This window comes from Protopterus annectens, chromosome 8.part0 (genome assembly GCF_019279795.1).
Source record: "Protopterus annectens isolate FY-2018-M chromosome 8.part0, PAN1.0, whole genome shotgun sequence".
NCBI lineage: Eukaryota > Metazoa > Chordata > Ceratodontiformes > Protopteridae > Protopterus > Protopterus annectens.
This window is the reverse complement of record NC_056741.1, coordinates 496,365,257-496,509,435: the sequence shown is the minus strand read 5'-3', so window position 1 is coordinate 496,509,435 and position 144,179 is coordinate 496,365,257. Positions and strand designations below refer to the sequence as shown.

At 39.4% G+C, this 144,179-nt stretch overlaps 1 protein-coding gene across 1 annotated transcript; it reads right to left on the bottom strand.

Moving 5' to 3' along the window:
* Positions 1-37,478: 37,478 nt before the first annotated feature.
* LOC122808032 (melatonin receptor type 1C-like) lies at positions 37,479-107,029 on the bottom strand. The gene is made up of 2 exons (XM_044079018.1): positions 106,933-107,029; positions 37,479-38,269 (listed from the first exon to the last, which is right to left on the bottom strand). Exons 1-2 carry the CDS (start codon positions 107,027-107,029, stop codon positions 37,479-37,481), a joined length of 888 nt encoding a protein of 295 aa, XP_043934953.1.
* Between the last annotated feature and the right edge of the window lie 37,150 nt (positions 107,030-144,179).

Here is a 144,179-nt window from a genome sequence, read left to right as displayed (position 1 = left end):
ATTACTCACTGTGATTGCAGCCCACTGCTATAAAATGCTAGGTTAGGTAGGCATAGCCCTTTCAGCTTTCCAAGGTGGGGCCCATGCTTGATTGCTCTGGACACCGTTGTGTAAGTCTGAAGGTTGGCATATGTCTCTTATCTGATGCTAGGGATGTAGCCAGTTATATGCATGTTGTACTCAAACCTGAATGTTGCTGCTTCCCGTACACACATCTCAGTGTAGACATGTAAGCACCCCTCCAAATGCTAACACAGGATGCATGGGAGTATGTACTTTTTTCTCACTTACACAATTAACTGCCATACAAATGTGGTTATTGCGCTGTATTCCTGTGGCCAGTATTTATCCTGGTCTGATACTGTGTGGTGTTTGTAAGGTGCTACTGTAACATTATTCCCTGATAGGATGGCTAGTTCTCCTTTCACAGTCATGTCATGCAATTCCACAACCACTGCTGGTAAAGACCCACAGAAAAGGAATTGTGTTATACCATTCCTAATTTCCATTTACATTCCCTCATTGTAATGCATGATATATTTATTTCAGAACCAAGGTGTTTGTATATCTGGTGTGGCTTAGTAGTAATTCATGCAGTCTATTGTGTCACTTGTCTGAGGTTTGAGACTGGCAGAGGTTGTTTCTTTTGCTGCTCAGCAAAACAAGGGCTCTGCCATAGAGTGACTAAGGCACTTTTAAGCAGTTGTAAGCTGGTTTGCATGGGTTTGTGCAATGCTTAGTGATGCTTAGCTAAGCATGCACATGCGCACACTCTCTTAAACCTGCTTACTACTGCTTAAAAGTGCTTACTCCCGCTAACCCCCATGCTAATTTCTTTTAAAGAAAAGAAAATGGGGAGATAGGAAAGTGGTGAAAAAGGGGACAAAAAGAGAGACAGACAGTAGTTAAACAAGCTCGGGATGTGCAGGACGGGTGTAGGGAAGGTCCATAGCTGCCCATTTCTTTAACAGCAACAGCTGTGCATATGCAATGAATTTGGAGTGAAATTTGAAACCTTCCACCCCTGGGAGAGGGGTGAGGACAACAAAGTATGTTGTACTGGCAATTCTAATTATCAGCTTACATGTCCAATGGACATGTGTTCAAAATGGGCAGCTATGTATGGGGCGTAATTTTTTTTGTGGGTACAGATTGCCCTTTTTTTTTTTTTGTTCAGGTGAGAGTGGGAAGTGAGGTAGAGGAAGTAGGTATGTCCGGGGAGGTAGGTTGGGAAGGTAAACAGACAAGACAGACAAGACGCACACAGGGGCGGTGTATGACACATGGAGTGAGTGAACACAATTGACGGGGTCGGATGTTTTAAAATCGCAAGCCCATGAGCCCACAGATGGTAACAGTGAAACTGAGATCCCCACCCATGGGCAGTCACCACTGAACCTTCAAAGTTCCGAGGGTGGCTGTGCTGGGGGCTGCGTAGGATGGGCAGGCTCACCTGTGAGATGCGCCACTGTTGCCTCGAGCTGTCGTAGGGGATCAGCGACTGAACGCTGGATCTCCCTATGCACCACAACCCAGACCCTTCGAATGGTGACAGGTGGCCCTTCTCCGCCCACGCCTGCATGGGGGGATGAGCCCCATCCCCTGCAGCGCTTCCACCCGAAGGTGGCACAGGACCAATGGAGGAGAGGAGCCCGGGTTGGGCACCGGACCTGCTGGTGCCAGGTGCACTCATCAGCTGAGGAGGGACAGGTGGGTTCGCTGGGACCAGCCTTCCCATACATTCTGTGATTAGGTGTGTTTAATTACAACATAAGGAAAACAGCATTCCAGATTAGTTGTAACAGCATGCAGTAATATTCCCATTAACACAACACACCAAGGTTACAACATTTGAACAGCAAGCATAACACATGCATATATTGAACCACAGTGGATATTCCAACAGCATGCAGGGATGTTTGGTAGCAACAGGCCACCATGATTGTGGTGTTTAAACAGGGCACATGCATCAACATGAATGCAAATATTTATAGAACAATAGGACATATGTCCCGACAAATATTTAAGATTACACATACCCATTGAGGTGTGGAATTGCATGGTTTATGCACATAGAGTAGGGTGTAGAAAAAACCTTGGTTAACATCTTATAATTACCTTTTTGTCTACACTACATTCCTAGTGACTGCAAGTGTATATCCCCTACATGTATTAGTAGACTTGCCACCATACATTAGGTTGTGTAATGGGTTTGGCTAGTTCAATATATGCCTGACCTATATCTGACATACTAACTGTCCAGGATGCAGATGTTACTGCTACATATTTCTTGATTGCATTTATATTTCTTTATCTACATATCCGGGATGTTTTCACATGACATTTTCACTTCGATTTGTACAGAACCCTGCATTTCTTGACACACACTCACATGTCTGGGGAAAAATAACATACTATACGTGTGCCAGATTTACTTCTTCATGCCAGCCAGTAACTGACTGTTGTGGACTGTCTATATGTTTCACAGCTACTAGCACTTCCATCAACCACTTTATATGGGACTGCACAACTCTGGGTTACCAGCACCTTTTCAAACAGTACTGTTTGTATAATGCAAGGGTACAACAACATTTCAAACTCTGTGACACAGACACACTCCAGGTTTTAGACCTATATTAATGACATTACACACTTTTCCACAGGCTCACTCCTTTATTTGTTTTAATGGTGTATATGGCAGACATGTTCAAGACATATTATACCTTTATTAATAGGTTAGAACACTCTTTTTTCAGGCTCACTCACTTATTTTATATGACAGTGCCTGCAGAGATATTATTCCAGACATATGTTACCTTTCTTAATGGGTTACTACACTCTTTTTCTGCTTCTCTGGCATTTTTATCTGACAGTACATGCAGAGGACTTATTCAGGCAATTTTATGGATGTATTATTGGACTACAACACTTACTTTCATGCTCTCTCCCATATTTTATATAACAATACATGCAGAATAATCACTAACCTGCCTGGTGGTGCAGCCTTAGCAGCCTATCAGCATAGGCTTGCTGATTCAGAGCACGGTCACCTGCAGCTGTAAAGTAAATGAAGGGATATTGAGACATACCTATCTGTTATACATACTCCATTATCAATTCTTACATACTGCATTCCATGGATACATACTCAGTTGTGGGGCATCCCACATCCCACGGGCCTCCTGTATCCATTGGTTCAGGCGGTCCTGCTTTCGTCTCTTCAGGTCTGCATGGTGGTGATGGACCTGCTCACCAGTCTGAGGAATGCCTGTGGCACTGGTGAGCCTCTGCCTTGTACTCCATCCCTAGGAACTGGCCCTGCAGGAGTCTTTACTCATGACGGTGGACAAGGAGCCAAACCATGTATTTTGACTCCTCGATGCCCCAACGTTGCGCTTGGAAGCATGTTCCCTCTCCGACACCATACATTCTAACTGCAGATGTGAGCTACAATCAGTTATGGCGTGTATTCCCAGATGTGGGGCTTAAATATGCCACTTTTCCCACACTTTTTTGTGATTGGCCAATTTCTAAAATTCTCAAGCTGACTGCAGACCTGCTTAGTAATGGTTAAACTACCATTAGTAAGTATATGAATGTTAACAGTGGCTGTTTCCTCTATGTTGTCATGGCTTAGTGGTTCTGTGCTTTTCTTCTGATACACAGAGTCCTGGGTTTGAACCTTGTCATTCATTTTATTTTCATACTGTCTAGACAGGCTAGGGAGTGTGGCTGCATTTAAGCAACTTTGCTCTATGTTGCTCCTCGGTGGCCTACGGTGCCCTGGTTGGCACGGCGCGCATGTCCGTGCAAACGCATTGCACTGGGTAAAGCACTATTTAACTATGGGCAACTCTATTGCACTGGGTGAAGCACTATTGAACTATGGGCAACTTTATTGCACTGGGTGAAGCGCTGCTTAACTGCAGGCAATTTTATATTGGGATCCTTTAAAATATTTATTTTGTTCACTGATACATTGGCCATTTCACTGCTTTTTAGTTATATTTAAACATATTTGTTAGGTATTATTCCATATACTGATTTAGAAAATAAATACGAAAGGGAGTGGTGGGACTCGAACCGTGAATGCCTTTTCTTTGTGCAAACGCTGTACCATTACACTATTGCGTGTGATTTGCATAAACATTCTTTCTTATGCTCTTCCATTTCAGAATTGCTAACTGTAGCTAAGCAATGGGCACACCCGCGCACACACGCGCAAATACGGGCAGCTATTTTGGGAATTTAAAAAAAATTAATGTTATGCGTTTTAGAACTGTGATGGGGGTTTACAATATCAGACAGTGAGGTGTTGGGTGCAGGGATATTTGAGCGGACTCGCTCTTGTTTATTTGCTTTTATTTTAAACACTTGCAGGGGCGTGGACATTTAGACTGCTCGGCAGTCAGACACACCCCCTGCTTTCTTACACGGTCCGTGTAAGACTTACAGTTGAGTCAGCATGCCCTCATGCATATTCATGGCACGCTGATGTCGTAACGTTCAACTGCAGCCTCCGAGTAAGACTTATTAAGTCTTACACGGAGGATTCGTGAATCCGGGGGTATGTGTGAGAAGGCAATTCATGAGTTGAGTATGCATGACTCTGTCAAGGATTTTGGATAAGGGTGACAGGCTGGTGATTAGCTGATAACTATATTGCCTGATAACTTGTGGTTAGAATTACTTTGGTAAAGGCCAGAAGGTAACTGATGATTAGTGGGAGTTGACTATATTTCTTTACAAAAAGAGAAAAACAGATCACAAAATAGAATAGAAATGTTTGATTCTGTTGAGTGGGGTTTTCTTTTTTAGATCCTACAACAGCATAATTGTGGTTCCAGATGTTTGAATTGTATAAGAAGGCTATATTCTTCCCCCTCATTTCATGTATTGGTGAATGGGTGGTTTCTACTTGTCATTGAAGATTTTATACCAAATCAGAAAGACCATGGAAACCCCTTCATCTCCAGATGGTTCTATTAGTACTTGAATGTTTGCAGATGATTTGCAGATGATTGTCTATTAATGACCACTAATCTTGTATGGATAACTGATAAAATTCCTGAATGTTTTTTGCCAGTTTGGCTTGGTATCAGGCTTAGAGTATAATCTCTGGAAAATGGTTATTCTCAAGGGAAAGGAGATGGAAATTCCGTTAGATAATTCCCCTTTGACAGCCACTTCAAAAAATACATATCTGGGTTTAGGCTTCAGAATAACACTTCAAGATACAATCGATGTGAATTTTATAGGTTTAGTGTCTTCGATATGGAGATTTGTACTTATGCCTGCCAACTTCCAGATAATTATGGGCAAGATTAAGACAATTTAAATTATGATTTTATCCCATAGATTTTCCTTCTTCAGGAACATCCTTGTCTGTTCTACTCATCCCAGATTGGTATATCTACAAGATCTTCTTAATAATACTGTGTTAGGGAAGAGCGAGCAGAGAGTTCCAGCTTATTTGATGCACATTCCTAATTGTTAGGGGGTTGGGCTGCCCGTATTTACCTTATTATGCCACTGCTTTTCAGATGAGCCAGCATATCAGGTGGATAGGTGGTGGAATTATTAGGTTCTCGATTAATCATGATATTGTTGATAGATACATACAAGGAGTGCCTCAGGGATGGGTGAATCATCATGCCATAGACTGCCTCAGCCTAGCAAGCTGGAAATGAGAGAAAGGGACATAAAATATTATTTTGCACAACCCAGACATCAGCAGGACAGTGCGTTGGACAAACAAAGAACCATTGGTTGGATAGGGGTATAAATGGGTGATCACCACTTCTAGCTCCTCATTCTAATACATATGTGAAGAAATTTAGCAAGTTGGCAGTGGCATTCAAGCTAGAGACACATGACTAGTTCACACAGGTACAGATTAGGCAGGTATGAACTAGCCAAATTTTATTGAGAGGGTCAAGCAATAGCAGTCTACAATGGGGTAAATGCAGAGGCATTAAAAAGGCAGAATGAGTTATTTATACAAGGATTTATGGGAAAACAAAGCCATGGCTGCAGTATATTTAATTGACTGTAGGAGGAAGGTGCAAAAAAACCTATAACAGATTGAAGTACAGTGGGATCAGGTCTAGAAGGCTAGCACAAACTTAAACATTGGCCAAAGTATTGTAAATAGCACTTGAGTTAGTGTCTCACTCCCAGCAAAAAAGTGGAAATTGGAAATGCAACAAGAAAAGCAATGATAACTTCGATATGTTTCAGTGGTGTCCCAAGATTAGGTGATATTGGGATTTTCTTGCTGCAAAACTGCACAGAACATTTGGTTTTACCACCTTCTGGGGTTGGAATTTTGGTTATTTGGTATTCTAATTGACAAATAATCTATCACTCTCCAAGTTTTGGAGGTAGAACAGGTATTTGCCAGTGTAGCTAAATGTATGTGTGCTAAAGATTAGAATGCTACATCAGTCCCAATGGTGGAGTGTTCTTACAATCTTTTGAAGCAGTATCCAAGCAATATTTTGTACTCTTTTTAAGTATTCATATTCTGATTCTTATTTTCCACAGCACTGGGAGTTTTTTCTAAGGAATTATGATTGCTACTATAGTTGCTATTGATGAATTATCTACCTGCTGGAATGACCTTTAACTAGGTTGCTGGGTCATGTACATATTGCATATAGTTTTCACTTTTCCCTGTACACATTTCAGTTACTTATTGTGTAGCTGACTGCTTATTATTAGGTCTTAATTTAATGTTATATTTTCCTTTCTATTTTTCTTTGTATAAGTTGATGTGAATAAATAAAATGAAGTTTAAAGTAAATAAATTGGAGCAGATTCTGTTCACAGTGCTACCTGTGCCTATACAGTTCATATGATAAAACCCATTTGTTTACCAGTTAGGCCTATTGGATACACAGATCCTTTTCAGGGGTGATCTGGGATTAATGCCCATTTATGTGCTTTGCTCAAAGTCACACAGTAAGCAAATGAGGGCTGAGGGAATCAAACTCTGCACAACGGGAGCAACAACTCACAGCCTGAAAATTTGGGTGGGATGATTTGTGACAAAAATGGAAGTGGACATATTCCTGTCTTGAAATGTCAGATGTGAAACTGAATTTGAATATGGCTGACACTGGTAATCTACAATTACAAAATTTATCAATAATTTGTATATAGCAGCAGTGTATAAGGTAGACAAAGATAACATGGAATGACAGGAATGACATAGGTAACACGGCAAAAAGTGATTGTTAATGGATATATTTATACATGTACCCAAATGTGGAGGATGTGTCTCATACCCCTGCTAATTAATTGTACTAACTCTAAAGTAACACTACCTAAGAGTAAAAGAAAGTAATTGATTTTTCCAAAAAAAATGTCACTTTACTCTAAGGTACTTCAGTCTTGTATGTAGTTTACTTAGCAGAGATGTGAGCTGCAGTATACAGATCAGCAGATATACAGAGGCACATATAAGTGAGGTTCATTACCATAGCAACTGCTATATCATAAGTCTTTAGGTAATAATCATTGGATTGAACTCTGCATTACTGTTCTTATGTGTACAACTGTTATGTCTTAATTACAGAAAGTCAACACAATGTTTTAAACATGAGCAACATAACTGACTCTATCTATCTACTAGATAAGGCACTGCACACAGTAGGAAACTATGAGTCAAATACAGTGTAGTAATGAAAAGTTCTGAATTTGTGCTCTCAAGCACAGGTTTGAACAAAGTAATATACTTATGTAAGTTTCATGTGCAATTTATTCATAATGTGACATTAGTAATGCTAGAATATTCATAATTCATAGGTTCATAGGTGTGTACAAGGCTAATGGCCCTGGAGCCTTTACAAGCCTAGCCCATAGGATTACCCTGGCATTGTGCCACCCAACCTTAGTTCCCAGTGTCTTTGTTGAGTAAAGCTACTGGAGTGATCCCTGGGGTGAATTTTCTATTTCTCATCCACTCATCAAGATTTTGCTTGAAGAGGGCCAGTGAGGTGCTCTGCTTGACATGTATTGGAAGTCTATTCCATACCATGGGCAATCTCTGGCTTATGAACCTGTCCTCCAGCATGTTCTGTTGATTGTGGTAATGAGGTTGAGGTCTCTAGAGTGTGAGATGTGGAGGAATTGGGATTTCTTCAGATAAAGCATTTCTAACAGAGCTGGGTTAGACATGGCATTGTGAGTCAAGCAGAGATCGCCTATCAGTAGGCAATATGAGACAGAAAATATTTAGAGTTTTTTTAGTCTGTCCATATAGGACAAATGTGTAAGGCCTAGGATCCTCTTTGTGAGGTACTTTTGCAGCCTCTCCAGTTATTGCAGGTGTTTAGTGAGGTACATGCCAAATGGGGCATTGTACTCAGTGACTGGCCTTATGACGGAAGACTAGAGGGAGACAATGACCTCTTTCTCCTTGGATCCAAAACTCTTAGTAATGAGATGGACTTTCTGACCGCAGTGGCAATATGGTGATCAAAAGAGAGGTTGCTGTCAACCTGTGTTCCCAGATCTCTTATAACGCCTTCTGTGTTCAGTGGACTATCATTGATGTGCTAATTCATGGGAACCGCGTTTTTCCCAAAGCGGATGACAACACATTTTTTGGCATTGAGCTTTAGGCCATGGTTCTGACACCAGTCGTTGGGCTCAGTGAGGTCTTTCTGTAGGCTGTCAACATCACTTGGGGAGTTAATAATAGCTCCCAACTTGCAATCATCTGCAAACTTTGTCAGCCAGTGTCTCTTTATGTTGGCCTGGACTTCAGAGAAGTAGATAGCAAACAGGATAGGACCCAGGACCGAACCCTGTGAGACTCCACTGGTGACTGGCCGGCAGTCTGACTTGGAGTCAGCTACTTTCACACTGTGGGTTCTACCTGTGAGTCCAAAAACAAAAAATGCCAGCACCTCGGAGAGTCAAACAAAAAGGTTTATTTAAACTTCAAAAAGCTGGTGATTAGACCGGTTTCAGCTAAAAGCTTTCCTCAGTAATACATAAGTGAAGTTACAAGAAGCCCTTATATAGCTGAAAATTTTTGAATCCATGACATCATTTCCTGTGATTAATTAAATAGAAAATATATGTTATAATGGTAAATTTTCACAAGTAACACATTATAAAAATGTCATCTATCCATATGCAAGTATGCCAAAGTGAGACAAAACTCCTATAATGAAAAAATCAAATAAAGAAAACAAAAGAATAGAAAATGTAATATTATACAATAAGAATTAAAATTACTTACTGCAAATTCATAGTTTATCATTTAGCCCCGGGGGAAAAAGTCCCCCTAGTTTAATAATCCACCTTCTTTCTTTTGTATTAAGAATGTCGTGCCATCCTGATTTGAAAGAGCGATCCCCCACAATACGATCAATAATGGTGAAAGTAAATCTTGCATTTGAATGTTTGGTTGAATGTTTGTACAGTGCATTAGTAATTCTGTGGTTTCTAATGTCCCCGCGTTCGAAATTCTGATGCGAACTGCCTGGATGTCTGGCCGATGTAAAATGCCTGGCATGTACAAGTGGCTAGATAGATTATCCAATCTGAACTACAATTTCCGAAGAAATTGATGTCATATACCTGACCTGTATTTTTACTAGTAAAACTCGTGGTTTTAAAAATGTAATTGCAAAAACTGCAATGGCCACAGGGGAAGTTCCCAATCAACTTGTCCCCAGTAAGTGTCCTTTGTGTATGTTTGTCCTGCTTGATTTTTGATGTTTTTTTGTAATGAGAAAAATGAGTGCATTTTCTGTAGGAGAAGTAACAACGTTCTCCTAAATGGTTTTCTAAAAGTTGAGTATGTTCCAGTGGTTATTGACGATGTTAACAAGATTTCTACTGTTACGACCATAGGTAGTAACCAATCTGCATACTTCGGAATCATCATTGTTCTTGCCTTTCTTATATTGCAATAAAGACTCTCTAGGAATGGAGTCACAGGTACGCACCGCTGAGTTAATGATTTGTGGTGAGTATCCTCTAGACAAAAATCTGTTGGTTAGGTCTTCTTGATATTTGGTAAGATCTTCCTGTGAGGAACATATTCGTCTTATTCTCATAAATTGAGATTTTGGAATATTTTTAGTAATATGTTTTGGATGGAAACTTTTGGCATGTAGGAGAGTGTTATACTGGGGAAATTTTCTATATATAGATGTTAGTAATGTGTTATCCATCTGTCTTTTCAAATGGACATCCAAGAAATGAATTTCATTAGGATGATGTTCTTCAGTGAATTCAATCCCCCAAATATTGCCATTTAGATATTCCAAAAATTCCCCTAGATATTCCTGTCCTCCTTTCCAAACCATCCAACAGTCGTCCAGGTATCTCCTCCATATGTCGATTTCTGGTAAATATATATTGTGCATTGGATCGTAAATGATAGTTTCCTCTATGTATCCCATAAATAAATCCGCATAAATGGGCGCGAAGGAGGCTCCCATTGCTGTTCCCTGTAATTGCCAATAGCAATCCTGTTGGAAATAGAATACATTTTTGGTCAAGATGTGTTCCGCCATACACAATATTAATGTATTCATTCCTGGTGGGTATAAATTTGCTTTGTGTAACCAAAACTCCAATGCCATTAGGCCAGCCCAATGAGGGATACTGGTATATAAGGAGGATACGTCCAAAGTGCACATGAGCCAATCCGAATCCAACTGTGTGTCAGTGACAATCTTCAAAAATTCAGTGGTGTCCTGTATTCTAGCACGAATGAATTTCAATAGTGGTTTTAACTTTTCAGTAAGAATAGTGAGCCAATGCCCGATACAATTGGTCTACCTGGTGGTTGTTCCAAAGATTTATGAATCTTGGGTAGAAGGTATAGATATTGTTTGGCAGGATCTTTGACGGTAAGATGTTTCCTGGTCTTTTCTGAGATTATACCATTTTCCACTGCCTCTTTCAGAAATAAAGTGATTTCATTTTGAAAGCCAGATGTTGGATCAATATCCATCTTCATATAGTGGTGGTGATTAGATAGTTGTCTGTTTGCTTCATACAGATAGTAATCATTGTCCATAACCACAATTTGTCTGCTGGAATGATAACAATATCTTTGTTGTTTTTCAGTTGTGTGAGCGCCAGCTGTTCCTGTTTGGAAATGTTGTTATGCATAATGTCTGGGGAGCTGTAATGGAAATGTAAATCTTTGAGAACAGCCTGTTGAAACACAGAAACATGTTTATCCATTTAAATGTGGATTTATGAAATTTAAATTCAGTTGATCTTTGAGTGTCAGTATGTTGGTCCTGCTGCTGAAAAAATATTTTTAGATTAATCTTTCTACAAAAATCTAAAATGTCAGATACAAAAGTACTCTCATCAATAAAGAAACCTGGGATAAAACCGAGTCCTTTATTCAATAGTGCTTGCTGTTCCTCAGTTAAAACATGTTTGGAAATATTGTGTACATTCGTATAGTATTGATTTATTTTATCACTGACATGAAAAGTTCTTCCAGACTTGTAACCCCTATGTTTTCTTCCGGCTCTATGTTTCTTGCCCCTAAAGGGTGTTGTGATGTTCTACCCCTTTTGGCATTTGGAGAGTCCCCAACTATGGAGATGTCTGTATCTGTAGTGGAAGATTCCTCCCCAGATGTAATATAATTAGAGCCAGTTTTCTTGAGAATAGACCTAGGTCTCTTCTTCCGATTAAAGGGCACATTTCTAGTGCCTTGGGCAAACCTGACACCCTTCTGTGATTCGAATTGTCTACCCTTAAGGTAGTCCTCTTTGTCCCTAGAAAACTTGTGAAGTTTCCTGCTTTTTAGGCTATTCTCCAAAGTGGAGACCTCCTTGGCCAACTTGTTTAAACAATCCTGAAAAATACTGGTCCCCTCATGATGTTTGAGTGAGTGGCAAGTTTTTTCAACCTGCTCAATATTGTTCTTAATAGTTCTCTCATAATAGGCTGACAGTATGTTAACCCTGGCCATCGCCGCTTCTTGTTGTGCTATCTGCCACTCTTTGATTAGAGTCTCATCTGGATTAGCCACAAGTGGCTGTATTTTACATCTTAAACCCCGTGGGGTTATGTTTTGTATTTGGTATGCTTTAAAAAGCTTGTGATGCCAGATATTAGTTCTCAGTGCCTTAATTTGTTTTCCAAGCTTATGGAAGGAATTCAACTGGATCTGCCCTGTTTACATCATATGTTTCATTTTGGTCAATGCCAATCCCAAAAATTTTTAGATCGTCCTTGTCGGAGCATAGGCCTAATAGTAATTTTTCTAGATCCATGACAATTGGTTGCACTGGTTTGGTTCACACTAGACTGAGGGTGTATAATAAAATGCGAAGCACAGAGATTGTTATGACAAGCCAGCCAAGGAAATTCTTAATTGCTGATAGATCTTAAAGCAATTCGAATCCAGAAGGGCACAGAGTTGTTCATGTAAGGGTAAGTGTGGTTATTACAAAAAAATCTTATATTTAGACAAAATTGTAAAAAAGGGAAGAAATTATTGGCAAATAATAGCCAATTGTACTTAGCTATACTAGTACCTGATAGATCTAAATGTAGAGTACAGGTAAATTCTGTAAATGTTTAGGTCTGAATATGATATTCACCTCAATAGGTAGGAGTCCAAAGGGATCTCTGTGTCTTAGATGACCTTCAATAGACTGAAGTAAAAAGATATATTCTTAAAATCTGTTTGTGTCAGTGGACCAACTATAAATTGACACAAGGATATGTCCTTAACATCTACATCCCTGTTTACAATAATAAGGATAGGTCCAAGTCAGTATTATATTTAACCAGCTACAAAGTAATGCCTAGTATGTAATTGAGGTCAATGATAATATATAATACAAAAATATGTTTGTGATGTGGATTATTGTTTACAATAATATCCTGAACACTGGAAAATCCACGAAATGGGTCCCGTGTAATTGGTGTATAATTATTGTTAGAACAGAAATCTGGTCAGCCCTAATATAATTTCTACATAGTTAAGAAAGTTGGGACCTAGTCAGCCCAAGTACACAGTATTCAGATTTGACACAAAGGTACCCTGTGGGGAAAACTAACTTATACACTTTGTTTAATAAAATCCGCACCTAGCCAACCTAAACCAACAGTGTTTGTGTATATGTAATGGAACCCTATTGATAGAACACAATGTATATTCAAAAGGTAGAAATATATGAGCCGATAGGCCCCAGAAATTATGCTACCCAATGATATTGTGTTTGGGTTGAAACCCAGTCAAATATTATCAGGGAATAATCAAGACCCTATACCCTGAAATAAGTCCACCATAGATGAAAATCTAATAGCTCTGCGTTGTCACTAAACCAACCACAAGAATATATCCAACAAATGCGGCCAATATAATGACCCCAAAGTATATATCCGTTGTTGCATGTAGGTTTCAAATGGTATCAAAAGCACAAAAGAAAAACAAACACAAAAAAGCATACAGAAGTTATGAAAATTACATGTAATCCTACTGTATTATTAATTGTTGTTAGATGGCTAGCTGACCCCTATGAGATATGTTTGAATATAGCACTTCTTTAGAAAAACACACAGTAGTTATATTGACTATAGGGCCACGAGTTTTACTAGTAAAAATACAGGTCAGGTATATGACATCAATTTCTTCGGAAATTGTAGTTCAGATTGGATAATCTATCTAGCCACTTGTACATGCCAGGCATTTTACATCGGCCAGACATCCAGGCAGTTCCGCATCAGAATTTCGGAGCACTTGGGGGACATTAGAAACCACAGAATTACTAATGCACTGTACAAACATTCAACCAAACATTCAAATGCAAGATTTACTTTCACCATTATTGATCAAATCAGGATGGCACGACATTCTTAATACAAAAGAAAGAAGGTGGATTATTAAACTAGGGGACTTTTCTAAATGATAAACTATGAATTTGCAGTAAGTAATTTTAATTCTTATTGTATAATATTACATTTTCTATTCTTTTGTTTTCTTTATTTGATTTTTTCATTATAGGAGTTTTGTCTCACTTTGGCATACTTGCATATGGATAGATGACATTTTTATAATGTGTTACTTGTGAAAATTTACCATTATAACATATATTTTCTATTTAATTAATCACAGGAAATGATGTCATGGATTCAAAAATTTTCAGCTATATAAGGGCTTCTTGTAACTTCACTTATGTATTACTGAGGAAAGCTTTTAGCTGAAACCGGTCTAATCACCAGCTTTTTGAAGTTTAAATAAACCTTTTTGTTTGACTCTCCGAGGTGCTGGCATTTTTTGTTTTTGGACTAACCTACTCGCTTGCCGTGCACCAGCCTAACTTGCTAGCTACATCCTTACAATTCGGTTCTACCTGTGAGCCAGTTTGCAACCCACCTAGTGATATAGGGGTTGATGCCTAGCTTAGTGAGTTTTTCTATGATTCCTGAGTGGGGAATGGTATCAAAGGCCTTGGCCAGATCAAGGTAGGCTGTATGAACCACCTTGCCTTCATCCACAGTTCTGGTGACTGACTCAAAAAAGTTGACCAAGTTGAGCAAGCATGATCTACCCTTCACAAAACCAAACTGTGTTGGATCCAGAGTTTGGAGATTCCCTATATCCTTGTTTATTAGGTCCATTATGATACGTTCCATAGCTTTGCATATCAGACTCGTCAGGCTAATGGGGTGATAGTTCCCAAGGTCTGTAGTCACTCCTCCTTTGTGGAGAGGGATGACTGTAGCAGTGCACCATTCGGGAGGGACAAAGCCTGAGGTGAGGCTGTGATTGAACAGGGCACACAGGTGATGTGCCAGTTCACTCTGTAGTTCATGCAGAACACAGCCAGGGGTATTGTTAGATCCCATAGAAGCTGTATTCTTGGTCTTAGACAGCTGTTTTATCCTGTGCAGCAGTAATAATGGGTGCCTGGCAATCTTCTGGTATTGGGATTGGTCCCTTAGTGGGGGAGAGAGGGGTAAAGTTGGCACTGAATCTGTCGGCCAGTATATTGGCAATATCTGTTGGCTTGGTATAGGAGGTACCATTGTGCAGAAGCTCAGGGCAAATCTGGGTATTGCCGTGGAGATTCTTAACACAACTATTGAAGGCCTTGTGGTTGTCTTTACTATCTGCAGCAGTTCTGTTTTCATAGCTAGCTTTACATGATTTGATGAGGGATCTCAACCTTTTGTTGAGGCTGATAAGGGAGTTTTCCTAGTCTTTGGACTTCACCTTATTCCACATCAGTTTCCTCCTTCTATTGTAGAGTTTGTTTATGGCAGGAGGCCACCAGATTGGCTTTCTTTTTTGGAGGACAGCGTCTTGGTTCTATTGGGTATGGTGAGATCCATGCATTTATGTATGTGTTCGTACAGTGCATTGGTGTATGATTCGGCAGTCATGCAACTGATCTCCATTTGCATGGGTGCAGTGAAGTTAGCCACCTCTGTTTTTGGAGTCCAAAGTTAGCTTTGGAGAAGTTGTTCATGGTGGTTACCTTTGTGATAATTATTTTTTATGAGTCACATAAGAATGTCTTACATGTATATGTTAGGTAGTTGTGGATATGTGTCCTCCATGTTACAAGTGCTGGGTACCTCCAACCGCCAGTGCTTGTAGAATCTCATCCTTGGACTGTATGACACCTTTTATGGGTCTGATAATAATGACAGTGGTCCTTAGCTGCCTCTACCTCCCACAGAAGTGGTGCTATATTCTTTCCTAATCCATTTTGTTTAGGAACAAAACTGAACAGTGGAGTCAGAGAGAGAGAGGGAAATAGGAAAGGGGGTGGGGGGACTGCATCTACATAGTTGTATAATAGTGGGTCCACTTTTTAAATTCAAAAGTCCACAATTTCGACGTTCAATATAACTACAAACTAAAGAAAAAACACTTAAAACAACTAATCCAAAGAAAGACAGCTGGATGCACTCGAACCACTCAAAGTTTAATGTGAAGCGCTTTTCGTCTGGGATAATACCCAGACTTCCTCAGACAAAAAAACATACACCAAAACCACTCAATAAATGCAAGTCAGTTAGTTAATTAATTACTTAATTAATCAATTAATTAAAATGTAAAGATTTTTTTTTTTAAAAAAAAACTTTTTAAAAAACTTAGCTGATAGTGTAAACTACTAGTAAAACATTTTAACCAAGAGCAGCAACATTACTTACATTATAAATGTGTAAAGGTTTTATATTCACTAACATATAAACCTACAACTGTTTATACATACATAATTAAATGTTAAACTATGAAAATCCATACAATACTTCTGATGTTTAAGATTTAAAAAATTAAAAAGTGTTGTCGTTTCACAGTTAGACGTTGCCCGTTCGATTCTCAGTTAGAGCGTCTTCTCTGTAGCGACATGCGTGAATGGGCATTCCTTCATTGAAGGTTGTGCATTAGGCCTGCCAATCATTAGCGGACCGGAGTTCCGCTGTGGCGACCCCTAACCGGGAAAAGCCAAAAGACACAAACAAACACTCTAATAAAAAAAAAAAAAAATGATTACAGTTCTAATCTATCTTCCCAAGTTTTTTAGTTTCAGTATACAAGTAAGGGATATTGTTTCGTTAAAACCTGGGTCCCTACTGAAATCTAATCTAAACTGTCAAAAGAGTTCTTGTTGCTCCAACAAGAGTGATAAAGGGCCTCCCTTTCAGTCTACCACAACCTGATCCAATACCCAGAACATAAAATGTCTTGGATAGTCTCTACAATGTTTGGCTAAAGCATTTTCAGTTCTATTCCTTCTAATACTGTATATATCCTCATATATTCTCTCTCTTAATTTTCTGTCAGTTTTACCTACCTAAAACATGGGACATAACTTACACTGAGCAAAGTAAACAACTGATTTTGAGTTACAGTTGTATCTCCCTACTGTTTTAAAAACTCTGTTGTTCACTGTAACATTAGTTCCTGTTGTTATATATTTACAGTAGTTACAGTTTTCACATTTAAATGTTCCAGGGGATATTACTAAAGTAGTGGCATTGGTTTCCAATAACTTCCTCATGTTTTTTCCTTTTCTATATATAATCAGTGGGACCCTCCAAATTTGTCTTTCCACTCTTTTTCTGTGAGTAGTATATTCCAGTTTCTTCTCTGCATCTATACTGAAGGGTGTAATAAAACTTCTAGGATAATTCCTAGTCCCATAATCTGTTCTAAAATTGTTGTCGGTCATTGTCATTATTTAGTTTGAATCAACACTCTGCTCACTGTAGGTTTCATTGCTCACTACCACCCTTTTTAAAATGGGTGTATACATCCCAATTCTCCTCTTATTCTGGACCTCGTTTACCGCTTCTCTTATTAAGTTCTCCGAGTAACCTCTGTTCATGAACATTTCACTCAATAAGCTACATTCATCCTCAAAAGCCACCTCCTCAATAACCATACAGGCAGCTCTCACTAACTGCCCTTTGATTACTGCACACTTTTGCTGAGGGGGGGGGGGGTAGGCTAGAGTAATGTAACATGGTATTCGAATAAGTACTCTTACAATAAATCTTTGCCACATAACATTTATTCAAGTCGTTCTTCTCGTGGTGTATATCTAAATAGTTAATTCTAGTTTTGTGTACCGTGTGTGTAAGTGTTAAGTAATCCGCGCTGATGTTTAAATAACTAATAAAGTCTTCAATTGTTCTTTCACTACCATGGAACATCACAAACACATCGTCCAGAAACCGTGTATAGTAGATAATACAATTCTTAAACTTGTTGTTGTAAATAAAATCTTAAACTTGTTGTTGTAAATAAAACAGTGTTCCAATGGGCTAACACAAGGTTGGCAAAACTTGCCGACATGGAGAGCCCATTGCAACTCCAATCTTCTGACAGTAAATTCCATTAATGAACATTACAAAGTTGTTAGATAAAATTATGTCCAAAAATATCAGGGACTCTAGGGGTTAAAACCGACGCATAGTTATATGTAGTCAAATCAATCAATCCTTCAATAAATAAGTAGTTAAAAAAGGAATTAACACGTCTATAAGCCCCATTCAGTTCACTCACGTTTGCCTTAACATAAGTGTCAGTGTTAAGTACCTTTAACATTCTTTCTGTGTATATGTCTGTACCCATTATTACTAAACCACCCCCATGTCAAGTTTTAAAAATCTTACAGGAAGTGATTTTAAAGACTTTAAAGCTTTCTCCTCTACCTTGGACATATTAGGAATTACAGTAGTATATTGCTTAGCCAAATTCCTAAATTCAATCTCACACATAAATTCGAACAAGGATAACAAGGGATGCAAAGGTGGATTAAAGGTGCTTGAGACATTTAAAATCGTGTTATTTTCATTAGTGTTCCCAAAGAATAACGCTAAGTTTAGTTTTCGTACATAAAGTTTTAAATCTATTAGTGTTCTAACCAAGTCAAATCTTTTTGAGGGTACGAATGTCAATCCCTTCGCAAAGAAATCACACAAGCAAAAGGGAATTTCAAAGTCTGTGAAATTATACAATTTAAAGTCTCCTTCTGATTTTAAGAGATACTACTACGACTATAAGAGAATTTTTACTACCATTGGGCAGCAAATGATTAAAAATACAGACAATAAAATAAAAAAAAATAAACAGGGACATAACGGATTACAAGAATGGGGTAGCGTACCAGTCCCTGCCCCATTCTCAAGCAAGTAAATCCATTGAAAGTAATGCTACACACCCTTTGGTACTAAATGGTAACAACGCAGGAATAGGAGATCATTCAGCAACACCGGGAACATTGACAACAGAAGAAAACATTGGGTGTAATGGATTTAACGACCATAGTGGAACAAGGGAAAATATGCAGAACCACGATTACTTTGTTCAAACTCAGAGCAACGACCAACAGTTTTTTCCAAACAGGGGTCAGAACCACCAATGGAATTACAGCACCCAAAGCAAAAACAACAACAGGAAGGGGTTCAACAGTATGAAGAGATAACTGGAAAAGCTGTGAGTGTGCTTAGTAACACAGAAGGAGACTTTAAATTGTATAATTTCACATACTTTGAAATTCCTATTTGCTTATGCGATTTCTTTGAGAAGGGATTGACATTCGTACCCTCAAAAAGATTTGACTTGGTTAGAACGCTAATAGATTTAAAACTTTATGTACAAAAACTAAACTTAGCGTTACTCTTTGGGAACACTAATGAAAATAACACGATTTTAAATGTCTCAAGCACCTTTAATCCACCTTTACATCCCTTGTTATCCTTGTTCGAATTTATGTGTGAGATTGAATTTAGGAATTTGGCTAAGCAATGTACTACTGTAATTCCTAATATGTCCAAGGCAGAGGAGGAAGCGTTAAAGTCTTTAAAATCCCTCCCTAGAAGATTTTTAAAACCTGACAAAGGGGGTGGTTTAGTAATAATGGGTACAGACGAATACACAGAAAGAATGTTAAAGGTACTTAACACTGACACTTATGATAAGGCAAGTGTGAGTGAACGGAATGGGGCTTATAGACGTGTTAATTCCTTTTTTAACGACTTATTTATTGAAAGATTGATTGATTTGACTACATTTAACTATGTGCCAGTTTTAGCCCCTAAAGTCCCTGCTATTTTTGGTATACCAAAACTACATAAAAGTATTAGCGACCCACCGATGAGAGCGTTAGTGAATGCTAGAGGGTCAATTACTTATGCATGAGCAAAACATGTGGACACTGTGTTGAAAAAATATGTAAGTAGGGAACACTAGATATGCAGGGACTCTTGGGCCTTTTTAGCAGTACTCAACAAACTTCCCTATGGTGACAATGCTACCTTAATGACTATAGATGTAAAGGATCTATATTTTTCTATCCCACATACAACAGGTATCGAGTGGGTAACAGAAACTATGATTCAACATGGAGCACAAACACAAAAATAAGATTAGCTCAAGAGTTATTGGACATCATTTTATCTAACAACTTTGTAATGTTCACTAATGAAATTTACCGTCAGAAGACTGGAGTTGCAAAGGGATCTCCATGTGGGGCAAGTTTTGCCAACCTGGTGTTAGCCCATTGGGAACACTGTTTTATTTACAACAACAATGAGTTTAAGAACCATATTATCTACTATATACGGTTTCTGGATGATGTGCTTGTGATGTTCCATGGTAGTGAAAGAACAATTGAAGACTTTATTAATTATTTAAACACCAGCACTGATTTCTTAACATTTACACACATGGTACACAAAACTAAAATTGACAATTTCGATATACACCTCAAGAAGAATGACTTAAATAAATGTTATGTGGCCAACATTTATCGAATACCATGTTACATTACTCTAGCTTACATCCCCTCCAGCAAAAGCGTGCAGTAATCAAAGTGCAGTCAGTGAGAGCTGCCCGTATGGTTACTGAGGAGGTGGCTTTTGAGGAGAAATGTAGCTTATTGAGTGACATGTTCATGAACAGAGGTTACCCGGAGAATTTAATAAGAGAAGTGGTAAATGAGGTCAGAGTAAGAGGGAACTGGGATGTATACACCCACTTTGAAAAGGGTGGTAGTGAGCAATGAAACCTACAGTGAGCAGAGTGTTGATTCAAACAAAATAACGACAATGACCGACAATTTTAGAACAGATTATGGGACTAGGAATTATCCTAGAAGTTTTATTACACCCTTCAGTACAGAAGCAGAGGAATAGAAACACATCTTGAGGAGAAACTGGAATATACTACTCACGGAAAAAGAATGGAAAGACAAATTTGGAGGGTCCCCACTGATTATATATATAGGAAAGGAAAAAAAAACATGAAGAAGTTATTGGAAACCAATGCCACTACTTTAGTAACGTCCCCCGGAACATTTAAATGTGAAAACTATAACTACTGTAAATATATAACAACAGGAACTAATGTTATAGTGAACAACAGAGTTTTTAAAACAGTAGTTAGATACAACTGTAACTCGAAATCAGTTGTTTACTTGGCTCAGTGTAAGTTATGTCCCGCGTTTTATGTAGGAAAAACTGTCAGAAAATTAAGAGAGAGAATATATGAGCATATATACAGTATTAGAAGGAATAGAACTGAAAATGCTTTAGCCAAACATTGTAGAGACTATCCAACACATTCTTTTATGTTCTGGGTATTGGATCAGGTTGTGGTAGACTGGAAGGGAGGCCTTTTTTCACTCTTGTTAGAGCAACAAGAACTCTTTTGGCAGTTTAGATTAGATTCCAGTAGGGACCCAGGTCTTAACGAAACAATATCCCTTACTTGTATACTGAAACTAAAAAACTTGGGAAGATAGATTAGCACTATAACCTTTTTTTTTTTTTTATTTTTTATTAGAGTGTGAATTTTTTAATTTTTAAATCTTTAACATCAGAAGTATTGTATAGATTTTCATAGTTTAACATTAGTTATGTGTGTATAAACAGTTTTAGGTTTATATGTTAGTGAATATAAAACTTTTACACATTTATAAGTTAAGTAATGTTGCTGCTCTTGGTTAAAATGTTTTACTAGTAGTTTACACTATCAGATAAGTTTTTTTAAAAGTTTTTAAACATTTTTTTTTTTACAGTTTGATTAATTGATTGATTAATTAATTAATTAAGTAACTAACTGACTTGTATTTATTGAGTGGTTTTGGTGTATGTCTTTTTGTCTGAGGATGTCTGGGTATTATCCCAGATGAAAAGTGCTTCACATTAAACTTTGAGTGGTTTGAGTGCATCCAGCTGTCTTCCCTTGGATTAGTTGTACGACGTTCAATATATCAAACTCAGAAACTCAAGATTGTGGAATCTCGAAATTAAAAAAAAAAAAGACATCAAAAACATGTTTTTGCAGGGGGCAAGCCCCCCTGCACCCCCTACACCCACTGCAACTTAAATATACTAACTCCAAGATCGCACTACAGTGAAGATATATATTGAACGTCGGTATTGTGGACTTTTGAAATGAAATAAAAGTGGATCCATAACAGTACATATAAATATTTTTTTTATAAATAGTTAGTTTTATGTTTGCATAATACCTATTTCACAGTTTGTGACTATCTGGATTTTTTAGAATATCTTACAGTCAGATCTGGGTGTTTCTGTGGCATAACGTTCCTGATTTTTGTGTCTTTGTGTTTGTCTGACTAGTTTCAAGGTGATGTTGGGACTGCATGTTGTAGTGCTCTGTATTTCAAGTGTTTTTGGTGGTGTTGTTGCATTACTTTGCACGTTGATTCATTTGTGCCATTTTGCAATGGCATTTGCACATGTGGATGCCATCTCTGTAGGATTCCCACTACTATCTATACCTGTACTACAGTTTACACAACTGACGTTCATACTGCATATCATTGTTAGTACTTCCTGGTTTATATGTAACACAACTTAGCTCTGGAATTCCTGTGTCATAACTGTGAACATGGCAGACTGCATACATGCACACACATGTCATGTTCTGTCCAGTAGGGCTTGTATCTGTAAATTATTACTATTTCATGTTCTAATCCTGCCAGCATCTCCAGTGGAATGTGGTGCCTGGTGAGGCCCTGGGACATCTTGTGTAGCTGCCCTTTGTACCCCTTTTGTGTTTGTCTCTGTATCTCTGCACAGTATATAAAAATAATTTTAATTTCATTTTTACAGACAACAAAAACAGACAAAGCAATAAAGAATAGCGATATTAGGTTATGGTATTTGTTAGAAGTATACAGTTTGAACTGGAATTCAGAGAAAAATGTAGGCTTTTAGTTTTCTCAAAACCTGGGTGCAGGGACCACAATGGCAGATCTCAGCGGAGTTACTGAGAAGGGAAGTGGGGCTCCTAGGAGGAGAGGGTAGATCACCATCCAGGACTAGCAAGCTGGTCTGCTCCCTACTCTTCAGCTCTCACCTGGGAATGGAGAGATGACAGGAATGAAATGGCAGTAGAGCTCATACCTGTCACAGGAATGCTCAGCCCTTGTACCTTATTAACAAATAGGATAATCAGGTGACAGAAGAGGAACCAACATGCAAAATAAATAAATAAATTAAATAAAATAGAATACATATCAGCTCACATCATCTGATGAGTGAATATTTTACAGAAGATGAGAAATACTACCAGTACCATGTGAATGTTCGTTTGTTAACAGTTGTAGGGGAATTGTATTTGCTTCTCCTTCTTGCAGCTTATCATCAGCTGCTACCAGCTTGTGTCTTTATTCACCAGGTCTACCAGGCTCACCTTAGTTTTCCCCAGCATCAACCTGATCCATGCTGAAGGACAGTGAGGAGGTCAAGCATGCTGGTGCAGCATTATATTGCTGCCTAAAGAGTGTGCCATAACCCCTTCCCATCCCATGGCAACCTTGCATGCTCCACAATTACAGTTTGCTTGGTACATTGCCATCTCACAAAGTGATATAACGCTTGCAGCTTGGAGTCCACCTAGCTCCTTAACACTGCTATTGAGTGAGGCTAGCCTGCCTCTCACTCAGCCCTTGGATGAGTGATCTAACATCAGCTACTCATTCCCTTAGTTTTCCAGCATCTTTGCTTTTAATCAAATGCAGGCTGCATATGGCACTGTAATGGCCTTATCCAAATGCTGAATGGGTTTGATAAGTGCTAGGGCTAATCTTGATATCAAAAATCAACATATATTGGGAACAACCAAAACTAACTGTGGCACTTAGGATAAATGATTCACTTAAAACCAAGAAATATGTCCAAAAAAACATAAAAGTGAATCAAGGAATGAGGCGATATAAAAAACTTTTATTAAAATTACCACATAAGCGCTTTCACTGTTGAGACACTGTTTCATCAGATGTTCAAAGGTTTTAACTCATACATATGCTTTAAATAATACAAAGCATCAGACCAAAATCAATCAGAAAAATTCCCTCCAAATAGATTATTCTCTGAATTGACATTTAAAGTGATAACACAATTTTTTATTTTATTTATTTAACATTTGTTAACTGGGGAAGTCTGACTTGGATCAAAGCCAATTTTCAGCAGAGGCCTGGGGAGAAAGGCTCCAGATGCATGTCTTTGTAATGTGGGAGGAAACTAGAGCACCTGGAGGAAACCCACATGAATGCAGGAAGAAGCTGCAGGCTCCACACAGAAGGCATCCCAGCATCGAACCAGAGAACCTCTTTCTGCACCACTGCACCATCCATCCCATATATATATATATATATATATATATATATATATATATATATATTATTGCCAAGACCATATGATCAACATTTGAAATGTCGACCATACAAGTAGAACACAAAAAAAACAAACTTACCTTAACACTGCTAGCAGGAGGGCTTTGCCCCCCCCCCGCACCCCCCACACCCCCCAGAACTTAAATATACCAACTCCGAGATGGCACTACAGTGCAGAAGTGGAAATCTTTCCATTCCACACTGTAGGGAGATGCCGGTTCTTCATGGTAGACATTTCAAATGTCAAATGTTGATCATAAGGTCTTGGCCATATTTATGTCGACATTCTGAAATGATGACCATTCGAAAGAGACATATATATATATATATATATATATATATATATATATATATATATATAGAGAGAGAGAGAGAGAGGTGTTTAGGTGAAATGGCAGTGGAGTTTTTAACTAGATTGTTTAATGAAATCTTGGAAAGTGAGAGGATGCCTGAGGAATAGAGAAAAAGTGTTTTGGTACTGATTTTTAAGAATAAGGGTGATGTGCAGAGCTGTAGTAACTGCAGAGGGATTAAACTGATCAGTCACAGCATAAAGTTATGGGAAAGAGTAGTGGAAGCTAGGTTAAGAAGGGAGGTGATGATTCGTGATCAGCAGTATGCTTTCATGCCAGAAAAGAGCACTACAGATGCGATGTTTGCTCTGAGAGTGTTGATGGAGAAGTACAGAGAAGGTCAGAAGGAGTTGCAGTGTGTCTTTGTGGCTGAGAGAAAGCATATGACAGGGTGCCTAGAGAGGAGTTGTGGTATTGTAGGAGGAAGTTGGGAGTGTCAAAGAAGTATGTAAGAGGGGTACAGGATATGTACAGGATATGTACGAGGATTGTGTGACAGCGGTGAGGTCTGAAGTGGGAGTGATGGATGTGTTTAAGGTGGAGGTGGGATTACATCAAGGATCAGCTCTGAGCCCTTTCTTATTTGCAATGGTGATGGACAGGTTGACAGACGTGGACTATGATGTTTGCAGATGACATTGTGATCTGTAGTGAGAGTAGTGAGAATAGGGAACAGGTGGAGAAGACCCTGGAGAGGTGGAGATATGCTCTAGAAAGAAGAGGAATGAAGGTCAGCAGGACTAAGACAGAATATATTTGTGCGAATGAGAGGGAGGATAGAGGAATGGTGAGGATGCAGGGAGTTGAGGTGGCAAAGGTGGATGAGTTTAAGTACTTGGGATCAACAGTTCAGAGTAATGGTGAGTGTGGAAGAGAGGTGAAGAAGAGAGTACAGGCAGGATGGAGTGGGTGGAGAAGAGTGTCAGGAGTGATTTGTGACAGACGAGTACCAGTAAGAGTGAAAGGGAGGGTCTACAAGAGGGTAGTGAGACCAGCTATGTTATATGGGTTGGAGACAGTGGCATTGACAAAAAGGCAGAGCTGAAGATGTTAAGATTTGCACTGGGTGTGATGAGGATGGACAGGATTAGGAATAATTATATTAGAGGGTCAGCCCAGGTTGGAAGGTTTGGAGACAAAGCCAGAGCGGCAAGATTACATTGGTTTGGACATGTGTTGAGGTGGGATGCAGAGTATATTGGGAAAAAGATGCTAAGGATGAAGCTGCCAGGTAACAGGAAAAGAGGGAGGCCTAAGATAAGGTTTATGGATGTGGTGAGGGAGGACATGCAGGTGGTTGGTGTGACAGAGCAAGATGCAGAGGACAGGAAGAAATGGAAACAGTTTATCTGCTGTGGCGACCCCTAATGGGAGCAGCTGAAGAAGATATATATATATATATATATATATATATATATATATATATATATATATATATATATATATATATATATATATATATTGTGTCAGGTTATACAGTCTTATTTGTACAAAGGTCTATCTTTCAAGAGGGGTTTAAGCGATAACTTATCATTGAGGCCAACAGACATTTCAGAGACAGAATAAGAGAACATATATATGATATAAAGAAAAGACATCTTAATAATGCATTAGCCAAGTATGCAAACATCTCTGGGCACACACATACATTTAAGTTTTTAGTTATGGAGAAAGTAACAGCTGGTTATAGAGAATAAAACTGAGGTATCTGAAGCAAAATGGATAATCAGACTATGGGCTGATGCTGGTTTTGGCATGATATAAAACCTTTGAACATCTGATGAAGTAGTTTCTCAACTGTGAAAGAGCTTATGTTCATAGGTTCATAGGTAGGTACTAGGCTATTGGCCCTCCGGCCTATATAATTCTAGCCAAAAAGGTACCCTGGCTTTCGCCACCCAAGAAAATTATTTTCTTGTGCCCCTGTTGAGCAGAGCCACAGATGTGATCCCTGCGGTGAATTTCCTATCTTCCATCCAATCATCAAGATTTTTCTTGAAGAGTGCTAATGAGGAGTGTTGTTTGATATACATAGGTAGTTTGTTCCAAAGTATGGGAAGTTTCTGGGACAGGAATCTATCCCGCCAGTATGTTCTGTTTATTGTTGCAACAATGTTTAGGTCCATAGAGCATGTAGCTCAGAGGGATTGGGATTTCTTTAAGTGTAGCATATCCAACAGCTCTGGGTTTGACATAGCTTTGTATGTTAGGCAGAGATCGCCTATGAGTAGGCGATATGAGACAGAGTAAAGCTGGAGTTTTTTTATATGGTCTGCGTAGGGCATCTGTTTGAGGCCTGTAATCCTCTTTGTGAGGTATTTCTGCAGCCTTTCCAGTTTAAATTTTTGGTTATGGAGAGAGTAACAGCTGGTTATTGAGTAGGGTAATTTTAATAAAAGTTTTTTTAGACTGCATCATTGCTTGATTCACTTTTAGGTTTTTTTTTTTTGGATATATTGGGAACAGGTGAAAACACTGCACCACTCCCCACACCTTACATTTTATAAAATCACCATCTGATATTGCAGGAGTAGAAGGAGATTATGTCTATTTAATTTAAGAAACTTTTTGAGAAAGTCATTGAAGCTGTAGATAGTGGCCATGGAGTTCATAAAGAATCTAGACAAAGTCATTGACACTATTCCCATTCTGAAATTCTAAACACATTTATAGATACAAATTTAGACCCTTATGTTATAGGATGGATAACAAACTGATAGATTAAACCCATGTTGCCTCACAGCAAGAGGTTCTCCCATTCGATTCTCGGCTGAAGTGCAGGGAGTGCCTTGTGTGTGGAATCTGCATGTCCTCGCCGATGTTGGGTGGCATTCGAAAGACATGCGTAAATTGGCGTGCCTTCGTTGAAGGTTGGACGTCGAGCTGACACCTCAGCATTTGTGAAAATCTACTGCCAATCATTAGCGGACCGGAGTTCTGCTGTGACGAGCCCTAACTGGGAAAAGTCGAAAGACAAACAACAGTAGCTGCCACATTAGAACGCAAATATATGACTAGCTGTATTCCTGAGGGTTCAGTACTAGGATGTCCTCTGTTCTGCACCTACATCTTGGATTTCCAAATTACTAAACTAGACATATGGCTAAGTAAATTTGCTAGTGATTGCAAACTGGCATTTGTTCATTTAGTATGCACTCTTATGTTACTACAGCAGGGGTTAAATAATTTAAATCAGTGGTGTGTTAGAAACAGATTTACATTAAATACAAGTAAATACAGCACTGTTATAATTAGTAAACAAATCTTGACAACAGCTTACAATATAGACCATATCCCTACTCAAGACTAATATGGTCATTTATTGTTTATTTATTTATTTATTACAGTTTGTTTTCCAGGATAGTCCATTGGGCCGAAGGAGACCATTTTCAATGGAGTCTCATGGAGAAAAGCTCCAAGAAGGTTAAACAAATGAATTAAGCAAAAACATAGCAAACCAACAAAATATATCAAAGTATAAAAAAAAACATTTGTAGTACACATAGTAATAGAAGATAGCCTACAGGGGGCTCTGGAGTGAAGAATATGTCTTTACTAAATATTGAATTATTCAATACAAGAGTGTTAATCAGAGATTCATATTTTACTTACATATTTCAGGAGTCAATGACAGTCCTTTTTTCCCCCCTCAAACATCTTTATTACATTTTCACATATGAAAAAGGCAATCATACATTTGTACAAATGAAAAACATACAAAATGATACCACTTTAGTTGCAGTTTACATCACAAACACCATTGAAAACTCTGTATTTCCAAATATTATACATCACTTATAAACCATCCAGTCATTGCCAGTTAAGCATTATATGTCTCATTCAAATCCTGCCCTTTAAACCTTGTTCCTGCTGTGCATATATTTTTCTCACAATTCCCATTTTTTCCTATGTAGTTTTCTCCTTCCCTTTTCTAAAGATCCCAATTCCAGTTGTTTTATCAGTGTTACTATATTCACTACTTCTAGTAAAGTTGATCTAGACTTTGATTTCCATTTTCTAGTAATTTCTTTTTTTGCCGCCACCATAATTAGATTCAGCAAGGCTTTACTACGTCTAGGCAATTCTGATTCTGTAGCATAACTCAAAAAAAAAAAGCATCTCCCTAGTCAGTCCAGTCTACTCACCCAGCATCTCAGACAGAGCAGTCTGCAGGGAATCCCTAAAGTCAGCCAGTTTGTTACAATCCAAAAAAATATGTTCCCAACTACCTCTTTTTTGCCTACCATACCTCCAACATTTGCTATCTTCCTGAGGAAAAATACTATGGGGTCTACTTGGGGTATAAAAATATACATGTAAACACTTCCTGGCAAAGATTCTAAATCTTCTAGACTTTGTTGCATATTTGGGAGATATACATATACCCCCCCCCCCCCCGAGTCAAGGACAGTCTTAACAGCAAACTATTTAATGCAACCATTGTGTTGACTTTGGAACAGAGTTCCTATACATATTCAACAGTCTCCTTCTTTGCAAATGTTCAGAAAAAAATGATACCTGAATGGTTGGGTCCTAGTGTATATACATTCATTGCAGAGTCTGGTTCCTGAATAGCCTTTAGCCTTTATGCAAGAATTAATGAACAATTGAAGACTCAAATTGAATTCATCACAAACTTAATTTGTTTTCCCTCTTGAGGGTGGATATCAACAAGCTGATTATTGTTCATCGACTAAGTGCCTTATAAACTGTATGAAACTATATAAAAATGAATTTGTAAACAAGGATGTGAGTCATATTCATCTGAAGAGATCTATCTCTGGCTTCAACACTCCATTACTTGGGACTAATTTCAAATTTGCTCATGTATTTTAAGCTATGGAATAAACAACAGATCAGTTAAGGGCATTTCATGACTTCTGATACATTTCTAATAAGTTAAGAATTCACATTCAAAGATTTAATGTAATTCCACAAAGTATTTATACAGTATATTAAAATAACTGCATACTAAAATTGTAACTTACATTTGATTAATTCAGAATGAGATAATATAATTGTCTAATCTGTACTTTAAGGATATTTAACAGTCTACTTAACCAATGCAGCTACATCCCCTTAACCTTTTTTATCTGTCCTATGTTTTTGAATGCTTCTGTCGATTACTTCTTCACTACCTATTCTCATAGTCAGAAGTCCATTCTGTGGATCCACAACCCTCTTTGTAAAATGTTCTTTTCAGAAAACCAGGGAGTAGTTAGTCCCTACAGTATGCTACCTTCTCTTCTTCTTTTCTCTTTGTACTTCCTGTTTGGAATGACCTCTTCATATTTCCTTGACATAACCTTTTGCACAGATATCGTGTCTTCCGCATTTTCTAGTCTCAAGTAAGAAAAAAATATAGCTCCTCTAGCTTCTTGCCATATCCCTCCTTCTGCATGCTGTGGATCTTTCTGATAGCATTCCCTGAATTTCTTCCAACAGCCTGATGTCCTTTTCCTTATAGAGCCTTAAGAACTGCAAGATATGTTCTGACCATTCTCTGAATAGTGGAAGTGTTAACTCTTTGGTTATGACTTCTATATCCCTAAGAATACACCCTAACATTTGCTGCTCACAGTGACATTTCACTCTCCTCCAAGTGCTTAGGTCAAGGTATGAACACCCAACATCCTGTTCCTGCTGATTTGCAGTGCTTCTAGGTCATGCTTACACAAGCACTATTGTGGCCTAAATGCACTTCCTTACATTTGTTTCACGGAACTTCCACTTCCACTTTTCTGCCCACCTGATCAGCTTTTCTGAGTCTTTTTCTAAACTCTTCTTCACATCCAGCATTGCAGTCCTATTTTAGTGTCATCAGCAAAGAGGCTGTTTATCTACTGTATTCCATCAGTCAAGTCTAAAACAAATATGATGGACCCAAAATAGCCCTCATTGTTTAACCATTAACTGCATTCTTATTCCTGAAATTGTCCTTTTCATTACAACCAAGCATAAGCCCACAACAGTTCTTGAAACAGGTGTTAAAATCTAAAACAAATTAAAGTACAAATACCATGGTCAAAGCAATAGTAGACTTGAATAACTTTATCTAGTGCCATATTTAATACTAAAACCAAACATCTAACAAAAAATCAGCTGGGGTTGTTAAAATAGGGAGTAAAAATTGTTACGAGAGCTGTAATTTGTGGATGTTCAATGCTAACACCAATACTTCACAGCTTTCTTACCATCAATACTCATATTATAATAAATGCCATTGTTTGATAACTGAAAAACATTATAATCAAAAACATTCTGAAAGGGGTGAATAGTTGGCAGCAGAGCTGGATTAAAGCTAGGGGATTTGTATAATCTTTTTTTTTCACTAAAAGAGGTGTTATGTAAAGTATAAGACAAGTTAAGCTTTTTAGTAAATAGCTTAAAATCAATAAGAATCTTAACAAAATGTGGTTCTCTTGCTAGGTATACAAGAGAACCCAAGAGACAATAACTGAATTCCACTTGTTGTAAACACTTAAGTCAAGTTAAAAGGTTTAAAACTGCCTGCAGAAACAGGAGCACTACTTGTGTTTAGACTATTTAATACCATCCGGGTAACCTCCCCACCAGAATGAAATATAATTTGTGTGGGTTGGAGGGGTGGAAAGACTTCATCGTAATCAATGGTGATGGTTACAGACCTTTTGTTTTGACCACAGTAATTGATTCTTGGAGGTCAACCTCTCTGACCTCCTTGTAGGTTCACTGAGTTTTGTTGAGGTTCCTAGAAAAAGTTCATTGATATTGGAACCATGCTCAGAGAGCTATTCAGATGGACTAATGAACTTATGATGGCCCTTAGCCTGAGATGGTAGAGTGAAGGACATATTGTTACTATAAGCTGTAACGCCCTGAGTAGTTTTCTTTTGTTTCTGAACAATAATTGTTTTGGCCTCCCTTTCCAAAGAAAAACATGCACTCTCATATTCAGCATCTCTGGTATTGTTATGAAGTTCATTAATTTATCCACCTAAGGCATTTATTCCAATATTCAGAGAAGAATGAGGTTTTCATTACTTTTGATAAGAAGTCTAAATAGCTCTAATCCATCCTGGTTGGAAAAAGACTTTAGTTCTTAGGGGAAAAGGTATTATCTTGTGTCAGGCCATTGGGACACTTGAAAAACTTTAGGTACTATTTTTAAGGAAATGCATTTTTTCTAAATAAAAATTATCTTACACGAATGATTGAAGATGTCCTGCTTTATTTTCTCATAAACTTTTAAGGGTTACAGAAGACAGTAACCTGTTATTGTCATAAGTGCCCACACTTTCTTCTTGGGAGAAGCTGCCAAAAATGGATTTGTGACTAGTTTTAGGAAAGACGACAATGAACACTATACAATGTACTAAGTATATTTAGTCATGTTTATGTATTTATCAAATATATTTTTATGATGTGTATGGTACTTAAAATGGCAGTGGTAGCTGCTCATGTGACTGATACAGGAAGTTTTAAATACTTGTATTTCCATTTTGTTTTATTCTGCAGAAGTTCAGTTTTAGTATGAAATAATTCTCTAAAGTTCTTAGTCACTGCTATCTCTCTGGCACTAATGTTTGTGGTTTTAGTGTTTTGGAATTTAATACTGTGTCAAGAATAGTTCTGCATTTATGTTTTTGTGTGTGTGTGTGTGTGTGTGTGTGTGTGTGTGTGTGTGTGTGTGTGTGTGTGTGTCTGTGTGTATTTTACCCAAGTTCTTGATGATGAGTGGTAATAAATTAGTTTAAGAGGATTAACTTTGCATTCTTAGCCTGATAGCCAGAATGCTGTTTGGAATGATCTCAGTGAAATCCTGAATAGTATTCAGTCTTCCACTGAAAATCTCATGGTCCAAGTACAGGTGTTACAAAAAGGTCACTGTTCTCAGGACTTCTTTACCAATGCTGTGTGTAATTCTTCTTCTACTTCAGGTTCTAAGATCGTGGTTGGGGAGTCTGAAAGGATTATTACAAAACTGGTGAATGTTCTGAACAACAAACAGTATTTATTGTCTTCTTTTCTGCTGGCAGGTTTTTCAATGAAAGAAGAGCGGGCAATTCTAACAGTAACACTACAGGTCACTGTCTTTGAGAACTTTTGAAGCTGTATGAAAAAAAAAATAATCAAATAAAGAATCATCAGTTTTTGATGTACAATAATAAATTAAGAAAAACTGATTTCCATAAAAAGTGTACCAAAAGGCCTAAGGTTTTTCACTCCAATGGTTTAACAGAAAATGACAACTTTTTTTGCAAGAATTAAAGCCTTTTTCCAACCAGGTTGGATAATACCTAATAAGACCACTTATTAAAAATAATGAAAATGTTTTTGCGTCTGTGAATGTTGGAATAATGGCCTTAGATGGACAAATTAATGAACTTTTTAACAACTACACCAGTACTGCTGGATATGAGACTGTATTCAATTATTGGTTGCAAAAAAAAAAAATAAAGTTATACGGGATGTTACAGCTAATAATAACAATATGGCTTTCACTGTACCATCTCAGGCTAAGGGAAATCTTAAGTTCAGTAGTTCATCTGAATGACCATCTGGGCATGGTTCCATTAACTATAATGTTTTCAGGAGTCACAGCAATACCTATTGAACCTCCAACTATGTCAAAGAGGATGGCCTCCAAGAATCAAAATCACTTGGACCAAAACAAATATAAATATATGAAAAACATTCTTCATGATGTGCTATGTGATGGTGTTATTGATATGCTCCTTCCTTTAGGACAATAGTTTACGGAGCAAGGGGAGTGACTAGAGGTATATCGATTTTTATAGACTGTGTTTTACATCCTATTGTACAAAAGCTGACTTTTTTTAAATATAGTTCAGATTTTTTGAATAAATTATGTTTCTGTTTATCTTCAGGCAATTTTACATATCTTATTACCACTGATGTAGTGTCATTGTTTATATGCATACCATGAAATGACAGGACTGCTTTTATCGGGCAATACTTATGCAAAAATATTAATTATGATAGTAACAAGATTAGTTGTTTGTGTACATTATTAGAATTAATTCTAGGGAATATTTTTATCTTTAAATTTAAATTCTGTCAGCATCTCCAGGCTGTTGCCATGGGTTCTGCTGTAGCTCCTGTTCTTGTCAACAAAGTATTAGATTGGTAGGAATTAAATTATTAAAAAAATGTTCTCACTACTATATAGCCACATTTTTAAACATTTGTGGATGATTTATTTTCCATCATAAATGGTACTAAGGAAAATTGCTATGCATTTTAGATTAATTGAATTCTTCCAGTAAGATCTTTAAACTTCACATTAGGACAAATGAGTACCTAAGTGAGTTTTTTATATGTGGATGTGACTATCAGTTTAAGAAAAAGCATTTTTATAGTAGGATTCATAGGAAAACACTTTATCCTAATACGTATTTACACTCTTCTACTAATTGACCCATATATATTAAAAAGTATATTCCAAGGGGTCAGTTTATCAGAACTTCTAAATTCACCACCTTGGGCAAAGAGTTCAAAAAGGAAATGTAACTTATTATATTGATTTCAAAGAGAGGAGTTAAAGTTTAATGAGTATAGAATATAGTGCTAAAAAATGAAGTCTAAGATAAACATCAGATGGTGCAGTGGTGCAGCAGTTAATGTTGTCACCTCCCAACAAGAGGTTCTCTGGTTTGATTCTTGGCTGGGGTGCCTTCTATGTGGAGTCTGCATGTCATTCTTGTGGATTACCTCTCGGTGCTCTGGTTTCCTCCCATGTTACAAAGACATGTGTCTGGCACGTTTCTTCCCTGGCCTCTACTGAAAATTGGCTTTGTTCCAAGTTGGACTTTCCTGGCAAATAATTGTTAAATAAATATGTTGTTTCCACTTGTTTTAAGAGATGGTTTAACCAATATTAATTTTAATATTAATAGTAATAATAGTTCTTTGAAATTGGTCTTTTCTTTGGAAGTGATTTCAGATATCAGTAGTATTAGAGATATAATTATTAAAAATTGGAAAGTACTTAAAGATAATGATAAACTTGTAGGAATAGTAGGGGACAAGCCACACTTTACTTTTTAAGAAAACTTTTAGTTTTAACAATTAGTTGCAGACTGATATTACATTATTAGTAAAATTCATTTTCTCAAAAAGTAAAAGTACATATAAGTGTGGTGAATGTGGGGCATGCCACTTTATCTTTGAAGGACTCAAGATTTACTTAGAACATTTTGGTTATAGTATTGGAATTAATGACAGGTATACCTGCAAATCTGTAGGAATAGTTTATTTAGATAACTGTATTACTTGGCCTTCATATTTTATATCACCACTAGAAGTTTAGAGAAGAGAATTTTAAAGCACATATACACTATAAAAATAAAGAATTGAATAATCCCCTATATAAATATGTACTACATTGTACAAAGTAGAAGAAGTTTTTATTTTTTGTGACTGATTATTAGGCAGTAGACTTAAGAGGGGGTCATTTTAGAGCTAAGCCAAAGATATGAGAAACTTAATGGTAACTAATATTAAAAGGAGACTGCAATCCTAGCTTAAATGAAACAATTAATATTAAATGTGTTTCAGCTAATCAAAGGATAAAGAAGTACAAATGTACTAAGTATGTTTAGTCATTTTTATGCATTTATCAGATACATTGTCTATAATGTGTATGGTACTCTAAATGGCAGGGCAGTAGTAACTGGTGATGTGACTGTACAGGAAGTTTTAAATACTTGCATGTCATTGTTGTTTTTATTCTGATGAAGTTATGTTTAAATACAAATGAAAGTGCTAAATAAAGTTCTTAAATGCTACTAAATGTCTTGCCCTGGTGTTTGAGGTTTTAGTTTTATTTTAGTTTTCACTGCAACCCTGTTTTGATGACCATTTAACAATGCAGCAATCCACTTTCTTGGTTTTGTTCCTACTTCCATTTCCTTCAGATTTTTTATAATCCTTCTGTGTGAGGTTGAATCTAAGACCTTTTTGACGTTCATGTAGCCTTTGCAGACTGGCACTCTTCTGTCAGCTTCACCTGTAACTGAGTTATAAAACTGGATCAGGTTTAACTTGACATTTCCTTCTGATCATTAGTCCATTACAATTGCTTGCTAAGAGATTGTTTTCCTCTAGAAATGTTACCCTTCTCCCCTTCCGGATTCTCTCCATGACTTTTTCTATGTTTTTCATCTAGCATGTCTGAGCTTCTCCAGATTGTTTTCAGCCCCTTCCTCAACTCTTTGTACAAGGGTGCCACACTTGTTGGCTTTCAGTACTCTAGTACTTTTGTACTGGCCAGTATTTGTTGAAGATCTCTGTTGGGGGGGACAGGACAATTCTGGCAGCACAGTGTGGTCATGTTTCTAAAGACAGTCAGTGCAACTCAGCTGGTCCTTGTCTCCATACAACAAATTATTCCCACTGATACTTCTCCTATTCCAGTCTAGGTTTTGTTCAGTGTATTTCTTATTCTGTCCTGACTCCTACCCAGTAAATTACCCTTCTCATGCATTTTTTGTGAAGACTAAAGAAAGTATTTTTTCAGTACCTTGTCTTTTAGGTACTTCACCCCTATCATTGTTCAGCATGGTCTTCTCTGTCCCTCCCTTCTTTCAGTGTCTGATAATTTCCTTTCAAATGTAACCTTTGCTGCCCTTATCACCGTTTAACCTTTTTGGTTTGTCTTTTTATATTGTTCCTCCTCCATCTCCTAAGCTCCTCCCTTCCACATCTTATACACCAAACCCTTTTCCTGATTTATGATGTTATTTTCGTGTTGTCTCTTCCTCATATTATTGTGTATAGCCCTTAGTACTTCATCCCTGATTTATTCCCACAACTTTTACTCTCTCATTTTGTTTCCAGACCTTTATCTCATCTTTGACCAATTCTCACTGCATAGCACAATCCACTTTTATAAACTCTCACACTATCTTTTTTATTCACACCCTTCCTCTCTATGACAAACCATGATGTTATCATCAACTTTGGGTAACAGTACCTTAAGTGGGGCATTTATGACACTGTATACATTGGTTAGAGTCAAATCAAGAATTCTGTACATTGTACTATAGACCTACAGCAGCTGATTGAATCCCACGTATTCTAATATCTCAATCAACTCCCACTCCCTCTCTAACATGGAGCTCAGAATCTCTCAAACTGGTCCTGGCAAATTCCGATACCCTATGAGTATTACCCTCATCCTTTTACCTCACACCATTATTGTCTCCTCTTGACTGTTATGCTCCTCTCATGTTCCGTGTGGGGTATGATACTCAATACCAATTGTGTCATTCTCTCCTCTCCTCTCATGATTTAATATCAATCATCCCATTCTCCCCTCTCATGTTTTGTCTGGAGATTGATATGCAGTATCAATCCTCAAATTTTTCCCCTTTCATCATTTTTCCGGGGAATGACACACAGTATCAGTCCTTTCATTCTCTCTTCTCATGTTTCTGTGGCAAATGATAGTGTATCAGTCCTCCCATCCCTCCATGCTTTGTCTGGGTATGATACACTGTATCAGTCTTCTCATTCTCTCCTCTCGTGTTTTATCTGAGGAATGATACACTGTATCAATCTTCCCATTATTCTGCTAGTTACTCAAGGATATTCACAACTTGTGGATACACAGTGCAATGATACTGTATTACACATTGTTTAGTAATTGGATGGCTAGGTTCCTTTCTCAGAATCATACATTGTTTTTAAATGGAGTGAAAGCAGTCTAAATTTTCATCTTCATAGTCTAGCCACTAAGCAAAATTATATCTTAAAAAGATATACATCTAACATGATGCCAGTATTAAGATGATTTAAAAATTAGGAGAAATGTTTACAAATTGCCTAAATTTGAGCCTAATATTAAGCAAATTATAACGAAAAGGAAACAATATATTTCTGATGAATCAGATGAGCAAAGTTGAAAAGATTGTCTCATTTTTTATTATATTTTTGCTGTGTGAGGTTTACTTTAAGAAGTCTTCCTGCACATTAGTACTGGAAAGCATAACAACACAAGTATCTTCTTGTACTCCTGCTGAAAGGTTTTGTTCATGATTCCATAAATAATGCCAGTAAGGCAGCTGTTAAAATAAGCAGCAAAATAATTTAGCACATACAGTGAGTTAGGAATTTTTGGAGCTCTCCCAGGAGGACTGAAGCCTACAATCAGGCTATTAATACTAAATGGACCCCAGCAAATGATAAAAATCACAAACACTGCAAACATAGTCAGAAAACTGCGTACTTCGGAAGATTTCAGTTTCTGCTTGCTGTTCTGTCTGACTCGATACTTGACCCGAATAAGTAAGATCCAGATGCTTGAATAGCAGAAGATTACGATTGAAACAGGAACAATAAAGTGGATAACAGCTACAGACATGGCACATGTTGCATTAACAGTCTGTATAAATGTGCATGCGTATGCCCGTGGGTCATACTGCAAAGCATCGACAAAGATGATCGGCAGCAAAACAATGATAGTCAGTATCCAGAGTATCACAAAATAGCAACAGGTGTTCTTCATACTGTACAGCTTGTCGTATCTGCTACTGTGACAGATGTAACAATACCTGTTGACTGCAATAGCTGTAATACTATAGACAGAACCAATGACGCTCATGCCTGCGAGAATCCCACTTACTTTGCATTGCATCTTTCCCAGTATCCAAGTGCCATTGATTATTGCAGTCAAATATGCAGGATAGGGATACAGGGCAACGATAAGGTCAGCAATAGACAGGCTGATAACAAAAACATTACCTGGAAGAAGAAAAGAAACATAGTTAAAGAAAAATGATAACTCATTTTTACATATTTTCATTTTTTTTTAAATATCAGTTATGTTTAGAACAAGGAAACTAAACAATTCATAGTACAATAGTGAATTCAATATATTACAGCTGACAAAATAGTTTTTATTTGATAGCAAATACTTTTGTATTTTGGTAGATGTACTAAACATATTTACTAACCATTTCAAAAGAGCAGATTGGGCCACATTTTATTAATGGTAGCAGCTTCTATACAGACAGGCAGACATACACGCACATGCACTGATGCACGCACGCGTGCGCGCGCACACACACACACACACACACACACACACATTCACACATATAAACTAGGTTTTGTCACTAATATTTTGTGGGTTAATCCAGTAATCATTAAGTGTGCAGTCTATTTGCAATGAAAATGCTGATATCTGTCATGCAAATGACTGATTTCCACCAAGAAAAAAAGAACAAAGCAGACAGGACAGCAAGCAGAAAGAGTCTCACATAATGAAAGAGAATGGAAACATTGACATTTTGTCTTTTATATGTGTGTGTTTGCAGTATATGTAGGCTCTGTGGTGTAATAAATGATATATTTGGCACTCTGGGTGGCGAACATGCAAATCAAGTAGTAATAAAAAGAGGGCACTGGGGTAGAATCAGAAATTGCTAAGTCATTTGCAGTAAACCAGGCAGCTTACAGCATAAACTCCTTGTGGTCAGCTGCAAGCAGTGGACAGAGAGGACTCTAAGGCAAACTGAGATGAGGAAGAAAACCTATAGGTCGATTGTGAATGACCTGAGATGTACCTCCCTGGACTACATGAAAAGAGAAATGCAAGTGAACAATGATAAATTAGCATCCTGCCCTAACAAGGGTGATAGCACAGTATAATCCTAGAAAATGATCCAACACCAGCTTATGGCTTTACAAAATGACAAGCCTTCACTTAAAGGGGGCCAGTGTCACCCACTAGCTGTACATAGTGCTCCCATAGTGCTGTTTTGAGACAAGCCTAAAACACAAATGTTCACCTTAAAAAACAATACAAAAAATGCAAACTAACCTACATAGTTTAAAATTCATAAACTCAAATCAGTCAAACCTCAGTATGTCTCCAGATGAATTCCTTCAAAAAACTGAGCTGTATACTCAACAACTTCAAGCTAAATCCACACTGTTCAACTACAAGCCTCCTGGTGTACTACCACATTGACATCTGCAACAACGACCTGGTTCAAGAAATTCGGTGGCATATCTCTAGAAGATCAGGTATGTGTACACTCAGGATACCTCTGGAAATGCAAAAGAAGGCTAACATCACAGAAATGCCAATCATGACCCAGCACTCCTTAGTATTCATATTGTGCTACCTCTACAATCACTTCCAATGACAATGGCTCCTGATACCAATACAATTCAATCACTAGATGCCTCCATTGAAAACCTGATGAGCCTCCACCTCCATGTGACACCTGGAAACTCCATGGTCCCTACTGCACCTGATACTGGGTAAAACTCCTTACACTCAGGAAGTAGTATTCAACAAACTCCAACCCCACTGTCACCTGGAATTCACCAAGGGGTGACTACTGGATCAGCGGTAGCAACTCACTGGTGAAAACTCACGACACCTACCAATCACCATATCCTCAGACAGGCAAGACCCAACCATCAACCATCACCACTTAGATCAAACCACCCCACCACCACCCCAAAACAAACCCCCACAGTAAACTGTAACCTTCACAAACAAAACAAACTAACCTAATTAACGTAGAGGCAACAAGCCCCAAGCCCACAGCCCCACGCCAATTAGACTCCAAGACTACAAAACCAAATGGATCATGCATGCCCTAGGCAAAATCAAGGAGATATGCATCTCTAAGAGTAGAAAAAAAGTCTGGTCCCACTCCTCAGAGTAGAAAACCAGGAGTGGAAGGAGGAAACTAAAAGAAAAACAAAGAAATCCAGAGAAGGAAGAAATGGAAAAAGAAAATCATCCTAAAAGACATCCCTGAATCCCTTCAAATCCAAACTAAGGTCCAAATAAAAAATATAAATCACAAAGCAGCAAAGTAAAAAAGCCTTTTAGCAAAGATGAAGAAAAGCCTAGAAACTCTTGTGATATGAATAGAATCTAGAACTAGTAAAATATATGCAAATAACTAGAAAATATGCTAAAATATACCAGAACCTCAACATACTGGCAACATCCTGGCAGATATTCAGGACCCAACCCCATGGGACCCACAACCCCACCAGAACCCACAATACTAGAAGTGTAGTCACAGGTGAAATCAGGACACACACAGGAAAAAACAGCCCTAAAAACACAAAACAAAAACAAAATCACACAAAGCCAAAACACACGTGTCAATGCAGCCCAATGGTTGTCCCACAAACCAGAATGAACAAACCCTACAGACTGCAGAACCTCCCACCACAGACTCTTCAGCCCCAGCCTCTCCTGCACAGCAATGAGCATCTCAGGTCCACAGAATGGGTGAGGGCTCCTGACCAGTAACTATCACATTCCATATAAGCTTAAGCTAGCCTGACTAGCCTGGCTGCCAGGCTGTGGCAATCATCAACATGGAGCATAAGAACAATGACACACCCTTCCATACATGACCGACCTGCAGTTAGTTTGTGAAGGCAGTTCATGTCTACTAAACCTGGTGACTTTCTTCAGAGACAGATCACAAGGGCCATAGACAAGGGAAAGGTGGTTCACACAGCCTACCTTGACCTCACCAAGGCTTTTGACACCATTCCCCACTTGGGTATTACAGAAAAACTCACCAGCCTGAACATAAACCCCTACGTCATGAGATGGGTTGCCAACTGGCTTACAGACAGAACTCATACAGTAAGAATAGGAGGCTCCAGGTCCAACTCTAAACCAGTCACAAGTGGTGTACCGCAAGGATCAGTCCTGGGACCCCTACTGTTAGGCATATACTTCTCAGAAGTACAGGCAAACACAGGAGGACTATGGCTAACCAAGTTCACTGATGACTGCAAACTGGGAGCCATAATTGGCCCTCCAGCTGACACGGACATCCTCCAAAAGGGCCTTACTAAGACAGACACCTAGTGTCAAAGTCATTGCTTCAAGCTAAATGCCAAAAAATGCATAGCCATACTGTTTGGGGAAAAAAAAACATGCACAAATTACCACATAGGTGGCAGCCCCCTTAATACAGAAGAGGTAATAAGAGATCTGGGGACCCAGGTAGATAGTAATCTCTCCTTTGACAATCATATTGCCAAAGTAGTTAGGAAATCCTTCTATGTGGCCCATCTAATTACTAAAGGGTTCACATCTAGAAATAAGGAGGTTATAGTGCCCCTCTACTCATCACTCATCAGACCCATCATAGAGAACAATGCCCCATTTGGGATGTACCTCACAAGACACTTCCAACAGCTGTAAAGACCACAAAAGTACATCACCAAGAGGATTACTGGCCTCAAACATATGCAGCCCGACTGAAAAAACTCCAGCTGTACTCAGTGGCATATCGCTTACTCAGAGGTGATCTCTCCCTGACTTACAAAGCCATGTCCAACTCAAAATTGATGGACATGCTCCACCTAAAGAAATCCAAGTCACTGTGAGCTGCGCACTCTAGTGATCTAAACCTCACCACAACAATAAATAGAACACGCTGGAGGGATAGATTCCTGTCACAGAGACTCCCCATGCTTTGGAACAAAATTCCAAACTACATTAGGCAGAGCCCCTCACTAACACTCTTCAAGAGAAACCTTGATGAGTGGATGGGTCACAGAAAATATACCCTGGGATCACTTCATTCGCTCTGCTTGACAGAGGATCAGTTAATTAATCAATGGGGTGGTGAAAGCCGACACAGTCTGGCTAGGCTTATAAATGCCCTCGGGCAAATAGCCTAGTTCCTACCTATGAACCTATTTGAGCAAAAGTAAGAGTTCAAGGAAATATTCATGACTCCAGCACCTCAGGAAGAAGAGGAAATGGGTGGAGTTGAATGGCAGTTTCTCCAAACAGCATTTGTGAAGACTATAGAACAGATATGTGCCTGAGTCAGATATAGAAATAAGGGAATAAGGAAAACTGATGGTGGAATGCAGAAGCTGAATAATATATAAAAAAAGAAGAAGTGCAGGAAAAGTGGAAGATAGAAAAGATAAACCAGGCTTAAAAAATAGTGGCTGGCTAGTGAACAGACTATGAGAGTAGCTACAATGGCAAAAAATAAGGCACCAATGGTACTCTAGCAGATTCTGGAAAGTGACTCAACAGATAGCACAAAGAAGCTATCAGGTTGTAGGGCAGGTGACTGGGGAATAAGCATTCAAGTGCCAGTATGCAAGAATGAGGGAGACTTTCATAACTGTGGCAGTACAGAGATATCTAAAGTCCTGTCAGACAACATGAAAGTGTGGGAGAGGGTGATTAATAAATGAACACCCAGAGTGTTTAAAAGTAAGATGGAGATGAGCAGATCTGATTCAGATCAAGATGGAGTACAACTGACCCAATGTTTGTAGTGAGACAGATAGTGTCGAATAAGCTAGAGATGAGGAAAGAGTACAACTAGACATTCCTAGACTTGGAAAAAACATATGACAATATCGCAAGAAAGCTGATACAGGCAGTCCTTTAATGGTTTGAAGTCTTGAGAGCATTAGTAGAATTAGTGCAGGTTATGTACAAGAATCCAATGACACAAGTACAAACAGGGTTCAGACTCCCAGAAGGGGTTTCCATGAGAGGTGCATGGGGATTTATCACTGATCCCACTGCTGTCCATACTAGTGAATGACAACATTAGCAAACAGGTTGTTGGGGACAGATTTGGAAAGCTTCCAAATGCAGATAGTGCGGCATCATAATCTGGCTCGGAGCAGGATTTTCAGCAAATGATAGGATAGTGGAATGCAAAACTGATGTCATTTGGGAAGAAACTGAGTACAGACAAGATAGTTGTTGTGACAGCAAGTGGGAAAACTTCAGTACAGTGTATTAGACCACTAGGACAACTAAGGTCTACACCCTGTACTAGAACTCTGGACCATCTGCACTCCACACCTACACTTAACACCTGCTGCTCAGGACTAGAGAGATGACATCTGCTAGCTTAGAGAAATCAAAAGAAGCTAACATTTGGATAGAAGGGGGACAGTGGAGCAGGTTAACAGTTTCTAGTATATGGGAGGGGTGGTTGAGGAGAAGGGAAGTCAGAATGAGAATGTTAAAGCTAGAATCAGAGAGGCTGGAGCCAAATAGTACAGAATATCTGGAGTAATGTGTGACAGGAGAATTCCAAAGAAGCTTAAAAGTAAGAGTGGTGTGACTAGCACTATTATATGGTACAGAAACATGAGCAGTGGAAGCAGAGCAGATGAGGAAGTTAGAGGTGAGGGAGAGGAAGTGCCTGAGATGGGTGGTAGCATGCACAGTGTTAGAATGATGACATTAGAGCAACAGCCAAGTAGCTCCAATTGTGGAGAAGATCAAACAGAACAGATTACAGTGGTTCTGGCAAATGTGCAAGAAAGCAGAAGACAGTTTTTTGATGAAGATTTGAGATAGACAGGAAGAAGACAAAAGCAAATAGGATGTACAGCAAGGGGATAGAAGTATTAAGTGAAAGAAGATCTGCGATAGTCAGACATGACTGTTGAAAAGGCTAGGAGAGTGGCATCTGCCATGACACACTAAGTCCATTTAGAACACATGATAAAGGGGTTGAAGATTATGATGAATGATTATAATATCTGATAGTCTGAGTTTTGGGAATGAAATTCATGATGAGTGAAAAAACATAAGTTGCAAAATACTTCTGAGTTTCAGATACTTCATTTATTATGTCCCAGACCCCCTATAGTCTATTGAGACATTTTTTCTGAGTCACTTTTTGTTTGCAGTACAAGTTTATACTCATTTTAATGGAATGCAGTATTGCATATAACTTTGTTTTCTTTATTTAATGCTGCAATTTTGGTATATGTAATTTTATTGGTTCTGATGTTTTTCCCTGGGATGTGAGTCTGCTGACTTTGATTTGTTTTTACATGTGATATGTAGCTTGGGTTACATCTATATTTTTTTTTTCATTTTACTTTTTGTTTCTATACTTGTGCTCCACTTATTTCATTATTGCATGCTGGAGGTTTGATTCTTACCTATTTACCTGGACTTGAAGTCTGAGGCCAATTTAGGATTTTTTTGTGATTTTTTTTTTTATTGTTTTTTTTTTTAGTTTTCCTTTTAGTGAATGATATTTTTGATGTTCCCTTTGTGTGGGGTTGTTCATGTGGTTTTGTTTTTTATATTTTTTCTTTCTTTGGAATTCTAATTCTGATTAAGTCTCTTTTTCGACTTGTTGACTGGTAGGTTTGTTGGTGTAATATCACACAAGGTTGATTACGGTATACTGCTTTGGGATTCAAGTGATACCATAAGGTATTTAATTTAGTGACCTCTCAGGATGGTCATGTAAAAAAATATCTGTGTGCACTTCACCTCTCAGGGTGGTCATGTAAAAAATATATGTGTGCATTCTAATCATGAAAATAATTTTAACTACCAAGGTTTTGCGTTAACTTTTTTTAGGATGGCAGCTAAGGCTCATTCTAAATTTGTAATAAAAATTGTTGTTGAATATCCATGTAGCTATCTTATCATGATTAATTACCTTGATTTTTATTTAAATATATATTTTCCACTGATACATTTTTTTTTTTCAAAAGATGATCTGATGAAGTCCAGTTTATAGACAAAAGCTCTTATCGTGATTAAATAAAACTTTTTTTTTGGTAAAGAAGTGTACTCAGTTTTTGTTTTTATGTTTTAAAACTAAGTTTTTTTTCTTTTGAAGTTTTGGATTACTGTTAACTATTAATGAATGTTCATATTTTAAGTGACTGCTGTGATTGTGCAACAAATAAAGAAGTGAAGGCTGCTTATTGCTCTCATGTTAGAGTCAGCTATTTTACTTGCATCTTGGTTGCTGCTTTTTTGAGAAAAAATTGCTATTGATTAGTAAAAAAAATTACAAACAAAAAATAGAAACAATATTATTTTTCCATGCTAACAGTATCATATCTTAAAGCCATGTTAACCTAATTTTGTGTATTTATGGGGAAAAAAATAGAGTATTTGGCAATTTTATTTTCAGTTATTTAGTGTGATATGCATAGGTATACTTGACAGTTGTCAGTATATCACCTTGCTCATCATGTTGTACTAAATGTATTCATCCTTTACATGTCTCTCTGTCTGTGTTAGTTTATACCCTTAATTAAGCCATCCTGTACAAAATTACTGAGCAGGTGGAAAAAATGGCTATATGTTCGCTTTTAGTTCATCAGTTATGTACCACTACAAATCTGTTCAAACCTCTTCAATAAGAGTATTACTCAGCTACAATCTCAACCTGCATCTGGGTTCTAAAGGCTAATTCTGTAACAACTAAGCTTAAGTTACATACCCCGAATAATCATTTTGTTACAAATTTCCAACAATCTTATCCTTAATTTTTAAATCTGAAATTTGTAACCTGTTTATAGGGCATGACATTTTACTCATCTCCTACAGTAAGTATACATAACACTGAATCATAAAACATGATCTCACACTCTGTCATCTTATACTGATATCCATGGCAATACACTGGACCGTTGAAGCATGACTCTACATATTATCTTCTAATCTGTACTTCTTCCATCCTGCCATCCACTTTATAGGCAAACATCAAAAAGGAAGAATAACTTACAAATTCTAAAAGTCTACTTCATCAGCTCATAGGCAATCGAATGACTAGTATGCTGTGCAACGATGTTGTTTGTCTTTCGGCTTTTTTCCAGTGAGGGGTCGCCACAGCGGAACTCTGGTCCACTAATGATTGGCAGTAGATTTTTATGAAATGCCGAGGTACCAGCTCAATGCCCAACCTTCAATGAAGGCATGCCTATTTACGCACGCATGTCTTTCGAATGCTACCCAACCGTGGGGATTACATGCCGACTCCACACAGAAGGCACTCCCGAGCCAAGCTGAGAATCGAATGGGAGAACCTCTTGCTGTGAGGTAACAACACTACCGCCATACCACTGTGGCAGACATTACGCTGTGCAATGATAACATCAATAATAAAAAAAAAAAGATGGAAAAAGAACTAAAATCTCAACCTCTGTCTTTTGCCTCACCAAACATCTGCCATGATAAGAAACACTTCCAAAGGTTTTCATGTTAGACTTTTCAATTATATTTGTTTATCCTTCACTTATGAACTGAATGGTCACACTGATGTTAAAACAGACCATATCCAGCCATAATAGATTACTGCACATACCTAAGACAGCCAGACATACAAGACAACCCCAAATTCACATTTCATCCTTTATCAAGACAATTGTTAAAAACTTAAGTGAACACCTCTAAACAGAGTTGACCTTGAAAATACAATATCTAGGCCATAGTGTTGCTGGCTTCAGTGACTGCTGCCAATTAATATTATCCGTAGTCTAACCCACAAACCTATAAGCTATAGCCAGCATCATTTTCTAGACCATGTAACATTATTAACAATGTTTTAATATGAAGTCCTTAACAAATCATATTGAAAATAACAGCATGGAATATTCAGAAAAACACATTTTACAAAAAAAAGTAGTGAGGCCTCGAAAAACTGAAGTAATACAATTAATAGCATGCCCTTCCTGTGGGGTAAAAGTTAATAGTTTCTTAGAATACAATCTTACAAAAGAGAACTCTGAAAAGATCAACAGCTGATCATGGCCTCATCTTAAAGTGCATTCTGTTTCTTCCAAAGTGTCCTTGGAGTATTATTACTACAAATATGCAGGCAAAAACATTTTTTGCAAATAACACAACCCAAAATTATTTATTTATTTGTTTAGTTACATTTGTTGACCGGGAGTGTCTGACTGGACGTAGGTCCATTTTCAGCAGAGGCCCAGGGAGAAAAGCTCCACAGTTACAATATACAGACAGTAGTTACATTGGATTTACATAGCGATTACAAATTTGATTAACATAGCAATTAATTACAAACATAGTTACAGATGAAGAACATATTACATCAGTAGACAACTAGAATCTTTATCTGTGAAGTACATAACAGACATTAACAATTGTGACAATAAGAAGTTCCTGCTCTGTAATAAGTAGCAGGCTTATGAACATCCGAGCTTGCTATAATTAAGGTAGTTAGTGGGGTGGAAAGAAATGTAGTGGTTGTATGGGGTGGGTGATATTAGAGTGGGAGTTGCAAGGGCATAGCCAGCAAGTTTTTAGGTGCGCTTTTAGTAAAGTTTTGAAGTGGGTGCATGATGGTACGGAGGTAATTGTGGGTGGGAGGGAGTTCCATAATTTGGCTTTGGCACAAGAGAATAGTGCTTCACCAGCAGAGTTATTGGCTTTAGTGATCTGCAAGTGATTTTTGTTGCTGGATCTTAGTCGTCTGGTGGTGCGATAGGGTTGGAGTAGATTCTGGAGGGATGGGATATTTAGTGGATGGTTTACTAGTTTGTGGGCGAGTGAGAGTTTATACCATTGAAGGAGGAGAGAGTTCAAGCCAGCACAGTTCAGCAAGTGAGAGACAGTGGTAACTATGGTAGGATGAACCTGTGGCGTATAATACAGATGAAAAATACAAATATAAAATACAGATGAAATATTGAATACTACAATTTCTTCCTGCATTTCAAACCAAACCAAACAATGAACCACATCAAGGGGGTCTACTTAATGCTAGAAGTCTAAGCAACAAACTGCTGGACCTTGAGTCCCTCCAACATTTAGAGCACATCCATATGTGTATGTGGGGTTACAGAAACCTGGTTCAAGACCCCAGACAGCACTTCTTCTTTGTCTGGACTTTGTGCTTAACACTTGTTTAAGTCTGATGGGAACTGTTGTAGCATATTCATATCTGTCACAGACCTCATAACCCACAGACCTACAAATTGACCTTACATAGCTTGAAATGCCACTAAATAGGATCAACTATCAGATTACTGTGGGTTACAGAACCACATTAATGTCACCCAAAAGTCAAATAAGATTCCTACCTTCATGAACTCAGCATAAGCAGAAACAATATTATCCTAGAAGGATTTAACAATCCACTGATAAACTGGGAAACCTACACCAGCAATGTAGGCTATGCATAAAAGTTCTTAGACTATATGAACAGTAATTCCTAGGAGAAAATTGTTATGGAATCCATGAGAGGGCAGAAGGTACTTGGCCTGATCAATACAAACCTAGCATCTGTATAGTCTATTCCCATGGTAACCCCCTCTATGTCCAAGCCCAACAACAAATAAGTACACATCTGATGTTGTAAATCTTTATTCATTCCTTACAGATAGGACTTCAGTTCCATCCTCGGAACCAACGTGGCTGTTTCCAAGCTAGCGCCAGCCAAAAACTCTCAGCTAAGACCTACCCACAAAGACCCTCTCATAGTCTCTTCAGATCTCATTTGCCACATTCCTCATCAGACGTGCCAAGCCTTCTCTCTCAAAGCTAAGTGTAGAATTTTGTGTATTTTGTGTAATTGTCTCTCAATACTTAAATTTTTAGTCTTTGCTAATTTTCTTCTCTCGTCTTAGACTTGTGCTATTTACTACCCTCTACCTTTGGTAGTTACCTTTATACCATCATTGTTACTGTCCCTCTCCTTACCACTTGTAGTATTTCTTGGTACCATTGTCGGTACTCTTTATTCTTTCTTCTTTCTCTTTGCTTTTATATATATATATATATATATATATATATATATATATATATATATATATATATAATATATATATATATATAATATATATATATAAACATTTTTTTTCTTTCACTCCGCTGCTGTTGATTATGTCAGCTTAGATTACTGTCATTATGTTGGAAAAAGCAAAATTGGGCTTTAAGCAGTGCGATGAGTGTGGGTGTAAGATGCCCAACTCAGACGGTCACGCTCGGTGCGTTTATGGTTTGGGCGTTGACCATATAAATGCCTCATGTGATATATGCTCTAGTTACAGTAACCACACTCTAGCTGAGCACAAAAACAAATTTATTTTGAAAAGATTGATGAAAACATCTTTTTTGGAGGCTCTCTCTGGGACGGAGGTCTCACCACCTCCTAGTACTAATAAACGCAAAGAGAAGCGAAGTCGCTCAGTTCTTATATCTCTGTCTGCTCCAGAACTGAGTTAACACTGAGCTTCTCTGGTGCCTTCGGTGCAGACAATCTCGGCACCAGGCTCTGTGTCTTCTCTTTCGGTGCCGCCTCTGATTTTGACTCCCACTACAGTACCAGCTTCGGCACCATTGTCTTCAGTGCCGTCCTTGGTTCTGACACCGGCTTTGACTACCATACCCGCTTTGGCACCATCCCCGGCCACAGTGTCGATAGCTTATATGGATCCACAGACTATGCCCCCATCAGTCCCAAAGGATTAACACCTTCCCAGAACCAGATATTCTCCAACTTACGACCCTATTTTGGGGCACTAATTCAGCCCCTTTCTTGAAAGACCTGATTCTCTTTCAGCAGCCTCCAGCAGATCCACCAGGAGCCTTTCAGAACAAGATTTAGTGTGGGTTGTGGACCAGCTACTGGCACCTAGAGGATTGTCCACCCCATTAGGTCTTCCATCCCCTTTGGTACAGAACCTTTCACAGCATACTCACCAATGTATCCTCCTCCAGCCTCTTCCCAGGCTCTTTAGACTTCAGTACCGATGACCACCCTGGTGCATACTGTCTTGGCTCTGACTGCGGAGGTTCCCCTGTTGGCACCAATTACCCTTGGTTTATTGGCTCCATTGGATCTGGTGTCACTCTTGGAGCAGTGTTTTGGCTGTCAACACCATGATTCCTAGTTCAGCACCTATTTTTTTACTGGCACCATCTATGTCAACAGCTCCACTGACAGCTACCAGTCCTCTTGGAGCTCCTCACCTGGAGGTGGGCTCCTCAGGGTGGGGTGTAACCTGGTTCCAAGGTTGTCCTTCTCAGTTCCAGGATCCCATCCCTCCTCAGGCGGGCCTGCTTTCCAGGTGATGGAAAAGGTCTTTGCCGCAACAGGCTCGCAGTCATCACCAATGGCATCAACATGAGAACCCCCCTCTAGCATGCAGCTGTCTCAATCCCCTACTATAGGATCCTGGACATGGGAGCCACAAGACCTTCACTTACAGGGAACTCTTTCTCCGGAGTCCTCCTCAGAAGATCCCACTGGGGAGCCACTCCAGAAGAAACAGTGCAAGAGGAAGCACCTTGATTCCTCTAAGGAATCTATCACTGAGGACACCGATTGTGATAAGGGAGAAAGATCCCCATGGTCTCCTCCTAGAAGACATCTCATTTGTAGACATTCTTGAAATCCTCAAGCAGAGGGGAGACTGGAAGTCCTCTAACCCTTCTTCAGAGGAGTCGGTGTTCTTGCAGGCCTTTTGTGCCCAGCCATCTACATCCTGGGTGGCGCCACCTGTGGATGAGCTTGAAAAGCTAATTATGCAGCATGTCTGTAAGGCCCTGGTCAATGTAGAACCTGTCCCCCGGAGGCCAGACAAAATTGTATCCACCCCCGAAGACCAACGCCATTGGTCCAAGTAATTGGTAGTTGATTCCATGGTCGTGGTGGTGGCCACCAAGAGGGAACTGGCAGAAGATAGTTACATTGTTCATTCCCCAAACAGGTAGTCTCGGGCTATGGACAGACTGGGGAAGTGAACCTATGCTTCAGTGACCTTTACCATTCGATCGCTGAACTATCTGGCACACTTCACTCACCTCCAAAGAGACCAAATTTGCGAAATGTCTACCTCTTTTGTGAGAGTACTGCCCGATGAGGTGCTTGACACTGTTGCCTTGCAGCTAGTTAACCTGGAATCTATCTCAAACTCCTCAATGCCCTTGATATCTCACACCACCAAGGGGGCAGCTCAAGCAGCCACATCAGGCATCATCATGAGACAGCATACTTGAATGCATTTGTATGATTTCGCAGACCCCTTTAAATCTTCCTTTGTCAACGTGCCTGTCGACGAATCTTCACTCTTTGGTCCCAAAGTGCGAGACACACTATCACAAAGAGAGAAAGATGGAAAGACCTTGTCTGCAGTGGGCATACAATTTTCCATGCCCCAGAGATCCTATTCCAGGAACCAGAGGGGAGGGAAATTGTGTTTCAAAAAGTCCCAAGGATCTTTTCATGACACTCGTGGTGAGCAATCCCCCTGGGGCAGAGGGGCCAACTCATCCAGAAGATGCCCCTTTTGGGGCAGAGAGGGTCCACATAACCAGGGAGCTAGAGATTCTTTTTCTGGCTGACCCTATCAGCACTCCTGAGCAGTGGCCCGATTGCTTTCCTCTGGAAGCAGTCGGGGGTTGTTTTTCTCTACACCTACAAGCCTGCCAACTTATCACTACCAATGCATTGGTGCAGAGAATAATATCCAGAGGCTACCATATCCCATTCGATCTTACTCCCAGACCCGTCAAATGAATCCCTGATGTTCCACTCAATCAGAGGGAGATAGCAACCTTAGAAATCAAAAAGCTGCTAAGAAAAAGAGTCATCCAACTGGTCCCACCAGACCAGAGAGGATCTGGGTTTTACTTAAAGTTCTTTTTAGTGCCAAAAAGGACAGGGGACTGGAGAACAATCCTGGATTTCAGCCTACTAAACAAGTTTATAAAACCTCAGAAATTCTGGATGGTCATGGTACAGTCCATCTTCCCCTTTCTAGGGAAGGACAACTGGATGTGCTCTATAGATCTCCAGGATGCGTATTACCACATAAAGATGGTCAAGCGCTTCTGGAGATTTCTCCGCTTCTGGCTGGGAACCAATCACTACCAGTTCAGGGTACTGCCATTCAGTCTCTTGACAGCCCCAAGTGTTCACCAAATGTATGGCAGTTGTAGTAGCTCATCTTCGACTACAAGGATTCCAAATGTTTCCGTATCTACACGATTGGCTCCTTACCACCATGACCAGGAATCTTCTCATCCACAGCCTCTCTTTCACTCAAGGCCTTGCTCTTCACTTAGGGATTACGATCAACAAGGAAAAATCTCAAATGTTGCCAACAAAAATGCTGGAATTTATTGGAGCGATCTTCAACACAACAGCCTGTCAAGCTTCCCTTCCTCCTCACAGGCTCTCACAAATAAGAAGCCAGGTTCAAGTACTCCTCCAACAAACTTTTGTACCAGCACACCTTGTACTTCAACATCTGGGCTCTCTGGGAGCAACCATTACCTTAGTTCCACTGGTGAGGTTGCACATGAGATTAGTACAGTGGCTCCTTTCATCACAATGGTTGATCTTAACCCATCCTCTTGACCACTTGATATGCCTTACAAACCTTTGCAAGAAAGAAATGCTTTGGTGGATGAAGCCAGAATCAAATCTTTGGTGTCAACCATTCTGTCTTCTCCAGCCCAGGGCCATGGTGACCACAGACTCTTCCCTGCTAGGGTGGGGGGGCATTTCCAGGGAAAGACAGTCCAAGGCACCTGGTCCCCCATGGAGGCCAATTTTCACATAAATGTTCTGGAACTGAGTGCAGTTCTCTTAGCGTTGCAAGCATTCCATACATCCCTCCCTTCCAGGAGCATTGCAATTCAATCAGACAACATGTCAGTCTAAGAGGTATATAAACAAACAAGGTGGAACCAGGTCTTACCTCCTGTGTCAGGAAGCCATGAGAATTTGGCACTGGGCAATAGCTTCCAACTGCTTTCTTATAGCAATGCACATTCCCGGAAGTTCCAAACTTATTGCAGACAATCTGAGCAGGAACATCCTGATGCCTCATGAGTGGCCCCTCAGTCCTGTAATAGCGGATCAGATCTTCCGCCGTTGGGGCAGGCCTTGCTGCAAACTGTTTGCTTCCCCTCTAAACAACAAATGCAGAAGCTACTTTGTCCTGATCCCCCTCAGGGGGAGTCACCGAGGGATGCTCTGACTCATGATTGGCCCCTGGGTCTGCTATATGCCTTTCTTCCATTTTCATTCATCCCAAAATTTCTCCAGAAAGCTCAAAAGTTGAGAAGCAAAGTGATCCTCATTGCACCTTATTGGCCCCGTCAAGTCCGGTTTCCTTTCCTATGGCTTCATCTGATTCACAGCCCATGGATTCTGGATCAGTACCAAAGTCTGCTATCTCACCCTCAGGGACTGATTCACCCCAATCTCCTCAGCCTCAAGCTCACAGCTTGGTTTCCCCACTTCCAATGATTGCCAGGCTACCGGATATTTCCTCTCCTGTACGTGAGATTCTTCTGGCTTCACACAAACCTTCCACCAAGAAAATGTATTCTAGTAAGTGGGCTAGGTTCTCTACATGGGCCAAAGATCATGACATAGACCCTTTCTCTATGCCTATTCAGAATATCCTACAGTACCTGACTACTCTTCTACATACAGGAGCTTCAGCATTGACAATTACTGTACATTTAGCAGCTATCGCAAATTTCCACAATGGATTCAAAACCTCTTCTGTTATGTCACACAGTCTGTGCAAAACTTTATTGAAAGGAGTATTACATGCTAAACCCCCTGTCAAGCCCTCCATGGAGCCCTGGGACTTGACTTTGGTGCTTCAGTCATTAACAAGCCCTCCTTTCCAACCTTCTAATTCATGTGATATAAAATTTTTGTCTTGGAAGACTCTACTTCTAGTAGTCCTTACTTCAACGAGAAGGGTATCTGAGCTGCAGGCCTTGAGTGTCAGGAGACCTTACTTGATTTTCCACAGGGAAAGTGTCCCTACATACTGACCCAGCCTTCTTGCCCAAGGTCATTTCTGGATTTTCCATTAACCAATCTAGTGATCTGCTGGTTTTCTTCCCTCAACATTCAAGTAGAGGGGAGTACCTTTTGCATACTCTTGATGTTCATCAGCAACTTTGCTTTTATTTTGACAGAACTAAATCTTTCAGAAAAATGGATCAATTGTTTGTGGCCTTTGTGGGACCCAGGTTGAGTAAACCTGTCTCCAAAGTGACTCTATCTTCCTGGCTTAGAAACGTCATTACCTTTATCTACCATCAGAATAAACTGTCTTTACCTTCCAGAGTAAAGGCTCATTCCACTAGATCGATGGCTACTTCTGTGGCTTTTCATTCCAGAGCCTCTATGGATGATATCTGTGCAGCAGCCACGTGGGCAAGACCACATACCTTTATCACTCATTACAAATTGGATTTGGCCCCCAGGGGGTGAGCATCTCTTGGTTCTATGGTGCTCAGGAATATCCTTCCTTAGGGTCACCCAGGACTCAAGTAGCTGGGGACTCGGTCCTATCAATAAGAAATTAATAAAGTTTACAATATCAGATAAAGAAGTTGTGTCTTACCATAATGTTCCATCTGTGTTGTAGATCTTTATTCATTCATTCATTACTTCCCACTCTCCATCCCCCAGTCTGGACTCCTGATGGACTTTAGGATCTCCTAGTTAAGGTATTTGCTCAGACAGAGCCTCCTACTGTCACTTTTATTAGCTCTATAATATGAGGGCAGGCAAACTCAATCTGAAGAGACTATGAGAGGGGCATTATGGGTAGGTCTTAGTTCAGAGTTTTTGGCTGGCGCAAACTTGGAAACGGCTGTGTCACTTCCAAGGAAGGGAACTGAAGTCCTATCAGTAATGAATGAATAAAGATATACAACACAGATGGAACATTATGGTAAGACATAACTTCTTTTTCTCAAGCAAAATCTCAAAACCAACAAATGCGAACATCACCGAATTTGAAAGCTTCAAACGTATAAATCTTTTGCAATTTTATGGTGAAGTCTAAATCTGAGAATAGCTGATAACAGCTAAGAAGTATGCAGACAACTGTACTCAGTCCTGGACAAATATATTAATATGGCAATTCCCGTAAGGTTGAAACATTTGAGGAAGTTTAAAAGCAAGCCAGCATGTTGGTCCAGTAACATAAATAAACTATACAACAAAAGAAAGAAACTCCCTATCTTATTCAAGAAAACAAAAGCCCCTCGTATTATGGATGTCAAACAGTTAAGAATCTAAAAAAGGCCATAAGAAAAATGATGGTGTCTCATAAATTCAGACTAACAACAGAAGCCAAGGACAACTACAAATCTTTCATTTATGTCAGAAAAACAGGGAATAACACTCAATACTATTCGAGGCTTATTCACTATGGTAGTACCTACTCTGATCTGGTCAAGATTGCAAACATACTGGTAAACAAATTTAATGCTAACTTCATGTCAAATACCAGGTCCACTTACACTAAAAGACTCAGACCACTAGCCATTAAAAATATCATGTATTAAAAGTACCACGGCGGTGCAGCGGTAGCATTGTTGCCTTACAGCAAGAGGTTCTCCCGTTCGATTCTCGGCTGGAGTGCGGGGAATGCCTTCTGTGTGGAGTCTGCATGTTCTCCCCATGGTTGGGTGGGCATTCAAAAGACATGCGTAAATGGGCGTGCCTTCGTTGAAGGTTGAATGTCGAGCTGGCACCTCGGCGTTCGTCAGAATCTACTGCCAATCATTAGCGGACTGGAGTTCCACTGTGGCGACTCCTAACCAGGAAAAGCCGAAAGACAACAACATAAAAAGTACTCTCCAAAATTAAGAATACCTCATCTAACGGCCTTAATAACAAATGCTGTTGCCTAATAAATAGCACTAAGCCAGTACTGGCTAACCCACTGCTTGATCTTTTTAATATGTGCTTATCAATAGACTTTGTCTCACAGGTGTGATGCACAACTGCTGGGATGTCACTTCTAAAGGGAGGTCAGACCACCAACCTTGGAAATTACAAATCCATCAGTCTAATGAGTTTTATATGCAAAGCCATGGAATGTATCTTTTCTGACATAGTTAACTATGATATAAGTTCACAGGATCACAGGTAAGTATGATGCTAGATGCCCTGTTGGGTCATTTTAAGCCTAGACAATTTCCATACTGGTGTTTGAAACAATCAATCCAATTTGGTGTTAGATTAGCCTTACCCATCCCATGGCCAATAATTATATATTACCACTAGTGAGAATAACTGGTCTCATAATATCATAGATAATTTGAGCAGATCAATGTGTGGGATAAAGCATTTAGGAGATTTAGGAGATGTAACTGTAACAGAGGAGATATTTCTGGAGCAAACTTTCTGTTTCTTGTCTATAGATGCAAGTTGTGCTTCAATATGGACAATGATAAGTTTTGTTTTACATGAACATCTCTTCCAGATATACGTGTCCATCCAAACCATTCTGGTGACATTGCAGAAGAGGTTTAGATTCCTAGAATGAGTATTTGTGATGCCATTGGACTTACTGATATGCAATAAATGCATCAGTATTTGGTCAGAGAATGCTTCATATGCTAGATACAGGTTACCTCTAGGCAGTCTGTAGGATATCAACTATAGTGACAGGGCTTTGAGTTGGTCCATGAAAGACACATTGTTTAGACCTTGTAGCCTTTTAGTAAGGTGCCTTTGTGGATGTTCCAGTTGTTGCATGAGTCTGGTTAGATACATGGCAAAGGGGCATTATACTCAATGACTGGCCTAATGAGGGATGAATAAAGGGACAAAATGATGTCCTCAAATCTAGACACAGTCCCTTTGTATATAAACTGTGCAATATAGAAGGACTTTGTTAGAACAATAGGCACATGTTGCTCAAAAGTTAGGTCACTGTTCACGTAGGTTCCCAAATGCCAAGCAATTTGGTTGGCTGTTACGGGTGTACAGTTAATGTGGTATTTCACCAGGGTAGATGATTTCCCAAAGTATATGATGTATATTTTAGTATTTAGTTTCAGTCCATGATTTTGGCACCAGTTATTTATTTGGGACAAACCTTAATACAGGATGGCTAAGTCATTTGGGTATTCAATGACTGTTCCTAACTTGCAGTCATCTGCAAATGTAGCCAGACAGAGCCTTTTGGTATTGGCTTTTACTTCAGAGAAGCAGATGCCAAACAGGAGAGGTACCAGCACAGAACCTTGAACAAATCCACTGGTGGCTGATCTCATTGCAGAGGTAACTCCTGCTATTTTGAGTTTCTGTGTCCTATCTGTGTGACACTTAGCTATCCAGTGTGGGTGATATATAGGTTTATTCCAAGTTTATTTAGCTTTTCTACAATGCCTGAGTTGATGAGTGTGTCAATAGCTTTGGTCAGGTCAATAATCTTATCAGACTCAATCCCCTAAAGTTTGGTTTTGTGTACTTTAGATCTGTTTCATGAGTCTGGTAAACTTCTTTAAAAGGGTGACCAAGCTGTGGACTGCAAGCAAAGTGTCCATGCAGCATATGTTGACTTTGCCAAGGAATTTGACACCATACCACGTACAAATATAACAAATATGCCAAATGAGTTCTAATCTGAGCTATACATGGTAAGATGGATAGCAAACAGGCTTAGGATCAGAAGTTATATAGTCAGAGTAGGGTGCTTATCCTTAGACAGCATGAAGGTGACTAGTGGCATTCCTCTGAGATCTGTTCTGGGACCACTGCTATTTGGTATCTACTTCTCAAATCTCCTTCTATCAAATGATCATCTTTTATTAATAAGGTGCATCAATGATTATAAGATGAAAGTCATCATCAGGTGGCCCTCTGGTATACAGCTGCTCCAAAAGAAGCTTACACTTGTCACTAACTGCTGTACAAAAATGGGCTCAAACTTAGTGCTAAGAAATGCAACATTCTTATATTCAGCAAACACTCTCTACCTTTAGCTTATAACATAGATAACATCTTCTTCTTCTTTCGGTTGCTCCCGTTAGGGGTCGCCATAGCAGATCAACTGTTTCCATTTCTTCCTGTCCTCTGCATCTTGCTTTGTCACACAAACCACCTGCATGACCTCTTTCACCACATCCATAAACCTTATCTTAGGCCTTCCTCTTTTCCTGTTACCTGGCAGCTTCATCCTTAGCATATTTTTCCCAATATACTCTGCATCCCTCCTCAGCACATTTCCAAACCAACGTAATCTTGCCTCTCTGGCTTTGTCTCCAAACCTTCCAACCTGGGCTGACCCTCTAATATACTTATTCCTAATCCTGTCCATCCATGTCACACCCAATGCAAATCTTAACATCTTCAACTCTGCCACGTCAAGCTCTGACTCCTGCCTTATTGTCAATGCCACTGTCTCCAACCCATATAACATAGCTGGTCTCACTACCCTCTTGTAGACCTTCCCTTTTACTCTTACTGGTACATGTTTGTCACAAATCACTCCTGACACTCTTCTCCACCCACTCCATCCTGCCTGTACTCTCTTCTTCACCTCTCTTCCACACTCACCATTACTCTGAACTGTTGATCCCACGTATTTAAACTCATCCACCTTTACCACCACTACTCCCTGCATCCTCAACATTCCTCTATCCTCCCTCTCATTCACACACATATATTCTGTCTTAGTCCTGCTGACCTTTATTCCTCTTCTCTCTAGAGCATATCTCCACCTGTCCAGGGTCTCCTCCACTGGTTCCCTACTCTCACTACAGATCACAATATCATCTGCAAACATCATAGTCCACGGGGACTCCTGTCTGATCTTGTCTGTCAACCTGTCCATCACCATTGCAAATAAGAAAGGGCTCAGAGCTGATCCTTGATGTAATCCCACCTCCACATTAAACGCATCCGTCACTCCCACCTCAGACCTCACCGCTGTCACACTACCCTTGTACATATCCTGTACCACTCTTACATACTTCTCTAACACTCCCAACTTCCTCATACAATACCACAGCTCCATTCTAGGCACCCTGTCATATGCTTTCTCTAAGTCCACAAAGACACAATGCAACTGCTTCTGACCTTCTCTGTACTTCTCCATCAACACTCTCAAAGCAAACATCACATCTGTAGTGCTCTTTCCTGGCACAAAACCATATTGCTGATCATTAATCATCACCTCCCTTCTTAACATAGCTTCCACTACTCTTTCCCATAGCTTCATGCTGTGACTGTTCACTTTAATCCCTCTGTAGTTACTACAGCTCTGCACATCACCCTTATTCTTAAAAATCGGTACCAAAACAATTTTTCTCCATTCCTCAAGCATCCTCTCACTTTCCAAGATTTCATTAAACAATCTAGTTAAAAGCTCTACTGCCATGTCACCTAAACACCTCCATCCTTCCACAGGTATGTCATCTGGACCAACAGCCTTTCCATTCTTCATCCTCTTCATAGCTATTCTTACTTCCTCCTTGCTAATCCACTGCACTTCATGATTCACTATCTGCACATCATCAAACCTTCTCTCCCTATCATTCTCTTCATTCATCAGCCCCTCAAAGTACTCTTTCCATCTGCTCAGCACACTCTCCTCGCTTGTGAGTATGTTTCCCTCATTATCCTTTATCACCCTTACCTGCTGGTCCCTCTGTCTAGCCAATCGGTACAGGTCCTTTTCTCCCTCCTCAGTGTCCAACCTTTTATACAACTCTTCATACACCTTATCCTTAGCCTTCACCACCTCTCTATTTACCATGCACCTCATCTCCTTATACTCTTGTCTACTTTCTTTATCTCTCTGACAATCCCACTTTTTGTTCGCCAACCTCTTTCTCTGTATACTCTCCTGTACTTCTTCATTCCACCACCAGGTCTCCTTGTCCTCCTTCCTCTTTCCAGATGTCACACAAAGCACCTTTCTAGATATCTCTCTTACTAGCTCTGCTGTAGTTACCCAGCTATTTGGTAACTCTTCACTGCCACCCAGTGCCTGTCTTAACTATTCCCTGAACATCACCTCACAATTACCCTTTTTCAATTTCCACCATTGACCCTTGGTGCTGCCCTCACACTCATCCTCCTCTTCTTGATCACCAGTGTCATCCTACAAACCACCATCATATGCTGCCTAACTACACTTTCCCCTGCCACCACTTTACATTCTCCAATCTCCTTCAGACTGGCCCTTCTACATACGATATAATCCACCTGTGTGCATCTTCCTCCACTCTTGTATGTCACACTATGATCCTCCTTCTTGTTAAATATACGTATTCATCACAGCCATGTCCATCCTTTTCACAAAATCCATTACCATCTGACCTTCTGCATTCCTTTGCTTAACACCATACCTACCTGTCGCTTCCTCATCCCCTCTGTTCCCTTCACCAACATGCCCATTGAAATCTGCTCCAATCACCAGTCTTTCACCCTTGGGTACAGTCATCACCACTTCATCCAACTCACTCCGAAATTTTTCTTTTTCATCCATCGCACACCCAACTTGTGGAGCATATGCACTAACAGCATTCATCATTACACCATCAATTTCCAGCTTCATAAACATCACTCTATCTGACACTGTTATCACCTCCAAAACACTCTTAGCATACTGTTCCTTCAGGATAATGTCTACGCCATTTCTCCTCCCATTCACACCATGATAAAACAGTGCAAGACCTAGGAACTTAGGTGGAGTTCTCCCTTAAGTTTGACCATAATATTGCAGTAATGGTGAGGAAATCCTTTTGCATCACATAGCTCAAAGAAAAAGGTATCTTATCTTGGTCAAAGGAAATTATCACCTCCACATATTCTACCTTAATTTAACCCATTAAAAATATAATGTTCCCACTAGAATAGACCTTACTAAGCATATCAAGCAATTGTAAAGAACCTAAAGGTTATTAACTAATAAGATTAAAGGCTTAAGAGACCTGAGCTACCAAGAAAGACTAGGGATTATATCTCTCTGTGTTGAGTATTGCACAAGCTCCATAGAGATGCTTTGTTACTTGCTTATGGAGCAATAAGGGATCCAGTTGTCCAAGAATTCATGTGCTTTCAAAAATCAAACCATTCTACTCATACTAGGCCAGATATCTAAATCTACTTCTGCAAATAAAAATAGACTAGTCTGAGGGATAGATTCATCACCCAGCACCTAACCCTTCTCTGGAACAAACATCTTCTCCAAATTAGGCAGTGAAATGTACTGCCTGCCATTGAAAACGGGAGATGGACATCTGGGTGGGTATTCATACATTCACCTGTGGTATGACTAGCCTGTCTCTAATTGAAATGGAAGGTAAACCCTAATTGGCATTGGCAAGTAGCCTGTTGGCTCAATTTCTCTGTATCTCCTATGATCCTATTTCTACATTAAGAATAAAATTTGTATCTCTCATCATGAAAACATCTATAATAGAGGATCAAGTAAAACAAAGGTGTAGTGATAAAAGTACCAGTATACACCATCATATATCCATATATGGTAATGTGCTGAATCCAGAATATCATAAAATACTGAAAAATATAATAAACGTCAATGTTACGTTCATCACAAGCATCAGTCCCACGTAAAATATTTTAAGCCACAGGGATATATGACAGCCCCATCTTAATATGAATATAATATTGAATTGATTCATATGCAGTTCAAGTACAATTAACAAATGCAGGCTCATTAAAGTTAAACAGTCAAATGTGCATTGACTCAATGCTGTTTTACCCCTTTAAAGACTCTTCATTGAATGAGTCCCAAGTTTGTTTATTGATCAAGTGCATTTCAAAATGAAAAGTTCACTAAACTTTGAAACATATGATCTCCATTATGGCATGCAGTGGCTACACTCAGTCACTATTACAATGATATCTCCAAAGTCCATTCAATTATTTTACCTCACAGAAGAATTTATTACATGGCCGCATATAGTAAAATAGTGCATTCAAAGTAAAGTAATGTGGTCTGACAGTGATAAAGCATCTATTAAACGTGATGATGCATGACTGAGTTTGAATAAACAGAAAATTCACTGGCATTAAGAAAACAGGTTGCACAAAAACATGGATAATGACATAGGAGCCCACATGATTACACGGGCCCAGTAGTGCACATGCAGCATGATTCTAAAAGTGCATGTTCACACATAAAATGACATTCCACCATGAGCAGAGCTGAGATCCCAGAAAAGGAGTCCACAATGAAGTGCTAAGTTTATATCATAAATGGGAAGGAAACTAATGTATATGACAACCAGAATGATACCACAGTACAAGGACAAAATGATTGACTTCAACAATTGGCTAAGCTTCTAGTGTCATTCTAAGGGGATCCAGTATCTGTCTGCCTGGGATGACATGATCGACAAGCCACAATGCTTTGCCAGAGATGGCCTGCACCTGTCGCCCCCTGGGATTCCGGATACTGGCTAAGGCTCTAGCCACCCCTATAGTGCCTTTTTTAGGCAAGGTTCAAATGACAAATTCACCACCCTAATAGGTACAGGCAAAAAGAATCTGAGGGTATTGCTACTCAATGCTAGAAGTCTAAACCTCAAAATTCACTCTCTCGAGGCACTCATTAAAATGGAGAACATCGACATCTGTGCAGTGACAGAGACCTGGTTCAAGGCTCCAGAGAGTACCCCTGCATTACCAGGCTATAATTCATATCACAACTTTCGGCCACCTAACCTGGACCGAAACACTAAAGGCGGTGGTGTGTCCATATTCATTAAGGATATCCACATCTCCAGGCTAGTTGCTCAGCATAATGCATCCGAGATTATCCAAGTGCAACTAACTCTGGGCAAGACCGCAATCCAAATTGTAGCTTGCTACAGATCCCCCACCATGCCCCAGGATTCCCACTCCTCATTTCTTAATACACTGGAAAATATTAGGGTACAACCTAACACCCTAATAATGGACGATTTCAACTACCCTACCATTAACTGGGAAAACTACTCATGTACCAACTCTTGTGCTCAACGTTTTCTGGAATTCATAAATTCCAATGCCATGGATCAACTTATCCACACCCCCACCATGGGCAGCAATATCCTAGACCTGGTTATTACCAACATGGGCAACCGGTGCTCCACACCAGAGGTCAATTCCTTGTTGGTCAGATCCGACCATAAGCTAATCACCCTAGACATCCACATCCCTCCCCCACCCCCCATTAGGGAAACCACAGTAAAAAATTTCTCCAAAGCCAACTTCACACTTCTTAAGACAGAAGTGCAAACTTCACGACACCCATGCTGATGGACAATAGAGGTATGACTGCTGAATCCTACACAAATGCACTTTATAAGGACTTACATGAGTGCATGGATCGTGCAATCCCTAACAGAACCAAGATGCTATCCTCCAAAAAAAGGAAGCCAATCTGGTGGTCCCCTGCCATAAACAAACTCTACAACAGAAGAAAGAAACTGTTGCAAAAAAGAGAAAAATCCCATGATTGTAGAAACTCCCTGGTCAGCTTCAGTAAGAAGCTGAGATCCCTCATAAAATCCTCCAAAGCTAGTTATGAAAACAAAATCGCCACTGACTCTAAAGACAACCACAAAGCATTCTATAGCTATGTCAAGAATCTCAATGGCAGCACTCAGATCTGCTCTGAGTTACAGCACAATGGCACTAAATATACAGAACCAATGGATATTGCCAACATCCTGGCAGATAGGTTCAGTGCTAACTTTACCCCTCTGTCATCCCCTGAAGGGCCCATCTCTATACCAGAAGAATGCAAAGTTTCTGTAATCACGGCTGTACAGGTAAAAAACGCACTATCCAAAGCCAAGAACACAGCATCCATGGGACCTGATGACATCCCAGGCTGTGTTCTACATGAACTACAGAACGAACTGGCACCTCACCTAAGTACCATGTCCAGTGATAGCCTCACCTCAGGCTATGTGCCCACTGAATGGTGCATGCAACAGTTATTCCACTCCACAAAGGAGGAGCCACCACAGACCCCAGAAACTACTGCCCCATTAGCCTAATGAGCCTGGTCTGCAAGGCTATGGAGCGTATCATCATGGAACTTAGAAACAATAACATTGGTAATCTCCAAACTCAGGACCCCACCTAGTTCGGGTTTGTAAAAGGCAGATCATGTCTCCTAAACCTGAAAGACTTCTTTGAAGCAATCACCAAAGCCATAGATGAGGGTAAGGTGGTTCACACAGCCTATCTAGATCTCGCCAAGGCTTTTGACACCATCCCTCACTCTGGAATTATAGATAAACTCACTAAACTAGGTATAAATCCCTATGTCACAAGATGGGTTGCCAACTGGCTCACTGACAGAACCAACACTGTGAAAGTAGCAGACTCCAAATCCAGCTTCAGACCAGTGACAAGTGGAGTACCACAGGGTTCAGTCCTTGGTCCTCTCCTGTTTGGTATCTACTTCTCTGAAGTACAGACCAACACAGAAGGTCTTTGGCTAATGAAGTTCGCAGATGACTGCAAACTAGGAGCCATAATCAAAACTCCAAAAGATGTGGACATCCTACAAAAGGGCCTTGCTGAGACAGATGCCTGGTGCCAAAGCCATGGCCTCAAGCTCAATGCCAAAAAGTGCATTGTCATTCCTTTTGGTAAAAACTCAGTACCCATGAACTACCACATAGGTGGTAGTCTACTTAACACCGAAAGTGTGATAAGAGACCTTGGGACACAGGTGGACAGTAGTCTCTCCTTTGATAATCACATTGTCACAGTAGTCAGGAAATCCTTCTATGTGGCACACCTCATCACAAAAGATTTCTCATCCAGGAAAAAAGAGGGCATTGTTCCCCTCTACTCGTCACTCATTAGACCCATTATAGAGTACAATGCCCCTTTTGGTATGTACCTCACAAGACATCTACAACAACTGGAAAAGCCACAGAAATACTTCACAAAGAGGATTACCAGCCTCAAAGAGATGCCCTATGCAGACCGTCTCAAGAAACTGCAGCTTTACTCCATTGCGTATCGCCTACTCAGAGGCAATCTCTGCCTAACACACAAAGCTATGTCAAACACAGAGCTTTTAGACATGCTCCACTTAAAGAAATCCCAATCCCTATGAGCTACATGCTCTAGGGACCTAAACCTCATCACCACAATAAACAGAACATGCTGGAGGGATAGATTCCTGTCCCAGAGACTCCCCATACTCTGGAACAAACTAACTATCTATATCAAACAAAGCTCATTAGCACTGTTCAAGAAAAATCTTGATGATTGGATGGGAGATAGGAAATTCACCCCGGGGATCACTTCTGTGGCTCTGCTCGACAGTGGCACAGGAAAATAATTTTCTTGGGTGGTGAAAGCCAGGGTACCTTTGGCTAGGCTTATATAGGCCCTAGGCCAATAGCCTAGTACCTACCTATGAACCTATAAAAGGGAGAAGCACAAGCATAGGAGCACAAAATTGGGCAAGTAGAAAGGAAGACTGGTGTCAGGAGGGTGAAGAAGGGTAGAATTTTTGTGGGACAGGTGTTTGTTTTATTATATATTCAAGAAAGATAGTAGAGATAAAGGTGGCATGGGAAAGAGCAGGTAGGAAGGAGGGTATACGGATAGCAACAGAGGCAGACAAACCAACACAAATGTTACACAAAGATTGATGAGGGGCTGCTGACATAAGCAGGATGAACATAAAGAAGAGACAGGGAGAGGGCAGGTAATAGGTGATGAGGAAGATTAGACTACAAACTACAGAGGACAATGAAGCATGAGAAAAGGAAACACTATGATGGATATAGGCTGGGGTGACAGCTAAGTGTCCAGCTACACTGTGCTGCACCAAACAGAATTCAATAATCTTTGTGACTGCCCTCATGACTGGGTCCTGCCACTGCTGACCTGCTAGTCAGGGCCAGACAGTTTTGTGACTCAGTACACACCAGGACACCATTTGGGCTGCCAATGTGAATGCTCAGGAATGAGTCATCAAGGGTTCTTGCCAGGCCTTTCCTCTCCTGCTGGTTCACCCAGCACTACTGCCTTGTAACACCTCCCAATACAAAGTCTTCATCTCCACCTGATGAAACAGCACCAGTGAGCTCTACTGATCATGCCTCACAGGACGAATTTATTCACCCTTCAGAGATCTGGGCTTGGAGATCACTGAGGACCGAACAAGTGATAGCAAGGCAGGTTCACAGCATGGTAGCCCATGCCACACCTTATCTACTGCTTCAGAAGACTCTACATAAAACATGAACATAAACAGAGAGGAAAAAAACAACCAAGGACAAATAAAAAAAATGAAGACACATATAAAGATAAAAACAAAAGCTCAAACAATTTCAGTACTGTGAGCAACAATGTGAGGTACTACAGCTACTGGAAGAGTTAAATATGCAGTGTCAAACCAAACATAATATAGAGGTCTGACACAAATGTACTGCAGTACTATGTACACTAAAAGAGGCAATATTACATGCTAATAAACTAGTCACCCATACAAAAGACATTGAAGCAGTGCAAGAATGGTAAACACTGTAAATGCAAAGGGGGAGGGCTGGGCAGAAACTTCCTCCTGAATATGGAGTGCACAGCCTTGAGGATCTTAGCACCAAGTGGTCTTCACAGCCTACAATATCTCAGCCTGTTCAACATTGGGGTGACCATGTCATGCATGTATCTCAGCATACCAAAAAGAATACACATGTGATTCTTAAACTTTATGGTACTATTGCACCCTATCATATGCCAGCCACAGGGAAACATCACCCAACAGCCTCTAAGTTGCATGAACACAGTATGCCAGATGCAAATAACACAAGCATAGATGCTTGAATGACCAGTGTAAGCTAGTTGGCAAGAACAGTGTGCATTAACAACATGGCAGAGTAAAAGTGATGTGGCACTGACTGAGGCCAACCACATGGGTGAAAAGCATGCACTGACACATATGATGGTAGCAGTGGCACACACACAATCAGCCTAATATGCATGACCATGATACTGCTTTGAAGTCCCAGGTAGTAGGAGGGACAGTAGAGGAGTTCCATTTCTAATTATGAGATATATGACACATAAAGCAAAGCTGCATGCCATGGAGTAACTAAGTAGTAGCACTTCTACCAATAGCAATAAAGCAGCATTTTGTGCTTTCGCTAGTTTGTTCAAGGTTTTGTGGTTTGTGAGAAGCAGGTATAATACTAAATCCATTTATGTACACTAATGACCTTACAGGTGTGCATGCCTCCTCCATCATATCAGTTTATTTTCTTCAATTTTACCAGATGCTAAAACACAGACAAAATAGAAAAAAAATACATGCCTATGAACACTAATTACTGCATATGGCTGGAAAACAATGCCTTCCTAAGTATAAGCATTTTCTGACCACTGAAGATTACTGTGGAACTCGAGATCCCTTTCCATAACTTTTCTTTCCTTTGGCAGAGAAGGTCAGAATGGCTGCTGTTCAAGTTGCCTTTCAAGCTGAGTCATACATTTAGCGAAGCATGTACTGAAAAGGGCATTTTATTCCATTATGGCTCTGATAAAGAAGGAGCAAAAAGGGATAATAACTTCCTTTGACCTATAAATTTTAACCCTGATAATCAGTCTAAGTAAATTAAAAGATTTCCTGATTATACTAAATACATACATACATACATACATACATGCATACATACATACAAATATTTCAAGCATGGGCATTAAAGTCCTTCTAGCTTGCCAACATGCCAAAACACTTGTTCCCATAATAAATGTCCAGGCTGTTCTTAAAAATATCTAAATTAGTACTTGCTTGAATGTAATTTGGTAGTCTGTTCCAAGCATCAGCTACTCTGTCAGAGAATCAATTAGTACACTTCTCATTCCTATAGAATCTTCTACATAGGTTATCTGACAATTCTCTAGTACTTTCTAATAGCCCCAAACATTCACAGAGGTAGTTGTTCCTAAATGCCCTGTATACCTGAATAAGATCTCCTCTTAAATATCATAACACCTCCACCTGATTTTTTGTTAGAATGCCTGTTACAGTAAAAACATTTATACCCTGACAGAACTGTTTTCAAGTCATTGTTTTTTAACCATGTTTCACAAACTATAACAACATCAGTCTGGTGGGAACGTTGTATTTGTATGTAATATAGGGACAGATGAACTGGTTTCTCGTCAGAATTTAGATTTTGATTCAGAGGATAGTGTGGCCTGTGTCAGTCTCTTTGAATGATTCTGTTTCTCTGAGACTGTATCAAGAATGAATCAGTTCTTTCAGTGAAAAAAAGTGTTTCTCGGTCTTTCAGAAAGTATTATAACTGCTACAAATTAAATGTCTAGAACCTTTCCTGTTCACAGAGTGTCTAGCTCCTGTGATAGCCTACTACACATTTCAATATATTTACATTTTTCCTTATTTGGATGACTTGCATCTCCTTGCAGAGTCTTTTTCAAAGTTTCAAGAATCCCTCACTTGGATAAGGGATCTCCTACACAAGATGCATCCCAAGAGAACTTTCAGAAGTCTTTTCTGGCTCCTCAAATAATTATTTTTCTGGAGTGCTTGCTAGACACCTCAGGTCAAAGTGTGTTTCTTCCACAAGAAAATCTGGATCTGTATTTAAATCTATTTGTGAGTTTTTTTTCACTCAGGCAATTATCTCAGCAAGAAAATTCCCCAGGAGTCTGGGTCTCAAGGCTTCACTGATACATATGACATGAGAAAGTTACAATGGTATCTGAAATCTCTATGGTTCCTGTACCAGCGTCCCTTGACTTTTCAAATTCCAGTTCTAGGACTTGTGAAAAGGGAGATTATATGGTGGAGACACCAAATCTCTCAAAATCTCAGAATCCATAGGTCCCACTTTCCAGCTCATTTCCAGCACTGTCAGTCACAAAAGGTACTTCAGACCTTCTTAGGAATGACCAAAACATATCAACATAAAAGAGATGTTAGATCTTATGAATGCTCTCAACTCTCTAAATCATCTGTGGTCCTTGTCACCTTTTCAGATGTTTACGGACAACACCACAGTGATGTGTTACTTAAGCTAGTATGGGAAATCCAGATCTTACCCTCTGTGCAGACTAGCCATGGTTGCCTGCGATATAGCTTTTCAGTACACTACAACTTTAGTGGCATCTTACATTCTGTCAGAGCAAAACTGTGTCACAGACAAGCTGCATAGGACCTGTTAGACCCTCAGGAATGAAAACTGAATGCATCTGTGCAAAACACCTCAGAGAGATCCTCTCTAAACAATCAATTGGTACAATTCTGCTTCAGGACTCTGTGCTAGAATGCCTGGAAGACAGATGCCTTTTCTTTTCCTTGAACAGTAATATTCATGCATACTTGTCCACACTTTCCACTAATATCCAGGGTACATCTAAAGATTCAGAAGGACTCCTCAAAAATCACAGTGGTGACTCCCTTCTGGCCAAGCAAAAGTGGTTCTCCCTTCTTCTGGAAATGGCCAGGGGCAATTGCTACAAGATTCCTCTCAGACTGGTTTATTCCAACAAGAACAGAGGCATTTGATACATCCCACTCAAACAACTGCAATTGACTGCCTGGATGAAAAGATCTTAATACCTTTTAGGCACCATTTTTTTCTGAAGATGTCTAGCAGGTATTAATGGAGCCAAGAAATCCTGCTACTAGAAAATCGTATATTAACCAAAGGGAAACATTTTCCAGTTGGTACCAACAAACAAACTAGTATGCATTCAAGGCTAGTGTATTTCTGCTTTTACATTACTTGTGTGAGTTACTGTCCAATGGCCTGTTTTACTCCTCAGTCAAGGTTCATTTTGTTGGCCATTTTAGCATGTCTGCCCATGGATCCCCTTGTTTCAATTCAGTCTCAAGTGAAAATATTTTTGAAAATGGTTTTGCACAAGAAGCCTCCTAGAAAATATGTCTTCTCCTAGGGATCTTAATTATCTGTCAGACAAATTATATTTCTCTCCATTAAACCAGCTTATCAGGCTGACATGAGGTTCTTGGTGTGTCTTACTTATTGCTCTGACTTCAGCAAGAAGAGTATCTGAGTCGAAAGCTGTTATGGTGGGCCACCCATATTTCATTTTTCACAAAGATAGGGTTTTTTTAGAGAACTAATCCTTCTTGCATGCCTAAAGTGGTATCCAGGTTTACTTTAAACTAAGCTATCCATCTCCCTGTCTTACTTCCAGAGGGTGCCAGGATAATTCATGCCTTGGCTGTCCACAGACAACTTGGGTACTTTCATGACAGAAAAAAATCTTTCTGAACTTCTGATCAGTTGTTGTTCATTTCTTGAAAAGGTAAGAAGAAAGGACAGCCAGTGTCAAAGCAGACTATTTCCAAATAATGATCTCATGCTATTATCTTTTGTCAATCTGACAAGAACAAAACTATTCCAGGCAGGGTTAAGCCTCATTCTACCAGGGCCTTGTCTTCTTCTGTGGCTTTTTGGAATAGGTTGGACTCCAAAAGTATTTTAGACTGAACAACTTGGTCCTTTGTGCATACATTTCAAAGCACTATAAACTAGAGTCCTTCTCCAAGTTTCAGACAGGCTTTGCTAGGACCATTCTCTAGGGTCTTCTGAACTCTCATTCTTCCTCCTCCCTGTGCTATCAAAGTGAAGGTAATCTATCTATACAGCACATGTTACTACAACTGTGATCAGATGAAAAACACAGTACAGTTGCATAAGTAAATTTACCATAACAGCAGATGTTTGATTGATCACTGCTGTAGTAGCCACTCCCATTTCCATTCCTCTTTGTTTTGTGTATGTTTTAATGCCAGGATGTGGCATTGTCCTTCTCAGCTTTTTAGCCTTCCTGTCTCTATTGACATGAGATCTCTGAAGGGCTTGGTGCCCAAATCTGAGCTTTTGATAGTTCATCTAGAGCTGACTAATGGCTTGGATGTGTGGAAGGTGCCCTGAAGCTCTGAAAGCTGGCTTGCTGGCCATTATGACCTTGGAGGGCATAATCCATATCACTTAGGCAGGGATCATTTGAACATCTACTGTTATGGTTAAGTTTACTTACACGACACTATTTCTTCAGATATGATCAATTTGTGATCTTTAGTTTTGGATAATACAGTTTTCAGTGTATCTTGTATTACGTTAGTGGAAGAGGGGGGTGGGGAAATAGTCTAGCAATGAATAGTTTTGTACTGTCATCAAGTGTCCCTTCCTTTATCATATAGTTGGGACTACTACCTCAGGTCACATTAATACTGCATATTAGTTTGGAATTGATGCTGGATTCTTTATCATCTAACGTGAGTAACAATGTACTGGATCAGTAGGAGCAGAGTGAGATAACAGCCACAACAGACAACAAATTGCTGGGCATATCCTCAGGAGTTAAGATTCCACAAGCAGAGAGGTGATGCTTCCACTATAGCAGATTCTGATTAGGCTGTACCTTCAGTACTGTGTGCATTTCTGGGGGCCATACGAGGAGACGGTTGTCAGGTTATTAGAAGGAGTGTGAAGGAAAGCCACATATGGGTGCAAGGGATGGAGAAGATTTTAAGTAGTATATGTGTGCACATCATGTCAGAGAGTTCTGAAAGGGTTATCAGGAAGGAAAATGGCAAAGAGGAGAGAAGACACAGGGAGCAGACTACAGGGACCAGCTTTTTCCTGGATCTACAGAACCACATCTTTATTGAGTCCCATGGAATGAGCAGCCAGAATGTGCAGTCAAGAGAAATACACGGGGACATCCAAAAATGCATGGGACAAATGGAGAATAGGCAAGAAGGCAGATAGGAATGGATGGGAGATAGAATATTTAATACACTTAAAAGGCAGACTAGCTTGGCTTATTGTCTCCTTTTGCCATCAGTCAAAGGACATTTACTGGGAAGTCCATATTGAAATCATGTTTGCATCTACTATAATGTACTGACATGCTCAGCAGTGGGAATGGTTTATGGTTTCCTCCTTTCTCTCTGAATGATTGACAAGGCTGGCTTCTGTACCTTCTACATCAGTATTGCAGACTGCAAACCACCTATGTCCTGACTGTAAATGGACTGTCAAGTGTGCACTCATATATTCCACAATCTGATGGTATTCCTGTCACGTTGTAGAAACAATACCTTATCTGCAAATGTAGACTTTGTATTGGATGTGGATACATTGTTATGGATGCTTTGTTATATCATTCAGTAAATGGAAAGTTATTTATGTGTGAAGCCTGGGTTATCCCTCCTGTGTTGTGCTGACCTTTGGAAGATGCTGGTAGTCTGTATATACACTGTGATGCTGGCTGAACTCTCAGTGGGGTGGGGTTTGCAGATCCATTTTAAGACTGCAAAATGGTCTGCAGAATTTAAACAGTGACAACCTTGCTGCCATTAACTTGCCCTTGTCTCCTGACACTTCCATTTTTATGTTGTGCCTGTAGGATTGCTGTTTTTACAACATCTTTGTCACATCTCATTGCCATCAGCATTTATATATATATATATATATATATATATATATATATATATATATATATATATATATATATGTGTGTGTGTGTGTGTGTGTGTGTGTGTGTGTGTATGATGCAACATTCATTTTGCCTGCTTTCAGCCTATATTGGGCAGTTATGCTGCTTCTAACTGTAAACCTTGATTTTTTAGTTAAACTATTAGAAATTGTTTTTATTCCCCCTCACATGAACTTCTCACCTTCTCATCTAACCAAAATCCATCTCCAGTGGCTCCACTGCCTAACCTCTGTTAGCCCATTCCTTTCATGGAGGTGGGAACAGGGCATCTCTAAGACAAAGTGATACAGCCCATTTGTTCCTGTCCCAATGTCTCATCCATTTCCCAGAGGTGAGAGTCAAGTGGTAAGTAAAGGACCAGCTGCAGTTGCTATGGACTGGAGTACATTCCCTACTCTAGGCTGCTTGTAGATTCACAATAACTACCTGGTAAAATAAAGGAATGCTCTGCACCCCACACACATGCGCACACATTTCCTTTTTCACTGGCTAAGTGGGGAAGTCCATGCCCAATTTACAAACAGCCATGCTCCAGCCAACACTAGTTGTGGACAGTGTTTTGGGGCAAACAACCTCCCTCCACTTGAGGATGAGCAAGCAAGAGGAGGAGACTCAAGCTCTTTCGCCACCACTTGGTCCCTCAGACACCAGTGCTGCTAACTGAACATGGACTGTTAGGGCCAGTTCTGTTATGGAATGCTGACTTTCACAATACTAATGGACTGAAACACTGAAAAATAATGTTTTAAAAACAGAAAAGTGAAAAAAAAAAAAACTTTAAGCACTTTTTGCAGGTGTGCAAGGAACCTTGCCCCCCTGATGTGGGGCAAGCCTCTCACACCCCCACCCCTTAAGCTATCTATCTGTCTATCTATCTATCTATCTATCTATCTATCTATCTATCTATCTACCTATCTCTCTAACTCTCTATCTCTCTATACCAACTCCATATTCGCAGCAAATCATAGAAGAGTGAAATCTCGCAAATCAAGTGAATCATTGCCGGCATACATGTAAAAATCATACTGACAATGATTTCTTATGGAAAACAAGTGATTGAAGTCATGTTTTTTTTTTTCTTTTCTTTTTTTTTTTTTTTGGGCTACTGATGCTCAAGGAATTTTATCTTGACCATGTGTAGAGGAACCACCAAGACTTCACCTAGTATGCTAAGGCTCCAAACTATGACAGATCTACATCTTGATAAATGCGTTTACGTTGACTAATTAGCATTTTGAAAATATGTGTGGGAATTGTAACCAGTATTTAACATGTCCATCACTGTGTCTTAAAAGTGCATACAATGCATATACATTTGCATACTTGTTCATACACAGCTATGCAGAGCACAGTTTGTCAAACACAGCACTATACCTGCAGCATATGGTGTTTGTATCTGCATGTTTTTGAACTGGGTACCTGATTCCAAAACTATAACTGTGATACTCAGAATAACAGAAGTGAAAGCAGAAACTTGAGGATTATATACTAAATTTGAGCAGCAATATCTCAGAGTATTCATAATTGGAGACAGAATAATTTGCAGCATGAGTGTAAGGCAGAGGAAAGATACTCCAATAAAATTACTTTAAAGATACCCAACAAAATTACTTTAAAGGTATAACAACATGTTTAGAAAATTAATGATTTTTTCCTGAAGCACAGTTTCTTTCTTTATTGGGATTTACAGGGGCCTTACTTGTCTGATATGGAGCTCCATGGAGTGCCATACCACGTATGCAAGTGCGGTATGAGTACTACATGATTTCTTTGGCTTTTTGTTTTACTTATTTATTTTCCCTTTGGTACCTGGGTCTGACTGAGTCAGTGGTCCATTTTTAACAGAGGCCTGGGGAGAAAAGCTACAGCACAGATTCAAAAACATTTAAACAGTATTTGATGGGTAATTATATACAAGAGGAGAAAAACACTGCAACAGATTAAATATTTTACAATGAGCTGGGGAGAACGGCTCCACAAAACACACATAAATACATTTTATGACAGCCGATAAATGAAGTTTGGCAACAAACTAAGTTGTCCCGGGACATCTTCATGGGGGGGGGGGGTTAGATTAATATTAAGGGGAGTTAAGTGAGTTGGGGAGGTGAAAGGGTTAAGTGGAGGCAGGGATGGTTGGGAGAAAATGAGATGATGGGGAGGGGCTTAAGAGGTTTAGGCTAGTGTAGTTGGGTCAAGCAATCACATTTGGCATGAACTTGCTATGGCAGGTTTTATGTCCATGACGACCTGTAGGTGTTTGGAGAACAGGTAGGCCTTGGGGAGTATTGAAGCATTTTGGTACTAGATGAGGTCTGGGCATATTGGTACTGGTGAAGTGTTTTTTTTCCTGCTATCCTTGGCTTTGTACTGCAGGTCAGTGGAATTATAGTGCTATGTCACTTTGTTTGGCTCCCAGGGTGCCTTACTGATGGTTTGACTTTTGGGTAGGAACTTGCGGCGGTTGGCTGCTTGTTTTGGGTTGGGGTGGTGGACGGTATGAAGCATAGAAAAGATATAGTCATTTTCGTGAGTAGTTTGTGGATCACTTGTGGGGGATAGAATAGTGGGAAGGCTTTTCATGGCTGAAGGAGGTCCCAGGTTGTGCTGGTGTGTGTGCATGTTCGAAGATGGCTGCTGGTAGCATCTGGGGGTTGGCACACGCATATAGTCTGATTACCAGCTGGGAGACTCCTCTCCATGGAGGAGACAACAGGAGTTTGCATACAGTCCACAGTTTGCCTCATGTTTTCATGAGCTTCTTGATTCATTGCTGGCGGGTTGGCTTTTGGTAAAAAAAAAGAAACGGCAGGTCGGCTCTCATTTCGCATGTGCTACAGCTCGGGGTGCAGTTGCAGTCATTGTTAGGAGACATGAAAATAAAGTGAAAGAATATGGAAAGGGCCGTTGCACTCAGTATGGTTAGAGATCCATACAGTTTTGCTCCTGGGTTTTGGGCAGGTGGTCACCAAAGTTTTATATATATATATATATATATATATATATATATATATATATATATATATATATATATATATATATATATATATATATATATATTTAAGTGTTTGGGGTCAGTCCTGCCAGTCTATTGCATGCCGGGAGCTCTCTGGTTAGGCTTCATTGTTTTCAGTTGGAGCCAGGTGGCTGGTATAGCCAATCAGTGTTTCTAGTTAGTAATTCAGCTGTGAAGTGAATTATTTTCCAGTTATTGGTATGATCCCAGTTGCCGGTGCATCTTTGGTTTTGGCAGAGCGGTCTGTCTTTCATTGGTTGCCTTGTCAATTTAATTTTGGTGGCAGATTAGTCATGTGTTTTCCTTCATATTTAAATGAAGTGGTGTTTAATGGTGCTAACCCAGAGGGAGATGATTGCAAAAGTATTCTACTAGCATGGGAGGCGGTGTTTCGGAGGTCGGGGAGGTTGACAGAGCCGCAAATTTCTTTCGCGGGCTTCAGGCTCAGTGTGTGGGGTTTGCCTGGGATGACACTGTGGTCTGTGCATGCATGGGATGGTTGGTGTCAATGTGGGGTTGCCTGAGAAGTGGTACTGCTGTGAACTGACTCTTTTGGAGTAATTTTGTATTTCTGACAGCTGTATGTTTGTAGGGAAAAAAAAAAAGGAAAAAAGAGGGGGAGAAACGTTCTGGCTGTCATGGGGCTTCACACCTGTTTCTTTGTGTTTTCCCATTGCTGCTTGTTGCAGTCGGTTGAGCGAGTCCTTGGTGGTGCTTGTGGGGGTGTACAGTGGTGGCTGCTGTCGCTGGGTCAGCGCTTCCATCTTGGACGCAGGTTGGTGTGTTCCTTTTCATTTGCGGCTGGTGGTTTTGCAGGTCTGTCTTGTCTTGGTTGGTCACGGTGGTGTTTTGGGAGCCGTGCTGGCCATTTCCTGGGATGTTGGTTCCTTGGGGGAAGAAGTTACTGCTGCACATGTGCAGAGTGGCGTCAGAGGTTCTTGGTTAAAGGAAAGAAAAACAGGGTTAAGTAGATTGTGATAAACAAGGGGCAGGCAGTCCTGCTGCCAAGAGTTAGCTACACAGAGTGTTTCTGTGTGAGGGAGATGGGAAGCCAAGTTTGTGCAGGCAAATTCCAATTCTGCTGTGCCAGCATGAGTACACAATGCCGGAGGGGAAGCAAAGTGCACTCAATGGTTTCTTGTCACTACAGAGATGAGGTGCCATTGCTGAAGGCAGCCTTCGCTCCCTGTCACAAACACATCTGAAGTGAGACTTGTAGGATAAGTTAAGACAAGAAGTTGCAATTATTTTAAGGATGGTGGGTTTCAAAAACCATGTGCACAAGGGTGAAATAATGTCCATGGCCTTCACAGCACCTAGACATAGCAGACAATATGGCAGGCATCAGTAGCAGCAGCATGAAGGGTGGCCATGTCAGTGGCAGTTAAAATATAGTGTTTAACTGACAAAATCTTTAGGACAATATATTATACAACACTTATTCTATGCTGTGGTAAAAACATGATTTTTACAAGAAATAAGTGTTACATAAAATCTACTGGTTTAAAAAGAACAACACAAAATAAATTAGTAAATAAGATAGAAAAGAGTCCCTTATTAAAATAAAGCAAACATCCCCCTACAGGTATTATTGATAAATCTCTGCCTTTCCTGGCTAATGACTGTCATGTACAGAACAGATTTATGTTGGTATACTTTAAGTTAATGAGTCAGTGTCAATACTTTTCTAACCATGTTTGTTATATTTCACTTGTTAGGATCCCAGCACTGTTTTGAAATAAGACCCTTTTTTCCTAGCACTAGGAGTTTAGAATAAAATGTTCTAATTTTCTCTTTTCCTTTTGTCCACTACTTTTATATCAAGGGCAAAGCGAAAATACAGACTTTATTTTGTTTGCAAGAAATTCATAATAGAAAACTGATTATTGCACTCATAGAAAGCAAGCACAGATTCTGTGTTATTTTGTAGGTAACAGTATTAAATATCAGTGCCATCCTGGGTTTGCCGCATTGCTCAGAGGGGTGTTGTTCCTTGTAAAATTTGTAGGTGGCTGACAAATGGAGGGGATGCTCAGAGGGTACTCTTCATTGGCGGGTATTTCACATGACTGGGGGTTTCTTGGATGCTAGCTGCATGTTTGCAAACAGTTAGAGGGCTGCGGATATTGGCTGTTGGCCATACAGCCATGTGGTGCATGATACCTCTCATCTGTATAGAATTTTGCCTTATATGTTTGGTCCATTGTCATAGAATTGTGGCTTTCTGACAAATTAGTGGCAAATCATTAAAGGCTGAAGCTAGAAAATTCAGACACAAGGGAGGATAACGACTGACACTAGGGCTGAGGTTAGTAAGTAATGGTATGACAGGGGGGAATATAGATTAAGTAGGAGTAGACAGTTAAGAAATGTAATTAGTTAAATTTTAAATCTAGATAGCAGACATAAACTGAGTTCCATTATGAATATACATGCTACCGTAACCTGTTCTAACAACTTTTAAGATTGTAAGAGGAATATTTAAAATACTACCTGAATGTATTTTATAAGCTGTTAGTCAGCTATTATTAGATTTGCTGCATTGTCTATTTTGTTCCATATTATGTTGGTTTGTGTGCCTCAACTGGAGATGGAAGGTTAAGAGCTAGGCAGAGGGTTTTACAATATAAGTTAGTTTAGCTTATATAGGGTGCTAATTGATGTGGTCTGGAATCGCAAGGTTACCCGGGTTGTGGATATTGATAGGTCCTTCATGTGTAGGGTTTAGTTTAACATACTTGACTGGTAGTTAAACTTCTCTTGGGTATTTGATAGGGTCTTTGGAAGTATAGCTTCAGTTATGGCTGCTTTGTAATAGATGTGAGTGGCGGTGGTACATTCCTACCTGGGTTGGCAGGATAGGTTGTCCTTGAAGATGTCTTGAAATGTCTGGTATGTATTTTGGATGATTTACATGTCTTTTCTTTCTTGCAGATGGGGTCTTGGAATGCTGTGACTGTAAGTTGGAGGATCTAGGACAGATGATCGACAGACCAACTGTACGAATCCAACCCTACCAAACACCGTTTACCGAAACTGTTTTCACCGAAAAAGCAGTTTTGGTAAATGGAAGGTAAAACACACACACACACACAAAAAAACAAAATAAAAAACACACACACCATGTTTACGTAGGGGGGGGTCTTCACCCCCCTGCACCCCCCACACCCCCCTACTTTTTATATTCTCACTCCGAAATCGCACTACAGTGGGGAAAGGGAAATATTCCCTTATCCCCACTGTAGTCCGATCTCGCCCACTACCACTTCCACCCAATTCCCTGTACTTTTACAAAAGTTTTGCAAAAGCACTTTTTTCGATAAAGAGTGCTTTCGCGAAACTGTGACAGCCTGTTTCACTTTCGGTGAAACAGTTTGTCAATCAACTGTCCCAGATACAAGTTGAAATAGGTGGGTATAAGGTGGAGCCTTCTCTTTACATATTAGAGGGTTTACTTTTTCCTTTTCTTTGTAGATGGCGGTGTGCCAAGTACCATTGGTGGTGATACACAGTGAAGTTTGCCAATGATGGAAGCAGTGGTGGACAAGGAGGTTACAAATGGGGAGCACAAGTGGGCAACAGTTCCTGATGGAAATTGTTGAAGTGCAGAAGGCATCATGTGGTGACTTGACAAGAGGATTTGAAAGGTGATGTTTTGATGGGATTGATGTTCTTGCCACTTGAATGGGGCTCAAGGTGGGTCTGAGTATTACCTTAGTAAGGAATGTAAGACCTTTGCGTTAATTAGTGGGAGCTGATTATTGGGCTGGGATTTGGGGCAAGTAAGGAAAAGGTAGGTAGGGGTGCTGAGGAGTGTGGGGATCCCACGGGATGAGAAGAGTCACAACATTCATAGGAGCATGGGAACTTATTAGGCTGCAGAATTATGGCACTTGCAAGCCAGCGAAGTTCAATCTTTGCTTTCTTGGAACCTTGAGTGGTTGTATTCACTCATCCAGTTTGAACTTTGGGTGGGGGAAGGGACAATGAGGTGTTTGAAAAGATGTTGGTGTTTGTTCCTAATGGATGGTAGCTTTGGAAGTGACAAATTTGTCCCTTGAGTAAGTAGTGTTAATGTTGCGTACCAGTTAAGGTTTTACAGAATAGCACAAGGATCATTTCACTTGGGGTTTTGAGTGAATTTTTAGATAGGGTTTAGGAAGCATGGTAGGTAGGTGGCTGTATTGGGGTGGTTTTAGAAACTGGGTGCATGTTTGCAGGGGAGTTAGAAGGTTTAAAGGAAGCTTGGTTGCAGGATAAGGCAGCTGTAGGACAAGGGGTGCTGGTTTCTGCCAGCTAAGGTAGAACATTAAAGTTGGAGTTAGACTGTTCCCTACAATAATGGAGTTGTTGCACATATAGGATATGCTGCGGTTAACAGGTCTTGGGTGTGAGACTTGCTGCTAGTTGTTTGACTGGGTGCCATTCTGAGTTCAAAGAGTTATAGTTTGTGGTTTTGTTGTGGTTATAGGCTGCCAATGCTTTCAGTTTGAGCCATGATTTCAGCTTTGAAGGCAGCGGGCTAAAAGGGTATGTGTTCTCTCGGTGGTTGTTTCAGTGTTACAACGGGGTCACGGTAATCCTACTTTATTTAGTTTCATTATGGTGTATTTCAGTGAGGGCAAGGCAAAGGGGTTTATGATGGGATTCTAAGGTGCTTTACAGATGATGGGTACACCAAATGATGTTTGGCTTGACCTTTCCCTTTATGGGAAGTGGATTGAACAACTTTGGGTAGTAGGGAGGGGGAACAGCATGATCAGGCTGATTGGCAGAGAATTGGGATAGGCTTGCCCTCTTCTGTTCCCCCTCTGATGTCTGGATGTTCTTTTCAAGGATCTGGGGAAAGGAAATGAGTAGTTGGAGGAAGCTTGCTGAATAGATAAGCAAGCTGAGGTAAGGATGGTGCCTATTTGGTGGAAGGTAAATTCAATGGATGGTGTATGAAGTGAGTTGGGACGCTGCTTCATAAGTAAAGTAAGTGAGCAGAGGTATGGACCCTGCTTGTTGGGCAGGGTGAGTAGGTACGCTGCCCTGATTAACATTATAATGAATGGTGTATGAAGTGAGATGGGACGCTGCTTCATAAGTAAAGTAAGTGAGTAGAGGTAGGGATGCTGCTTACTGGAGCAGGGTGAGTAGGTACACTGCCCTGATTAACATTACAAGGATCTTATGCTATATTTAGAATTATATCGTGAATAGTTGTAATTAATAAAGTTGATGATCAAAGCTATGTTATGAAAATTTAATAAAGGTCGTCAAATGTCATTTGGTGTGATGTGTATTACTGAAGGGGACCAGGACAAATTATATGCAAGGGGAGAAAAACTCGACAACAGATGAAACACAAACAGCTTGCGATACATTTACAGAATATGATCAAGATCACAATATGAACAGCAAGCAGCAAGACTTTTTACAGAAGTGGATGATCTATGTCAAGTAAACTAATACATAGTTTTCCAAAATATTGACTATATTTCTAATAATATAAGGAGATGAGAAATAATAGATAATTCTACTGCCAAAATAGCCAGAGTAATAGAATGAGATGAGGGGCATTTGCAGGAGGGAAAATTAAAGACATGGAGAGAGAGTTTATTATTAGAGAGATGAGAACGTTGTGGAAGGACATTAGACTGGAAAATAAATAGCTAAATGAGTTGGCTGAAGAGGTAGAAGAGCATACATTTGTAGTGTGGTATCATTAAAATGAGAGCTTCTTTTGATGTTAGGTCATTACTACCTGGTAAGATATGGAGGTGTTAGTGAATTAAGAGTGAAAGGCATAGTTATAGTAAGTCAGTGGTACTGTATCTGTTTGAGGGTTGTGCAGGTACAGATATAAGATAGATTTTGTTTTGGCCTTGAAGTTGGAAAGGTTGCTAGCATGTTTAAGGGATTATGTGATAGAGTTCCAGGAGTGGGCTACATGGCTGGAATGGAGTGTTTCCTGCTGACAGTTGGGGTTTGTAGGTAGTGAGGAGCATTCTGATTTCAGATCAAAGTGGCCTAGCAGGGATATATGTAATAAGTCTAGTAGCGCTGTCATTTGTTATGGTTTGTATATTTGTACCCAGAGTACTCTAGTTGCCACCCATTGAGTCAAGAGAAAAACATTATCAAAGGGCAATATATTAGAGTAGCTTGAATGATCTCACATCAAGAGGATGTGGCCAGTGAATTAAATGTTGTAAGTTGTGAGTAAAAATGTTTTTAAGTAGAGGCTACCTTCTTAGGTTAGTGGAAGAAATAAGAAATAATGTTGAATCAGAATGGGGATAAGAAATATAAACCACCTCTTGGGGCAGAACTTAGTAAAAATAAAGCTGAGAGGGAAGATGGTAGCTTAGAGAGAGCCTTGGTGGTCGAATATGGACTATTAGCTAGAGAATTGAAAATATTGTTACTTTTAACTGTAATATACTAAAGTGTAATCAACAGGTTTATAAAGTGTTAGGTTCTTATACTACTTTTGTATTTAAAACATGTTCTAATTTTAAGGGCAATTTTGAAAGGGGGGGTTTGTTTAACAACTGTATAGGTAAGTTAAAGAAAGGGACTATGAAATGCAGAAGGTGTCCCCATGTTGTTACATCTTTGAAGGTGAAGAGTTGATTTTGGAAAATGATTTACATTCTAAAATATGTTTTGTGAAAGATAATTGTCAAACCAAAGGGATAGTTTACCTTGCAAAATGCTTGGGGTGCCCCGCAAACAATGCTAGTAAAACTGAAAGAAGTCTTTGAAAGAGAATATGTGAACATCAGTATCAAATAAATAACCAAAATAAAAATAATCCTCTGTTCAAGCTCTCTTTAAAATGTCCATTGTATAAAAATTATGGCTTTGCAATACTGGATCATATTATACAACCCACCAAGGGCGGGGGTATTAAATCCATGTTAGTAGAAAAAAATGAGGTGGTACCTTAGATTACATGCTTCAACATTTCCAGGTTTGAATGAAAATATTTCTTTGCAACCTGTCCTTAATATTAGATCTAGTTATATTTAAAATATTCTTATGTCTTAATAGTTATTAAAATGCATTTTTAGTTTTTTTTTAAAAATGTGTTTTGTTTTAAAATCATTTAACTGTTTTGGCAAATTATTTTGGTCTTGTAATTTAGGGGTAAACTGAATTGTTAGTAATGTCCCTTTAAGGCTAATTAATTAACAAGGGAATTAGCTTTATAAAAGGATGTTTGTAACTTGTGATGTGAGTCTGGTAAAGTCCTAATTCTTTGGACGAAAGCACTTAATTATTTTGTAGTTTGTTTCTTTTTTTATTTTTTAATAATTTTAATAAAGTAACTCTCCAAAAATTAACATTAAAGTCCTTTCTTTGACTGCTGCATTATCAAATTGTTGTGCTAAGTTGTCCAGGTATCACTTCACCTTTTGATTTTACATTGTTTGTACATTAATTTGTGAACTAGGAGTAATTGGATGAAAATGAGTTGCTTGAGAAATTCAAGACAATCAAGCTACTTTAGGGCTAAGCAGGGATGGGTTCTGTCTGACGAGTAAGTGGTAATTTTTGCCCTTTTGTTATATCACTGGTTTAGCTTATATTGGGTGGAAGCTAGAAGGTTAAGCAGTACCAAAGAGCCATATAGTAATGTGGGGAGTTTGACTGTATAAGCCTGGAGTTTTCTGGATGAGTCAGTTAAGTATTTTTTTGTTCTGTAGAGTGTTCCTAATTTTTGTTGATTTTTTTTTTATAACCTGTTGCACATGTAAGTCAACTTTCAGGTTATCATCAATTGTTATGTCAAGTAGTTTTGTACAGAGGATGAATTCTGTACGCGTGTTGTCCCGTCCCCCCTTAAATAACTACACCACACAAAAAGACATTTGACAACCTTTATTAAAATGTATTATACAATGAACTATGTACACAAAAACCAACATTAATTAACTTCTTCAACAATGATCTCCGGGCAGCATCACCACTCACCCTGGATGAACTTTACCTCAAGGCAGCGTACCAACTCACCTTGATACCTTCTCCACCGGGGCAGAGTACCTACTCACCCACATAAAGAGGCAGCGTACCTACTTACCTCACACCATACCAAAACCATAAACCAATACACCTTCATTGGAGGGGGAACAGAAGAGGACAACCCTGTCCCTCTTTTCCGCCACCAGCCTGATCCCAGACTGTTGCACCTCCTAAACCTTAGCCGCAATCATATCCTCTAAAAAGAGTTTAAGATGCAAATTAAAAAGATCCAGACCTACATCATTAAGGTGTACTTCATCCGACCGATACCAAGACTCCTCTCCATCCCCAAAATCTCTATGGCCAATAGTATGCATCTCCAAAATCCTTAATTGCCTAGCCAACCTTTGATTCACACATCTTCTAACCCTTTCAATCGCCTTATGACTATATGCAGCCCTCCAACACAAATGCGGAACCAACTCTGACCACACAATTTCCATACTTGGGTACAATGCCTGTAATCTCATCAAATCTCACAACATAATGTCCAGCAATTGTTTTTAAGGAACAATGCTCAAGTCATTACCCCCTAAATGAATAACCAATATACATGGACAACCTGCCTTCAGTTTAGCCTTCTCAAATTCATGTAACAGCCCATCCCACCTAAGCCCCCTAACACCATTCCAAGACACTGACCACCCTAAATGTGCTAAACCCAAATTTACCCCATCATCCCTAACTAAAGCACGCTTCTCTGCCCAGTGGATGAACGAATGCCCCAAGATGATAATGTGCTTCCCTAAAAGAAAAGAAGAAAAATTAATCATCAGACCACAACTTATCTAATATAAGACAAAAATGCCTTTGAAGACCACATCCCCACCCTTTTAATCAATTCAAAAGAACTACCCTCTCTAGCTAAATTTGAAGCCCTACCTATCCTAAATGGATGAGCTGCAAACCTCTCCGCTGGAAATCCCATACAATGTAAAACCTTCCTCACAAAAAGTATGAATCTACTACTCGACACCACCTTCCCATCCACTGAACAAAACATTAACTGATCCACACTCCCCTTTCGCCTTCTCACAAATTGTTTTGCCCACATTACTGGACAAATGCAAAGATTCCTGTCCGATTTAAGCACCACCACACATCCCCTACACAACTGATCTGTCTTAGTCCTCCTTAACGTAATAGTGACCTCGCCCTCACCTATAATGACATCCTTCCAATATAATGAGCCTAACAACTCCGAAATACGAAAAGCACCAAAATATAACCATGTGCATAATGTACCCCACATAAAATAATCCATAGACCCCTTTTGCAACAAACCTAACCCTTTCAACAAAACTTTCAATATAACCCTCATAATTGGCCATCTAGTATCCTTACGTTCCACCACCATTCTACCCCATCCCCTTAACATACGCCCTAACATCCAAGACTTAGTGAAATCCTGCAACCTCGCTACCTTAGCAAAAATACTAATCGCCGCCAAATCCACCTTAACCATCTGCAAAGCCCTGTCTAACCCCCCCAAGCATGAGCTACATAGCTCAGTATTAATTCCTCTGACCATACCCCTTCCTCCTCTGGCAGCTGCAAAATAAACTGATTAAAATCAGAAAGAACCCTACCATATGCCTTCCTTGTAGAAGGGGCCCAGGAATGCCGTACCATCCACCTGGCTACATCGACCCAAGATTCCACACCTCCTCTGGCAGGATTTCTGGCACCTCCTCCGCCCATGGAACCAACCCTCGAAACCTGCGAAACTGAAATCGGGAAAAACTATCAGCAATCTCATTCCTTACACCAGGCACATGCACTCCTGTAAAAGAAGAATTATTAGAAGGCTCTGCAATACCAATTTATGTAATACCAACTATAACAAGCCCAACTTAGCTGTCTTCTTTTGCAATACCCTCACTACAGCCATGTTGTCTGAGTGAAAAACTACTTGTTTGCCCCTCAATTGCTCCATCCACACCACCGAAGCTGCCCATATAGGCATCAATTCCAGGAAGGCTACGTCCCGCTTCCATACCTCCTCCCAATCCCAAGGCCATTTAGCCGCAAACCACTGAACCTTAAAATAGGCCCCCATGCCAGCACCCCCAGCTGCATCTGTAAACAACTGAAGTTCCTCCTGCCCCAACCAGTCTGACTGCCAAAAAGATATCCCATTAAATTGTTGCAAAAACCCATTCCACAACCCCAAGTCCTCCTGCACCAATTGGGTTACCCTAACCCAATGGTGTTTGCTCTTACCCCCTTTCAGCAAGTACACCAGTGACCTACAAAAAGCTCCCCCTGGGTGTACCGCTCGGCAGGCAAAATTCAAAAGCATCAGCAACTCCATAACTGAATGAATCCGAATCTTATCCTTACCCAACACCGAACGTATCACCGACCTAAGCCTCTCTATTTTATTCTCTGGTAAACAAAACAATCCCCGTTCCGCATCAACTGTTAATCCAAGAAATTCTAATGCCCTTGCCGGACCCTCCATCTCATGCTGGGTCAATGGTACCCCTAACTCCTCACACATGACCATAAACTCCCACAAACCCTCCTGTGCTCCTACCTTTCCTTCGCCCACCAACAGAAAATCATCTAAATAATGCACTGCCTTTTGCGTCCCCGCTTTTTGCTGCCAAATCCAATGCAATACTGTACTAAACTTCTCAAAAGTCACACATGCCACTGAACAACCCATGGGCATAGCTTTATCAAAGTAGTACTTATCTCCTACCTGCATCCCCAATAGTGGCCAATCCTCCCTTCTAATAGGCAACAATCAAAAAGCCGACTCAATGTCGACCTTAACCAACCATAGCTCCCTAAATTCCCTAATCACTTTTACTGCAACATCTAAGGAAGCGTAATGCACCCTAACCTCCTCTTCTGCAATAAAATCATTTACTGAATTTCCTTCCAGATAAGACAAGTGATGTATCACTCTGAATTCCCCTTCTCACTTCTTCGGCACCAACCCCAAAGGCAACACCCTGTAAGTACTAAAAGGTGGACTATCAAAAGGACCCAATAACCGCCTCGCCCTACTCTCTTTATCCAATAAAGCCTCCAAGATGTCCACTTTACCTTGAACAGATCGTAAATTCTTGCAACCCCCCCCACCCCTTCCCACTGTGGACTTAATAGGAAACCCCTTTTGAAAACCCTGTATTATCTCCTCTTTGATGGCCAAGCCCAGAAACTGATAAAGCTTATCCCGGAGAATCTCCACCTTAATAGGGAACAGAGCACCTCCCTCTATTGCATCTAAAGAACCCGAGTCCAAATCCCCAGGACCCATGAAAATTACCCCTCCCCCGGGCCGGATGAAAGCCTTGCCCACCAAAACCACCTTCATGACCCATCACATTGGAGTTCCAGGACAAATCCTGCTGACCACAGCAAGTGGCTGAATGACCCCCTCCACATCTTGAACAAACATGGGCAAATTTGCACACCACCCATGAACAGGAGCCACTATTAAATGACCAACACACACCCGCTGTTTCCGGTCCACTCAACCTTCTGTTAGAGCCCATGTAACTATTCATCATCGTAGCCAACCATAGATCTTGGTGATGCACCTCCCAACGAAGTGACTGGTCCACAGCCTTCCATTTGCAGAAACGCTGATCATACCAGATCCACGCATTACCAGGCTTAAAAACTGTGCCTCACGAATGGTAAGAAAATAGCCTAACAGCAGCAGAGCCAAGGACCCGTCCTTCTCCAGCTGCACTGCCATAAAATAAATAAAACCAACCACCCAATTATCCCATGTCCTAGGGCGAAGCTTATCTACCCTCTGCCTTCCCAATGCTGCTAAGGCAGCTAACAAGTCCTTACTGTTAGAGGACTCTGCTTTCACTAGCCATTGGACCCCTTCTGCATCAATCAGCTCAAACAAATCCACATACTCCCCTTTCCAAATTTTCTCTTTAACTGGACCCGAAATATGAGGAGTCAGAATAACTGCTCATGTCCCCTGCCCCAAGGATGGGTAGCCAACCAATCCCCAGGCCACAGCCCAAAATCAGAGCCTACCTCTGAGCACAAGCCCAGACTGTCCCCGGAACCCCCTACCCCCCCTGTTGCATCTCTACCGGGTACCTGGCACCCTGTGCTAACTAACTCTGTGCCTCCTCTATCCCTTGCATGCTGCCCCCGAGATCCCCAACTGCCAAGTTGGCATCCTTTCCCACCCCACCATCCTCAACCCCTAGCTCCCCGCACAATGCTGTTGTAATAAAACCATTAGTTGCACCTTCGTCCTACAATGTGCTGGGAACCGGAGTCTCCACTGACATCCCCTGCTGCAATGCCTGCTGCTTTTTCCCCCCGGCTGGGTTCTCACCGCCGTGTGACACCTCTTCTGACCTGGGGTCTGCTCAGGTTCCTGCACCACCTCAGATGCTGTTGCCTCCTGGAACAACTGCTCCGCCTTGGCCATGATTGCTTGCCACCTCTGCCTCAGCTCTGGTAATTTGGCCATCTGAAAAAGAGAAACAAAATATTAGCACTATTCTATAAGCCCGACTGCCCTAATCCCCCCAAACCCCTGTTATTGCTTTGCCCTGCACCTTAACCTATCCCTGCCTGCCCACCATCACCTTTCACCCCTCCTGTCAGCAACCTTCTACCATTAGTACCCCATCCTACCCTAGCATATCCCCTATCAATATCCCTCCCTCTATGTATCTATGAGAGAAAAAAAAATTATAATTAATTAATTAAGTCCCTCTAACTATCTCCCTATCACTCAAGCACCCAATCCCCTAACCATTCAAACAAACAAGGCTAAACACATTTACCTTCCCTCCCAGAATGATCCTCTATCTAAATAATGGTTGTTCCACTCAGTGCGCATGCGCGAACCGACACTAGGACCTAACAGCCAAAAGACTGGCAGTAGCAACCCACTACACCACCAGGGAGGGCGGAAAAGCCAACTCACCACCACCACCACTGAAAACTGGGAAAGAGGGACACCTGACCAACCACTATACCACCGAGGAAGACGAACGACCCCCTGACTCAAGCCGCAAACACCGGGGAAGCAACATGGACACACCAGTCTCTGAACCCACCAGGGATAAGGTGAATGGGACAACCTTCTTCTGAAGGTGAACCAGTGGGCAAACGGACTGCCAAGAACCCCCCAGGGAGTCCAAACCACCACTATCACCAACGAAAATGGAGCCGGGAACACGCTTGACCCATGAACCCACCAGGGAAAAGCTACTATGGACCGAGGGACACCCGGACAACTGCAATGCCATCCTGAAGGGGAACCGGAGACCAGGAGGACCCACGAACCTCCCCAGGGAGCGTGAACTGCAAACGCCCCCACTACCACCAACGAAATGGAGCCAGAAACACGCTGGACCACCGGGCAGCTGATCCGCCACTATACCCCAATGAAAACCGCCACTCATGACCACCGGGAGAACATTTACCCCAGGAACGAGCACCACCTGCCCACGGACCCACCAGGGAGCATGAGGGGATGTTTTACTGCTACCTCCCAACCTAACCAGGACCGGATTACCAATGGACTCCCCTTTACCTACCACAACCACTGAGGGAATGTCTTACTGTTTTTTTTTTTTTGGTTTTTTTTGGAACTGCCCCCGACCGCATGGCACCGACGTCCTGCTACCTGACGGAGCTAAGGACAGGCTCAGCCTCCCCAACAGATGTCCCACGACCGCATGACCGCATGGCCCCACCAACAAGGCCCGATGAATCCCCAGGAGACCGGCGGATGACAAGAGCAAGGAAAACTTCACCCACCCCGGTAAGCCTAGCACTATTCCCATCCACTTCTAAAACTACATTATTCTATGTATATATATATATATATATATATATATATATATATATATATATATATATTTTTTTTTTTTTTTTTTTTTTATCCACTCCTCGGGCCATTCACCCACACACACACACACACACACACACACACACACACACACACACACACACACACACACACAATACTCTATCACCCTTTCCTATAAGTAAGCTCAAACTATCTTCTCAGACTCCAAACCCCCCTTTTACCTAATCCCTAGAAACACCAAAGGGGGAACTGACCCAGACCACCTAACCCCTTCTCTCCCCAACATCCAAGGCCTACCTTCATCCATGATACCTACAGGTCATCTGGATATAAGCTAGTTATCACTCCACCAACTCACGCCAAATGTGCCTACTTCCTCTAATCCCAAACCCTTAGTACTGTCAGAAGTCCCACCTACTCCTACCTCACTTTTTTTTACATCTCCCTCTCTCCCTAACCCTTTCACCACCACAAACTCACTATCCTAACCAACTGCAATCCTTACCTTCTTTCCTACCACTATACCCTCCCCACACCCCTTTACTCCCTTACTCGTGGGACCAGGACAACTTAGTCTGTCCCAAACTGCATTTATAAGAAGCTGTAATTGATAAATTTTGTTTGAGGTGTGTAAGGGACTTTTAGGAGGAAAAATAGCTTTGTTTCTTTTTCTTTCTTTTTTTTTTTTTTTGAATTGATTAAAAACTGCAAGTTGTTGAGGCACCTTTTTACTGCTGAAAATGACTCTTGGATGATGTGTTGTAGAGTAATTGGGTTGCTGGCAGAGCAGAATAATGTACAGCTGCCAACATATTGTATGGACACTTGACATTTGGTGGAGTGTAGGTTGTTGTAGGTGATAAGGATATGTTTTCTGTGTTACTGGGTGAGCATTAATATACCTATTACAGACAGTGTTGTCATACTATCATAGATTATAACTAGCATTCATGAATGTTGCAGACATGACCCTGACTAGCATATGGCTGCCATGCCTGTTTTGTAGGGTAACTTGATGCATTAAACAACATCAATAAAAGATGTCAGAGTTATGATACATTACAAAGTAAAAGCTCTTCACTAATTTGCACTGCTCCCATAAGATATTATATGGCAGGATGCAAATGACCATTGCAACACGCTACAGAGACCTCAGCAGCTGATTGTTAAAAAAAGGTGTCATAGCATTTGCTGCCTAACAGTGCACACCATGCAGTGTGACATATAGCTCAGTATTGTAGCTCAAATATCCGATGTGGCTCTCCTTAACATACCAGGATAATGTAATACTGTTTTTCTGTTTGTTGGTGATCAGTCCTAGGACTGAACCTCTCCCATTTACATGTATCTACTGCCCTGTCTCTGCCAATTCTGCCTACACATAAGTAATTTCAGTGCCCTGTATGGATGATGTACCAGCCTAGTGGCATATATATTCTGTTTCAATTAGTTGCATGAATAACGTTTTCATGAATCATTTTGAAATGTCACATTGATGCATAGTGAGCTATGCTAAAATTATTTTACATGGATGTTTCAACCTCATAGGGAAGAAAGGGGAGGTGTGTGCTTCTTGACACTGATGCAGTACTTTTATACAATATGGGAGAGAGTAACACTTTATAATAAGCATTACTATATTTGTTATGAAAGAAGGGGGTCAGGCAGTGGAAAGGCAATGGGAAATGGCAACCCTAGAAACTGAGTCCTGCATTACATTATGCTGAAGATAGGATGGGAACCTTTGACATGAATATTACTGAGTAATGCACTGGGGGAGGGAATGTAATGCTTGTCCTATGTTACTCCTGGGCAGTCTTGCTATGTATTAAACAGACTAAAGGCTTCTGCTATGTGAGAAGGGGGACAGTACAATTTATTCATGCTACTGGGTAAAATACTATTCTCTCCTGTCAATTAATCAGTCTCATATCTACTCCATTATAGTCTCCATCTCTATAACAAAATTGTACACAAACATCCTGACAGGCACATTGTAAAATATTGAACAAAAGTCTAGCTGTGCTATACCTACAGTGTCCTCTTATCTGCCTCAATAGCAATCCAGGTGTAGAAATGTACCATGATACTTTATTATGTCCTGCAATGCTTGAAACCATAATGTTGACCATTAAGAAGAGTAGTAACACTTCAGATCTACAGATGTCTACACCACAGAACAATTTTGCAACTTTTCTTGGGACTTACTTTAGACTAACAGAGTTGTAGATGATTGGTCCTTTGTTACAGTCTCCTTTGTGCAAAATAATTAGCATTGTTAACCTCTAATCCCACATTACAATTACAATTTCTAAAAGGAGACTGCAGTGCTATGCAATTAAGACATCAAGGGGTATTGCCAGGTCTTTGATGACCTAGAATGAATCTTTTGCAGACATTGCCCAGAGATCCACAGATCCCGCCTTTAAAACCTCATCACCACCTTCTCATCTGCTTACTTTTATCATCCATACTTGCACTTCCTAATCATGGGGATACTCGGACATTACAGTCCTGTTGAAACACTGATGTAAAAATCCCATTGAGTACTTCTTCCTGATTAATAACAAATATCACCTTACCTGTTTCAAATAATTTGTTACCTGACTGATATTTTCTTTATTTCAGATTGTATGTAAAGATTTATTTTGTTCATTGCTCCGAACCCCATCCTGCCTACTTCTCTTATATTAAATTGATTGGACAAGTATCTTTTTTCTCCATTTTTGTTGTATCCTTATAGATGCTCAGTCATTCTTTCTAGCATTATTTCATCTTCTATATGACTCCCAGTCTCACTTATCATACCTCTTTCCTCTTTCATTAGTAGGACTCACTGATGTCCCTTACCGCTGCACCTTCTACTCTAGAACTGAGCATCAACCTCATCCTTACCACTCCTTGATACAAAGTTACGATGTTCCAATTTTACCATTTCTAGCAACCTTACAACATTATTTCCCCCTATGTTTTTGAATAAACTGAAGCCAGTAAACCTAACCTTGGATCTCATTCCTTCTGGCATGCCATAAAATTACTTTTAAGATGGTGACCCACATTAAGGAGTGACCATTGCTGGCCAGTCACTTTGCCATGCATAGCATGAAATACAATCTGGATTCATTACAACTAACTCAAGAAAATTCCCTTTCTTTTTCACTTTACCTATTTTCTTCTTTAGTTCATCTTCCATCAGAGTTTCTAGAAGTTCTCTCGTCCTTCTTGTTCTAGATAATAGCATCTCAGCTGTCAAAGTGGATGATTCATACTTTAATAAAGAAATCTATCTGTGAGTCTGCATGCAAACAATAGTGAAGCATTCAGTAATACACAGAAACATAATCTAAAGACTTTGCTCATTTCAATGATATGCGTTTATTGAGCTGTCATTAAATACACTAATAAAATGTACTAGAAGCACAATATAAACATATTAAGAAAATGTATTAGAAGCACAATGTAAACATGTTAAGCTGACTGGGTTGTGTTTTTTTTAAGATTAAAATCTCCTACAGGTATAATTTTCTTTCTTTGCAAAACCAAGAAGATAGCTTTTGAATTTTTCATCAGCTATCTTTCATGCATATACAGGTCTGTTTATCACTGGGAACTACCAGGCATCCTATGAAATCTGAAGCACAGCTTCTCAGTTTTTATTTTTTGTCTTAATCATTATTATTTGTCTCTTCTGCAGAGCATTTTATCTAGTAACAGTTTGACATTCCTTTATGGTACATGTCTAGTGGTCACTATATACCATTCCCTAGTCATTTTAGCCTATGTACCTTGTTATCCTTACCATGTCTAAGCCTTCTTGTATCATAAGATATATTAATGGCCTTTTTTAACATAAGCTTATTGCATTGCGTAACATCTCCCTCCATATTATTTTTTTTCCTTTAGATTCCATGTTGCCTTCTATTTATTTATTTTATTTTTATTTTACATTTGATGACTGGGAAAGTCCGACTGGACGCAGGTCCATTTTCAGCAGAGGCCCGGGGAGAAAAGCACCACATATAAAATATAAACAGAAACAGTAGTACATTCCCATACAATCATACTGGAACATATTTAACATTTTTACATAGGTGAAGTATAACAAAAAACGTTCTGAATAACATTGATCGGAAAAATAAGTAATTTAAAAACCTTTTTTGTTAAGAATGAAGCCGTTAATAGATAAGTGGTGAAGGTTCTGCAGAATCATAGCAGTACCAGTACTTCTGTTCTTACTTTCTACCCTTCTCTGTTCCAATAATACACACTACTGATAATTTTATTTATTATTTGCATTCATTTTCCCCTGACCTCACCATAGCAGCTAAAATGAAGTCTTGTTTTGATGTATACAAATAGTCCCCTTATAAGAAACAGTTTCCTTTCCAATCTTTGATGCTGGATGTTTTTGTATATACAGTTTGACTGATTATTTATTTAGTTTGTTAGTAATCTTCCAGACCAAGATGTAGGATGCTCTTGGGCATACGATTTGATTGCCTGACAGATATTAGTGGTAAAAATGGATTTAGCTGTAGTAAGTCAACTGAAAAAAGTCAATTTCAAGTACACTGATAACTGGCTCTGCACCTGTATCACCCCTGGGTAATCTCCTCCTTCCCACTTTACTTTCCACTCTACATTATTCATTTATTTTTTATCTTTTCTGTTCTTCCTCTCTTTGTTGCCATATGTAAATGGATTTGTCCTGGTGTTCTGTAACTTGTGTATTATAATTGATATTAATGGTTAGCTCATACTACTATTAATCTAATATTTACTTTTTTATTTTTTTTTTTCATTATGAATGTTAATGTTTTATATCTTCCTTGCTACCAGCCCATTCGGACTATCTCGGTAAACAAATGAAAAATAAATAAATAAATACATACATACATCAATAAATATTATCAAGCAATTAAAATAATGTCATTTTTGTCCTCATACCAGCTGACCATCAAAACATTCTCAACAGGACATGACTCATTTGTTTTTTCTCCAGGAATTTCACCAGAGACCAAGGAAAGAGCTGTCTAGAGAAGGTCATAATTTAGGCAGCCATGAGGGTAAGTTGTACCCTCACCCACATTCCAGCAATGCAGTTGATATTTTTGTAATGGCATAGCCTCACATCTGGGTGGGTGGGTGGGTGGTATGCATGACATGCATCACACGGCTGTCCTGCAATGCATTCCCATATGAGTGCACACTTCTGCACCCCAGAGTTACGGATATCACCTATTGGTGCCTTGGTGAATGTAAGAACCATCACTGGCCTCACATTTGCATTTTGCATTGCTTCCCTTCCTCCAAGGGAGTGGTGCAGTGTTAGGTTGGCACTGCCCCACCATCACCACTCAGGTCTCTTAAACCATAAACATTATTTTATTCCATATGCCAATAAAGCTGGCTAATTACCATATTTTTAGTTTCAAACTTTAACCTCGTCAGAATTAAATGTGAAACTGATATCAAACTTAACTTGATGTGTAGATGTTTACAAACACACAGCTGTAAACTGGGTCATGAACCTACTGATGTTGTATTTCAGCAGTTTATGCACTCCTTAAAATTTAGCAAGCATTTCATATAAGATACAAGTGAAATCATGTGTTACAAAAACAAGCTTTATGCCCTCTATCTATGAGACAGCATGACCTGGTAGTTAGTATAGTTAGTGGGAATGAAAGGGGCACAGCCCATCTAATGGGGGTATTAAATGTAAAGTGTTCCTGCAAAAAAAAATCCACTTTTCTCTACATTTCATTTAAAGTTCTGAATTTTATTACCTCAGTATTTTGTATGCCCATACCTCTCCACTGTCCAGATTTTTGATGAATGTACAGAGTTTTGCCTCATATTTTTAGTCTGTTCCTTATAACGTTTGTTGTTTTCTGGATTTTTGTGACAAATCAGTGAGGACTGAATAAACTAAATAATGACAGGCATTTGAGTTTCAGGGGTTGTATTCTTCAGAAAATATATGGTAACACAAGATCTTTTATTCTAGCAAATATCTAAGTTTATAAGAGCAATATTTAAAATTTGTACTGATTTTGGGGTTTTGTCTCTTCTATTGTTTTTGAATTTTTCCAGATTTTTTGTGCTAAGTGTTTGAGAGCTATGTGTATGTCTGTAGTGCTGCATGCATTTGCTAAGCTTATCCAGTTAACAAAAGTATAACAATACAAAAAAAAAAAAAACAAAGAGAGAGGTTAGAAATAGTCATTGGAGCACCATCTTCTGACTTTCCCTTAATCAATTTACTGCTTGTTCATCCAAGTTACTAGGCTTCACAGATGAAGCTTTCTCTCCTTCAGTGTTGTCTCCATCCACATCACTGCCATTTTGAGTCTCAGATTCATATTCATTATATCCCTGTATAAGCTGATAGATGTATACTAGGCAAACAACCACTGGAGTCAATTTTTAGGCCTAGCAATATGTCCCAATTCTCTGACAAGTTCTGCTACCCTTGGTAATCTTGGGCTTGGGAGCCAAAACATTTACAAGCAGGAACACCATTTACAGGCTTCCTGTGTCCATTAGAGACATAGGTATCAAACCAGTGATTAATTTCTGGTTACACGTACCAAACCAGGAGGTTAATTTCTAGTTACCCATCCAATTGTCCAAGTTACACCTGAATTGGGTTGGGGAGGAATTCTGATTCATATGGATGGGGAGACTATTCCAGAGAAGCAGTAGTCTCTGGGATATATAACTGTCTGTCCAGCAGGTCCTGTGTATATCACAGTCAACGTTTAAGTCTTTAGAACTGGTAATTCTGGTGCTGTTTGTTTTGTGAATATGTAGCAGGTCCATCAGAGTGAGGTCCGACAATGCCTTGTATACCAGGCATAATTCTCCCTTCAATAGCCAGTAGGAGACAGAATATATGTTATTTATGCCTTGTACTCCTTTAGAGAGAAACCTCTGAGAAATTATGAATATTGCATGTGCCTAGTTAAGTACATACCAAAGGGGGCATTGTACTTAGTGATAGGTCTAATGAATGCTATTTGAGCATTATCAAATGTCTTAAATTCTTTTTGGAAATGCACTCTAAAAAAAGAAACAAACAACAAAAAAAGAAAAACAAAAAACTAAAACTGGATACAAAATGTGAAACTTCCCTTTATTGATGCAACACTCCTTAATTAAAAATAAAAATGAGCCTTTCACTTTTGGTCTGCAAACGATAGCATTTTAAAAAAAAAAGTTATTTATCTGCAAACTGAAATACTATTTGGATGCCCAGCAAAATCAACAAATTATCTTTTAGCCTGAGTGATTCAACTCTCACCAGAAGACGGTAGGACCTATCATCTGCAACAGTTCAGCAAGACATAAGCATTCTGTGTACCCATTACATTTTGAATTGATCAGATTGTAACTAAGTCCAGTCTGACATTCTGGTTTGAACATATGTGAAATAGGCACCAATTTCAGCCTTCTATGATACTTATTTAGTATAATTGTTATTTCTTCTGGCTTTTCCTTTCTGATCAGCCAACTTTCCTTCCACAATTCCACCTCTTACTACAATGTAATACTGTAACAATTTAGATTCTCACATCAGGACTGAAGACTTCCACCACATTGGCATCCCTCCTATCTGACAATACAATAAACTATTTAGTTCTTCTTAATCCTTTTAAATTCAGCTAGCACCTCCTTCCAAGGAATAACTTAGTAGAGTTTGATTCATTTGCTTTATCATTCCCAAGAGCTCTCACTCACCATCATGCATTCTTTTTACATTACCATGATGTAGGCAACCATGTCCAGTTACATGGAAGTAAATGTTTGTTTTTAAGACTGGCTTGCTCACTTATTAAGTTTAATCATGATTACCAATTCCATTACTACAAAAGTTCACCCATGTTAAACATTTTCTCTTCTGAACAGCCAAGCAAATTTTAATAGGCAGAATCAAGACACATCTTCTCACATCTACCCCATTGCCGAAAATCTCCCATCTAAATATGTTTATTCATTTACTTTGTTTGTAAGCCTAACTCTTCAGTGTGTTTGGAAACTCAGTCTGTTTGAATAACTTGATATATTTTGTTAAATTTCTGATTAAATAGTTATTATAATATATATTGTGTATCTTGTATTACTACAGAGTAGTGGATGCATTTAGTGTTTCTCTGTGCCTGCCCAAATGATTCAGTACTGTAATTTGATTGCTGTCATGCCATTAGATAGGTGCCAGTAACTGGCTCAGTTAGTATTTATCTAGCAAAACTACAACATAAACTATTGGGGAGTCATAACTCACTTTCCATGTTCAACACATAGTGGTTGGTGAGGGAGTTACATATGGAATTAACAACCAATCTAGTTGCCTGTTTATCTATCTATCTATCTATCTATCTATCTATCTATCTATCTATCTATCTATCTATCTATCTATCTGTCCATCATCTATCTATCTATGCATTAAGGAAGACAGTGAGAAAATAAAAGTAGAGTTATATAAATAAACTCACCTTAGCACAAGCTGTTCAAATGCTCACTCCTGCAGTAGCCTGAGATATATGGGTTATATCCTGCACAGGGTATAACAACTGGCTAGCTTTCAAAGGTTCAGGGCACCTTCCATGTGCCCAAACCATGAGCTGACTAAAAAGACAGGTTTGGGCTCCAAGCCCTTCAGAGCTTTCATGTCAACAGAGAGATGGAGGCTGAACCCTGAAAATACAATACTAGGAACAGTTAAAAGTCTACATCCTGGCAAAAATATCACACCAAAGAACAAGGGGCATGGACGAAGAGAGCAGCTACTACAGCAGTAATCATTTTAACATCTACTGTTAGGGTACGTTTACTAACACAACTGTGTTCATCATATTGATCACTGCTGCAGTAGCCTAAGCTAGATGGGTAGATTACCATAGCTTACAAATTTTGGGAGATGGAGGGGGGAATGGTCCAGCAGCCTCTGAAATATGGTCCTAGTAAAGCCTGATCCAGACCCAGAGAAGAGATCAAGCTTGCAATGCTTTATAAAAGTATGTAGAGATGACCAAGTTGCTGCTTCAAGAATACTTCTAGAATTCAACACTTTTTAAAAAGCCAGAGATGATGCCAAGGCTCTGGTAGAGTTGGCTTTGACCTTGCCTGGAATAGTTTTGTTGAAATTAGTATAATAGAAGGTAATAGACTGAGACAGCCATCTGGAAATAGTCTGCTTTGACACAGGTTGTCTCTTCTTACCTTTACAAGGAATGAACAATTGATCTGAAGATTTCAAAGATTTAGGTCTGTCAAGATACCACCTGAGTTGTCTGTGGACATTCAAGGTATGGAACATCCTTTCTTCCTCGTTTTAGGTTCAGGAAAGAAAATGGGGAAATTGAGAATTTTATCTTAAAATAAAATCTGTTACCACTTTAGGTATGAAAGGAGGATTAGTTCTCAAAGAAATTCTGTCTCTGTAGAAAATGAAATAGAGTTGACTCACTGTAAGAGCTTGCAACTCAGACGTTCTTCTTGCAGAGGTCATAGCAACAAGTAAAACAGATTTCCATGTTAAGAACTTCAAGTCATCCAGATGAATTGGTTAAAATAAATCAAGTGTTAACTTCTCTAACAAAAAATTGAGATTCTAATTAGGGGCTACTGCTACTCTTGGAGGGCTCTTATGAAAAACCCTTTTCAAAAAACATTTGACATGAGAATGCACTGAAGAAGAGGATCCATGGACAGATATGATGAAATGTCTGATAAATGAACCTTGATGGAGAAGTAAGAAAGGCCATGGGATAGTAACTCACACAAATATTGTAAAACCTGAGAAACACTAGCCCCACATGGATACTGGTTATGTTGTTTGTTCCAGTAAGAAAACCTTTTCCATTTGCTAATATATGAATTTCTAGTAGCAGGCTCTTTTGCATCCATTAGGGCCTGATGCATGTCTTCAGTAAATAGATACCTAAAAGGAATTAAGACCCTATCATTTGGGCAGCCACTTGAAGTTGATACTGGTCAGGGTTTACTAAACACCCTGATCTTGTCTGAGTAGATGCATTCTGTGAGGAAGCTTGTGATAATTGCCCCTTGCAATTTCCAGAAGAAGAGAGAATCATTGTTGCCTTGGTCAGAAGGGAGTCACCACAGTGATCTTAGGGGATTCCTTCTGAATCTTCAGAAGTACCCTAGATATCAGTAGAATGGGGGAAAGGATGGTAAAGCATACAGTAATATTTCTGTAAAAGGCAACTGTCTTCCAGGCCTTCTTGCATAGAGTCCTGGAGTAGAATCTTGCCAGCTGATTGTTCAGACAGGAGGCAAATATGTTTACTTGAGGAGCTCCCTACATATGGAACAAATCTCGGAGTGCTCTCAGATATAGTTTCCATTCATGAGGGTCTGTCCTAGTCCTGCTTAACTTGCCTACCACACAGTTTTGCTTTGATGGAATATAGGATGCCTGTAGATTGAGACTGTGTTGTGAAGTTATATCCTAAGCTAACATGGTTAAACACAAAGAGGTTAATACCTTATTCCCCTTTGCTTGTTGATGTGCCACATGACTGTGGTATTGGTGTCATCACCAGGTGATTTCTCTTCAAACAAAACCAGCAGTTGGATTTGAAAAGACAAAGGGTGTTGGTTCTGGGACCAGACAAACTTCAGATACCACTGTATCTTTCTTAAGTGGAGTCTTGTCAGGGGTATCATGAGAATCATAGATGCCATGAGACCCAAAATGTTGAGGTATTCCATCGCAGTGACTGAAGTTTGAGTAGAAAACTTCAGAATAAGATTTAGGTATAGATCTATTTTTTCATGTGGAATAAATGTTTGTTGAACTGAGATGTCTAACTGATGCCCCAGGAGCACAATCTTGTGTGAAAGACTGAAAGAAGACTCTTGAATGTTCTTTTGGAATCCCAACTTGTGTAAAAAATCTCTCACACCAGTGAGAGATTCCTGACACTTTCAAAAAGACTCTGATAAGATAAACAAGTTGTCTAAATATGGGAAAATGTTGATACCTTGTAGCTTGTAATAAGCTATACCTGGAGCTAGACACTTTTTGCATAGTCCAAAGGCTAAGGTAGAGAACTCATAATGTCAACCAGACATACAAAACATTAAGAAAAGCCATAAGTCTAGATTAATAGAAATGTGATATTAAGCTCCTTATAAGTCTAGTGTACCAGGAAATTTAAATGAAAAACAAAAAGAGGTAACAGGCTTTGAAGTGACCTAATTTTGAACTTGGGTACTATCACCAACAGGTTCAGGAAAGGAAGATCCAGAGCTGGTTTTCAAGCATTTTCTTTCTTTGGCATTAAAAGCATATTTGAATAAAGTTCACCAGTCTTTTAAGTTTTTATACACTCTTCCCAAGCCTGTTCCAGAAGCTATAGATTTAGTTAATCCTACTGCTGCTGATTATCAGGAAAACTGCAGATAGTGAGATACACATCCTCTAAAGCTGACAGAACTGGAGGAATGGGACAAGGTTTTGGAAATTCCTTCTCTAACAACTCATAGTGTTTTCTGTGGGACTGAGAAACCTCAATGTCCTCCAAATGAAAACACTGACACATTCTGAAAATAGTCTCAGAGGAAGCCCCCACCAACAGGATCAAAAACTGAGGTTTTCTTTGCATCTGAATCAGAAATCTGAGAAGAAAACCTTGTATCTGTCTCTTCATCTTCCTATCCAGATTCAGTCTTGACTCTCTTCAAGACAAGACGCATCTCTCTTTTACCTGTCTAACAAAATTTGAGGAAAAGTAGATACAGGTTTCACTTCCTGTTTCCTTTTAGAAGACATGAGGCCAACAGTGTTATTAATGGCAGCAGCTGCTTCCCAGGGATAGGCAGAACATTCTGACTAAACAGGGAAGTCTTCCCTATTCCCTCTCCCAGGACAGCGAAGAGTGGGCCCACTATCTATAGAGGCTGTAGGTGCTTCCCAGAGGAATCTAGAGTAAAAGATGAATGGTCTGAGGAACTAGCTATGGCCACAGCAGAGTCACCCACCTGCAGCTGAGGCACATTGCTAGCCTGCTGTCATGGCAAAGGCTGTTTGCTTAACTTTTTTCTATTTATGGCTGGAATATCTTTCCCCAAAGGGAACTTATTTGCCAATCAAAGAAACAGCACACACCAACTACTGATCCCCAAAAACCATCAGAGGAGCAATCTTTAGTGGCAGGAAAACTCTGAAAGGCTTGTCACTTAAACCAGTCTTTTTAGTCAGCTCAGCCCAAGCTGACTAATGGTTTGTGTGTATGGATGGTGGCCTGAAGCTTTGGATGCTGGCTGCTGTTATATCCTATAGAGGATGTAACACATATAGTTTAGGCTGCTGCAGCAGTGATTGATATGATAAATGTAAACTGTTACTGAGCTTTAGTTGGCTGTACCCTTGCATAACTGCATTCAGTTAAAAATGTGGAAGAAAAGCCACACGTTATTACTGAGCATCAATCAGTTTTGTTTGCTCACAAAACTACTTCACTGCAATACTTGATCAACAGTTATTCTGAGTCTAATGTTCAAATATCAGTTTAAATTCAGTGCATTGCATTTTTGGCAATTTCCGAGTACTTTATTAAGCAATAATCCACAACTGTGTGTGGGTGTCACAGGATGTATCTGCCTTTGGTGTGGTTTGATCATGAGGATGAAGTCCAAGTGATTAAAGAAACCCAACCATGGGTAAGTCCTCTGAAACCCACAACCAGTGGGGATTATTGCTATTATACACCCACAAGCAGGAGTGGCCTATTGCTATCATACAATGATATTATTTAACAAAGAAATTACCTTTCCTAAATAATCTCATTGTATAATGGCACTTTTTATTCCTGTTTCCTAGCTTGCATACTGATGTACTGCACATGCATACCCATGTCAGTACGTTTACACAGCACAACACTGCAGTACAACTGAAACATGGGTGATACGACAGCAAATTCTCTGCCTCTCTCCTTCTTTCTCTGGATCTTTTTTAAGTTCTAATGCCTGACATTATTGACTGACATAAAATCACCAGTGATTTACCAATTTTATATGGGACAGGACCAGAAGCATAGCTGGTTGAACCAGCACCCTGTACCTATACCATGAACCACCTCCCCACACCCTCAGCTCTGAAGAGTAAAAAAGTTCTTTCTGCTGATACAACACCCCCCTCCTGCCCAGCCATTCATGTCCTATTCCTGTGTCCTGCCCCTGATCCTCATCCATATTATTAAAAAAATAATGATAATAATTTCTTCTTGTTATAAACTGTAGCAAACTGCTTGTTACAAATGTAGCAGTTGCTATAGTTTACACCCTGCCTGCACAGAACGCTTTGGGGCTCATGTTTTATTTATAAAAAAAAATCTTCTAATAAACTGTAGCAAACTGTATGCAATCTGCTTGCTATAATGTTGCAATCAGTTGCTACAGTTTAGATCAAACATGGAGCGCCACAGCATTCAGGTTTGGTTGCAGATGCAGTACTGAGTTTTATCGCATTAGAGATCGTGATCAGTTGACTGCTTACTCCCTACACCTTGCAACTGGAGTAGTTGCCTCTCTTGTCCCACCCTAGCTATGCTATTGGACAGGGCAAAAATGTGAGGAAAAGTCTAACTGGTTTAGTAGTATGTTTACTGGCAGTACAATCAATCATATTGCTGGTAATTGTTAAGTCTCAACTGTCTAGACGTTCGCAGAATGTCTCTTACAGTCTTCATATGTTTGTCCTGTCCCATGTAAAAGTTTTCATTGATGAAGTAAAATGGCATATTTTTAATAGAAAGCTGAATGCTCAAAAAGACTAGAGTAGTCAGACTTTTTTATTGGAATATGCTTGATTTACTATAGACATGCTCACTGGACATCCGATCAGCATGCACTCTTTTGAATACTATTTGTCATTTATTGTATAATTATTTATTTTTGAAGTTTGATAGGGAAGAATATATCAACTGAGATTTTTGCATAGTAAAGCACATTAGCTGGCCTGTTGGCACAGAGACAGGGGTTCTGTCTATTTCTTATGGGCCTTTGTATGATAAGTGGCCCAGGTACTAGAGAACTAGACAAAGACAGGAAGAATTAGTGACTGATGTTGGCTTGCCTTCCTTCAGAGAAGTCATGGGCAAATCCTGCTTCAGGGCCTTTCCTACTTGAAGCTGAGTGCTAACTCTTGATCATTGGGCTATTAGGATAAGTACATGGCAAGAAGCCTAACAGGGCAATCTGGAAAGGTATGGATTTGCCAAAAACATACATCCCCTCACTGTACATAGTGTTCAAACAGCCATTTTGATACAGTAAGTAAAGAAAAATCCATATTATTGCAAAACCTGCATTAAAAAAATTCTGGAGTAGAATGTAAAACCTGTGTAGTTTCAATTTATGCCCTACTACAGCATTTAAAAAATGAGCAAACTGTACATTAAACCCTATAAACATAAGCAACCAATGTAAGAGCACCATAAACTCTATTTATTAAGCACTTTTCATCCAGCACAGTGGCTGAACTTCTTCAGATAAAAGAATCAACTTCATAGACACTCTTAAATGTTTCAGTTTTATTTAAACCCTGACTGGGGAATGAACGTTCCTGCATATGGTGTTAATGTACAAGTAATGCCTGCTGAAAAACAAGTCCAGCACTTCATGGCAGCATATTAAGCTGCTGGGAAGATTGGAAAATTAAAAAGCAAATATCCACCATTTTTTATGCTTGCTAAAGAATTCTTAATTGTATAGTGAGGAGAAAATGAAACAAAAAAATAAAATTAAAAAAGTGGGGGTGTATGTGTGTTTGTGTGTGTGTGTGTGAGTGTGTGTGTGTCTGTGCGCTAGTGAGTGACAGTGAGAGACAAATAGATGAGACACCACTGACAGCAACAGGCAGTCTGTCAGCATGGATTAGTTACACATAAGAGTTATAAAACTTTTAACGATAAGCATTATTGGCTGACTTTAATCCTCATTGTTTTTACCACAGAAGCAAAACCATGGACAGTAATGGGGTTGGGGCCTGTGGCATATGGCCTCAGGACATGTGTTATTTCCACAATACCACACACCTTGCTGGGCATTATTGCTTGCATATAACATACTTTCTGGAAATGCTATATTGCTTAACCATGTAGTGGTAGAAGGGGTTGAGTACTTTTCATAAAGGCAGTTTTTTAACCATAACTCATTGAGTATCTAGCGCTCTGAAAACAGCATAACCAAGAAGTATCCCTTTTCAACTTTGTTGTAGCAAGCTCTGACATAATTATATTAGTAAGGGAGTGCGGTGGTCTCCTGTCACACAAGTGTGTGTACATGGCTGTACCTCAATAAAACAATGTTTTTCACTGTGTGGGTTGGTTCAGTGAACTGCCACATCAACAAATTGTGATCAGTGCAACTGCACTGCCTGAGTTTTCTTTGGATTTGCTAATTGGAGATCTCTAGAGTATCAGACTCAGCTTATTAATAAAAAACACACTCACCTAAAACTTTACACAGAAGCATACAAATAATAAAGTATTTTTATATAAACGTATATCATTGCATATACTTTTCTAAAGTAAAAGCCAATACCAAAGAGTTCTGGCCGACTAAGTTTGCACATGATTCCAAGCTAGAGGATTGAATTCACTAATGATTTAGTTAGGCTGCAGAAAGGTTTGTCCAAAATAAATAACTGGTGGCAGAATTATGGAATGAAACCAACATCTATGGACTGGAAACAAAGAATTTATCCCAGAACTTGACTGTACTACTAATGGAAAAAGACAGCTATTAAATGCTTTATCCCTTGCATTGATCCCCATAAATTATCTATGGTATGATTCCAGTTATTCCCATTAGGGGTAATATGTAATTATTGACCATGAGATGGGTAAGGTAAATCTATAATGAAATGGAATAGGTTATTTTAAGCACAAAAAAGTGAAATTGCTTGGGCTTAAAATGCCCCCGTACTTATCTATGAACCTTTAAGACGTCCGTACTTAATTTGTACTGCTAATACATTCAGCTAAAACTGAAAGTGAACTAGTCTAGCAACGATAGGTGAGAAATGGTTTGCAACAGAAAAAAAGTGTTAAATACAAATCAGCTGTTTAACTTAGCTGCATCTCTTTTTAAGGCTTATATAACAATATTGTCATTGTTTGAAAACAGGGTTTAAAATGACTTGTATTACATCTTTCCATGGTATAGAATTTGACATGTGACTGCACAAAGTATTTGGAACTAATGATTTTTTGATGTGCTATAGTTTTATATAACATATGTAAAACCTTTAGCATCTCATATATGTATCATTACTTCTAAAATCATTGAGTTATGTCTGAAATAGGACAGCTATTGTCATGTAGGACTACAGGAAACTGCAAAAAGTATCCATTTTCACCCATGAATAACTACTTAATCACTTACCACTATCAAAAGTTATCTAACTTTTATAGTCATTGAAATAATGGGAAATGGTTGCTTTTATTTCCATATAAAGTCTGGATCATGGTGTGGACATTATGCCTTTTGGTTGGAATCAATATTTTAGCAGGCATTTTTATCTTTTGTTTCCTATTTAGTGCTATGTCAAACTTGCTTTATTCTGCTTTTCTTTGAGAAAGACATATAACTTAAATAAAAAAAATAAATAAGCAAGTGATATGGGCTGTGTAATAGCTATCTAGTCTACTGCCAAAACATGGAGCTGAACCTAGGTTTAGCATCTTATATAACAAATGATTTCTCGAGATGCAGCACCCCATTAGTGCCCATCTCATTGGAGTATCATATTGAGACAGAACCTTATTTTATCTAATTTTATTGTATCAGATCTGTGCATATAGTGCACCCTTAGGTGAGTATTCATAAAGAGCGTGGCATGACATTATAATAAAATATTTTAAAGCACCTCAGAGTAACCAACAAAACACACGAAAGAGGCATTTTACACAGAAAAAATAGATTAAAAATGTAGCACTTGTTGAGAAGCAACTCCTGTTTTTCTGCATCGAGAAAAATTGGACAGACTGAGGATGTAACCAATCAGAGTTAGTGAGACAATCCATTCATGCTCAGACATGTTTAAGGTATGGCTATTAAGGAGGTTGAATACAATATGTTGTTGTTTTGTGTAAAATCCTTAGAACCAATAGCTTTCTGCTAGACAGGGAAATAATGAACAAACCAACTGAGTGATCAAGGTACTTATACAAAGCTACTTCAAGAGACACAACAGTGGAAATTCTTACTTACAAATATTAAATGATCAATAACCATAACTCTCTATTCAAATGTATACTTCCAGTTATCGTTTGACATCACTGTCATAAAAGGTTACACATAACTAAATGGAGAATACATAGTTCACATGTGGCTCGAGCATGCAATGAAATTAAAACATTGCTATTATTATTCTAAGTCATTTTCTAATTTAGCTAACATTAAAGAGGGTAAAGTGTCATGGAAACTGGATAATGTGATACATTTCATATATTTTCTTTTTTAATTTTCTTGCAAAAAATATGCTTACCGGTATTTCTTAGTTTTCTGCTCCTCAAAACTGACAAAATAACCAAGCTGTTTCCAAGAAGATCTGCTAAAGTGATAAATACCATTGCAGTAGCCATCCCAATAATTTTTATTGCAGGTGAAGGAGAATTATTCAACAAACCACTTTTGTTGGTAATTTGCTCCGAGCAACTACTGCAGTTTATGATCTCTCCTGACATTCTTTGCAGACAGAATGTGCTTAAAATGGATACTGAGAGATGGCAACAAATGGGTGCTTAAAATGGATAGTGAGAGATGGCAGCAAATGTGTTCATGCAAACAATCTTTTTACTCTTGGCATGAATATGAAATATTAATGGATGAAACAAATGAGTGGTTTATTTATGTTTGATAAACTCTAGCACAGACTTTAGCAGGATGTTGTAAATAAAACTATTTTGTAGATAATATGTATCCTTTATCTTGTACTCTTCAAACTATGTTTAAAATATTGTAGCTGATTATTATACAACCTACTTTGTCATTTTTGTATCGTACTGATGAACAGAACACTTGATGTTATATTCTATGTGTGAATTAAGGTATCAAAATGGAATAAAAATACTGGTTTAATAAACACAAATAACATCTCATTTTACCTGTAGCAGGATAGCAAGTTTAAAATGTCACTCCAACAACAAACCAGTTATATAATATCAACACTGGAGATACATAGATGGAAAATGGAATGCAATATCTTAAAACAACAAACAAATAAAAGTAAAAAATCTGCAACCCTTTTGTCACTGCATTTACATGTAATAGTGACTAACAGTTATCACTCCTGTTAAATAAAAGTAATATATGTGCAGTCTTTGTTAGAATTTTTACATTCTCTAAGACTGAACAAGTCATTTAATTTTCCTGACTGCCTCTACAGATGACTTTTATCTTAACTGAATTGTTGAGTAATATGGAATTTAAATTATTTTTATTGTATCAATGTCAATGAATATTGAATTAATTATACAATAGTCATTTACAGATTTTAATCCTTTGCATATGTAGAAGTCACAAATAAGTGTTACATGGGTCAGGTCTCTTACATAGAGGGTCTCCGGTTCGATCCTTGACTGGAGTGTCTTTTGTGTGGAGTCTGCATGTCCTTTCTGTGGTCACGTGGGTTTCCTCCGGGTGCTCCGGTTTCCTCCCACATTCCAAAGACATGTTGTAGGTTGAATGCACACTCTAAATTGGCCCTAGGCCTGAGTGCATGCGTGCTTCCTGTGGAAGGTTGGGCGCCAGGCTGGCAACTCGGCACTGTAAAACTCCACTGCCAATCATGAGCAGACCAGGGGATCCGCTGTGGTGACCCCTAACCGGGAAAAACCGAAAAGAAGAATCATCTGCCCCTCAAAACATTCTAATGCAGCTAAATAATTTTTAGATGATCTTGCTCTTACTTGGAAAACTACAATATCTTGCCTGAAAAGTTAAAACAGATTAATTAGACAACAAAAACAAACCTGACTGAAGTTTTCAACTCTAATTTTAAAATTTTGCTGCAAATGCTATTATATTTTTGGTACCTGTCTCTCTTTCATTTAAGAAAATCTGTAGCCAGTATACAATTACAGAAAGAGAAGATGCTGATTCTCTGTATGCCTTTCTCTCTCCCTCTCTCCCTCTCTCTGTATGAATATATATGTGTACACATATGGTGCATTTTTGCAAAATGGTGTCAAGTTTCCCTATGGATTTTTAGAATGTGATTATGAAAGCTAGACATGAGGGATTTCATTAAATGAGTGAATATACAGTCAAGTCACATTAAAGTGTTTTGCAATGGTTATTTATTTTGAACTTTGCAAACAAAAACTAAATAAACCTGCAACATTGTGATTATGCATTATATAGAAGAAAAAATAGCTAAATAATAATGTAAAGGTGTTTATTTACATGTGTTTCAGCATTACAGTCATCACTTTCTGTTTTTCCTTCTATGTTAAGAAGACCCTGGATTTCTCGAGTACTTGACACAAATAGCTCTAACATTTGACATAAACTGTGAACTTTTACTTGAACCAAGTGCAAATGTCCTTAATGTATTTAATCATGTTATCTCTGTTTTTTGGTACATTGCCTTATCCATTATTCTATGCAAACCTGGTGTTATGCAGACGATTCTTTTACCATTTGATTCCTATTCATTCTATGTTATTTATGTATAATTTATTTATATTCTTAACCTGGGTAAAATACTGAGCCACATGGAGTGTTTTCATATTCAGTCCAGGAAAATATACTGAGAAAGAAATTATTTTATAATAAAACAATGCAAGCGAAAGAAGAGAACAGGACATGGTGACAAAAATAATTGTAGAGCCATATTGATGGTACATACAATCTAATACAGTAAAAATACAGGAGAAATTTTCATTGTCCATAGTCAATTGTCCATCTTCAAGAACAACTTAAATCTATGGGTGGGAAACAGAAAATTTACCCCAGAACTGCCACTTGTACTACTAATAGACAAAGGGAGTTCCTAAATGCTTTATTTCATGCATGGGTCCCCTCAAATTATCTACAGTATGATCTCAATTTTTCTTATTAGGGACAATATATAATTATCAGCCATGGGATGAGTAAGGCCAATCTATAACCAAATGGGATAAGTTATGTTGAGTACAAAAAGGGAAACTGGCTAAGCTTAAAATGGCCCACAAGGGCAGCTAGCCTAGCACTTACCTATGAAAATAGGAACTTAAAAATAATAGCCCAATATGCAACAACTGCAAAAATATATACATTTGTTGTATCAGACATGTGAAGGTTAAGGCAAGCAATAATACACAGAGAACATTTTCATATACCACATGTTTGTGATTACTTTTGTTAGAGTAGGTTTTTGAATAGAAAACCTGCCAAAAGGAAATGGAAAAGTTAAGAGAAATATTTCCTTAGAAATAAATCATGTGGCAGTTTTCAGCAGATGTGTTTTGAGTTTATTTAGAAAAAAAAGGATATGATTCATAAATTTTAAGGTGGATGTGGAGTGATGCCCAACATTTGGGTGCTGATACAGTAAAACTATAAGTATTGCAACATGTTTATTATGATTGTTAATAGTGATGAGTGACCTAAGGCTACAAAGGAAGTGTTGGACTAAAAGTCTGCTGAGGAAAAAGGAAATTGATTACAATATGAGCAGTTTATAAAGAAAGGAGCCCAGGGGTAGGTGTACACTCTACTGGGCAGGAAGCCATTTTGTTCTGCTAAGAGATCTGAGGGTGGTAATTATGAACTTACATATCTTGTTGAAAGTTTCAGTCTAAGAATATATAATATATAATATTTATGATGTAATTAACATGGTGCAGTACAATTCATCAGTTGATGGTATTACTGTTTTTAAGAGGTGAAGGCAATTTTTGGCCCATGCCTTTCATTCAGTGATGGAGGTCTTGTTATTATATCTTTGGCACACTGGTTTCCTGATAATGATTTTCTGAAACCCTCACAGTATTGTCCAGTTTTGTCTCTGTGGCTTGCTGCATGTTAACTATATCCATACAGCTGAATCTTGGACCAGTCCCTGGACTGCCTTTTGGCTATTAGCACTTAATGATTCCCTCCATGTAGTCTATCATCTAATGAGGTAAGACCATCTGTTTAAAGTTTGTCGCAGCCCTTTTTCCCTTCATCACATCAGTCATTTATAGTGTCTTAAGCCATTATTATGAGGCTACAGTTTTCCATCTACTGACCATGTTGTAGAACATTCTCACTACTCCACCTACATTATGGTAAGTGGATTATTGGATAGTACTTAGGGAAATGTTAGCAAAAAAAATCAGGTGTCTAATGAACAACAGAATGAGAAAAACAACTGTTTAATTAAGCGCTTTTCATTTGCACAATGTACAAATGTCTTCAGATAAATACATATATATATAAACAATGTTTTTAAAAAGGGAATCACACAAACCATGTGAGCCTAAGTAACCAATCAAGATTATGAAAGCTCAGAAAACACGACCTCACCAATAAAATTACTAATCAACAAGTAAATACTGCTAAAGAGGAAAAGTAAGAGTAAGAATGTGAATAAAAATAATACACATTAGCAATAACTAAAGTGAGTGGTGACCCGGGTTTTAAGTGGGGGACATCACATTTAATTAGTGGCAGTCCAGTGGGATATTAGCCAGATGTCACAGACAGGTCATGATAGAATCCCACTGTTGACCATATTAATGTGAGGTGTAGGGGGTACTCAGGTTAAATCTGTATTGCTGCCACCTATTATGTATGCAAGGGATATTTGGCCTTATGAGGTTATGGCAAATGTGCACCACTGTCTTAACTTATGATTGACACCCAGAAGCTTTGCTGGCTTAACCAGCACCTTGTGCCTCTGCCACGAACCATCACACTACCCCCTCAGCTCTTCAAGTGCATTGTAGTGATTGGCTTATTACAGTTAGATCCACAGCCTCCATAGCCCAAAAAAAATCACATTACTGTAATAAGCTAATCGATAAAATATAGCAATTAGCTTATTACAGTTACATCCATTCCAACCCTCAGCTTTACTGCTGAAGAGAAAAAAAATGGTTTATTACAGTTGGAGCAACTACCCTGAAGAAAAAAAAAAAAGAAAGAAAGAGAGATTACTTTCTTTTTTTAACTTTTAAACTGTAGTGCTACTGTTTAGAAAACACACAGAACACTAAAGCAGCTAGGTTTGACTGCAAATGCAATACCAACTTTTAATAGCTAGTATTGCTTTAAAGAGAGTCAGTTGATCACACCTATTTCAACACTTTGCACTCCGGGCACTTGCCCCTCATGTTACACTCTAGCTATGCTACAGCTGACACCTGTCATACCCAAATATCAAATAAGACTGCCAGCTACAGAACAAGGTTGCAGTAACTGACTCATGAGAATTTTATCCACTTTAGTCTGAGCCCAATACCTTCTACCACAAACCTATCAGCAATAAACAAGACTTAACTAAGCTATTTTCTCATACATACATAATCTGACAATATACCCTTGCAGGGCCTAGTGATGCTTCATCAGTGACAGCATCCATTTCCTTTATTCATAGTACACACTGCCACCAATCAGATTGCTAATCTGATACTAAGATCTCAGTTGCTTGACAATCTTTAATGAACTAACAAACATTAAATTATAATGACTGATAGCCACGCAGTCTCCCTTCAAAAAGGATGCATACCACCAGTCCCACCAATGCTATAATGAAGCCCTTCAATAATAAAATAAGAAATCAGCCACAAGTTTTTTTTCTAAATGAACAAATGGAAATTCTTTACCTAAAAAACTATTAATTTTCTTCAAAAGTTAAAATTTTTCAAAATCAAAATAACAGTCTGAGAGAAAATTCAGAAAAGTGTAATATCACTTCTGATTCAATATATGGAGTTTAGAGAAATTTCAAATACAATTAGAATATGTGTTTCCTTTTAAAACATGCTGCTAGAATGCACAGATAATTTGATTCCATAATGAGGTAATGCATCTTGTGAAGGAAAATTCAACAAAATTGTTATCATCATTGTCCTCAACCCTGTTTTTTCCCATTTTTTACATAGGGTCAGGGTGTCATATCAACTTTCATCATTTCCCTTGATTCAGTGCCACGCTCCTACCCTCTTCGACAGTCATGTCTGACTGTCATAGGTCTTCTGACACATAATCCATCCATTTCTTTGCTGCCCTTATTTCCTCAACCATCCAAATCAGATACTTGAAGTTTTTAACGTGTTCTACTATTTTTCCTTCAGTCTCAGTTTTCACTTTCTTCTGACTTCCTACATTTGCTGCCATGACAACAGTCTTCTGTACTCAGTTTCTTCCTGTGTGCCTTCAATTTTGCCTTCCAAAGCCCTATAATTTGCTGAAGTTCTTGTTCATTGTCTGCTTGTAATGCCACATTGTCTGCATACAGTAGCTTTGTTGATCTGTCCCTTTTGATCTACTTGTTAATATAGTCTTTCACCAGTATAAACATCAGTTGGCTCAGAGATGAACTCTGATCCACACCCACTCCTACCTGTAACCTCTCTGAGAGTCTGAGCATTCTTTGAACATGTATCATTAGGTCATTCTACCTATTCACAAGTAATGCTTCCAGGACTTCAAATTATCACAGTACATTCCAAACCAGCTTTCCTGGGACCTTGTTCTGTGCTTTCTCTAAGTCTAGGTAGGAATGCCCAGTTGGACTCTTTCCTGATTTCTAGCTTCTTCTCAAGTGTCTGCCTCATTACAAACATCAGATCAGTTCTGCTGCATCCCAATCTGAAGCTGATCTATTCACCGCCTACCTTACATTCTGCTACTGTGCATATTTGTTTATGAATCAGCCCTTCCAGGCATACATGTCGTGTGACAGGAGTTTTGATACTTAGAACAAACAATATCCCTGTAGAAGGGAAACATCTCTAGACATTATCTCTTTTCAGAGAAGAATAGTGCATCAAACAGCAAGGCATGGTCAGCGATTTTCTCTGGGCTATTTGATTTGATGATGAGCAGTGCTGCACGGCCAAGGAACGTGAGAAGTTGGACAAAAGCATGACTCAAAGGTACATTTGGGCATTTGTTTCCCTGGGTATATTTTAACTCTTTGGTAGTCACATCTACCTGATGTCATTTTACACCTTTGGGTGTTCTTACACCTAGCTGGACTTAGTGTATTAGTACTGGTTCATTCATAGTGCTTCTTCTTTGTGCCTTATGAATATATAGAACTCCTTCTATGTTATTCATGTTGCTAGGTTGTTGATGTAGTTGCTAAGTTTTCCAAATACTTCTTTGTTTGCAATGAGTAGGGATAGATCTGTCTGCATTATTTTCTCACTAATTTAATATTTTAATTTCTTAGTGGTCACATATATCTGGATGTATGACTCCTGATCCATGGTGAATTGTACTTGTTCTGCATGTTCTGTTGATGGTGGATATTTCTTAAGTTAGTATACATGGTCATTTTCATGCTCAGCGTTGTCATGATGTGCTACATGAAAGTGCTGGGTCCTGGTTAGCACCTACCTATGAGTGGGGGTAGGAAGATAGGGCCTCTTCTTCTATTCTACCATTCTCTGCATGCTGTTACTGAGAGTGTTTTTGGGAGTGGCTGTGGCAAATGGTAGATACGGAAGCGGCAGATCACAAATGAACTCTGGATATAAAGAAACCTATATGCCTCCAACAAGGAAGATGACGAGTGTTTGCTGACTTTCTCAGTCTCTGGCAGGAAGTAGCCCTTCAGCCTCAATTCTGCATTTTAGCAGGGGGCTTTAATTTAGTTTTGAAAGCATATAAAAAGAGGCTTTATGGTGGGATAGAACATCACATGAAAGGTCAAAACTGTATTAAGCACTGGATGGAAATCCAAAGCTAGGTAGATATTTGAAAAGAGTGCTTTCATTTGGATTACACTCTCATGTTCCCCAGAGCCTTAGCAAAGCAGGGTAGTCAGACAAACATTTTATGCCTTCTCAGCTGACTCCAAAACAGGGTGCTCAATCCTATCATTGATGACCTCATGTTGTCTGACCATGATCCTATCACTTTGTTGATATGGATGATACTGGGAAAAATAAATGTTGGAGATTAGCTCATTACAACTGGAGCAGGAAAGAAGGAAGACAAAGTCATGAATCAGTACATCATTAAAGATATGCTTAATAAGAATTATGTCAGAGAAATAACATCAGAGAGAGCATGGTGGGAGGGGTGCAAAGTGGCTATTGGGGAGATATTCAGGAAAGACAAGGTTTGTTGAAAATGAGAAGTGTGACATCATCCAAAACAAGCTCAGAGAGCTGAGGTGGGCAGAATGGACTCTGGTTCAACTCTCTGGCCCCTAGAAAGATTTAGAAATTGGGTTATCAGACTCATTTGTTAGAAACCACGAAAGTGGAAGCAGAGATCATGAGGAAAGGATACTATCTGTGGCTTAAGTGAAAGGATGATCTCAGGTGTGTGCATATCCTGCTTTTTTCACCAGTGGACCCCAAGAATATTTATTTCCTAAGTTTACAACACTGATGATGTACCCTTTATCAGGTGATCCAGCACTAAGAGACACCTTTAAACTGTGTTATTAATCCCTTAAAAGCCAGTACAAGGATGTTGACTATCTAACTTGATTGGTCCATGGGTGAGGGCTCTTTTTAATGGTTTACCTTCATAATGTCGATATCCAGAATGTCAAACCTGCTTCCACGAACACTGAACTACAACGTCAAAAAACATTGAATACTGAATGTCCGAACCGCAAAATCTTGCCCCCTTTTTGACCCATGTTAGCACTTGTCTGAAGGTGTGGCGCAGTCGGAAGTGTCAAAATACGAGGTTTCTTGATATTCGAAAGTTTTCACGGTTCCGGTTTCGCAGACACGGTTCAGTGATGTGGCCGTTCGGTCATCCATGATCAACAATATGAAGGTAAACCCTTTTTAGCAACTTTAACTACTATACAGAAGTGGTTCAAGCCATCTTTAAATTGAAGTTTAATAAACCATTAGGAATTGATGGTTTTACTCTGGAATTTTATGCATAGGGAGGGCCAGTATTATGGCATCTGTTAACCTGTGTTTATAATTATTTTAATTTCCAGGCTGTTAGGGATTCGAGTAGTAACTAGGCCATATTATACATTATTCTGTATATAGAAGAAGGAATCAGATGACCTTAGTCTCATCTGTCTTAATAATATAGATATGAAAATACTGGCAAAGATTCTGTCTTCAAGATTAGATACATTTTGCTCTCATTAATTTAAAACTGTCAAAATGGTTTCATAAGAGTAGTCATATTCGTGTTAATTGGTGAGACTTGTCAGTGGACCTTAAGGAATATGCTCATATACTGTTATGAATTGGTCTAGTCCTTTTTTGGTGTAACAAAACCATTTAACATTGTTAAATTGGAATTCTTATTTTTGGTCCTGATACATAGGATGTGTTCTAGGAGAATCAGCCAGGAGGGTCTCCTCCCAGGCTCCAGTTTGAGGGTTAAAGCCACAGGTGTTTAGAAGGCAGACTGAGACCAGGTTCAGGTTTTGTTTATTAAAAGTCTTTGTAAAATAGGCATCATTGAAGAGTACATGGTCAATGGATGGAGATGAATAATAACAGATATAACTGCATTACAACATTCTCATGCAGTCTCTCCATCTGACATATGTCTGATTTTTCCTTTTTACTGGATATTCTAATGTGTAGTTTTTGGAGCTTCTGCAGTGGCTAGGGATATGGTGGATTTAAGTTCCAGTGTTTTCCACTGCAGTTCGACATACAACCTAACTACATCCTCAAACAGCAGCATGCAATTTATATGTTGTATGCTTATATAAATTAATATATGATGATCTGCCATTAGAAAAAAAACAGACTACATGGAACAACATGGCGTAATCAATGTGATATTAACTGTGATAATTCACTTCATAACTTGCACACAGAGGGATGTAACCAAAGCTTATGTGTCATGACCACATTTATTTCCCCATAAGCCAAATACAAGTATTCTGACCTTTTGCTATTCCTTAAACTCATTGCAGGTGTTCACTACACCTAATGGATAAAGTAAACTGACTTTTTAAATATATAGCCAGCCACCCAATGGTGTAAACCTTGGCTTTAGATGATTATCATTTGAAGTGACACCCCGACCCATGGGCAAAAATGGAAAAAGGAGTTCTAGATGGATGGATGCGTGTGTGTGTGTGTGTGTGTGTGTGTGTGTGTGTGTGTGTGTGTGTGTGTGTGTGTATATATATATATATATATATATACATATATATATATATATATATATATATATATATATATAGATATATATATATATATATATATATATATATATATATATATATACACAAAGACAGAATACACTTTGGGGCTGATACATGCTTAATATGATTAAGAGCTTTGTGTTTCTCTGTGTACTCAGGTACTTGCTTAAGAAGATACTCAGTAGATCTTTGGTGTTCTTTTATTTGTGTTGACAGGCAAAGTTAGCTTCAAGTACCCCCTCACCTAGTCATATCTAATAATAGGAAGATGGGAGTAAGCATTTATTCTTTAAATAAAAATCTCAATGCAGTTAATCTGATTATAAGATATTGTCAGTGATACTTCCTTGGTAGTACTTTTCTGTTGCAAATACAGGAAGGATGGGATAAGAGTCTGGTAGTCCACTGTCTGGTTCAAGTATGAAAACAACCTATTAGCTACCCCTGTACACTGTCTGCCTTTAATTGGTGTCACCCCTGCCCTGAAGGGCAGAGATCCCCAATTGGGTGTCATCGACCCTCAGATCTGATGTGGACTAATGATTTTGTAAAATATTTTATAAAATATTCTAATGGCTAAAATATTTTATTCATGTGTGACTGTCTTTTCAAGTGTCCTGGTAAAGAAGACCTAGACAATTTAATCCATAGTGAGAGTCAGTTTCTAATAAAGATGTTTCTAGTATAGCCTAAATAGTGGAGGGATTCTCCATCTAGTGTAAAAACTGATTTAGTGGAAATGGCAAAAGTTACCCAGCCTATAGGAATAAAACCTTGATTTGTAGGAGGTGTCACTGCAATATAGGGTGGTTAGCCTTTCAGACTACTTGCTGGCTTATTTTTACAGTTAAATCATTTCAGTGACATTGCAATTTCCTGCAGTCATTTGCTGTTGGAGGAAAACACATATGTCTAAAAATATACAAAGCATTGTAGGGGGACATTTTAGTGGCCACTATGATGCTCTAATGTAGATATAGGTTTTTTTCTAACTGTATACTCATGCATTCTCCCATATAGGTTTCATGTTTACTGTAATATCCTACTTGGGATATAGCCATATACCATGGTATGTTGTTTCCTTAACAGTCGATGATGAGGGCATAGATTCTTCTTTATTTTACTGGAAACATTTCATGATTACTTATGTTAATTTTCTGCCACCATCTTTGTGAAACATGCCCAAAGCTCAATAATAATATGCAAGTCTTTGACAGGGTTTTGGGTTAAATTACACAGTTAATAATAGGACTTTGGTGGTCACACTGAAGTATCCCCTGCTCTTTCTGAGTTATCAAGCAGCCTACTGAAGTTTTCAGTTGCTAGCAGGCAAAAAAGACAGGGATTGAGTGGGGGTGGGGGTCATCCCTGACAAGTGCTCCAGAAAATACAGAAAATAGAAAATTAATTATTATTTTTGAGCACCAAAGCCAAAGGTGATATATTAATGGTGGAAGCTGTCTAGTCCTTAACAGCTTCAAATCTGTCAAAGCAAATTATGAGGCAAAGGTAGACTCCCAGGTCAAACATAACCACAATGCTTTTTTCTAATTATGTTTGTTACTTCAGGGAAAATGCTTAGCAATGTGCTGAGTTAATAATGAACAGTAACACTTACCCCCAGCCAAAAACTATAGCAAACCAGCTGGCCAACAAGTTCAGTTCAAACTTCTTCCTTCCCATCACCTCCTGCTACACCCAATGAAATACCAGCAACCATCCCCCAACTGGCCATTATGAGGGGGACAGATCCTTACTGCTCTCACTAAAGCCAGAAGCACAGCGTCCAGGGGTCCTGAAAACATTCCAGGATTCGTTTTAAAAAGATTAAAACAGGATTACTATAAACCCTCTTTAACTACAGCTTCTGGATGGGCTTTGTCCCAGAGGATTTGAGAACTGCAACAGTTGTCCTTCTGTACAAGGGACACCCATCAACTGACCCAGGGAACTACAGATCCATAAGCTTGACCAGTCTTATTGACAAGGTCAATGAGAAAATTATCATGGACCTGATTAATAATGACATAGAAAATCTAGAAACATTGAATCAGACCCAGTTTGGCTTTGTCAAATGGAGATCTTGCCTGATCAGTCTGATGGACTTGTTCAAGAAAGTCAACAGGGCCATGAGTGAGGGTAAAATGATACATGCCATGTATCTAGACCTGGCCAAAGCTTTTGACACAATGCCCCACTCAGGTATCATAGATAAATTTACTGCATTATGCATAAACCCCTATATCTTCATGTGGATAGCAAACTGGCTCACTGAGAGGACACATGTTGTCCAGATGGGCATATCCACTTCCGAGAAGGAACCAGTTACTAGGGACCCCTCCTGTTTGCTATATACTTCTCTGAAGTGAGTGCCAGTGTTGGAGCCCACTGGTTCACCAGGTTCACTGACAGCTGTATGCTGGGAGTATTCATCCAATCCCCAAATGATGTTGACATCCTGCAAACAGGCCTAAAAATGAAAAATGACTGGTGCCAAGGCCATGGTCTAAGATTAAATGCTAAGAAATGCATAATCATACAGTTCAGTAAATCAGATATCCCTGCAAACTATAATATTGACAAAACACCCCTAAAAGTAGACCCAGTGGGGTGGACTTAGGAACACAGAGAGGTAGTATCCCAAACGTTGACCACCAGGTAGCTACGGTTGTGAGGAAATCTTTCTGTGTGGCTCAACGTATCAGTAAAGGCATGGCATCAAGGCCAAAGGAAGTCATAGTTCCATTGCATTTGGCCCCCATCAGGCCCATAATTGCATACAATGCTCCCTTCTGCATGTGCCTAATTTGGCACAAAACTGGAACGCCTTCAGCAGTTTCTCACTAAAAAAAGACAAAATGGACAAATGTTTTATGTGGACAGAGTAAAGGCCCTATCCCTTTACTCTGTTGTCCCTTATAATTTATTGAGACTTTTTCTTATACTTGACCTACAAGGCATTCCCTGATCCTGCCCTGATGAAAATGCTACATATTCACAAGAAAAATTATATTAGGGTCACGCATTCCATGGACCTGAATCTTATTTGTGACTCTAACAGAACTTGCTGGAGAGAAAGCTTCATAACCCAAAGGCTACCTGTCTATGGAATAAACTTCCCATCATCATAAAATAAAGTCCATCTCTTACTCTCTTCAAAAAGAATTTGGATAAATGGATGGGGAACTGTAAATTCACTCCTGCAGCACTGCCCATTTCCTTTATGGACAGAGGCAGTCTGTAAAATGACTCAGGGCTCCAACACCCAAAGACCCAATAAGCAAATACTACGCCATCCCATATCTGCAGAATTAAGATACAATATTGTCATATCCATGGTATTACTGGCTAGGCTTGTAAAGGCTCTTGCGCCATTGTCCTAGTAATCACCTATGAACATTTTCTTTTCAGGGTTTAATATTTACTCTATTAATCACATACCCCAGTCACTGCACCTATATCATTCAGATACCTTGAAGGATTACCATCAAGCCAAATCTATCTTAAAGAATCGAGGACAGCTTGGACTTTGAGAAGATGTGATTTCCAGCAGTTCCATTAGATGATCACTTCACCAAGTAGGCTGCACTGCTGGGGTGCTGAAGCTTCGGTATACAGTCCATTAGCCTTTAAAATGTTCACAGAACCTTATGGAGACCAAAAGAGAGGATGGTGTGCTGAAATAATTCATAAGCCATCAAGAAAACAGACTTCTTCTTAGTCATATCAATTAATGGAATCTGCAAATATCCAGTTGTGAGATTTAGGGTGTTCAGAATCCTAGCCTTTCACAAACATTACATTAACTCAATAACCCTTGCAATATGGTAGTTGGGCATTCGGAGATACTATTGACTTTCCAAAAGTTATTACAAATTTGGACAGTGCTATTCATTTTTGGGTTGAGGACAGTTAGTCTGTTCAACTGATTATTCCAAATTTTAATATCCAAATCTCTCTCTCTCTTTATATATATATATATATATATATATATATATATATATATATATATATATATTCAACAAAAAACAAAAAAAAAACAGAAAACCAGTGCCAAAATAAAACTCTAAATCACAAAAAGGCACTGACAGAAGGACCACAACGGCTTCAATTAAAGAAGTTCTTTTAAGAAGTTCAGTCCTTCTGCCACCTTAACTGCTCTAACTCATACAATATTTGGTGATTATTCTGTCGCTTTATCTGCTTTAGGTCATATAGTATTCTGTGATTATGCTGAGATGAATATTGCTTGCATATGCAGTCACTGGTGTACTTTTTCTTGCGACTCTAGTTTTGGGAATATTTAAAGTCTATTTTCCCTGTTGCAAGGAGCTCCAGCACCTTACGATAACAGGTAGCTTAACTTTTGAATTGTATTCATCTTATTTCTTGTTTGTTATTGAAAGACAACTGTAAATGTGAATATTTACTGCCTAATTTTCTTGTTGCAAGGAGCACCAGCACCTCAACTTCACATTTAGATGTATCTGTAGTATTTTCACTGCAATTTCTTGGTGTAGTACTAAAGTAAAAGGAAGACCTATTGCCTGAAAGTGTACCAATTGTTCTTGCCCTCAGTATCCTTCTGTTTTTCCTGCTTTGTGAATTATTGCCTTGTGTATGTCTACACTGTGCTGTTGTTAACTACTGTTGTTCTAAATTACTTTTTGCATAGGTGTAAACACTGCTGTGTTCTTAGCCAGCTATGTGTGTAAGACACTCATACAATGGAAATGAATGCTTGGTATACTGCCTCTCCCTACCTGTATTACTTTTTTCTCTCTACCCATGGTATTTTTGTCTCTTGCTCTTTTCCTGAAGTACTTGCTCATAACTAATCCCCCTTCTCTCTGTTTTTATAGCCCTAGTTGATTTTTCCCTGTGGTTTTCTCCTGGCCACAGTACAGGCAACACAGGTTTGAGGACTATAACAGATACCCTGCAACTCTAACCATCGGTCCAGAAGCCACCATTTTAAGCTTAAAATAATACCACTGAAGTATGTGTCCCAGTGAATAACTACTACATGATAAGCTAATCTTTTAATTAATGCTAGAATTTATAAGCACAACAGGAATGTACAGTGTTTTTTTGTTAGTCACCATGAAAAGCAGATGCCAGCAGCTCCTATCCTTTCTCTTTGGTTACCCACTATCCTCATACTATTTATGTGTATATTCTCCTGTTCTGTACTTTACCCTTCCCTGAATTAATTTCTAGCCTCACTCATAACTGCCTTTGTTAGTGCACCTGCTCTATTTTACTGTCTTCAGACTCTTACATATTATTTTTTTTATTTTTGCCCTGCTTTTAGCTGCAAGTAAGACCCCCCCTCCAAAGCCCCTCTCTATTGTAGCTTACTTTAACCATACAGCGCTAGGTTTGCTTCAAGTAAATCTACTTGTGTAGCTTGAGGCCAGTTTTCTTTTGTAAGCATACTTCTGTTCATATTTTTATTTCTTTTTTATTTATTTCTGGTGACTATACCTTTTGAAACTTTATATCCTTGTCTCTCAAGCTAGTTTTTCACTATCTTTTTCTGATTGTTTCTCTGACTTCATCTTGACCAAGGTGCTAGCCCCGCTCCGTTCACCCTCGCCATGCTCGAGCTCACCTCACTCCCTTATCCTACCCCCATTCCCACCCACCCCCATTACAATTACCTTTATACCTAACTATCCCTCCCCTTCCTGTCCCACTAGTGACTACAATTTCACTTCCTGCCTATTGCCACAACCACCTTACTGATCTGTCAATCTTGTCAACACCACTTCCTCTATACCACTGTCTCTACGTACTCCATCTGACCATATTTTATTCCAACATGTATAATTTTCTAATCTCTTCTACACTACTCCTTATTCTCTCTATCTCCACCTCTTACCACTTCAGTCTCTCTGACCCACTCCTATGTTCACCAACTTCTCACTCATACAACATATATCCAACTACTTCATCTTTTACTATCTCCCCTAATTTCTTTACTACCTCTACATCAAGTCTATTTAAACTATCCATAATACAGGTTTTTAAACCTTCCCACAAAGCTAAGTCAAAACTATAAAAACTCCATCTAGCATCTACTACACACTCTCTCCTCACTAAAAACCTACTTTGTTCTGGAGATATCCATCCCAACCCTGGCCCCTCTTCTTCTCTCCCCACCCTCACTTTCCCCAAAACTACCTCTACACTGCCCCATCTTACTTCTCTAACAGTCACCAACCTCAGTTGCAACAATCATCTCCATCCAAATACTTAACTACTTACTCATTGAATATTCAGAGTCTAGCAAATAAAGTTACTGAGCTGCACTCATGGATAGCTCTCAATACCCCCACATCCTCTCCCTATCTGAAACCTGGCTCAAGCCACAAATCTCAAATAGAGAAATACTCCCACCAGGTTATAATATCTTCTGATCTGATAGACCTGTAAAAAAGGTGTGGCGTGGCCATCCTCTACTCAAACAACCTTAATCTCTCACCTTACCCTTCCCCAATTCTTAACTTCCTTCCAGCTGAATTCATCATCCTTAACTGCCATTTTAATCCCCACAAAAAAACTTGCAATTGCCTGTATCTAGCTTCCTCCTGGTAACAATCTGTCCATTCTTGAAAACATCCTATCCTGGTTTTCCCACAACATACCATGTGAGACACTTATCCTTGGAGACGTCAACATTGATTGGTCCAAACTCACAACTGACTCCCCCCAACTCAGTATCCACCGACATGGCTTCCACCAACTTATAACAGCTCCCACTCGCTCCCATAGAAATTCCACCTCCATCTCCATCATAGACTGGATCCTTACCAATTCCCCCCACCAATACCACAATCCCACCTTACCTGACTCCCTCAGTGATCATCTCCTTACCACCATCTTAAGACACTACTCCCATATTCCTAAACCCCACCTTATCAAAGACTGTCAAAATCTATCGACTTTCATTTCATCCCAATTTTGCTCCATTCTCCACAACATAGATTGGTCCATCCTAAAACAGCTCCCCCTAAACGATGCTGTAAGCACTTTCAATCACATCTCCCTCTAGGAAGATCAGGGTAAAATCAAATCATGCTCCCTGGATCTCCAAGGAGACCAGGTCTCTTATGAAACAAAGAGATAGTGTTTGGAAAGCCTGGACTAAATCTAAACAACCACCTCTTCTTCAAAAATACAGGCAACTGAGGAACCTTGCAAAAAACATACAAATAATGACAAAAAGTTATAGTATAGCTCTGCTCAGCTTAACAAATCCAATCCTCGAAAATTTTGGTCAACTCTCAACAACATTCTCTATCCTGGAAAGCCCTCTAATCCCTCCCCATACCCTAACTCTTCCTCTCAGGAAACAGCTACCCTCCTGAAAAACACTTTATCTCTTCCATCCAAAATCTGGTAACCTCTAAGCCAAACTCTACTTTGACACTCACCCCCCCCACAAGTCCCACTAACGCAACTTTGTTTTTATGTGAGCCAGTTCCCATTACTTACATCAAATCTCTACTACTCAAGCTAAAACCTTGCTCTCCTTCCACTGACAATCTATCTCCTACATTCCTCAAACTTGCTGCTGACTCAATTGCCTATCCTATATGTATACTAATTAATCGATCTATTCTGGAATCAGCTGTACCCACCCTTTGGAAATCTTTCTTTACTATCCCTCTTCACAAAGGTGGAAACTCCACTGACCTCTCAAACTACCGACCCATTGTCATTCTGCCCCCCCTCTACAAGATATTAGAAAAATGTATTCACTAGCAGCTTCTCAGTCACCTCCTCATGCACCACTTACTTAGCCCTACCCAACATGGATTTTGCCCTCACCACAGCACCACCACTGCCCTCCTCTCCTTCACTCATATCATTGTAGAGGTCCTAGACAACAATAAACTCATTTCCTGTCTCTTCCTAGATCTTTCCAAAGCCTTTGATACTGTCTCTCATCCTCTACTACTGTCCAAACTTGCTCAACCTATCCCCCTCTGCACTTGCCTAGTTTAATAGTTACCTATCTGGCAGGGAACAATCTGTCAAATGGCTCTCATCCTCCTCACCTTTCCTTTCCATCTCCACTGGTGTTCCCCAAGGCTCCATCTTGGGACCCCTTTTGTTTAACATCTTCACCAATGATCTTTACACCTCATGCAAGAAAAATCCTCCCTTATTCAGTATGCCAATGACTCTACACTTATATCCATCTCAAATAACATTCCTGAACTACACTCCCTGACCCAACAAGCCCTACTAACCACTGAACAATGGCTCTCTCACAACTTACTGAACCTAAATCCCAAAAAGTCCAAACTCCTATTTTTCCTTCCCTGTTCTCTTTCTCACCACAAAACCACCTTTTTTATTAAATCTTCTAACAATACAACTATCCAACCTGACACCCACACAAAACTCCTAGGGGTCATTATCGATGATGAACTAAAGTTCAACCTACACATACTCCAGTGTATATAAAAAAAAAACAGAAACTAGGTCTGCTATATCGGAACAAAAAATTCCTAACCCCTGAATCTAGACTTACCCTGGGCCAGGCACTCCTCCTCCCCTCTCTCTTATATGCTGCCTCAGTTCTTACCAATATCCAGGCCTCCACTCTAAAGAAACTCCAACAGACTTACCATAAAATAGCCAGATTCATTACTAACTCCACATACAACTCACACCACTGCATTTCTTTAAGCTCTCTTCAATGGCTTGAACTTCCCCAATTTCTGATATCTTATCAGTTTCATATGCTAGACTTTATTCTTTATAAAACCTCCTTCTGTCCATCTCTATCTTCCTTAGTCTCCATCTACATCCCATCCTGGATCCTCCGTACTTCTAACCAACAATTGCTTGATGTCTACCACCCAAAAAGGTCAGTAGGCAAACTACTCCACAAACACTCCCTTGCCCATGCTTGGAACAAACTTCCCCTTGACTTACGTTCAATCTCCCACACTTCACACTTTAAAAAAGAACTAAAAGCTTATTTTCTCAATTGCAGGACCTGCCCTTGCCATGATCCCACCTAGTCTTCCTTCCTTTTATGTACCCTCTATAGGACCATACTTAGTACCTCCTTACACCTCTCTCCAATGTGTCTACTATGCATTTGCATAATTTTATACAAACAAAATAATTTTATTGTTGACCTATTGAACTATATCAATGTAAAATTATGTTACTGTTTTTTTTTAATGCAACTTTAACTTTTATGCATATAACCCAACATCTGTGAATCATTTTGCTATAACTGTTATTATATCAACATTATTTAAAATTGTACTTGTTTAGAAATGTACTACAGGAGCTTTTCTCCTCGGGTCTCCACTGAAAACGGGCCACAAGCCCAGTTGGACAAACCCGGTTAACAAATGTCAATAAATAAATAAATAAATAAGTTTTAATAACTTTCACAAATAAAATCACACGGTTAACAGCTCATAGTGTTTTTTGTCCAAATGCAGAATTCATCAGATGTAAAATCACATTTCCCAAACTACTATTTAATCCACCAGTGATCTCAAACATCTAACAGAAATTTTTATCCAATAAAACAATCAAACAACCAGTAATTACAGCTGAAAAACATGTGAATATAAAGCTTAAAATTCTTATAAACATTACATTAAATACTTGAATTAAAAAAAACCCTTGTATCAAAAGTATTATAGTACGAAAATCTATATATCAAAAATAAATAAAATAAATATAATAAGTGTATAAAATACATGAATAAATGTAGAGCCTTACATAGTTTGTAAACCTTTGCCACCCTCTACTGGACATAGTATAAAAAATACATAAAATTAAACTGTATAGATTGACCTAAAGCAAATTAAAATATGTGCCTCTCAAATATCACACCTATTAACAGTCTAGCTGCTCTAAGCTTTAAGATTGGGGCTATGGAGGCTGCTTCATTTAACCAAGGTGATGTATAAGTATCTAACATGATTTGCCAGTATAATTCTCTATACTCTGTTTTAGTCTCCACCATACCACCCCTTATATCTTTAGGTACTTCTTCTATTATGAAAAATTGAAACTTAGCTAAAATTCAGTCTAGGCTATGTAATAACTGGTTCTCTGACAGAGATGTACTAAGTGGTTCTCTGACAGAGTAGCTGATGCTTGGAACAGACTACTAAATTGCATTAAAGCAAGTACTAGATTAGATATTTTTAAGAACAGCCTGGACATTTATTATGGGAACAAGTATTTTGGCATATTGGCACGCTAGAAGGGCTTTAATACCCATACTTGAAACATTTGTATGTATGTATGTATGTATGTTTATACAAGGCATTGTTTTGATTTTTGCTCCAGATAGCATTAGTATGCTCGTGTATCCTTCTCCTAAGTTTTCTCTCTGTTTTCCCTATATAAAATGCTTTACATACTACACAAACAGCAATATATATCACCCCACTACTATCACAAGTATTGTATGTTTTGCTTGTTACATACCTGTCCCTTGAATCCAGGAATATACTTTCTACATTACTAATGTATGGCCACTGTGGACACATACCACACTTAAACATACCCCTTTTCTTCCTTCCATGATTGTTACTATTAATATTATTGGTCTCCAATAAGTACTTAATGTTCTTACCCTTTCTAAAAATACATTTTATTATTTCTTTAAATCAAGTCTAGGTCCAAAAGTTTTGCAAATTCTGCCCATTCTTTTTCCATTATTTTCCTGATGATACCAGAATCACCACTAAAATCACTCACAAAAGCACATTCATAACTATTATCCTTCTCTACCACATTACCAAGAGAAACCGATATACCCTCATTAATGGGTGGGACTGTACTGTCAACTCCCAAAAATCGGAGGAAATTTGTCATGTCTACCCTTCATGACATCCTGACTAACCTCTAAAATCAAATCTGCAGGGCAACCCTATCTAGAGCATATTCGCTAAAAGTTCACATTCCTTAACAAACTCTTTGTCTTCTGAAGTCATCCTACTAATTCTTCCTAGTCACCCTTTAATTATTCTCCTCCTTTGGTAGAAAGGATGAGCACTAATATAATGAAGGTATGAATTTGAGTAGGTCTTTTTCCTATATACTTTAGAACTAAACATTCCTCTATCCTTATAAATAGTAACATCTAAATAATTCACTTCATTATATCCAATCTCATATGTAAAGTGCAAGAAATCTGTAGAATTAGTAATGCACTGAAAAATGTATCTGTCCAAAATATTCAAATATCAACTAAAAAAATGTTTATACAATATCCAACAATCGTTATATTAGCTGTTAATAATATACTTCTCCTCCCATATAGGCAGAACTAAATTAGCATATGTTGGGGCACACCTTGCCCCCATAGCCACGCCACTAACTTGCTGAAAAAATTCACATGGAAAATAAATAAAATTGTTCTTTAAAACCAGATCCATAAGTTGTAAACTTAAGTAAAATCATTGTGTGTTAAAAATTCAGCTTTTCCTTGGGCTTCTTCAAACCACTCAAGCCCTTGGTCATGGGGTAGAGATCCAAACAAAATCAACTATATCAACTGTAATAAACACAATTCTATCTCTAAACAAATCTTGTTTCACATTCATAAGAAAATGGCATGAATTTTTCAAAAATGTGGTACCTTCCATAGCTAGTCTCTTAAGTATTACATCTAGAAATCTAGCCACATCAGTTTGTGCATGATAAATGGGTATTATTAGCTGGTTTAACTTGAAAACATTGATAAATACTGCATGATCACCATCTGATACATAAAAGGAGTACCCTGGCCTGTCAGAATTTCATTTGGTAAACGATATTAGTTCTTTGGCTCTAACTATGGGTCTGTTTTTTTTTAAGAAGAATAGCCTCTGGAATTTTAGTGTCATAATTCAGTACAACCAAAGTATACTGAAATCCATTGGTAGTCTTCACAGGGGCCAGCAAAGTCCATAGCAATTCTTTCAAAAAGAATTTTGATTATAGACTTTGATATAAGTCGGCTCCTAAAACCTTGGTTTGAGGCTGCTTTTGGCACCATGGACAGTCTGCACAAAAATTCTCATTTTTTTCAGAAATTCAAAAAAAAAAACTGACAAGGACATCCGCCTTAGCTTTGCCCATGCCCAAGTGGACATCTAATACATGCCTGTGGGCAGTTTTAATTTGCAAACTCCTGATTGGTTTTGACAGTAACATCTGTTGTGATCCTTTTTTCCTTTATTTTAAACCATATACCCTTATTCATTTCATAACATAAAGTAAAGGTAGGTTGAGATCCCTGTTGTGGACTCTTCTGCAACCACCCTAAACATGTTCTCTCTGACTCTGCTTAAAGTTTTGTTATCCCATTCTGCCTTTTTGAAGTTTAGCACTCTTACTTAAAGATTAGCTAGACTTAGATCCTCTTCCCTTTGAGCACCCTGTGAAGTAGAAGGTTTTGCTGTTAAGGCAGGTACTGGGACCTCTGGTTCTCATTCCTAATGAAGGAAGGGTAATTCGCACATTTGGCCTTTGGAGATTTCTCCTGTGTTTCATTTGTCTGGGATATTTATCTTGTGTGGGGTTCTTCATGCTCCCTTACTCTTCTTAGGCTTATCTCTTAATTGTAGTAATCTCTGCTCTTTTAGGTATTATACCACTCTTTGGTGCTGCTAGCCCTTCTTTACTAATGTGTAGTTCTTAATGGCCTGCAGTTCTTGGGGGTACTCCTCTTTACCTTACAGACATATCCCTATTTTGGTTTGGAAAGTAAAAGCTGTTTCGGGACTAAAAGAGGTACTTTGAAGGTGTTTCAAGGAAAATAATCAGAGAGCAGCAGTGAAAATGGCAGTGAATGTAGTGGTGATAAAGGGAACCCAATAGGATAGTGGAGGCTACAGCAAAGACTGAAGATTATTCTCACTTCAGTACATATCATAAGCTACTAGTGAGCTCGATTGTTAAAGTTACCATTTACTTACAAAGCATGGTTGAAAAGTGGTTTGGGCTGGAAAGTGCAAAACGCTGAAGACAAGTGTTCCGAAGTAAAGCTACTGAAATACAAGCATGCGCAAGAGTTGTAAGAGCCATTTTGCAAAACTTTTCAGTCTCGTGAATTTTGTTCTGAAACACTGCTATTCAAATTCTCTGCCTGTGTTTTGTAAAAATATGCTTTTTTTCATGTTTTGATTGGAAAGACATTGGCTTGGAATGAAAAGGCAGGCCAGTACAAAGTCAGTGTTGGTACTGCATTAGTCCAGTGAGTGAATTGCTTGAATTGTTTAAATTGTTTGCATTTGATTATCATTTTATTATACAATTTTAGAATTTCTGAATTAGTACTCTATATTATCTGACTTGGGAACTCCAGACTCTGACAGACATGAAACTTAGAATCATGATGTGCCATAAGCAACTCAATTGAAGTGCAGAACAAAAAGCATGCAAAAATGAGAAAAGATAGGAAGAATGAAAACTGTTATAAGCTTTTATTCTGGGTGCTTTAATTTTCATTTTGCTGTTCTTTAACAATTACCTATATTATTATTATTGTTATTGTTTTTGTTGCTGTTATTGTAAACAAATGGAATGTCAAGTGACTTTTTATGCAGTTACAGCTTAGAAGTAGCTCACAACAAACTATTGTAACTCTTCTAGTTTTATATGACACATGTATTTGCTTTACCAAATGGCAAGTGATAATTTATGAATTTACATGAAACAAGCATTTATTTTATTTTACTTCAGTCACCTAAGGTACAAATTTAAAATTATTAACATTGTTAAGAGACTATATACATGTTTATACAACCTAATATTTAAACAATTGTGCATTTAATTTACATTATTGTGCAATCTTTTTTTTCTTTCGGCTTTTCCTGGTTAGGGGTCGCCACAGCAGATCATCTGTCTGCTCATGATTGGCAGTGGAGTTTTACAGTGTTGAGTTGCCAGCCCAGCACCCAACCTTCCACAGAAGGCACACACATGCATGCACTCACACCTAGGGCAAATTTGGAGTGTCCAATCCGTATGTCTTTGGGAGGAAACCGGAGCACATGGAGGAAACCCACGTGACCACAGGGAAGACATGCAGACTCCACACAGAAGGCACCCCAGCCGAGGATTGAACCAGAGAACCTCTTGCTGTGAGGCAGCAATGCTAACTGCTGCACCACCGTGGCTGCCCTTCTACATTATTGTGCAATAAGATATCAAAATGACAAGGTATGTGGAAATCAGGTATAAGTAATAGGTTAATTTGCTCTCATTAACTGGTTAGGCTAAATGTTAGTCATATACATGCTTTAATTGATTTCATTTTCATTTTTATTTATTATTATTTAATATTATTATTACCATTTTAATTACTAGCATCTGTTAAAAATAACTAACTAACCAAATAAATAAATACAATGCCACTGATGACTTCAGCAAAGATTGAAAAGAAAAATTGAACTGCATCCTATCAGTAAGCTAAACAATGCTGATACTAAGAAGACAGAGCAAGGACATGCATTTGAATCAGAAATAGAAGGTCTGAGTACTGTAACATATAAAGAAGAAAAGATAGACATTATAATGAATGTTGTCCCTTGAAATACCTCTTTAGGCACAGACATTTCAAAAGTTTCAGATAATAATTGTGAAAAAAGAAGAAAAACAGCTTGTAAGTTATGAGGCTAAGTGGGGAAGTCAAGAAGTCAAGAGTCTGAAGCAATTTTTACTACCAGTACTACTTTAGTTCTTATTTATTTTATATTTATCATTTGTTGACTGGTTTAGACCTACTAGGTTAGTAGCCTCTTTTCATAGGTGACCAAGGTGGTATTTATATTACAAAGGGAAATTTAGCCAAGGCATTGCGGAACTTGTCTTACTTGTGATCAGCGCTCGAGGTGTTGTTGTATGTGAGTATGTGTGCACATCTCATTCCTAGTGTGGAGGTGGCTGGGAAGATGGTGCATGAGATGGAACAACAACAGAAGGGTTCAGAGGCAAATGCCAGCTTGGAAATAGTAAGCACTATAGCAGTAGAAGAGTCAGAGGAAGCTTTTCAAAAAAGCTCTTGAATCTGACAGAGGAGTCAGCCAGAAAGGAGTATATGGGTTCATAGGTTCATAGGTAGGTACTAGGCTATCGGCCCAAGGGCCTAAGTAAGCCTAGCCAACAAGGTTCCCTGACTTATGCCACTCAAGAAAGTTATTTTCCTGTGCCCCTGTCAAACAGAGCCACAGAAGTGATCCCTGGGATATATTTCTTATTTTCCATCCACTTATCACAATTTTTCTTGGAGTGCTAATGAGGAACTTTGTTTGACATAGATGGGTAGCTTGTTCCAGAGTATGGGAAGTCTCTGGGACAGGAATCTATCCCTCCAGCATGTCCTGTTTATTGTGGTGACAAGGTTTAGGTTCCTAGAGTGTGTAGCTCAGAGAGATTGGGATTTCTTTGGGTGTAGCATGTCCAACAGTTCTTGGTTTGACATAGCTTTATATGTTAGGCAGAGATCACCTCGGAGTAGGTGATATGCTATGGAGTAAAGCTGGAGTTTTTTGAGATGGTCAGTGTAGGGCATCTGTTTGAGACCAGTAATCCTCTTTGTGAGGTACCTCTGTGGCCTTTCCAGCTGCTGCAGATGTCTTGTGAGGTACATTCCAAAAGGGGCAATGTACTCTATAATGGGTCTAATGAGTGTCGAGTAGAGGGGAACAATGACCTCTTTTTTCCTAGATGAGAACCCTTTTGTGATGAGGTGTGCCATGTAGAAGGATTTCCTAACTACTGTAGTGAAGTTATTATCAAAGGAGAGACTACTGCCCACCTGGGTCCCCAGGTCTCTTATCACACATTCAGCATTAAGTAGACTGCTGCCTACATGGTAGCTCATGGGTACAGAGTTTTTACCAAAGGGGATGACAATGTACTTTTTGGCATTGAGCTTGAGGCCATGGCTCTGACACCAGGCATTTGTCTCAGTGAGGCCCTTCTGTAGGATGTCCACATCATTTGGGGATTCAACTATAGCTCCTAGTTTGCAGTCATCTGCAAACTTCATTAGCCAAAGTCCTTCTGTGTTGACCTGGACTTCAAAGAAGTAGCTACCAAACAGAGAGGTCCCAGGACTGAACCCTGTGGTACTCCACTTGTCACTGGTTTAAAGTCAGATATGGAGTCTGAAACTTTTACAGTGTGGGTTGTGTCAGTGAGCCAATTGGCAACCCATCTTGTAGCATAGGGATTTATATATAGTTTAGTGAGTTTAACTATAATTTCAGAATGGGAGATGGTGTCAAAAGCCTTGGCGAGGTCAAGATAGGCTGTGTGAACCACCTTACCCTTGTCTATGGCTTTGGTGACTGCCTCAAAGAAGTCTATCAGGTTCAGGAGGCATGATCTGCCTTTCACAAACCTGAACTGGGTTAGGTCCAGAGTTTGGAGGTTACCAATGTCTTTGTTTATGAGTTCCATGATGATAAGTTCCATGGCCTTACAGACCAGGCTTGTCAGGCTAATCGGGCGATAGTTCCTGGGATCAGGGGTGCGTCCCCCTTTGTGGAGTGGGATAACTGTTGCTGTGCACAACTCAGTGGGCAAAAAGCCTGATGTGAGACTATGATTGAACATGGTGCTTAGATGGGGAGCCAGTTCATTCTGAAATTCACGTAAAACGCAGCCTGGGATGTTGTCCGGTTGTAAGGATGCTGTGTTTTTGGCTTTAGAGAGTGCAGCTTTTACTTGCATAGTTGTGATTACAGGAGCTCTGAATTCTTCCTGTATAGACATGGGGCCTTTAGGGGGTGAGAGGGGGGTAAAGTTAGCACTGAACCTATCTGCCAGGACGTTGGCAATATCAGTTGGTTCTGTAATTTTCATGCCATTGTGCTGTAACTCAGAGCAGATCTGGGTGTTGCCATTGAGATTCTTGACATAGCTATAGAATGTGTTGTGGTTGTCCCTAGAATCTGTGCTAATTTTGTTTTCATAGCTAGCTTTGGAGGATCTTATAAGGGATCTCAGCTTCTTACTGAGGCTGACCAGGGAAATCATCCACTCATGGGATTTTACTCTCTTTTGCAACAGTTTCTTCCTTCTGTTGTAGAGTTTGTTTTTTTTGGCAGGGGACCACCAGATTGGCTTCCTTTTTTTGGAGGATAGCATCTTGGTTCTGTTTGGGATAGCACGATCCATGCACTCGTGTAAGTGCTTTTTGAGTGGATCTGTGTAGGATTCAGCAGTCGTAACTGTATTGTCCATTTGCATGGGTGTCATGAAGTTTGCCACTTCTGTCTTAACAAGCATGAAGTTGGCTTTGGAGAAATTTTTTACAGTGACTTCCTTAATGGGGGTTGAGGGCAGGATGTGGATATCTAGGGTGATTAGCTTATGGTTGGATCTGACCAATAAGGAGTTGACTTCAGGTGTGGAACACCAGTCAATCATGTTGGTAATGACTAGGTCTAGGATATTGTTGCCTCTGGTGCGGGTGTGGATAAGTTGAGCTAGGTCACTGGAATTTATGAATTCCAGAAAGTGTTGAGCGAAGGAGTTGGTACATGAGGAGTTTTCTCAGTTAATGGTGGGGTAGTTGAAATCACCCATTATTAGGGTGCTTGGTTGAACCCTAATATTTTTAAGTATATCAAGAAAAGAAGAGTGGGAATCCTGGGGCATTGTGGGGGATCTGTAGCAAGCTACAATTTGGATTGCAGTTTTGCCCACAGTTAGTTGCACTTGAATAACCTGGATGCATTATGCTGAGCAACTAGCCTGGAGGTGTGGATATCCTTAATGAATATGGGCACACCTCCGCCTTTGGTGTTCCGGTCCAGGTTAGGTGACCGAAAAGTGTGGTATGAGTTATAGCCTGGTAATGCAGGGGTGCTCTCTAGACCCTTGAACCAGGTCTCAGTCACTGCACAGATATCGATGTTCTCCATTTTAAGGAGTGCCTCGAGTGAGTGCATTTTGAGATTTGGACTTCTAGCATTGAGTAGCATTACCCTCAGTTTTTGCTTACCTTTTCTTGTTACGGTGGTGAATTTGTTATTTGAACCTTGCCTAAAAAAGGCACTATAGGGTCGGCAACAGCCTTAGCCAGTATCCGGAATACCAGGGGTGACAGGAGCAGGCCATCTCTGGCAAAGCATCATGGTCTGTCGACCATGTCATCCCAGGCAGACAGATACTGGATCCCCTTAGACTGATACCAGAAGCTTAGCCAATTGTTGAAGTCATTCATTTTGTCCTTGAACTGCGGTATCATTCTGGGCAATGGCAGGATGCTACTCAGGGCTAGGGTCATACCTGCCTGGGCTACAAGATCAGAGAGCTCTTCCATGTCTCTTTTCATGTAGTCCAGGGAGGTACATCACAGGTCATTCACACAAACATGGACAATGACAGAGTCATATTTCTACTTATTGTGGAGTGACCTGAATGTGTGGGTTATGTGGTGGATCCTGGCACCCAACAGGCAGCTGACAGTAACCATCTCCTTGTTTAGCCTGGTGAGTGGGACATCAGTGTGCCTGACTATAGAGTCACCTATAACTAGTGTGTTGGGTACATTGGTTTGCCTTATGGGCTGTGGTTTATTGGCATACTGAGTCTGTGGACTATGTGTCATTTAGGATGTGTTGGGGGGTGGAAGCTGTTTGCGTTTCTGCTTTGGAGGTCTCTGTTGCTTGAGCAGATTATTATTAAGAGCCTCTGCAAATGTTTTTGTGTTTCTATGTGTGGATTTTGGTGGTGTAGGTTTAGTGGGACTATGTGATGAGTGTGGTGTGGTGCAAGTGTTTACCTTCTCCTCTTGACTGTCAAGTTCAGTCTTGGTTGGAGAGAGCTTTACCTCCAGTTTGGCTAGAGCTCACAGACTGTGGTGTTGGGTAGTAGGAGGAGAGGGTTATCTGTGTACATGAGGCAATTGCTACATTGCCTCAAGATGCCCAGATTCATCAGATAGACTGGAGAGAACACTGGGAGGTGACCCTTGGACATGCCTGAATAAAAAACAACTTTCCTCTAGACAAGTGAGGAAAGTGAGTATAAGAACTGTTTTTCTCTAAGCAAGTGAGGAAAGTAAGTACAAAAACTATTTTCCTCTAGGTAAAGAGGAAGGTTGAGTACTGTAGTAATTTGTAGCTTATTTAGTGCTAACAACAAGTTCTGAACAAGTGATGAGCATGAATACGCAAATTCTGCTAAAACTAAGAATCTGTATCTGGATCTTGTAGTAGATAGGCTACCTAGTGCTTACCACTCCCACTGATAAGCTAGAATGCTTCCCTCCAACACAGAAAGGCTTGGGGGGCTCATAAGCTTACAAACCATCCTGGATACAGCAAATCTGTATCTAGACTAGACTAGTTACAGGAAAGGTGGGAAACGAGCGCAAACGCGGGCTTTCAAACCAGAAAGTTGAAAGAGATGGAATAACTGCCCAAACGGCCAATAGACTACAATTTCTGGGCCAGAAACCACTCTTGTGGTAGATAGGCTACCTAGTGCTTACCATGCCCACTGATAAGCTAGAAGGCTTCCCTCCAACACAGAAAGGCTTGTGGGGGGGGGGGCTCAGAAGCTTATAAGCAGTTCTGGATAAAGAAAATCTGTATCTGGACTAGACTAGTTACAGGAAAAGAGGGAAACGAGTGCAAACGCAGGCTTAAAGTCTTAACTAGCTGTTACCTAAGTTTTATCTGTCTTGCTATATAGACAGGGATTTCAAGAAGTACAGATATGTAGTGACATAGTTATGTAATCTTAGACTTTCATTCTGAAAACTTTCTGTAGTCATTATCAAACAGTAACCAGGAACATTAGAACTGTCATGTCCAATATTTTTTTGTCAAAGTCATGAAGTTGTGATGAAAGTGAGTGCATAAATATGGGTGCAGTTTAAAACTCCAGACATTCAAAGTGTTTTACTGTTCTTTAACAGCCTAGTTACAGTTATATCCCAGAAGAAAACATGTCATGTGATTCTAATTTTACTGTCTGAGACTGTGCATGCACATTTCTATACATCACAACTCACGCTAAGGGAAACAATATGTCCTTTAACTAAAGAGTAAATATTTTATACTGACAGTCGGCACTGCCATTATTGAATTAATAAGCAATAGATATTTGTTGTCATCTTCCTGTCAAAGCATCACTAACCTAAATACATTGTGTATGTGGGGTCTATATCATAACACCAAAGAGGCATTTAATCGAATGCCTCTTTGTCGACACATAAACAGCGAACGCACTAAAGCTTGAATGCTCAGAACAACGATTTCTTTCCCTGGGAAAGAAATTGGTAGCACTAACAGACAAACAGACACACTTTTAAACATTACAATGTGGGGGGCTTTGCCCCCCACACCCGCCCTAACTAAATATACCAACTCCAAGATTGCACTACTTTGGGGAAAGGGGCAAATACACAGGGAAGGCCAAGCAATTTCTTTCCCAGGGAAAGACATCACTGTTTTGAGCGTTCACGCTTTAGTGCGTTCACTCTTTATCTGTCGACAAGAGGTATTCAATTAAATGCCTCTTCACTGTTCTAATATAGACCCGTGTACATGTGATAATAATGATTTGTCAAGCTTTTCTTTGAACACTGTATTGCTGACTTGAGTTATACACTATCAGTAATGAAATCCAGAATTGTTTTGCTTCCATTTATTTTCTGAGAAAAAACAGAGCAAGCAACTTTGTATAATATACAGTTTCAGGCTTTACATGTATATCATCTACAAAGATTTATTTCTAAGGACTCTGTTTTACCAGCACCAGCCTTCTGATTTTCAGCCATTTTTTCTGATCTGTTGGTTGTCCTTTGTTAAGCAAAGAGTGATAAACTTTCCGGATGACTGTTTGCACACTGAGAGACTCTAGTTATATATTTGATTCTTATTTGTTTTTTTTTTTCTTTTGATTTAATGCAAAATAAGAAAAATCACAGGGAATAAGTGAATGTGATCAAACTAAAAAAAAAAGTTTATGTTTGACAAGTGAAAATAAAGTTGCAGGAATATTTAGGCACGTACTAATTTGGTAAATTCCAGATGGATTACTATGCTTACTAGTTGTCATCTGTGGTACATATTTTAATTAAAATATTTGTCTTCACAGGTTAATTTCTTTTGTACAGTAGATAAAAGTAATTCAATGTTGCAGTGATTCAGAATGTAACTCAATGAATGAGTTTCATATTTAAAGAAATAAAAGGATGTTTGTGGACTTTGGGTAGACCTTGTATACTTGGGATCAGTGGATAATTAACATGAAAGAAATTATTTTGTTGTTCAGTAATCATTTCATTATCTAATAAATCTGCTAACAGTATAGATATCTCATCAATACACCTTTCTACTTCACTAGGCACAATGGAACAGTAAAAATGTGAATCGTTCAACATATTTTCCATACTTTCAGCATAACTTTTTCTATCCATCACAATGACTGGACCTCCCTTATCTGCTGGTCTGATAATAATATTGGGGTCACACCTAAGTGTAGTTATATAGGTGCATATTGTGAAGCTGTGCAAAATGAGTTGCCTGAATATTAATGTATTGTCAGCACAGGTCTCAACCATGTGGAACACATAGCAACAGGCTCATGGACAGCAGTAAACATATGCATGCATAATCATGGACAGTATCAGAATAACACCACCATTAATCTGTATCACTGACATATGTGATTGTGAGTTATTATACATGGTTCTGCAAGAACACACTTGTACAACTGCCATGATTTGGCAGTAATCTATGAGGGGAATCAAGCATACCTTCTTGAAAAATTAACATATTTTAGAGGTGTTAAGAGAGACACTGTTACACCTGTAGTTGAAATTACCAGCAGTTCTGGCTAGTTGACAGGTTTGCATGGCATATATATGCCACATTCCACATTTTCATGAGTATAACCCATGTCATCAATGCTGTCAATCTGCTATGTATTTACTGTGTGCATCACAGGAACATGTATCACACATGCATCTTGTATAACACCTTGAAAGGGGTTCTGCACTGTCAACCCCTAAGGTTTATGCTTCAGAAAGAATACTTAGGTATGGCTGAGAAAATGTGTGATAGCTCACTGTGGCAAAAGTGACACACTTGACTAACTAATCCCTGGAAGATGTGTTGGAGGTATATGCAAAAGGGTGAATTGTGTACAATTATTGGTGTGATGAGGGCTGAGAAGAATGGAACTATAATGCCCTTTGATGTGGATATCCTGCACATACTCAGGAGTTCTGTTACATACAAAAGATTAGTCACCACTGTGGGAAATACTGGTAGACATTCTGCATACTTTCTACCTGAGTACACAGGTCACATACCACTTGGACTGCTCATAGGGGTGTGCTGTCTATATTGTAATTATCTTGTCTATTTGCTTTCATAATGGAACTAATCCCCCCCATTATTTTTCTTCACCTATCATGTCCTCATGGCTGTGGCAGCAATCCTTTGTGTGTGTGTGTTGGTACTGTATACATTATAGCAGTACCACACTTGGATTTAATGATTGTCCACAATTTACAGTCCTCCACATAGCTGGTTAGACAAAGGATGTCTTGACTTGTGAGACTTAAAAACTGAACAGGAAAGGGCCTAGTACAGAACCCTGAGGTATGGACTCTAGATAGAGTTGACTTCACACACTTCAGCATTATCTGCCATGTATGTGATCCAGTTCTCTACCCACTTGGTGATGTAGGCATTTGAGCTTGCTCGGACGTGTTAGGCATATAGGCATAGCTGATTCTAGGGGGTTTTGGGGTTACTGGGAAGTGCTAGATAGTCATCAGATTTCCTTCATGGAAATATCTTTGGGAATGGACGGTGTGTTGAGTGGTTCACTGGCAGAGTCGCCACTGCATGGAACAAGCTGGTAAAATGGAACAGGACAAATATTGGTTTTGATATTTAAGAACAGCCTGGAAACACACCACATGAACTAGTGAATGGTATTCTGGCAAAACTGGATGGGCATTGTTGCCCATGCTTGAAGTACTGACATGTATGTATGTAAGGATGGAAATATAAAAAAATAAGAAACTACAAGGGTCTCATAACTTAAAGTCTATGGACTGTATAAACATGCTTGGAAGGAGCTAATAATAAGAATAAGCATTACAGCTTGTGGTCTCTCAAAAACTAAGCAACAGCCAAAACACACACACATACACACACACACACACACACACACACACACACACACACACACACACACACACACACACACACACACACATACAATAGTTATGCAATGTATGATTTTAGTAAATCTAGATGTAAAATATATAATTGTCATATAAAATGAAGCAGTCTTCTGAATTTAGATATAAAAGACAAGATTTAATAACATGGGCTTGTGTATAATAACACTACTGTCTTAACTTGTCATAAATGACATACGCTACACTGAACAACCAGTGGAAGCATGATGGTTTTCTTATATAAGTAAATATGCATAACAAGTTATGTAATTCCTTTAACTTGAATTGTAGTTTTTGTAACCCATCTTGACCATATATAATACTTAAACAGTTACCAATGTAACTAATGTTTATAAATGACATCAAACTGACAAAGTTTTTCAAGAGAAATAATAGAAGCCTGAACTTGAAATGTCTCACACACACACACACACACACACACACACACACACACACACACACACACACACACACACACACACACACACACACACACACACAATAGTTATGCAATATATGATTTTGGAACAAGCTTGAAAGTTACTTTTTGTCGTTTTTGCATTTAAGTTACCTGTAACACATTGCACTTAAGTTACCTGGCACTTGCTCACTAAAGCAATTATATAAGTCAGCACTAAAAATTAAAAGCACTACACCCTCACTCCCCACTTGCCCTTGTTTTCAATTATAAAGGAATTCCCAATATTATTCTAGCATGTCCAAAGGTCAGTTGTCAATCTCCTCTCCGGTCCAGCTGGTGAATCTGGGAATCTTGAGGCAATGTTACAACTGCCTCATGTACACAGACAACCCTCTCCTCCTCCCAGCAAATTCAAACACATGTGAGAGATGCAACCATATAGCCAAACTGGAGGCTAAGCTCTCTCAACTCAGTACTGGCATAACCAGTCAGGAGGAGAAGGAAACCAAATCACTACAATTCCAGTCTCACCTAGACCTACCACGACAGCAAACCAAACACATAATCACACAAAAACATACTTGGAGGCTCTAATAAAGATCTGCCTAAGCAGCAGAGACCTCCAAAGCAGACACCCAAGCAATCGCTACCCCAAAACAAAACACGTGCAACACATATCTCACAAAGCTAGTGTGCCGAACAGTCACAGCCCTTAAGACTAAACAACACACCTGATACACTTGTAATAGGTGACTCTATCATCAGGCACACTGATGTCCCGCTCACCAGGCTGAACAAGGAGAGGGTCACGGTGAGCAGCCTGTCGGGTGCTAGGATCCGCCACATAACACAAGCACTCAGTTCACTCCAAGGCAAGTACAAATATGACTCAGTCATTGTCCATGCTGGTGTGAATGACCTGAGATGTACCTCCCTGGACTACATGAAAAGAGACATAGAGGAGCTCTCTGAGCATGTAGCCCAGGCCGGTATGACCCTGACCTTGAGTAGCATCTTACCCTCACCAAGAATGATGCCACAATATGAAGACAAGATGATCAATTTCAACAACTGGCTTAAGTACTGGTGTCATTCAAAGGGGATCCAATGCCTGTCAGCTTGGGATGATATGCTCGACAAGCCACGATGCTTCACTAGGGATGGCTTGCACCTGTCACCCTGGGCTTTCGGATATTGGCAAAGGCTCTTGCTACCCCCATAGTGCCTTTTTTAGGCAAGGCTCAAAAGACAAACCCACCTCCATAGGTATCACAAGGGATAAGAAACTAAGAGTAATGCTACTCAATGCCAGAAGTCTAAACCTCAAGATGCACGACTCGAAACTCTCCTTAGCATGGAGAACATCGATATCTGTGCAGTAACAGAAACCTGGTTCAGGGCTCCTGAGAACACCCCAGCACTACCAGGTTATACCTCATACCATGCTTTTCGGCCCCAAAACTTGGAGTATCGATATTCATCAAAGATACCCACACCTCCAGGTTGGTGGCAAAGCACGAAGCATCAGAGACTATCCATGTGCAACTAACAGTGGGTAAAACTGCCTTCTAGTTTATAGCCTGCTACAGACCACCCTCCCAAACCCAGGAACCCCACTCAGCCTTCCTGAGAACACTGGAAAATATGAAGGTCTCTCCAAACACCATTATATTGGGCAACTTCAACTATCCAAACATAGACTGGGAGCATTACTCTAGCTCCAACACCCTAGCCCAAAGGTTCCTAGAATTTATAAACTCAATTTCTATGGAACAACTTGTTACCACTCCCACAGGAGGGGAAAACATACTGGACCTGATCATCACCAACATGGGGACTCTATGCTCCAGACCAGAAGTGTATCCCTCACTGGTAAGATCAGACCATAAACTAATCTCATTGGATATTCACATCCCGACCCCACCCCCTGCTCAGAAAACCACAGTGAAAAACTTCTCTAAAGCAAATTTCACACTCCTCAAAACTGAGGTGGAATCCTTCAAAGCCCCCGGGCCTGTGGAAAATATGGCCCAGACTGCAGAATCCTTTATAAACGCATTCTATGAACACCTTCAGGAATGCATGGATCATGCGATCCCAAATAAAACCAAGACCCAATCCTCCAAAGGCAGACATCCTGTCTGGTGGACCCCAGCCATAAACAAACTATACAATAAAAGGAGGAAGCTACTACATGATAGAGCAAAATCCCAAAAAGGGAAGGCATCACTGATCAGTATTAGCAAAAAACTATGGGCACTCATAAAATTGTCTAAGGCCAGCTTCGAGAGAAAAATTGCACAGGACACTAAGGATAATCACAAGGCTTTCTTTAGTTATGTTAGGAACCTGGGTGGTAATTCCCAGATATGCTCAGAATTAGTCCAAAATGACAAAAAATATACCGAACCCACAGACATTGCCAACATCCTAGCTGACAGGTTCAGCGCAAACTTCTCCCCCCCTCCCCACCAAAAGGGCAAATATCTATCCCAGCAGAGTGCTGCCCCCCTGACATCTCAGATGCTTAGGTAAGAGCCGCTCTCTCCAAAGCAAAAAACACAGCATTAATGGGACCAGACGGTGTCCCGGGCTGCATCCTACATGAACTCCAAGAAGAGCTAAACGCAAACATAAAACTACAGTTCAATCTCAGCCTTACTACAGGATATCTGCCCAAAGAGTGGCGTACAGCAACAGTGGTCCCTCTCCATAAAGGTGGTGCCTCAACAGATCCTGGAAACTATCGCCCCATAAGCCTGACTAGCTTGCTCTGCAAAGCTATGGAAAGGATCATCATGGACCTCATAAATAAAGATATTGGGGACCTACAGACACTGGATCCTACCCAGTTCGGCTTTGTTAAGGGCAGATCCTGCCTCTTAAACCTGGTTGATTTCTTTGAAACAGTCACCAAGGCCATTGACGAGGGGAAGGTGGTCCACACAGCCTACCTGGACCTCGCAAAAGCCTTCGATACAATACCCCACTCAGACATTATATTTAAGCTCACCAGCTTAAATATAAACCCCTATGTCACTAGATGGATTGCAAACTGGCTCAAGGACAGAACCCACATGGTTAGAATTGCTGGAGCCATGTCAGACTCCAAACCAGTTACAAGTGGTGTCCCACAAGGCTCAGTCCTGGGACCTCTCTTGTTCGGTATATATTTCTCGGAGGTACAGGCCAACACGGAAGGACTGTGGCTGACCAAGTTCGCAGATGACTGCAAACTGGGCGCCATAATCGACTCTCCAGCCGACACAAGCATCCTCCAAAAGGGCCTCATAGAAACAGATAACTGGTGCCAGAGCCATGGCCTCAAGCTAAATGCCAAAAGTGTATAGTCATCCCTTTGGCAAAACAAAGTGCCCACAAATTACCACATAGGTGGTAATCCATTAAGTACAGAAGAAGTAATTAGGGACCTGGGGACCCAAGTTGATAGCAATCTCTCATTTGACAACCACGTGGCCAAAGTGGTTAGAAAAACATTTTATATAGCCCACCTAATCATGAAGGGATTCACATCTAGATCAGGGAGGTCATCATGCCTCTTTACTCATCCCTCATCAGGCCCATAATTGAGTACAATGCCCCTTTTGGGATGTACCTTACCAGACACCTGCAGCAACTGGAAAGACCCCAAAAGTACCTCACCAAGAGGATCAAAGGGCTCAAACAGATGCCATATGCTGCCCGGTTAAAGAAACTCCAGCTCTACTCAGTGGCATACCGCCTGTTCAGAGGCGATCTGTGCTTGACGTATAAAGCCATGTCCAACCCGGAATTAATGGACATGCTGCACCTCAGAAAATC

Coding starts and splice junctions, on each gene's coding strand:
- LOC122808032 (XM_044079018.1), bottom strand. CDS start 107,029: ATGGCTACTGCAATGGTATTTATCACTTTAGCAGATCTTCTTGGAAAC. Junction 38,270..106,932: donor CAGAAAACTAAGAAATACCG/GTAAGCATATTT, acceptor TTCTTCTTCCAG/GTAATGTTTTTGTTATCAGC.